Genomic DNA, 144,179 nt, shown 5'->3' with positions numbered 1-144,179 from the left:
CTTGCAAGTCCCCACGACCTTATAATGTTTTCCAAGCTCTAACCGTGGTGGTAGCTATCTGAAGATAGACTGCTGGATCATACATAATTTGTTGCTGTTGTTCAGCATATAGTCCTTGTCCCAGTAATATATCTAGGTTTTGTTGATGGAAACCTGTGGCTGCGTTTCTACGAGCCATCTCTGCACAGAGCTCTTGATTGGTTACTTTCCACATTAGATATTGTCCACCATGCAAAACTTCTTGACACATACTCGCCCAATCACTAGGAGTCAGATTAAGTGTTGCGATGGATTCCACCATACTCACGGTAAACGGAGCTTGGGGCCCATAACCAGTGACTGCCTCTTTAAGATTTTTTACTGTTTTAAATTCTAGGGCCTGATGAAATTGCTGCTCCTGATTGTCCGCCAAGACTGGGCAGGACAGTCTTAATGGGCCTTCCACAGGGTCCCAGCGATCCCCGGTCTGTTTAACACTTGGGACTCCAGTACAACATGGCCGACAAGAGTGCTTACAAAATGTCGGGTCTTCCCACCTTTTATCATAAGGGGGAGCTGAGGGGGTAATTATCTCATGGTCTTTCCTGCCCTTTAGCAACTTTTCAATGTTAACTTGCTTATTTTCTAGTTCCTTCCCAGTATCTCCTTCCTCCTCAGAACCTCCTTCCTGTTCTTGGCTACTCCAGTTAACCTCCTCCTCAATCTCTTCTAGCACTCCTTCTCCTTCTTGTAACATATTTTTTATGCCTCCTTTTTGAATTATCTTTTCAGACTGATTTCGTGATATTTCCAAACCCATCTTTTACTACTAAATAAGTTTGATACAGGACAAACAAAGACCACACTAACAGTAGTACAAACACACAAACAACACAAAATACACGCACTCCAGAGCTCATTCACTATCCTATTTATTTTTGTCTTTCACTACCTGGCCAGCTATCCTGAGCACCTAACTGCCTTAGAGACAGCGGCTACAGCTTACCTGAGCACCTAACTGCATTAGAGACAGGGGCTACAGCTTACCTCACTACTTACCATTTGGCCCTAGAATTTAAAACAGTAAAAAATCTTTGTCAAATTCTTGAATTTGACAAACACACAAGCAATACAAAATACATGCATTTTTGCACTTCACTACCTGTTCAGTTATCCTGAGCACCTAACTGCCTTGGAGACAGGGGCTGCAGCTTACCTCGCTACTTACCATTTGGGTTCTTGGGAGGGGAGATGAATGCAGAGTTCCCCGTATGGGCCACCATTTGACGCCGTGCAGCAGAGTCATTTTGGTGTGGGAGACATATGAATAGCGAGACTCTTGAATTTGAAACGGTTCATTGATGATTCAGAAACCCAGGAACACAGGCGCGGGGGAGGGGGGGGAAGCTGGCTTATATCCCCTCCAGGAGGTGAAGGGTAGGGCCAACGCTAGTAAAGTGAAGATCAGGCGAGTAGCTAGCTGTCCAATCACGGTAAAGGTCAAAACGAGCAGGCACGAGCAGGAGCACTAGGGAACACGTGCACACATTGTGTGCGTGGACTTAATTGAATACAGCCAATGATAAAACACCTGGGTGTGCTTATGTTAACCGACTTCCTCACCACCCATGTGATCGAAACAACTTCTGGTTGGCTGCCAGGCGCCATCTTGGCGTAGTCCGTATGGCATAGCCCCCAACACATTTTCATATGCTTCAGTTGTGGAAAAGAGACACCAGTGCTAACATTATCATAAAATGAAATAGTTCTGATGAATGATGCTATGATATAATTTTAAAGTTAATCACCCAAAATAAAGCATTTTTGCCTAGATAATTTGAATGTATTATTGTTCATATACCAAGGTGCATAGGGCTAAAATTAATATGTATCCTCATTGTGTTCATGCTGAGATAACAAGAAAATCCATTCACAGAAAAATAGTGTACTTGTTTCAACTACATGTATGATTATGCTGCATTCATTCCCACGAAGTGTTCCTGTTGCTAAAGAGCAAATTATGACAGTCCATTAACATTACCCCCTGAGAGAGAGAAAAAGAGAGAGATTTAATTTCTACATGTAGTACATATAAAAAGTTTTAGAGATTTTTATTAACTATGATATATTTCATAATTTGAGACTGTTGGAAAGCCCAACTGGGTACCTCCTCTCAACAGTAAGTACTTTTCATGAAATTATGAAACATTCTTTTTTTCCTTTTAAAGAGTAAACATTTTTACACACACACACATACAGATTGATTCATTTCAGTAGTAGCTTTTGTTGCTAAAAATAATACCTAATATTTGAAAAGTAGGGAGGTTTCCAGGAAAATGCTTTCCTTGAATTATTATGAAAGTTGTAAATTTCAGACAGACATTTGGAAAGGTATTCAAAACTATTATAGATTAGCTGAATAAGACTATTTTGTCATTCCACTACCTTTCAAAGATGCTATCTTTTAGAGTTCTTCATTTATGCTACCACTAACGTGGTAGTAAGACACAAACACATGGGTTGATATCTTCCCAGTGATATACTACATGCAGATATGTGTGTCTACAGATATATACATGTGTACATATGTATGTGCACACACACATATGAATATTTGTGTGCATAAATATGAATATTGTATAGTTGAACTTTGACTCCTTATATAGATGTTTTACATTTTCTCAAAAGTGTTTTAAAAAATTAGCTTCAAAAATGTTAGTTTTACAATTCTCATATATTGAACATTTATTTTGACATTGCAAAGTATTTAAGCTTATTCATACCATTCAGTTTTAAAATTTATTAAATCTGGTTATTTTGCTAGAGAAAGGTGACTTTTCATATTTTCATAAAACTATATGCAATTAAAGATTGAGAAAATATGATCAAATATTTCTTCTAATCAATTTTGTGTTTGTTATCTTAAAAATAATAAAATAATCCACTTAATGGAATTTGTATAAAGGACATTTAGATCTCTCTAGTTTTAACTATTCTAGAAAATAGAATTTTTCTACTCATTCTATTACAGTTTTCTTCTGAGACCAATACTTGTAGCATGTAATGTTTTCATCCTTGGTTTGGGCTATACTGTATATTGATGACTTCTTATTAAATATTATTTTTATGGGTTTAAATGGGATAAGGAAAACTAGGTTGTATAGATGCCTTCACTTTGGTTCTTTCTTTAAAACTCAGCATAAAGGTTTTGTTCTTGTTACTTTAAAGATACATATAGCAAGAATATATATTTTGTAATATGTGTCATATGATATTTAGAAATTTGGTCTCATAATTATGATCCTACAAGAGGAAACTTCAAAGTGTAGTCTTGCTTTATTATTGTTAATGATTCAGTTGGTTATCAATAAATTATCTGGCACATAATTAGATTTTTATGTAGAACTTGCTCATTAAAATTTGCCTATTAAGGGGTTGGGGTCATAACTCAGTGGTAGAGTGCTTGCCTCACATGTGTGAGGCACTGGACTTGATCCTCAGGACCACATAAAAATAAAAAAAGTTAAGGTATTGTGTCTATCTACAATTAAAAAAATATTTTAAAAACTGTTACCTATTAAAATAGACTAACTTCACATAAATATTTATCATTTGATTAAATTATAACATGACATTTATGATGTATAACATATATGATATATGACAAAACAAAATAGATTCACAATAGTATAAGAATACCTATTACCTTACTTTGGCATACTATTCCATTTTCATGCTTTTAAAATAACCTCCAAGAAATGTCTTGAGTAGCACATTTTTTAAAATGGAAAATTTGATGCTGAAAGTATTTCTTTCTACGAGACGATTATAAACCAGATCTTCCTTCCTAAGTTTCAGTTTTTCAGGAACACAATTAAATCCTTATCTAGTTCATATCATATTTCTGAGATATACACTAATGGATAACTAGGAACTTGTCCACTACATAGTATTGTGCATTACAGAGGAGAATCATAAAATTGCAGAACTAAAACCTTCCATTATGATCCAGTACTTTACTCCTTTCCTGCATCAGCTTAGGAAAGAATTTTTAAACAGGTGACTCCAGGCATAATTTCTTTATATTATTTCTACTATCTTTTTGGTAATACAGTGTAGAACTATACCTTAATGCAGTATTATATAACTATACTGTAAATATAGTTCTATATAACAGGAAGATCAGATAACTGTTAGTGTGACATGTCAAAAATATTAATCCATATATCCACTGGGGAAAAAATAAAGCATTTATTTCACTACTTATAGATATCCCTTATAATATAGTAATTATTAATACATTTACTAAATCTTGACCATTTACACAACTTTTTATTATCCCATGTAATGAAATGGAAAACATACATGTAGAATTTATGCTTTATACCAAAGGATGTAACTCTTCTTGTTCTTTTTTAAAAATATTTTTAGTTGTTTATGGACCTTTATTTTATTCATTTCTTTATATGTGGTGCTGAGGATTGAACCCAGTGCCTCACACATGTGAGGCAAGCCCTGTACCACTGAGCCACAACCTCAGCCCCTTTCTTGTTCTTTTCTTTTAGCAATGAACATATATTTTTAAAACATATTTGCTTTGTTAACATATTTCAAATAAATAAATCATTTTGAAATTTCTCTACCAATTTCTAATATGATAAATTTGATAGATTCACTTTACATGAACAAGTTATTTGTAGTCCTCAATTTTAAGAGGTTCGTGAGACAAAAATGCCGGAGGGCTGCTAAATATGCTATCTCCTTTTCCCTAATCAAAATTTATAGGTCACATAACAAATGGATATTCCTAGAAAAACATAATATTAAAAATAGGACACTTGGTAAAAATATTCTGAAAATATAATTATTATAGTTTCGAATTCCATTTGGTAGTAGGAAAAGAAAACATGGGTAGTCAATATATTTAAATTGTTGAATAGTACATGGTTGTACCTTTTGAAAATTTGAGTTAATTATTACCACTATGAGCTACTTTTTACATTTAATTAACATTGTTTCCTTCTTGCAGCAAGTTGGCAGTATAGTAGATCACAGCTTTCCCTCCCAATTCTACTATAATTTGTCAGTTATCCACACATGAAAATAAATTTGGGACAGCTCAGTTGTTCATTGAAACTATAATAAAACAATGGAAGTGGTTGGGAAAAAAAATAAGAAGAAAAGTCTCATTTTGCTTGTATTGCCCATTTTTTCAGACTGGTACTGCTCAGTATGGAAAACTAACTCATTGGCTCATGAGCCCCAGTGCAGAGAAAAAGAGAGCAGGTGAAATAAATAGCTTCCTCAGCCCTTTGAGGCACTGCCCTAATGACCAACTTCAGTTTTCTCCAATCAGATTTCTAGGGACACCAGTGCAGCTGAGACAGAGGGGAAACAAAAGAGGATGTCATTTATCAGTGTTAAGCCTGAAGCAGGATCCTTGACAGTCTCCAGTGAGCTGCTCTGTACAAGTAACAGACTTTTCTTCTGAGGACATCGGTAATTTTCAGGGCCTACATGCACCTACTGTCTTTCACCACTGAGAATTCAAAATCCCATAGGGTTCACTGGTAATCCTCACAGTGACTTATTCCACAGAAGACCCTAACATATTTTTAAAAATGAAGAAATCAACAGACAGTACAGCCACAGTGGATCCCTTGTATCTTGTGTCAATGAGAGTTCTAGGTTTTCCCCTTCAGTCTCCAGATGCCTGAACCACAACTGCCTCCCCTTCTTGCCGCAATTCCAGAACTTCCCCAGCTCCTGTATCTTCAGAATCTCCACCCAAGCACAAAAGTCACTATCATATGTGCATTCAAATGATCCAAGGCCTCTGCCGCAGGACTTGTTTTTTACAGACCCACATGCAAGTGGCCTGCAGCTGACCCTTGTACCCAGGCTACTGCATACCACCAGTCCCAGCTCCTTTAGCAGTTTCTAAACAGATATTCTTGCCCACATCACCATGCTTATCCCCACAGATAACCATTGTAGCTGTGTAGTTATACCCATAATGAACTCAGGGATTCAGCTGCCCACACACATGCAAGTAGCATTATCCCTATCACCTGCTTATAGTAAGCTCCTGCAACTCTGTATGTGCACTCTACAGCCTCCACCACCTCATGTTTGCTCACAAGCAGCCTGTGCTTCTGACCCAATCTTCACCACCATACATGAGTCTGCAGCTGGCCTGTGCTGCAGCCAGTCCTTATCTTTGAGCATGTACACAGCACTGGCTTTGGCTCTCATTACTAATTGTCTCAGTGCCTTCCTGCTGGAACCACAGGTTACCCTCAGGACTTCAATGACCCACACAGATTGTGGACCTTCCACAGCTCTTGTCACCAAGGACAATGCAGATGTTGGCATCACAGAACCTAGCTACCTCAATTGATGAAACATCACACCCTTCCCTGACCTCGAACAAACACATGCCCAAATCCTTTATGGCATGTGCTTCTAGGCTAGTGTTTCAGCATATTGCAACATACTTATGCTCCCACTGCTACATGCAAAGGTCTTTCCTTACCAAAATCAAAATTTCTTCCTAAATCTGGAAAAGGTAGCAGCTTCCTCCAATGGATCAACAACTTTGCAAGGCTTCAAGGATCACAAATAATTAAATATGCCACAATGAAACACAATCAACTTTCAGGAACTGACACCAAAGAATTGGAAATCCATGCATTCCTCAGGAAAGAATTTGAAATTTCTGTTGTAAAGAAGCTCAGTGAACTACAAGAGAACACAGATAAGCAATTTAATAAAATCGAGAAAACTATAGATAAGCAAAATGAGAAGCTCAGCAAAGGAATAGAAAAAAGAAGTAATTTGAAGAGGGATCTTTCTAAATGAGGTAATTCCTTTCAAAGTAAACAACTGAAAACTGAAATACAGATAGAATTGTTAGAACTACTAATAAAGAATTATTAATTAATCAATTTTGTTGTTATTATTAACTTTCTTAAGAAAATCGCTTATTGTTGAATGAATTAAAACTTGGAAGTTCTCAATCTGCACCCAATTCATGTATCCTAATTTGGTAAGGAAAGATGTAATCAATGTAACATTCTGAAGACAGATTTCCTATTCTCTCACACACACACAATTAAAGCAGAGCTTCTCATCTTATTTAGTCTGATTTAGAAAAAGATTTTTAAAACATTGTTTATCTTTGAAGGATTCAAAAATATCATATTTTGAAAACAATTGATCATCTCACCCTGAGAACAATGAAAAATAAGCAAAAAGTAAATAGATTGTTATGTATTTATTTCAACATTTCATCAAGTTATAAACTATTTCAAGCAAGTTCTGACATTTACTCAAGATTTCAATTGCATACAAAAACAATTCCAAGATACAAAATCACAGATCAATGACTAAATCAATTTTCTTTTTTGTTGTGCAACTTGCAATTAACATTCAACTATTACTATGAATTCAGAAAGAAGAAAAAAGCTTTTATCATCTTAAAATTCCCATAACCAAGGGATTTTCTGCTAAATGGTATACTCATAAAAAGCCACTGCTTTTTCTTTAGAAGTCCATAAGCCATTGTAGGCATAATGAGGAAATCTGAGAAAATGTATAGGTAGAAATACCACGACATAAGAGAAAATAGTCAAACACTTAGGAAGCTGGTGAAATACCTAGGAAACCATGCAGAACATTAATGATTGTATTAGTTATCTCTACCACTTGAAATGATATATTTTATCCAAAGTTACAATAATTGACCCTCTTCTTTAAGCATATATTTCTATATATCTATAAATATAGATATAGATGTAGATATATCTCCTTGACTAGGAACAGTTTTAAAGTGAATAAAGTATTTTTCCCTTTGAAATCACAGGAATAGCTGAATGTTAATTGTAAGTTTCACTGCAGAAGAATAATTGATTTAGGCATTGATCTGCGATTTTGTTTTTTTAGGGTTGTTTTTGTATCCAACTGAAATCTTGAACTAATGTCAAAACCTGCAAGTGTGTGTGTGTATGTGTGTGTGTGTATATGTGTGTGTGTGTGTTATGCATATGTTGCAAAATATTAAGAGAAGAAAAAAATAATATCAAAATAGTTGTTTCCAAACTCTTTAAGACATGTAATCATAATTATATTAAAAATATAAAACTAGTACTAAATGAATTCTGATCCAAAGACAAACCTTCTTGAAAAGTTTCTGGTGCCATCTCTGTGGCTTCCTCCTTCTCACATTCATTGTCTGCAGACACAATTCAGAGTTTTCCTGAGCATTGCACTTGATAATCACCTGACATTTCTAGGTAGCAGAAAACTTCAGGTGTAGCTTTAGATCTCTTAATAGTCTTAAAGACTATTTATGAAATATACGCACAATGATATTTCAAGTAATTTTATTTTGAAAGTATGGATATCTTAATATGGTGCTATATATATTCAGATTAGCCTTCCTTATTTTATCTTTAATAGAAACATTGAAAAATAAGAAATTATGTTTGTAAGCACTTTGTCAAAAATTTGATTACTTACATAAATATTAAATCACAAATTTCTTTTAGTGTATTATTTCATATTTTCAATGGTCAGATTTGGGTAGTCTAATTATGCATTTTAATTAACTACTGGAAAAAGATTTTATATACCTTCCTAAGAGAACTAATTCAATTTTATCAAAGCAATGATTTATTGAAGGATAAAATATTTTTCAAATGATTAAACTTCTCATAATTAAAATATATAAATATTATTTATATTTATATATTCCTGTATTTTTGGATTTTTCCAAGCATCTATTTGGATGTAATAAAGAGAATTAGATTAGACACAATCTAGCTAATCATGATCTTCTGGAAAAAATATCAGTTTGAGGCTACTTTCAAAAACTGGATAATGTTATCTTTTTGTACCTATGCCTTTCATCACATTTTAGTTTTCTATATTCTCATCCAGAGCCGACACAAGGTAAAAAAAGATGTAACCAATAAAGGGTAGCCTTTGTAGCCTTCTCTAATGGTTAGATGAGTCAAGTACTCCATGAATGCCCACTATTGAACAGTTTGTATCATCTTTTGATTAAATAGAATCTCTCTTCCTCCCAGTACTTTTGATGATTATTCAATACCTTTATATTCCTAGTGTGGGAAACATGTTAAACCTATAAATGGATGTTGTTCCTAAGTTGTAGTGCAAGTGTAATTCAAAATGAAAAGTGGAATTTATTAAAGAAGTCAACACAAATAGCCAGTAAATATAGCAACATTTTTAAACAAACAATTCTCAACCATTTTCCTATCATGCTATTGGTAATATTTCTATTTGCAACATACTAACAGAGAGTTTTCCTTGATAGATTTTTTCTCTTTCATTATACAGGACAAATTTATTAATTAAAACCCTGAATTACAAGATAATATTACTCCTGGGTTCATATGTTGTCTCTGCCAAGACTCTACTTGTACCTTGAAGCATTCCATACCTCTACAACTTCATGCAGTGAAGAAGGCACAAAAATATTTTAAGCTGAGCAGAGTGGCACATACCCATAATCCCAGTGGTTCAGGAGGCTAAGTCAGGAGACTCACAAGTTCAAAGCAAGTCTTAGCAACTTAGTGAGGCCCTAAGCAGCTCAGCAAGAACCTGTCTCTAAATGAAATATAAAACAGGGCTATGGATGTGGCTGAATTAAGTGCCTCTGGGTTCAACGCCCAGAACCAAAAAAATAAAATACATATTTTTGAGACTCCAAAGAAATAGGATATGAAAATGATCATAAAATCTAGAACTTTTCTAATAAATTAGTATTGTAATAGAATTGATCAAATTTTCAGAAGCTAGAAAGAGTATACTTATGGATTCTATGGAATATTCTATTTGAGAATAAAAGTTCCTATAGAGGCAAATGACAGGAAAGGAGTGGGGATGGGAATAGGAGTGACAGTAGAATGAACTGGATATGATTTTCCTATGTTCACATATGAATAGACAACCAGTGTAGCTCCACAACATGTACAACCACAAGAATGAGAAGTTATACTCCATGTATGTATAATATGTAAAAATATATTCTACATGTATAACTAAAAATAACGAATACATTTAATGTAAAAAACAAAGATCCTAGTGGATCTAATCATTCACAATCACTTTCATTAATTTGTGAAGGTATTGCAGAAGAGAAAAAGATAATGAAGATAAACATCTGTGTGCTAGTGTGTGCCAAATAGTAAATGCTCAAAATATCACCAAATATCAAAAATGAATGAATATGATTTCATTATATTCATTCCATAAATAATAATTAAGCATACTCTTTCTTTCATTATCATGTCAGGTGCCAGTCATACAAAGGTAAAATATACTTACCTGATTCTTTACATGTTGAAAGTTTTCATATGATGATAGATGAAAACATTAGCAAAGTTTTTAAATAGACATAGTTATAAATAGACATACAAATATAATTGCAATAAATATTATGAAGTAGAAGTTCAGTGAAATGGCTATCTACAATGAGATGATATAATCTACCTGAAAGGTTCCAGGAAGACTATTTTGAAGGAAATAAAATTTGAAATGAAATGTATTGTACAAGCATTAATTGAATAAAAAGGGAAAGGAGATTCATTCCAGGCTAAGAGAACAACACTTGTAATAACCAAGTGACAAATGGAAAATGACAACATGATACTGTCCTGAAAGAAGGCTTACCATTGTTAAGATCTTTACCTTAAAAAAATAGCAAACTCTCACAGCTTTAAGCAGGATAATTACATTGTCAAATTTATGTTTTGAAAATATAAACTACATGCAGCGGGCAAAGTCCCTGTGTAGAAAACAAGATAATAATAGAGGACTTATAGTAGTATTCCTAGCAATGGATGATGCTAACATGAACAAATATGTCTTCAAAGGGAAAGAGAAATAAGAAAATCTGAGTGTCCTTACTAACTGAAAGTTACAGAAATTGATAACAAAATTGTTATTGGGGGTAAGAGAGAGTGACTTGGTAAAGATGACCTTGCTTATACAACTGAATGATGCTATTGAAATTTGTTAAGAACTAATGGAAGAGAAGTTTATTTAAGGGTAAACAATATTATGAGTTTGATTTTGCTTATGTTGAGTAATCCTTGTGATATTCATGATGAGATACAAAATAGATGAATATAAAATGACAAATAGAAATATAAATCTGCAAGTCATATGCATAGAAAATGGGTATGGAAAATGTTGCCTACAGGAGGATAGGATGAATAAAATATGTGGGACTAAACTTTCAAAAAGTTTTGCATCATCAGCAAAGATGATGAAAGTCATTCAGAATAAATTTTTAAAAATGCCATCCTGGAATCTAATAAAGGAGAATGTTTCAAGAAGTAGAACTTATTCAACAATATTAAATAGTACCAATAATAATAGGTCAAATAAGATAGGAAAAGGAAATAAAATAATGGGAGATACCAAGTGAAACAACTATGAAGATAATTGTAATATCAAGTTTCTTTGATATTTCTAATGAGATATAAGGTGCTATAGAAAGAAAGTTATTTTTATATGAAAGGGATCAATGAAGTACCATAGAGGAATTAGTTTTTGCTTTGTAGTTTATAGGACAGGTAGTTAAATAGGCAGAGATATTAAGATGAGTGTGAAAATAGTATTAGAGGTGGAGAAAACAAGGAGTTCATCTACAGAACAAGTGTTTCCATAAGGCCATAGGATGGAAAATGTACAGAGTAATTATGAAGATTGAGATTAGAAGAGTTTACATTGAGTGCATACCATGGAGGCCTTGAATGAAAGGTTAGAGTGTTCAATTATAAGATGGTAGGTTCTGCAGAAACATTTAAGTTTCTGAAATGGTGAGATAAAAGGCATTGAAGATAAGAGAACCCAGAAATGGAGAGACCAGTTGGAAACTATTGCCATGGTTCAAGGGAGATTGACTGATGACCTGAATTAGGATAGTGAAAATAGAAATGGAAGAAAGAAAGAAGATGCAATGTACTGAAGGAGGATAATTAATTAAATCTTTCATATTAGTACTTATATATCAAGGATATTTAAAATATAATTGCAACATGCATTGAAAAACCTTTCATTGGTTAAAAAATATAAGTTTTAAGGCTATTTCAGAATGTGTGTGGTCATCCCTAAGCATGTGCTAAAATCTTTTTTATACTTTATTTCATTCCTGGTTCAAATTGCTAACCTGCTTTTCAAGCAATTTTCCACTTGGGTTGACTCAGGCCTGAGGTGGTCATTTTGCCCTGACCCCATTACATTGCTTTCTCATTCTCAAATCTTCCTTTGACCCTTACCTTTAATGAGAAAATACTTCTGCCATATTGCCAGCATCAGCTACAATTAGTCACTGTCACATCTGTCATGACTGTACTTTATTGCAATTCTGATGTACATGGTTCAGGCCAAAACTCCTATAAGTAAACCCTGAGGAAGATGAGATGAAAAATTGTAATCATGAAATACTTTTGAATCTTCAGTCTAAGAAATATGGGTTTTTTAGGGAGCATAAGGGTAAGACAGAATGATTTATGAAAATAGAAAATTTTCAATAAATGGGATCCCTGCATAATTAGATGTGAAATATTATTTTGTATAAAAATTAGAAAATTTTTGTCAATGCCATATCATTTCTGAAGTTTGAGTGGCCATAACACCATCTATGTAATTTATTTAAAAAGCTAAAAAGGAAAGTCAAAACCTTATCTAAATTGTTTTTTATGTATGATTGTAAATTATTATCTTTACTATACATTTTTTTCAATCCAAATTTACCAGTGAATTCGGCACTGTGAAAATAGTTCCTTAATCTATCCAACTATCCTGTAAGACAGTCAAACACTATCTTATGGTAAGTTTGTTTCATAAAAATTAGCTGTGAAAGTGTTCACAGTGTTTATTTTTATTCATTATTATTTTCCTAACCTGACAAGCATATCAAGGTAAATTAATAAATGTGAACATCTATTATATTGCAAAGGACTATGTGGGGTACTGAGGAGGAAAAAGAAATGAAAAACAAATGTTTATTGCCATAGAGAAGCTTAGATTCTAATGGCTGAGTCATATACAACTGTAAATTGTACTAATGCAAGGTAAAGTGATAAATCTTTAAAAAGAAGTGTAAATAAAAACAAGAGATTATAAAAGTAGTTTACATGGGATTTAAAGTTGTCATGAGGAATGATAGGCATTGCTTGCATAAGGGACAGTTTAGAGAAGTCATACAAGTGTGAAATTTCAGCTTATTTTTGGGAATGGCATATTTTTCAGGATAGCTAAAATCTAAACATTTTAACTGGAATAGAAAATAAGTTAGAAAAAAGTGTTACATACTATCAAATTTACTATAGAACATTCTTGACAAACACTCGCTACTTTTAGCTCCGTTGACAACTAGAGGATTTTCTTTTTTTTTTTGCGGTGCTGGGGATTGAACTCAGGGCCTTGTGCTTGTAAGGCAAGCACTCTACCAACTGAGCTATATCCCCAACCCAACTAGAGGATTTTGATGTGTCATAACCAGACCTTTCTTGTGGCCAATGTTGAAGTAAAACACAAAAACACAAAAAACAAACAAACAAACAAACAAACAAAACATATAACAAGGAATTACATAACTAAGTACGGCAAGGAATTTCCCTTTATCTTGTAGTTTTTAACACATGTGGCTACTATGGCCTCTCCTCAAGTCTATGTGTATAAAATTCAGAGAACCCAAGACTTCCTCACTTTACTCAGGCTGCATGAGACCCTGAACTCAGGTATACATCTGGAAAGAACTTAGGACATGCTAGGGAAGTGCTTCTAGTAATTTTTATCTATCTAATACACACACACACATAGACACACACATATATTTTTTTCTTCTTAATTGATTGGTAGTAAAATAAAAGCAAGACAAAATAAAAAGAGATGAGCTATTATTCTCACCATTCTTCAAATCTAGACTTTTTTTTTAAATGGACTCGCTTAACTCAAGTGTTAACCATTATTATTGGTTCAGGTCAACAAAGAACATCAAATGAGAAATTGGCATATTTCAAAGGGCTTCTGCAGGATCTGATTTTGTTTAACAGAAAAACAAAAAGGTCCATATTTCAGATGAAGCACAATTATAAATATAACTCATGTCAGTGTTGAAATATGTCCACAATCTTTGACACTCCTCCCACTAAAAGACAGAGATTATGCTACCTCCTTTGAAATTCTTAATTTTGGATTTGGTTTATGAACTTACAATTTGGATGCTCCATGGCTTCCAAGCCTATACAAGATTATCCAGCTTCGGACTTACTGGTAGACTCTTTTTAAAAACATTTTTAATTGTAGATGAGCACAATACCTTTATTTTATTTATTTTTATGTGGTGCTGAGGATCAAAATCAGCACCTCATACATGCTAGGTAAGCATTGTACCATTACCTAAAACCCCAGCCCCTGGTAGACTCTTACTTGGAACTCTGAGCTATCATTCAAGAAATCTGCCTGTTTATAATCTCCATTCGATGAGGAAGCACAAAGATGTTGGAGAAATTATGTGAACATGCCCTAGTCAACAAATGTAGCTGAGGTCCCAGTTGACAGCAAGCATTAACTGCTAGCACTGGGAATAAGCTATTTAGGACATGCAGCTGAGTTAAGCCTTGGAATAACTACAACTTCAAGTTGACACCTACCTCAACTGCAGGATAATCCACATGAGAATTTCCTAGCCAAGCCCTTGCAAAATCCCTGACACAAAATGTCACAACAAAATAAAATGGTTGGTGTAAGCTTCTGAAATTTTTCTGTAATATGTTAAGCAGCAATAATAATCAGGAATCAAGTTATGAAATAAACTGATAGAAGGTAGGTTTTTCCTATCTTTCAGTACTACTCTCTGCAAGGTCAGGTGAAGAGAATAAGTAGAACAGAAGTAAAGATGATAAAAGATAATGGGATCTTCAATCCCCCTTTCTCCTATTGCCTGAATGAAGTGTCCCTATAGAAGGTGGGTCTGCACCTTAGCCAAAAGTGTGTCCTAGGGCATAGGAATCTTGAGTTATTCAACTAAAGGAAACTTGGAGTATCATATGTGCATATGCCTTTATTAATCTAAACAGTGTTACCAATGTTTAGTATGTGTTTAATGTTCTGATAGGGACTTTGAGAAATATGGAGAAAGAATATAAGAGATGTCTTGTTCTTCAAGGAACTTATGATCTTCTGGGCACTACTTTTCATGCTGTTTGATTTAATCAGTTCTTTTGAAAGATGTGATACAACTGAAATTCCACAAACACAATTTAATTCAATGCTCAACTTTCTGCCTGTCATTGACATTATAGTCTCTCACTTTTTCTACTCCATTCAAACTAGCCTGTTTACTGTCCTTCAAATAACCGAACTATACCTGTATTTTTATCTAAATTCTCCCATACCTCACAAGAATTCCTTTTTTCTAAGATACTTTTCTATTTCTTCAACAATATATTATGTGTTAATTGTTTTTTTGAATGTATGTCTCTTCATTATAATAGAGGTGCTTATAGAAGTTTTATTCATACCTTCTTCATATGGCTAAGCAGAATGCCCAAAAATGTACAATAATTATGTCTGAAAGAGAAAAAGATGGATATTTTCTTTGTGTTCAAGGGGCTTATATTCTGTTTGAGGATATACATAATCACTTTCAAAAAGCAATAAATATTGAGGAGACCTTGCAATATGACAGGGAAGGGAGACAATTTGAGATTGGGTAAAAAGAAAGGCATCTCTGAGATGGTTTTGAGCAATGATAGAAATGATAACAGTCATTTATCCTAAGATTTACTGGAAAACTATTTTAGGTAGAAAGAAAAAGAACTGCTAAATCTCTAAGATAGAAGGAATTTGCTGTTTATGAGACATATCAAAAAAAGTCAGTGTGACTAGAGCAATTCATAGAAGGGTTCAAAAGAAGGAGATGAAATTGGAGAGAGACAAAGGGATCAGATTAAGTAGGTCATTGTAAAAATTTCAAATTTTCCCTGAATGATTTGGAAGGCTGTTGGTGGACATATTAAACAGAAGAGGAAAGTAATATAATTTAGACTTTCTAAGGGTCATTATATATTGTGAGGAGATAGATTATGGAAATCAGTAGTTGCTATTTGCTATCATAGTGGTCCAAACTAAAGATATTACTTTACATGGGTAAATGAATTAACAAGTAAATGAACAAATGAATAGGTAATTGAATGAATTAACAAATTAATTAAAGAATGGAAAAAGGGATGAACAAATGAATTAATCAATAAATGAGAAAAAAGGAAAAAGTGAAGAAAGGCTGGAAAGAAAAGGATATTACTAATGAATCTACTTACTAATAATAAGGAGTGTTTTCAATGATGCCCAGTCCCTTTAGATTTGTTTGTCACTCTTAGTAATTCCAAACATGCTAAAATCCCCAACTCCTTCAGTCATGGCTTTAGTTGTTGCTTTAGTGAAACACTCTAATAAGTCTGCTGAAATAAAAACAGGTTCCTGTGTTCCTATTTTTTAATTCACTGGCATTTTCCCTAAACAATTTTATTATATATATATATAATATATTATACTAATGTATATATAAATTATATATAATCTTATTTTATATATATATATATATGTTTCTCTATAGTATGAAGAAGCAATCCTAAGACCACATCATGATTAAAGAGATAATTATCATGCCATCTTAATACTTGCTTTTCACAACTACCTGAGGAAAATGTTTTGAAGTTATACCCCATCCCTAAAAAAAAAGGACCAGAACTCTAATTCTCCATCTTGATGTGTAGTTCTTTTTTACCCCTTCCATTATTGACTGGCTACAAAATAAAATTACTACCACACATTCTGCAATTTCTTTACCAATTCTATAGTATTAAAAAATCTGCATAGAAAAAATCTGTAGTGTACCTGAATTTAATATTAGACACAGAGAATGTAGAATGAAATGTACTATTTGCCTGTCTTATAGTTTTCAATAGAGTTGGCATGGATTTCACTGTCAAAGGCAATTGTTTTTGGTTCATCAACCTGAATTCTGTGAAGAGAACATAGTGTCATTTGTGCTGCTGCCATGTCCAATGTCTCTAAAGTACAGTTCATTTGTCAGGACACCTTCTGAAACAGCATGCAGCTCATCATTGCTGCCAATCTGAAGAATCTAACCATGTCATTGAATACAAAAAGACTATTTCCTCATCTTGGACCTATGTAAATGAATTAGTAAATATTTAAATTTTATAAAGCTAAGAGTGAATGTGTGTGTGTGCATGAGCGTGTGTGTATTTCAGATTGATTATATCAATATAAAGAAAAATAATGAAGGATGTTTAAAATTTATTTCCAGTATCTTTTTTAGAATATATCATGCTAAGGACATAGAGTATTACTACTCAAAAGCCCCTTGATGTAATTATTACATAATACATATATTGTATAATACATAATAATGCATATTACATGTTATAAAACTAAATAATTTATACATTATATATAGTATGTAATGAATACATTATACAACATAATATAATAACTATAACTATATAATATATGTATGTGTGTATATATATATATATATATGAATGGCACCAGACTAAGACTATTTAGGTACTAGTTCATAGGATTTATTTTGAAAAAGTAGTAAGATTAAAAAAGTAGTTCTCTGTAGAAACAAGTTAGAAAGAACAGTAAATTGTGGGAATCAGTTAAGACTTTGAAAGCAAGACACTATTGTACATAACTTTTAAAATAATTTTGTTGCTTGAATTATGCCATGTGTTTTATTTAATCAAAAAACAGATGATCACAAAAATAGTAAACATACCAAAACCCCAAAAATAAATGAATAAAGGAACTTAAACATTTGTCAAATTGCTAACATAAACATATGGAGAAAATAAATACTTTAAGTGACATTTGAGCATAATACTCTGAGTATATATCCTTCATAGGATATATTCTAAAATAAAAAAATAAATTCTGGCAAAAGTTTTAAACTTCACTTTTTTTCTTTTTAGTGATATGGTATATTTGAAACTAATGTATGATATAAGATAAAGACAAGCAAATGTTTTCTTTTAAAACATGTCCATATGTACTTTGATACTTGTTTCTTCAAGAATTGTATTTTAATTACCTTTTCTACAATTGGCTGGATTCAGGGATGTGCTTTTATTGAATAGAATATGGTAGATGTTATCATGTACCACTTCTGAAATTAGGCCTTATCAGTTCTTGTGGTTTCTTCATTGCTCTCTCTCTCTCAGACTACTCTCTGTGGAGACTCTAACGAAGACAGTTAAGAATAATTATGGAGAGAACAACATGGCAAGGAACTGAAGCCTCTGCCAACAGCCGTGTTTGAGAGCCATCTTTGGTGCATATACCCTAGGCTCACTCAAGCCAGCCCCTGAACAACAACATGAATGCTATCTCATAAGAGATTCTAAGCCACAAACACCCAGTCAGTTTGCTCCCAAAATCTGACCCACAGAAGTTATGTTTCATAAATATTTATTCTTTAAAAACAATTTTTAATTAATGCATTATAGTTATACATAATTTGGGGGTCAATTTTGAAAGAATTATACAAGCATAGAATATAATATACTCCAATTCAATCCCCTGTATTTCCCCTTTCTCTCTCCTCCTCCTTTCCCCTATTCCCTGTCCTCTACTCTACTGGTCTTACTTCCATATATTTATAATTTTTTAATGAGTGAATTATAAATGCATATAAAGGTGAAATTCACTGTGGTATATTCATATACATACCTATAAAATTTAGATTAGTTTCAATCCACCTTTCCTCCCTTTTCCCATCCCTCCTCTCCCCACTTTAATATCCTTCCTCTACTCCACTGATCTCTTCTCTATTTTCATGGGATTCCCCTCACTTCTTTTCCCCAACAGTCCAATGCTTTATCTTACATACAAAAACTAAACCATAAGCATTTACTCTATAATCTACTTCATTTTAAAGTTTAATGTAATTTGTTATACAAAACAGACAACTAATATATTAACATATATTTATGCATATATGTTAAGAGATACTATGGTTTGAATGTTATTTCCCCTCCAAATTTCATCTTGAAATTTAATCCCCAGTGCAGCAGTATTAAAATGTGTGGTGTTCAAGAGGTGATTAGGTCATGAGGGCTCCTTTGCTCATGAACAGGATTAAGACCTTTATGAAAGAGGTTTTACACAGTGTTTCACACTTTTGCCCTTCTGTCAGTTGAGTCATGTGAGGAAATAACATTTATCCACATTGGAGGATGTAGCTAGCAACAAGCTGCCTCTTGGAAGAAGTGAGTAGCCCTCAGGAGACATCAAAACTGCTGGTGCCTTGAACCTGTCTTCACAGACTCCAGAACTCTGAGAAAGAAATTTCTGTTGTTTATGTTACCCCATCTCAAATATTTTTGTTATAGCAGTACAATCATACAATGTGAATTTAGTAAATTAAGATAAGAGTCTAGTCTAAGGTTCAATTTGAACTGGAAAGAGCAACATGAACTCATCTTTTTAAAAATGAAACAGAAAGATCTAACAATGATATCCCACAAACAATGAACTCATTTAGCACCTAGCAGATTTATTTGTTTCTAAATATCATTTCTCACTAAAAAGAGGAGAGCTTGGAACAATGGCTTATTACAGAGTCTAAAAAATTTTCATGACAGCTGTAAACCTGAAAATGTCCAAAGACTAAAGGATTCATGCAAAATGGATAAAGTAACTGTCTTGAAAGGACTCCATGAAATCACATTTTGGAAAATATGAGCATCAGAAAGAATAATAATTATGATTGATTTAAAATACTGAATTAGGCCAGGCATGGTGGCACATGTTTTCAATTCTAGGAGGCTAGAGTAGAGAATCACAAGTTCAAGGACACTCTCACCAACTTAAGGAGACCCTGTCTCAAATTTGTTTTTTAAAAAAAGGCTGAGAATGTAACTTGAAGGAAAGTTCCCCTGAATTCAATCCCAGTACTCCCCCCACGCACATTATAAACACTAAATTAAAATCATGGTTGTTTACTGGTATTCAGAGCGAGGGAGAGAATAAAAGAACTTTGTCCCAATCGATGGTAACTTAACTTATTAATTCATTACTCTGAAATTGGAAAAGGGAAAATATATTCATTGTGCCTTTTTAAAAGAAACAAAAATTCACCCTCAACTGATAAGCAATGCTTTCCACAGAAGAGATAATTATTAAAAATCAAATGAAATAGAATTAGAAAATCACCATTCAAATGAAATCATTGATTCAGGTAATGATCATCAAAGGATGCTAAAATTATTAGTAAAATATTATGAGAGAATAGGATATTCAAATGATAACAATGTGTCAATTCATGCATTCTTTGAATTATCAAGGGAAAATGTATGTCAATACTAGAAGATTGGGAAGTCATTACATTAATCGAGTGATATAAATTAGCACTACAAATAGAGATGCAATTTAATGTTGTATGACTGTGTTGTTGTATGATAAATGCTAAGTATACCATATCACCTATAAATTATTTTTGCCAAAACATTTGAATGGAATCTAATCAAGTCTTTAGTTTTAACCTCTAGGACATCCTTGGGATAGAGACTCAAATTAGACAATACTACACCACCAAAAATATCTGGACAGATTGTATTATTCTGGGTCCATTCAGAAAATAGAAATCATGAAGTAAATTTGAAGAATGGAGATTTAATGCAAATAATTTTTAAACTAATATGAGAAAATGATTTTAATAATAGAAAGAGAACTCTAAATGTTGTCCTAGGTATCAGGGAGAGTATATAAGGAAGGAAAAGCTTGAAAGGATCAGATGCCCTCCAAAAACCTGACATGCAGAACTAGTTAAAGAAAATATAGATGTAAATGATGGAGAACTTCTCTGGTTTGCTTGGGAAAAGCTGGTTTATAGTCACTGGGCATGAAAGATATAACTCTTGAAGTAAAGTAGAATGGTTATTAGTGGACTGGCTCACAGATGGAGTTGAGTCACTACTGAGGGCTTAAACCCTAAAGAGGGCAATATCTTCAAGAGGGAGGGCAGTAGCAAGGTGATCATAAGGCCTACGGCAGGGATATAAATTGACTGAGGGATTCATGCTCTGGATATGAGGCTTAGTTAGGTAGGGCACCACAAGATGTCTACACATATGTCTTCACATGTCTGATTAACCATCTAGCAAAAACAACAATAAAAAGTCACAGACCACCTAAAAACAAGAGAAAACTTTTTCCTTCTGCAATATTCTCCCAGTATTTGCATTTAACAGCATTTAAAGTTATGTCATCATTAAAGAGAGATACTAAAAGTCCAGCTCATTATTGAAGAGCAGATACAATTCTTCCTCAGGGTCTGTAGGAAATTGTTTCCAGGAACCCTGTGGATGTCAAAATTCATTGGTGCTGAAGTCTCCTTCACAAGATGGTGAAGGATAAGCATAAAATTAAAATGTGCACATATCCTTCTGTATAATTTAAAATCATCTTTAGATTACATATAATGCTTAATACAATTTAAAGATGATGTAAATAGTTGCTATGCTATATTATTTAGGGAATAATGACAAAAAGACAGAAAAATATGTGCATTCAGTAGAAATGGAATATTTATCTTTGAAAATATTTTTGATCTCTGGTTGGTTGAATCCACCATGTAATCAAGCCATGAATACATAGGAATCAGACTGTACTGAAGTTGAATTTGGATTTGAGAGTCAAAAAATGATATCTGGCACATAGACAAATCCAGATTGAAGAAGATTTTAAAATATTATTGACCTGGGACTGGAGTTGTAACTCAGAGGTAGAGCACTTTCCTAGCATGTGTGAGGCACTGGATTCAATCCTCAGCATCACTTAAAAATAAATAAATAAAATAAAGGTATTGTGTCCATCTACAACTAAAAAAATATTAAAAATACTATTAGTCTAATATCTTTGATATGTAATTTTTATGAAAAACAATAATATACAAGCAAGGAAGACTACTTAAAAATGAAAGTAGAGTACAATTGACATTCATTTATGAACCTATATTGCACACTGGTTTAAAAAATTTAGAGAAAATATTTTAAAGAAAATTGGGAAAATTTGGTCAAGGTCTGGCCATTAAATATCATGAAATTGTTCATTTATTTATGCCTCATAATGGTATTATGGGTAGCTAGGAAAGTGTCCTTATCCTGTGGAAGTTAATGTTCAATTACGTAGAGTTAGCATGCTACAATAATTGTAACTTATTTTTAAATGAATTAGCAAAGTATGAGTGCAGTACACATGTGTGTATTGTATGCTTAGAGAGATAAAGCAAATATTGAAAAAATCTTAAAAATTATAGAACCTAGGTGATGGATAAACACATGCTTCTTGTACAATTATTTCAACTTTTCATCTGCAAATTTTAAAAATACAATGTAGGGAAAATAAAAGATGATACCATTTTTAAAAATGCTACAGTATTTTTAACTGATATTTCTGAAAATAGCTATCCACCCACAATAATCCCACCCACCCCTTCTCTAGGAACAACTCTAAAATTTATATGGCTAGAATCCCAACAAAGCTCATAAATGAGAAATTTTTGTTAAGAAATACAGAGAATGGATATCACTGTCCTCAATTCACATTACGGGCAGAAACCTTTGTCTACCCAACAAGTCCAAGAATTTCTGGAACTGGGTCCCCAGAGCTGCCCTAATTTCTACCCTTGAAAAAGCATGCTTGGATATATTAACCTTGGAGTCCCTGAAATGTCTCTAAAAATCCTTTCATAAAACTCCCTATTATTTTCTATTCTAGATCAATTCCACTTTTCTATAACTTGCCATCATAAATAATAATGATAATAATAATAATAATAATGAACAATTTAATAAAGTAAAACAAAGTATTTCCATATACTAAAATAGATATATACTATGATTAGGGAATATATTTGTGATTTCTGTAGCATAAAGTAATTATTTGCAAATATATAAATTTGTCTATTTCATTTTTTTCTTAAGCTCTAAAAATTACTAGAAGTTCCCCTACAATGCTTTGTCATTAGTGCAGGTCAGTGTATTATAGCACTTGTAAACAAAGCACAGGTCTTGTTTCAGTTTAAATAAAAAAAAAAAAAAAAAAAACAAAACTTCATACACACAGATAATTTTATTCTTCATCTAAAATGTAAAAGAGACCCTGATTTGTGCACTTGCTAATTATTTTTCTGCTATAGACATCAGCTTCAGTTTAATCTTTAGTGATAACATATGTCTCTATTTACATTTTGATGTTCTCCCATCTGTGTGTACAGGTGTGACTGAAAAGACTAATGTCATACCATTAGTTTTTTACACACAGTGTACATACAAAGATAGTCCTTTGGAATTACGTCCATGGTTAAAGAGTCTGCTTTGCTTTTACCTCTGTATCAAAAAATTTGCCTGATCTGAAACCCTTACAAACAAAAGGCAAATTTTTGATATAGATGTACACTCCAGATGTGGTTCAGTAATTCATTTATTTCCCAGTTGCATACTGTTGTCCTTTGTTACTCAGGAGGTAAAGAGGGTTTTGTTTTGTTTGTTTGTTTGTTTGTTTTTAAACAGCCGCCTGGTGGGGTAAAGGGGAAAAAAAGAAGAAAGGAAGGAAGGAAGGGAGGGAGGAAGGAAGGAAGGAAGGAAGGAAGGAAGGAAGGGAGGGAGGGAGGGAGAAAGGAAGGAAGAAAGGAAGGCTGGACAAAGCTTTGGAGACAGAGGTGAGTTCAAATCTCATTTTTAAAAATTTATTATCATAGTGACATCAGAAAATTTATACCCACTCTGACTTTGCTGTTTGCTTCTGTGTATTATACTAAAAATAATACATATTTCCCAGGGTTTCCCAGGTTTAACACAGTGTATGTAAATCCCTGACCCAGAGGCTATATGTTTGTTGATATATGTCCCTCCGTAGTAATATCTTTTGGCCTGGTTTCTAACTCCAACACATCGAAGGAATATAACAGAGCAACAATGGTTCAAAAAAGCAGTGATTTACATTTAGATTGGGCATACTCACCTCTCTAGATAGCAGTTTCATCAAGACCCTTAGCTTGAAAAAGTTTTCCAGTAATTCGAATACGTTCCTCCCTTCCCCCCTCCTAACAATTTTGAAAAACAGCACAATATTTTACGAATCTTGACTCATTTCATTCTTTCAAAAACTCTGTGAGGCATTCTTTCAAAAATTCTCTGAGGCAAGCATACTTCAACTATTTCCATTTTGCCTGTGAAATGTAAGACTCAGAGAATTGACTATTGTACAGACACACAGCTTGTAGAAAGCAGAGCAACAATTTGAACCCAGGCAGCTTTGATTCAGAATTCATGGTTAATATTACTTTATTAAATCAAACAATATTTGTATAGAATCAGTACTATTTATACTGTGACATTACAAGTCAGGTTTTTTGTTTTTATATGCATTTACTAAGAAATAAGTTATAAGTCCTTCGAAATAAAAATTTATAATTGATATCTAGCCTATTATAATATCACCTTGGGCTTAGAGCAGAATAATGTGAAAATATTGAAATCCATTACTTTTCCCATTTCTTTTGTTCCCTATTTATATTTAGGGAGATATAAATAGAAAATAATAAGCAACTTACCCCATCCTCTGAATTATGACCAGATTGTGTCATTTCTTATACTATCAGCATTTACAAACTTTTCTTGTACTTTTACCATTATATAAATACTTCTGCTCAGAAGAAATACTGGTAAAATGATTTTAAAAAATTGAGCAAAACCCTTTTTCTGGCAACAGGCATTGTTGAACTTGCTTTAATAGCTGCTATAGAGAACAAGTAAAAAGACCTTTGTCACTAAGCTTGGAAAAGGCATGGACAGTATATATTCTTTAGACCTTCATGCCAGAATTTTTTTTTTTTTTTTCCAATGCTTTATGGTAAGGAAAAAAAACAAACACAAAATGTATCTGTGCCCTGGGACAGTGAAGAGAGGTTTTGGGGGCCAGATTAGGTGAGGAGCTGCTGGGACACAGACTGTTTATTATTTTTCAAAAAGACATTTCACTTATAGCCTAAGAAGTGTTAATGAAGCATTCACACTTTTATCCAGTGAAAAACAATAGAAAAACAACTCAATCTCTCTTCAGACATGCTTAGCAGAAACACACAGACTGCTACTAAGCAATCTTCACAGGGGAATTGTATTAACAGATGAATGACAAAGTGAACCCTTAAAATAGGAAAGGTTTTGGGGGAAAAGGAAAAGATAGAAGCACACACATGGATACACATAATGTGTGAGTATTTATTTTTTAAATCTTGCCTCTGATGTCTTAAAGAACACATCATGACAGCAGAACTTCTGGAAGACATCCCCATTGAGAAAGGTGTTTTCCAGCATCTTTGCATAAAAAGAGGTCCGAACTGAAAGAAAAAAATGAGAGATCAGGCATTTGCTTCTCCATAAACTGTTGTTGATGGAATTGTATGAATGAACAACAAAACCGCTTTTAATTTTAGCAGGAAACTTTCAATAGCTCATATGGCCAGTATCAAAAACTTTACACCATAGCATATACCTCATCTCTGCATTTATTACAGGTATTTATGCTGTTTTAAAATTATTCATGAAAACTGTTATCCGTGTCTAAGGGTGGGGGGGAGATGGGACGAGCTGACGAATATTGTAGTGGCTTGATAGAGGTTGTTTTAAATCATTGTCAGGCATTTTTTTTGAAATAAGATGTTTAGACTTACTCAAGACAAATAGTGAAGTTTATCTTTAGTTGTTATCTATTCCTCTGCTTAATTTATCTCTATTCATTCAGTGGAAAGTATTGCAGGACTTTTATTTTGATCTTTAAATACATGTTAAGAGAATAAAACAAGAAAATCAAGCACCTTCTCTACCTTGGAAAAGAGCACAAAGGCTCATGTATTTTACTGTCTTTCATGTTTTCTGTCTATATTTGTTACCCAAAAGAAAGACCCTATTGGTGAAAATTTTAGGCAAAGCAATAGAATCCTAGTACAATGTTTAAATATTCCATCGCTTGAGATGTTTGGCCCTGTGTATATTTCTGCAGGGGCCACCTCATTACTGATTAAAAGATTACCAATATTATGCAACTTAATGTTTTAATTGACCATCTCTTTCCTCTTATTCTTGTCAGCAAGTAACTTGATTTTTTTCCTGGAAAGATGCAAAGCTTATTTTCAGGTAAAAACAGAGTTTGAAAATAGAGGCAATAGTTAAAAATAGTATTGTTGTACAGTTTTAGTACCATTACTTTTTAACTATTCTGCAGTGACTTTATTACCTTGATGATAATAAAGAAGTATTTATTTTTTATTAATATGCAGTGGGCTCAAGTTACATTGATTTGATGAAAACCCCACAGATAAAACTGTCTGCAATACTTAGAAAAGTTTTCTATCTTGTGCTCCTTGCAAAATTATATAATGAAATCAATTTTATATGGGCCAGGTGAGCTTTCAGCTCCCTACTCATAGGATAAATATATTTCATACTAGCACTTAATACATTTTTTAAAGACTCATTTTAATCTTATGTATATGCAGTTGAACTGGGAAATGTACAGATCTTCATTTTACAGTTGATAATGGACATTTGTTCCACAACTTTCAGATACAAACATAGTCCCATACCTCTCTACTCTTTCCGAAGTCGAATGATATGTTTTTATGTTCCAACTTGTCAGGGTAAGAAAATGACCAATCTCAAGTGTTGATTTTGCCCCTCTCCTCAAGCCAAAGTCATGCAATTAATTTTCTTCATGGAAAGTGCCTGTGACCTTCAATCTATTTTGATAATCATTGAAATGCTCATTGTCTAAGCCCACTTGATCCATTTTGAAATTCTGCTGTTTACCCTTCCTCTATAGAAACTGACAAATCTTTTAAGTAATGCTATCTGTGAGGTACATGTCACAAATACCACCAAACACATTTCCCTGTTAGTTTCAGATTAACTATTTACTCATTTATGATCTCAGGGAAGACCAATTAATCACATTTGACTTTCAACACCAGCGTTTTTTCCTTCACCCTATAATCAAGAGTTGGGTCTTCCTAGTGCGCTAAAAACTTCTGTTTTGAATCCTGAAGTGCAAAAGCTATTAAGGATCTCATGAGGCGAGAAGTAATGATTCAAACAGGCTTGCCTCCTTTTCTTGACACAAGAATGAAAAATATCTTTCATTCTTTGAAGTCTCCTGAAGCAGAGAGAATAAAATAGGTAAAAAATCAACAAATAACCCAGAATTAAATGTTTAGTGAGTGTACAGACAGTAGTTGATGAGGTCAAAGTTATAGATTCTATCTCTGGCTGGACTATAATGCATCATTTTATCTTATAGTAACAGATTGTACCTAAAACTATAAATGTTTTACAGATTTGTGCAACTGATAACAAGAATGGTGGGGCTGGAGTTGTGACTCAGTGGTTAAGTGCTTGCCTGGCATGTGCGAGACCCTGGGTTCCATAATACGTACCACATATAAATAAATATAATAAAAGGTCTATCGACAAGTAAAAAAAATTTTAAAAAGAATGACTAAGTATAAATGATTCAGAACACATTTCTAACATGGAGGAAGCATACTTTAATGTTGCATGCATCTTTGCAATTCTAATACTACTTTATGGACAGAGTATATGTTTCATAGATATTTGTTCAGTTCAACTGAACTGAACTGACTATCACTTGTAAGCAACAATGAGTTTTACTCCCTTTTTCTGAATTGGATAATATTATAGAGTCATAAGGATATTATAACAATTAAATAAGAGGCTGGCAACAAATTTAAACAGATAAAAAGTATTTTGGATATTCATGCTTGAATTGGGAAGTGGAGGCAAAGGTAGCCATGCACTTAATTAGGGAGGAACAAATATTTCATGCCACAATCAAGTCAATGGCTTAACTTCTGATATCCTGGGAAAGGAGATGAAATCATAATTTCTCACTATTTATTTTACTCAATTCAAGCTGACATAAAGTACCATAGCCAATGTGGTATAAACAAAAGGAATTTATTTATCATAGTTCTGGAGACTGAAAGTCCAAACTCAGTGTACCAGTACAGTGGGTTTCTGATAAGGACCCTCTTCTTAACTTGCAGAAGACTATCTTCTTGCTGAGTTCTCACAAGGCAGGAACTGCCTAGTGTCTCTTATGAGAGCACAAATGTCACAAAGTCTTATCTCCCAAAGGCACAATCTCCAAATAATATCTCGAAATATTATCACCTCAGTAGTTAGGACTACAACATATGAATTTTTGAAGCACAAAAATTTCAGTTCCTAATGCTCTTTTCTGAGAGTAGCCTTTGATATTATGGTATAGAGAGACCACACTTTTGACTGGAAAAAGAGAAGCTGATCATAGCCAAAAAGAAAGGGATCAGAATAAAGGCATTAGAAATGAAACAAAACCACAGTTATTTGTGTCAAATTTAAGAAACTACTTTGTTCCTAATGTTAGATGATAGAGTTATTAGTAATGTACTTTAAGTTCTCTGTCTTTACAATCTAACCCACATTCCATTAGAAAGTTCCAATGACATTGTTCAAAATAATACAGAATATTGATCTAATTTTTGTAATATTCAGAAGTAGTCAACTTTCTGTCAAAAGTTTTTTTTTTGGTTATGATATTGGTTTGTATTGAACTTATTACTTGGTTGTATAACCTCTTCCTAGAATTTTTTATTTTTTCATACTTGTATTAAACATACACCATACAATATTTGGCAAACACTAGATATTTTTAAAATGAGTGTTGGAATGAACAATAAAAACTGAAGGAGCTGTGGTTGTAGCTCAGTAGTAGAGTGCTGGCCTAGCATGTATGAGGCACTGGGCTTGATCCTCAGCATCACGTAACAACATAAATAAAAAATAAAGGTCTTTGTCCATCTATAACAACAAAAAAGAAAATCTATTAGGACTGTTAAATCCCTCTGTGGGGTAATGACTTTGATTTTCAATTTTTAGTAGCAAAATGTCATTGGTTACTTATTCTTTTAATCTAGTTTAATATCTTATTATTTCAAAATTACCTCTCAACTTATTTCCAGGTGAAGTCAGAAGTGATTTTTTTTTTTTTGTGCGGTGCTGGGGATGAACCCAGGGCTTTGGGCTTGCAAGGCAAGCCCTCTACCGACTGAGCTATCTCCCTAACTCCAGAAGCGATTTTAAAAACAAAATGAATTCAGTTATGTTTCTATTTTGATCTAATAAGTGAATGACATAGTATTATTTAATTGGGTGGCCTGTTTTGCAGAATTCAAATTGAATGAAGTGATTTTCATCATTAATCAGAATGGTATATTATACTAAGGAGGTGTAGAATCATTCACAAAAGTAAGACACTAGAAGAAATTTGGAATCAATTTGGAGTATGTTTTTTAATGCAAAGAAGTTTTACTTGCAAAAGTTAGAATTTGGGCATTAGAATAAGGATTAGTGACTTGAAATAGTATAAAATTGAGATGAATGATACATATGTGTATACATATATAGTGTAATGTTTAAATGAGGTTAAGTGTATCTCTTCAAACATCAGTTATTTATGGTAAAAAACTTTCAAAATCCATTCTTCTAGCTTTATAAAATGTTGAGTACATTATTGTTATCTGTAATCAGCCTAGTGTATAACAACATGCCAGAAGTTCCTGCTCCTATCAGTCAGATTTCCTCAATTCTTGCATTTAAATATAAAATACTGATCTTTCCTTTCTTTCATACTCTCACTGACCAATATTACCACTCGTTTTTGTTTAGGAAAACAGAATACTTGTCATAACTATGAAGACTAATGAAGCCAGAATTGGGGACAGGCAGTTAGTGTAGAAATAGGAAATCGGGTCAGATCAAGAAAATGGAGGCCATAAAGTCATCTGCCTCTGGAAGTTGGAGACTGCCATGGGAGAATGGAATGTCACGGACCTGCAGAACCCATTGATAACCAAATTTACCTGCCCTTGTCAGAGACTACAGGCAGGAAGGTGCTGATTAATGCCCCCTGGGCCCTTGCCTGTCTGAATCACTTTGACCCTCCCCCTGCCCCATCCACTTTTCACTTTTTACATCTCACCTGCAAAACCAGGCCTAATCCCGTAGGCAGGAAGGGAAGAGATAAGGGGGAAAGAATGGGATAATAAAACCCATAAAAAGGACGAGATTTGCTCATCCCATGGATTCCGCCTTTGGGTCCCCTTCTTCCACCCGGGAGAAGTCTGCTTTTACTTTTCTTTAATAAAGCTGCATTTTCCACTCTACATTTGCCTCCGCGTGCTTCTCCGGCGTTATACTTCAACACCTGAGGAAGCAGGACTCGTCACTGGTAAAGAGCGGTATCACTATCAAAGTCTGACTTTTCATGACCTATGATGTATAATGGCACACTGATTAAAGGTAGGATGTGCATTAATTGATAATGTGGTGTTATAATAAATATCCTAATTTCAGTAAAGCATACATGAGGATTTTTTTTTAATTTGAGGGGAACAATATTTAGACTATATGTCATTCCATCAACAATAATGGAAGCAATTAACAGTAAGATGTCTTCCTTTGAAAAACATGATTTTTCAAGCAAACAAGAACTAAGTAAGTTTATGTCAGCCACTCCTAATTAAAGGAAATTACAAAGTATGAATGTCATATGTTAGGCAAATAATTGTAGATCATAGGTAGGACATTTGAGAAGGAAATGAAAATATACTATTTGACTATGTTGATATAAGTCCATTAATTGTATTAAACATGCTGTTGAAGCCAGAATTGGGGACAGGCAGTTAGTGTAGAAATAGGAAATCGGGTCAGATCAAGAAAATGGAGGTCATAAATTCATCTGCCTCTGGAAGTTGGAGACTGCCATGGGAGAATGGAATGTCACGGACCTGCAGAACCCATTGATAACCAAATTTACCTGCCCTTGTCAGAGACTATAGGCAGGAAGGTGCTGATTAATGCCCCCTGGGCCCTTGCCTGTCTGAATCACTTTGACCCTCCCCCTGCCTCATCCACTTTTCACTTTTTACATCTCACCTGCAAAACCAGGCCTAATCCCGTAGGCAGGAAAGGAAGAGATAAGGAAGAAAGAATGGGATAATAAAACCCATAAAAAGGACAAGAATTGCTCATCCCATGGATTTCGCCTTTGGGTCCCCTTCTTCCACCCGGGAAAAGTCTGCTTTTACTTTCCTTTAATAAAGCTGCATTTCCACTCTACATTTGCCTCAGTGTGCTTCTCTGGCATTTTACTTCAACACCTGAGGAAGCAGGACTCGTCACCAGTAAAGAGCGGTATCACTGTGAGGTTACAAAAAATTATAAAATTGAAATGGGAGAATAATAACCTATGGCAGGTGAAGTTAAACAGTTAAATGTTCTAAATTTCTTGTATAATTCTGGAGAAAGGAACAGATATTTGGTACTTATATAAGTGTAGTCTGCAAGTTTTAGTTGCCAGACAAAGACTTTTAAAAATTGAAGTGAAATGTGAACCCACCTCATCTAGGAGAAAAAAGTGAATTGAATGATAAAAATAATCAACCAAATGAAAAAACAGGTTAGAAAGAAGAAAAAAATGAATAGGCAAAACAAGTGCCAAAGACAAAATAAGATGGTAAATATGAATGAAATATATTGATAAAATAGTTAAATCAGAATTATTGCACTAGTGAACCAATTACCAAAGCTGGAAGTAAAATCTAGATCAATAAGATGTCCAGTCAGAAGCCACATTAGAATTTGAGGCAAGATGAAACATCAGTATATTGACCTTAAATTTCTTTACAACTTTTCATCATAAGGTTTTTCACTTTATTTTTTCCTTTTAAAACACTGCATTAAATATTATTTATTTTAATTACTGAGACTTTTGGTGTCACCTTTAAGTTTGTACTAAAGTCTTCACCCTAGCCCTGGTGAAGCCATAATTGAAGACAGGCAGTTAGTATAGATAGGTGATCCAGTGGAATCGAGAAAATAGAGGCCAATGGGAGTCTTTGGATATTGCCCCTGGGAGAATGCAATGTCAATGTCTCCAGAGTCCTTTGATCACCAAGTTTACCTGCCTATACTACCCCTCCCAAAAGACTGTAGGCAGGGAATTGCTAATTAATGACCCCTGGGCTGTTACCTGGTGAATCACTCCATTTGGCCCTTCCCCCAGCCCTTCTGCCTCTCACCTTTCTGCCATCTCATAGGTATCTCCAGGACCTAGTCATGTAGGCAGGAAGGAGAGAGACAAGGGGGGAGAGAGCAGGAGAACAAAGGAAAGTTTAGTCTGTAAAAAGGGCAGAGTGTGCTCACTTCTTGTGATACCAGAATACCAGTCAGAGCCCCCTTCTTCCTCCCAGGAGAAGTCTGTGTTACTACCTTTAAATAAAACCTGTTCTATGTGCTTGCTTCGTCGTGATTCTCTAATGTTCAAACTTCGACATTTGAGGAAGCAGAACTTGTCACCAATAACCTGTGGTATCACTGGCCCTGATATAAAATGAGCAACTACACAGGGAGACCTCTATTGTCTGCATGACTCTCTTAGATTGCAGAAATAGCAAGATCAAAAGAAGCAAAGTTTTTGCCTTTTACTAAATCCAACTTTTCTATCACCGTGTCAACTTGGCTGAATCTAAATTTCATCTAGATACTTTGTTCAAGGGAGACTTAGAAATGTATGTTTTTACATAATTGAGTTTTATGTGAAAAATATTTACCTTTATAATTAGAATGACATTTTAAAATCATGAAGTTAGAGATACAGGAGTTATGAATATGTGCAGATATTAATTTTATCATCATGGAGCATACATGAAAGCAAAAAGTATTTGTTGATGTGTTTCTGAGCTACTTAAACTCAATGAAATTTTAAAATAAAGGTTGAAGGTTCAATACAGTCTAGTCAGTAAAGTTTCTAAGATCTAAAAGAAAAGAACTGTTTAAATTGAAATTATATATATTATCTTGTTGGTCATTAATGATAGTGCTAGTAATGAAACAAAGAATTCTATTATCTATGTGCAGATACTACTAACCCTAATGAAATCATATTAAGAAGGAGAAAGTTTAAAGTATGTAAACTATGTAAATAGTAGCATTTATATAATCACAAAATATCACAGCTTGGAGGAAATACAGAGGTAAGGAAGTCTTAATGATTGACATTGCAAAGTCACCAAGTTGATTTAAATTTTTCTGTTTAAATCAGAACCAAAACAGAAAAGTGACTACAATAAGAAGAAAAAGTGGTTAATATATAGTCCCTACTGCCATCTAGGTTTGGTGGTGGGTCTTTTGTATAAATTTTCTCATGCAATCCTCTGACAACCTGGTCAGCTAAGTATTATTAACCTCATTATACCATTCATGTAGCTAAGACTCCATTAGTATCTCATCCATGTTTGACACAGTTAATTTTGTTGAACTGAGTCAATATAATTCCAAAGTCCTTGGTCTTTTCAATTTTCTGTTCTGTCTCTGGTATTGTTTTCCTGACTTCCAGTCCAGTGTTCTTGACCTATATCATTTAGTAATATTGTTGTTTTGTGAGAAATAAGAGTAGCTTAAAAGGCAAAATATCTGAAACCATTCTGAATCCTAACATTTCTATAATATCTATTGTGAAATATCTCTGTTGCTTTAATTGCAATCTCAAGCAAAGAAAGAATTTACATGAAAATTAGAAGATTTAATAACATTACAACAGAATGAGGACACAAGCAGCAAGGCATGCTTTTATTCCATCAGAAGTTGAGTGTAAGATTAAGGAAGACTTAATAATCCAGTGAAATTGATATTAGACCTTTGGTTAGGAAGGCCAGGGAAGATTGTGCACGTGGCACAAATATCACCTTGAGTGTGACCTTGTATATTTTTCCCCCTTTTTTAATCTTCTCTGAAACTTTGAATTAGAAAATGAAAAAAGTGGGGATGTTCGTCTGTGTCAGTTTTCCAAGATGCTTTCCTCAAATTCAGAGAAGGGATACAAAAGAAAGTGAGCACAGACCTCACCGGGGTCCAGGCTCCAACCCTACCCAGACCCCAACCCCAACTCCCCAATCCTTACTGCTCACCTCCCTTGTTCTACTTTCATTGTTGTTTTACACTTCAGCTTTCTGATTGATATATGATTTGAAGAAAAATTATTTCCACCAAAAAAAAAATCAAAAACTTTTTGATGTCCTTTAAAGTTCCATAGAGTTCCAAATCATGTCTGTGGTTGTATCAAATTTATCTTAAAACTTATTTAAATCTGACAGATAACAAAAATCTGTTTTAAGTAATCAGAACACCCAAACTATATGTTTTTTTCCATATGCCAATATATTTTCTTGAAAACACACCTTTTTTTCTAGTTTAGCCAGCATAACATTTTTTATTTAGCAAATAATGTTCAAGGTTTCTAATGTCTGTCAGAGTACAAAGAAGGGATGTCAAAGAAAACCATAAATTATATTAAGTTCTTTTTGAAATAATAAGAATGAGAAAAACTTTCCTCTAAGACTGACTGACAGTAGAGTCAAAAAAGCTAATTAAATGGATCCAAATGTGTAAAAATTTGCTTCGGACTGGCCTAACAGGATAACGTGAGGTTCTTTGTATTATTTCCTTTGCAATAATTGCTTTATCATTAATTTATTTTTAATCATAAGTGTTTGCACATGATTAGTCACTATTCCAGTTTTATTAGAAGCATCATAGTGCCATCTAATGGTTATACTGATAATGACTGTGTTGAAACATTGGTTATTTAAACCTCCTTGAGACTCACTGATGAATGAAAATTCCTAAAAGCAAAATAAAAGTTTCAAAGCATTTATGTCACAGCAAATGCAAAATCTTTAACTGACATTTTATATCAAAAGCCATCGGTTATATTTTTTACTTCCTTTTCTCTTTAGTTACGTAGAATATTTAAAACAGATTCTTACACTGGTTAATCCTTAGGCAGTAACTGCCATTTTAATGACCTTGATGAGAAAATGTCACTATCAGTTCATTTGCCCCTATTATGTGGAGGACTCCTAGGAACCACCAGTGAGCCTACCTACAGACAATTTTGTCTGATGTCACTGAGAAGGCTTCCTTAGGACAGGTGTTGTTACATGTAGCCCCAAGATATAGACCTCTAGAAATCATCTTTCTTATTTGATCACCTTTAGAAGAAACTTACAGCAAGAATAATATGAAAATAGGTCACCACATAATTTTTACATCTGTGATCACTCTAAGGCATACAGAATAATTCTTAGGGTTAACAATGGACTAATCACACATTTTGTTGTTATTTTGAATAGCATAATTACACTAGACCATAGTGTAACATCCATGATGATCCAATCATAATCTCCAAATATAACCCAAAGGGTAAACATAGTTATGCCTGTGAATCCTTTCTTTTCACACTCTATTTTCTTTCTCTGGTATTTTATTCATTTCTATGACTTCAACTATAATGTTTGTGAAGAAGACTCTTAAATCTTTTCCTTCTCTTAGCCATGAAATTTTGAAATTCATTTGTTTATATCTGTTGTATTTTTTTCCTTTGGATACCTTGCCAGAATATCTAGCATTTTCCAAATTGCACTTGTTTGTTGTTAGAAGTATCTGCTTGGTTGTCAGTTAACTCATATGAAAGTCATAAATTCTCATTTTCTTTCTGTGTGAACTGTGTAAGTTATTTAATTTCTCTAAACCCAATGTTCCCCACATATAAAGTGGAATTAAAATTGTATTTAACCATATAAAGATGTTTTTAGATATAAAATATTTCAAGGAATGAGTTCAGTACAATCTCTGTCATACAGGAAATGTTTAGTAAACTCCTATATTTATTAAGGTTATTGTCATTTCTTTTTCCCAATACCCTAAACTAGAGGATCCTTCTGAATTAATACTGTCCTCATTTCTTCCTTTTTCCCAGACTTCAAACTGATGAACCATCTTTGTAAACTTTTTTCCCTTAACAATTAGATAATAATTTTATAAATTTACCCTCTGCAAGGTCCCTTGCATCTTCTGCAGCCCCAGTGGCTCCAACTTTCTTTGGGAATTCAAGTCCTTCTCTCCCAAAGGAATACAATATTGCCTTTCTCCTATCACTTCCTACTCAGTTTATCGATAGCACTGTTCTATTTGTTAAACTAAAGCAATTACAATTATATTATCACTCTTCAAAAAAACCTCAATTTATATTATCACTCTTCAGAAAAACCTGCATTTTATTTATTATAATGAATTTTAATAAATTATTAAAATTAATTTTAAGAAATTATTATATAATAAATTTTATTTACTATGATAAATGCAGCGAAAGTCCTTTCCTCAACATTCAAATCATTTCTTTCACTAGGCTTCTTGCCAAGCTTATCTTCCCATGACATTCTATGTATATTGAACACCTAAGCCAAATTGGACTATTCATTTTCAGTCAAAAAACTCCGGAAACACCTACTTCTATGCTTTGGATCATCTTTGTCCCTCATCTTAAAAAAATGATTGAATATTCATCTGCTTGTCAAGATTTTTAATATCTTTTAAAACATTTTTGTTCATTCAAGAAATATTTAAGTGCCTACTCTCCAAAGTACTACATTGGAAAAATTTGAAATAAGTGGAAAGAGCTTGAGGGTTTGTGTCAAAAAACAAAATATAACTAAACATGGTTTAAATATTAACTGTGCTTCCATTTAACCATGTGACATTGAGATAATCAAATTATCTAATTAAGACTCATTTTCTTCATCTAAAAAGATTGTTCATAATAAAGTTTGTGAGATTGTTATAAATAATGAATTAAAGTATAAAAATATGTGCCAAAAATACCTAGCATGGTGAATCTGTCATATAAACATATGTCAGATAAAGTAGTACCTCTTCTATTACTGTATTACTCTATCACATGTGTTTTCCTTTTTTCAGTAGTACTTTAGACCAACAATATAGCAAAATATTTAAGTTTGAGTTTTTTTGGAGTCAGAATGACTTAAATGTCACTTAAATTTTTTAACATTGAACCTGAACCAAGTCACTTTTCTGATCCTAAGCTTTTTTCCATTCAAACTAGAGATAACAGCAATTAAAGGGTTTTTATAAGTGTTAAATCATATTACACATATAAAATGTCATTTTTGGATATTTGTCTAATCTCCATTGCCTAACATCATTCAAAAGTATTTCCTGTAATCTGATAATTTTGTATCATCCATGTGCCCTACATTCAGTATCATCTCAAAAAATCATTGTAGAATGATTTTGAGAAGGAAACATTAATTCTTCAGATATCATTGTATATGTGAGGGAGCGGGAAGCACCACCATACAAGTAGTATTACATCACTACTCTCAGCATACTAATTAACATAAATAATTCAAATCAATTTGAAAATTTCCCTTAACATTTCTGGTTAAAACAAGTTTTGCGTTACTTTTCTTCTTTCAGACCTGTAGTACCCAATTGTTTTAGTAACACTAGTCATAGATAAAGCACAAAACATATCAAAATGTAGATATAACACATTACAAAATATCAAAGGCACTTATCAGACAATGGGCAAATTATTGCTAGTAATCTAACAAATATTTTGGCTTTGACTAGACACAGAAATCCCTTTGCCCTAAACTTGACATTTTTCTGCCTTCTATAATTAGGGATAAGACAGGAAATATTTAATTACCTTAAAATGACTTTGCTTCTAATGCAATGGGTAAACCCATAGGAGAGCTAAAAAGAGAATACATGTTCATTTCACAACCTAAAGGCTGTCTCAGTGTTCTGGTTAGGTTTCTCAACATTCAATTAAAATGTGATTCGGTTCTCCAAAAGAGCTAGAGTTTTTACTAAATTACAAAAAATTATTTTAAATGTCACAGTCACTACATTTCTTTACACTCTTATGGTAATGACAAGTAAGTGTTCATATGCATCTTTATATGAATGAAATATTAGTTTGGCAGTTGTTTTATCTTTAATCAGATATGACCTACAAATAGAAATTAAGAGACTCATTAGGCCTCTTAGCTAACATTCTAATGTAAGGTAGTCAGTTGTGGTAAGTAAAATTAATTGCTCAATTGAGAGAACATAATTTCTCTCATAGAAATCATCTCAAGCCCTTTTCTGGGGAGGAATTGAAAAAGGCAGAAAGCAATCTAACAAAATTCACCAGAAAAATCACTCTGAAAAACCCAGGTTTAAATTCCATAATTACTATAGACACTATTAAGAGCTAAAAGGAGCATCACTAAGGGATGTAAATTTTTATTTTACTTGCTTTGACAAAGTTAGTATGCAATTTTTCATAATGGACACTCAAGAATAAGATATGACCATGAATGAGGAACAGAAGTTGAGCCTTCTAGGATGGCTAGATGAGAAATATACTATGAGGTATTAACACTCTAATGTGGCAATCATTTAAATGAAGAAGAGATATTGTGATCATCTGTCCTTTGAGATATGTTAAGTATAATATTTTTAAGAATCATGTTCAATCTTATTTCTTACTGTCTGGAAAAATTTAGGAGAATATGCTTAGAGATAGGAAATAGGCTAGACTAAGCTTGGAGGATCTTCTAAGTCATCTATTTTATAATTTATAGTGCAGTGAAATTTTGATTAACAAGAAAATATTTTAAGTAATGGAAAACATGAATATTTTGATGTTACTTTGTTTAAAAGTTGTAAAGGAAAAATTCCTCAAACTAGGGCTCAGTTTTGCAAATATTGTATTAGTCTTCTGATTCCTACTTTCATGCCACGTAAATATAATAGCTTTATCTTTGATTGACTGAAACTTTCTAGGGCTCAGGATAATGAGCACACCCATCAACTGTTACTATTCATTATTGTGGAAATGAACAATTTTAAGGAATATATTCTTATGACACAGTAAACAGAATTTTTAATACATATTATGTGTGCCAAAAGGAGAAAGGTTGATGATAACTCTGTGGATTGAGGTTGAGCAACTGGCAAGAAAGAGTTGCCATTAACTGAAATGGAAAAAAAAAAAAAAAAAAAAAAAAAAAAAGCCTGAATCTCATTAAGGTGGAAATATCAAGAGTTAAATTTAGAGTGTTTTCCTTTTTTTTGTTGTTTTTTTGTACCAGGGATTAAACCCATGGGTGTTTAACTACTGAGCAATATCCCCAGCCCTTTTAATTTTTTCATATGAGACAGGGTCTCTCTTAATTGCTTAGGGCCTCTCTAAGTTGCCTAGGCTGAGCTTGTGATCTTCCTGCCTAGAACTCCCCAGTAGGTGGGATTACAGGTATGCACCACAGTGCCAGGCTTTCAAAGACTTTTTTGGCCCCTTTTATATTGTTTGCTATTCCTCTGAAGCTGTGCATACACACACACACACACACACACACACACACACACACACACAAACACACGCCAATATTTATCAAAGCTTTTAATCATAACTGCCATATACTCAATTGCTTTCTCACTGACTACTTACCTGTGGCCTCTTTATATTTTTTTCCCTATCAGTGTGCTCATTTCATATTTGTATCAGTTGAGAATAAAAATGTTTGTTACATACCCACATTAAAAGTACTCTGACATCAAACTCAGTGGTAGTGGTGAGATATTAGAGTTCAACGTAACTGACAGAATGCTAGGTAGAAAGGAGGCTCCAATTAATGTTTCAGCAAAAATGTTTGTTGCAATTCTTCTGTCATGGACATTGCTTTTTAATGTTAGCATTGTTGAATGCTGGATATATGCTGTCAAGAAATAATTTGACAGGTTACTCTTCTGTGCTTCTACTTCAAAGAATAATGACAGTGAAGACAAAGAATATGCATTCTGGTTGTTATTTTCTTAGAAATAAAATTTTTACATTAATTCAAGCAATGGATTTTTCCTCTAATTCTACTTGTATTCCATGTGAAGACCAACTTACAAATGTATAATATGCTAATTTATTTTAAATGAATTTCTGTCACCTATAAAAATCCCAAGTGCTTGTAGTTTCAAAATCATATTACAACTTGAGTTACATATTTTGATGTAGTTTCCTGTTTTACAGCTGAAGAGGCTGAAAGTTAAAGAAAATATGGGTTGACCCAAATTATTCTGCCGGCAGAAAAATTTAATGTTTTAATGTTATTTTGTTATTCCTTTAAATCTGAATATATTCCATGTTCATGTAAGCAGTGGATCTGTATTTCCACCTTGTTCTTGCTCACTTCGTTTTAGCTTTAATGTACATAAGAATCATTCATAGATCTTGTTAAAATGTAAGTTCTGATTCACTAGGTCCAAAATGGCATTCTGAAACTCTCTTTCTAAGATGTGCCCTATTGGGAATTATGCTGCTGGTCTGAGGACAAGCCTAGTGTAACAAAAAGCTAAGTAAAATTGCTCTTCCCAGTGGAATTCAGTAGAAGCATTTAGCCTATTTGCATAGATCTGTCAGTCATTCACTTTCAATGGACTCCTACTATGTTAGGAATGTTTTAGATTTAAAGATATCACTACTGTTCTCAAAGAACTGACAAATTAGGAAGGCAAGTTCTCAAACATGCTAGTGTATTTCTTGACACCATATATCTGGCATTCAACAGGGCTAACATGCAAAAACAATCTGTATGACAGAAGAATAGCAACAAACTTTTTACTGAATGAACATGTAAAATATAATGTATACACATATGTATATGAGGTAATTTTTAAATATTATTCTTTTTTCTTTTTATAATAACTTTTTTATTTATTTATTTTTTATGTGGTGCTGAGAATCTAAAACAATGTCTCACCACTGGTTCTACTACTGAACCACAACCCCAGCCCCTATATGATGTAATTTTGAAAAGCATTCAAAATTTATTTATGTAATTACCAAAACGACACTTGTAAATGATTCCAAAGGTGAAAAGATACATTATATCAAATAAGAGATCTCCCTGTCATTATCATTCTTACTCTGCAAGAATAACTACTCTTAAAGTTGAATGTATCTTTCCAGACTTAGAAAACGAATATATAGTAATTTACACAAAATAGAATCCTACTCTACATGTCAACAGGCAATAATTTTCTTGGTTTTTGTTTTCTCAAAAGAAAGATTTCCATCAGGAGTTATATGTACAATAAGCATAAAGGGTTTCTAGTGAAGTGAAACAGGGAACTTGGATTGGGCTGTCTCAAGAGAGAAAGCAGTCTGGAATTTTCCATGTGCCAAGTTTTTACATTTGGTCATGGAAACGTCCCTCCTCATATATTATGTATTTGGGGCAATGACTGCAGTTTTCCATCATGGCTTAATGTGCCTGCACTGATTTTGACATGTTGGAAACTTTTCCATAAGTATCATAGTGAAACCAATGGAAGAGGCAAAACCACAATGTAAATTATATTACTGTGAGCCAGGGGTTACCCAAATGACAGTGCCTCAGTGCTCTGCATATGCTCCAAAGTTGTAAAATCCCTTAAATTGGTTACACTGATTTCTTTAGTTTTACAAAGGTAGTCTCTGATTGTGAAAGAGATGATTTATGAGCAGGATTTTCCCTCACCTGAGGTGGAGTATTCTTTTGCCATTCAAAATGGAGTGTGCCCTATTTTCCTTCCCCTCTCCCCTTGCTAGAATCTGTCTACATACTTACCTCAAAATATATATATTACTGAGTATCATTTTTTCTTAAATTTAACATGAGCATCCTATTTCAATTCACATATACATTTCATTCATTTTAATGGCTACATAGTTTTCCAGAAAGACCATAATTCACTTAACTACCAAATGACATCATACATTTTGTTTACCTCCAACTTTTCTTATTCCACATTGTGCTTCAGCAAACACACTTATCCATATGTGCTTGTACACTTTCTGTTTTATAGAAACTTTGAACATTAGCTGTTTTACTTTTGATAGGTATTGATTATTTAACCTCCAAAGAAGTTGTATCAATTTAGCCTTCCTTTACCAGTATATAATAACACACTTTGTCCCACCTCTATAACACTGCAAATCATTATTTTTTTTTATTCTTGGCAATCTGTGACATATTAATCAAGTCATAAATATAAAAATGTAGATTAAAACCTAAAATAAGTGAAATAAATATTTATTTGAATAAACTTTATATACCTGCATATTTATATCTGTATGACATTAATTTCTATTTCTTTCTATATTATTGGCATGGATAAAAACAAATTTTTCTGTTATCAACCTGCAAACTTATTTGTTAGTTTTTCTTCCATCTTAAAGATCATTTTTGATAGAAGTGTTTTTACGCTAGCCAGATGTAACTTCCATCTGAATTCTTTATGCTATAATACAGCGAGGACATTTACCACCAAAAGATCATATGGAGGAAGTCCCTAGAGCCAAATTACTAGGCAATAAGAAAAATACAAGGAAGTTTGGACAATATTGCCATTTCCTTTACTTTTTGTTCCCTTATTACCAGACCTATCTTGCTCAGCAGTGGACAGTGGGCAGAGTTGTTGATTAAATATAGACTTGAAAAGAGTAGAGGGAAAAGAGAGACTTAAGGTCAAGGGATGGGAAAACAGATTAATATTCTAGGACATAACTTCTAAGGACCAGGCTAAATGTAAAACAGAAATTAACTGCCTTCCCGCACTGATTTTGCCTGAATGATATTTTCAGGGCATAATTATGAATAACTATAGGTATTAGAGATCTTGCCTGCAGGAGTGCTGATATACCCATTGGCTTCATTACCGTAGCATGAATATCAAAAGGTCTCTGACACTGCTTATCACTCTCCCAACATACATTTTGCACATCTTTATGCTGATTAAGATCTATTGCTTCAGGTTTTATTCAGGAATAGTTCATTTTACGGGTCAGTTTAGTATGGTCATACCTTTACTCCAAGAAAATTTGACAATAATGGAATACATCGATTTTTACTTATACAGAAAATATGCAATTGTTCTCTTTTAAGCAGGTTATAATTTTATTTGAAAATAAGTTGATATGAGAATACAGCTAATTATCTTGATTATACATCAGCTTATTCGACTACCATTTAGTCACATGTTTTTGTTTTATTTTACTTTGGGTTTCCAATTATATAGAAAATAATACAACTTTGAGTTGTTATTTGAGTGCTTATGTGGAAATAAAAAATGTATAAATACCATCATATTTAGCATGATTTCAACTTCTGATTTGTGCAGGCCATGTATAAGACCTCTTATCTCTAAGACCTCTAAACATTTTTACTTTTAAACTTGTAAAATGTTTAATTTTTTTGTTTCTTTTTCTTTTTAATAAACCCCAGATTAAAAAAGATTAAAATACAAATATTGTGTAGCTCTATCAAATTATTTTCATTTATATCCTATGTCTATAAAATTTTTTCAATTTCTTATTTTCAAAAAGATTTTTTTTAAATTTTAAACATTTGTTTAAAAGCAAGATACAGATACATACATTAGCTTAGCTCTACATAGAGTAATGATCATCAGTATCACTGCTTCCAACTGTACATCTTGTCCCAGTGAAAGGTCTTCAGGATAACATACATGGAGCTGACATCTCTGATGATAACAATTCCTTCTTCTATAATACCTCCTGAAGGACATGCCTGAAAATGTTTTACAGTTAATTGTTTTATAAGTAGAAGAAATAAACTCTAAAATAGTGACAAAATATATTATAATAAATACATAAATCAATAACAGTCATTTATTGTTATTAAATATTTTGTATGATATAATTGAATGTGCTCTACATTTATGTGAATGGTAAGGCACTATATTTGTTTCCATTAGCATCACCAGAAACATATGAGTAATGCATTTTGCTACTATCTTATGATGGCTAAGATGCCATTAGGTGATAGGAATTTTAGAGCTCCATTATAAAATTATGGAACCATCATCATATATGTGATGTAATTTGTGGGAATGACAGGAATAATAATGTAATTCTTCACAAGATTGTTATAAGATTGAAGTTTAAATGAAATAATGTATATAAACCATACATGTTGGTGCTTGGCACATGGTGAGTGCTCAAAAAATGTTTAGGAATGATTACTTTTAAGTATCTGGGAGTTTTGGGTAATAATATAAAGAGTTATAGAGTTTGTACAATTGAAATGATTTACTTATGCAAAAAAAACTACAATGCTACAAGGGCTTTGGAAAATGGAAAACTAACAGAAACACTGATAAACAAACTGAGCTTGCTATTTAATCATTTTATTTAAAATTACAGCTTCTAAAACACCATTCAGAAATCAATGCAATATTCTGTTCCATAAAATTGTTGTCTAATTTTCCTGTGCAGTCCCCAAATTGTCTTTTTGCCACTCAGAGATTTTATGTAAGAGGTGTTTATATAACAAGTCTAGATAGATCACTTTCTAAAAATACTGGAAAATTCATGGTGAGCATGTCCCAAAGTCTTAAGACCATCTATGCTGCAGTCAACCACTGAATAAACTTTGAACTCACTAACTGTTTCACAAATAGCCATAAACAAATTTAGAAATAAACTTACCTTTTAAAACAAGTATTCTCTATTTGTGACCAATCTCTACTTTTCTTTTTGCTTTCTTTTGAGATTTGTTCGAAGATTTTTTTTCTTAAAACAACAAAGTTCTCAATTGTCACTGCTATTCCTTCATTAAATAGATGTATGTTCATTAGTTAACACTGATTTTCAAATGAAAATTCAGCGGCTCATCCTATACTAATTAATGAAGCAATGTGTCATACCAGGTCAGTGTTCAAAGAATGTTATAACAAGAATTGGAACTGGAATAGTCTTTGATCATTTTAAACATCTCTGTCTAGAGCAATCACTTTTATGCAAAATTGTCTTTATTCATGTGGTTGCAAACTTGAGTTAGCATTTGCTATGTCTTGTCATTATAATTAATCCTAAAAGCTCTGTTAATATACAGCCAATAAAAAGGATAGCTAAAACATTAGGCCTTGATCATCTGGAGATAAGTAAAAGACAATATGGTTAAAATTTGTGAACTCATGAAAGACACAAATAGTGTTAATTCAAACATATTTACAAAGTACTAGTATATAATAAATTTTGAGTCTCTAGGAAAGTTTTTTGTTCAAGACAGAATAAATATATATGTATACACACATATGTGTATATATGCAAATGTGTGTATGTGCATATACATACAAAAACTATATAACTGTACATATATATAATGTGAAAGATAATTATATATTTTACAGAATATTATGTGTATATATGAATATATATATATTTATTTATATATTGCAAGTTAGATTGTCAAAGAATTTTAGCTTCTATCACTGATCTCATCTGTAGTCTCCATTCTAGTGAGTAGCAGAAGAAAGACAGGTTGTTGGGAAAGAATTATCTCTACTGCATAAATGTAGATAGTCCAAACTGAATAAGAGCTAACATATAGTTCCTACTGTGCAGCAGTCTGTATTCTAAGTGCTCAAATAAAAAATTCACCTAATCCTCACAGTAAACTTGTAAGTACTATTACCATCTCCTTTCATAAATTAAGAAACTGAGATATACAGCATTTAAGTGATTTCCACCATGTTCACGCATGAATATGAAGAACTGGCTCTTTTAGGTAGCTCTTTGTAATAAATGTTGACACAGAATTGTTTCCTTTGTGCATGTCAGCATCAGTTGACAAAGTTTATGTATTCTCAGGGTGACAGAGACCTGTTTTCTAGATAGTCACAGACTTCTAAAGTGATTCGATTAATAAGCTTGATTTTGTTTCTGAGGACTGGCTCCTAAAGAAAATAAACTATAAACCTCAAAGTCTTTTTGACTGCTATTCCCAAGCTGATTGGTTTCAGGTGCTGGTGATTTCTAGACAATGTTATAATCTTGTCATACTTTGGGTACCCCACTTCATATTCCCTCATAGAGTCTAACTATCAGGAAGCCTATAGAAGCATATCTAATATCCCACTTCATCACTAAAAAGCTGTTATGGTTTAGGTATGAGGGTTCCCTAAAAGCTCATGTGTGAAACAATGCAAGAATGTTTAGAGGTGAAAAGACTGGGTTTTGAGAGATTTCATCTTCTGATAGGGATTAACTGGGTGATAACTGTAGACAGGTTAAGGTGTAGGTAGAGGAGGTTGGTCATTGCAGGTGTGCCGTTGAGTTAGATATTTTGTATTCTGAGTGTAGGCCCTCTTTGCTTCCTGGTAGCCATGTTCTGAGCCACTTTCCTCCACTACACTCTTCCACCAAGTCGTTCTGCCACATTTGAGGTCCAGTGCAATGGAGGCAGCTGTCCGTGGACTGAGACCTCTGAAACTGAGTTCCAAGGAAACATTTCCTCCTGTAGAATTGTTCTTGTAAGGTTTTTTAGTTACAGTAGTGAAAAAAAAAAAAAACTGACTAAAACAAAGGCCATCCTCAAAGTTTCCTCATGGACAATGTTGTCCTAATTAGTAACTTCCTGAAAGAAGAATATGGGACAAAGGGGCTAAAATCTTTGCTCCAATTTTCTTCCACAGCCTCCTTTAAGGCCTTGTGAAACCTAGGAATAGCTACCATGCTAAAACATAATGCCTGGGGAAAATCAGGGCTATCTTTTTTCTTCTGTACAATGATCTAAGATTGTCTGTAAGAAACTATAGATGTTTTTCAATATCTCCCCTGTTCTTCCTGTGGTGACTGTCTTAAACATCTTATCTTTTTTTCTCCCCAAGTTGGATATTACATTTTCCCCAACTGGAAATAATGATAGAAAAATAATTGGTTATAGAAAGAAGCCTGTTAAACTCTAGGTTCAATCCCCAACACCATAAATAAGTAAATAAATAAATAATCCTCAGAAAATTTTCACAAACACTTAATAATGAATACTGTGTACAACATCCAATTTGTAATATGAGCTACCTCATCAAAATATGCAATTTAAATGCAGAAATGGGTTGAGGGAAGAAAGAATACACTATTAACTTATGTTTATACATTTTCACATAGTTTCAATTGATTCAACAAGCATGTGCTACTTTTGTGATTTTGTAAATGATAAAGAATACTTTAAAAGAAGAAAGAAAGGAAATGAAGGTAGAGACTAATTCATTAGGACAAACAAGGGAAAGTACTACTTAAAATTATAGGTAGAAGGTTTTCAGAGTGTCTAGGAAGGGAAAAGCAGAAATAAAATGCAGATTCATGAAAATAAAATGATTTTATATATGTTTATGAATAAAGAGATATGTAATGCGATAGATACTATAAAGATAGGTTATAAGTAATGAATAAGTCTAGTTTTCAAATAAATGCACTTCTATTGGTTATATTGTCAGAAATAACATCTTGGAATGAAAGAACTCTAGGTTGAGTTTAGATGCTTTTCATTAGTTTCATAAATATTCTATCTCTCATTCAGAAGAGTCCAAGTGTCAACTGTGAAATTCACTTCAGACATTGACAGTATGAAAACAAATGTCCAAAAGATATAACACAAAATGTACCTGAGCTAAAACAGACATTGATGTAGAGGAGAAATCAGAAAGTGTGCCATTTTGGCAGCATTGTGAAGAAAGTGTTTCAAGTAGGAAAGATAGATACAATGTCAAATGTTTCTGATATTCCAAGATTTTCTCAGATTAAATATCTGGTACCAAGAACTTCCTCTCCAAAAATATCAAGCAGAGCATCTTCAAGCAAAAGCCCAAAGGAATTAATCACACAGATCTGCTTGCACTGAATTCCTAAAAGAAAGCAATCATGAACTTCTAACTGCTTGGTCTGGAGATTGATGACAAGTTGTTAAAATAAAATAGTTAGAACCACATCAACTCAGCTAGTTCACAGAAACATATGATTTGTCCCAACAGCTAAAGTGAATCAATGTTTGGGAGACACAGTCAATGATATGAACTATTAAGAGAGTATGAGTTGAAAACTACAATTTTTTGTTTTGTTATAACAGAATGTACACTGTATGGATGATAAATAAAGTCACTGGTCCACAATACTTCCAAAATAACACAACAGTTCCCATACTTTAAATCAAGTATATTTCATCAAACTATATCTTGTTGATACCCTCCGTGTACACTGAGACAGCAAATGTGTGTTTTAAGAACGTTCCAGAGAAATCAATGAAGAATAATTACAGGAAGTGTTAGGGTTTGGATGTGAGGTGTCCCCCGAAAAGTTCACATGTGAGACAATGCAGAAAGGTTCAGAGGAGAAATGATTGGGTTGTTGTAAGAGTCTTAACCCAATCAGCGAATTAATTCCTGATAGGATTAACTGAAGTGGTAGTGTGCGACTGGAGGAGATTGAAATTGGAGCTTGACTTTGGGGTATATATTTTGTATCTGGAGAGTGGAGACTCTCTGCTTCCTGATGATGTGAGGTGCTTCCCTCTGCCACACTCTTCCACCATGATGTACAACCTCACCTTGGGCCCTGAGGAATGGAGCCAACCTTGTGTAGACTAAGATCTCTGAAACTGTGAGCCCTCAAATAAACCTTTCCTCCTGTATAATTGTACTTGTCAGATTATTGAGTAACAGCTGTGAAATAGCTGACTAAAACAGGAAACTAAAAACAGTCAACTTAAAAGAATAGTGTTAACTAGAGATTGGGAAGGGTGTTAGCAGGGAGGTTAAAAAAAGTGAGGTCAGAAATGACCAGAGGTCATGTATGTATTATTGAAATATATTTCTGAATCCCATTAATATGCACGAGAAATATATGTTCATAAAAATTTAAAAAATAAAAACTCAAATGAGATTTCATTAAAATGAAATTATTATAGTAAAAACTGAACCCTTAATACCACAAAGTTTATGGTTAATCAGGGAGACCTATAATTATAATTATATATGTCATCTTAACACAAAGTGGAGGAGTGCTAAGGAGATATAATCAGAAGGCACTCTGGAAGCACAGTAAAGTTAACAAGTTAGACTGAGTTATATGTAAGGTTTTCTTGGGTAAGGGGTCCTAAATTCAGATTTGAGGGATAAACAGGAATGACAAAGATGAAGAAGGGATTCTTAAATGTTAACTCTTTTATCTATTTCTCTTATTGTCCATATTAATTTTAGCATAGCATTTGAAGTTTCATTTTATGTTTATCAAAATTTCGTATTTTTTTTCTTGGTACAAAATAGTATATGAATTTATGCTAGAAAAATAATACAGAAAAAAAAGAAAGTACAGAGCAAGCAATAAGAATAAAATAGAAATAACTCACTAGTACACCACCCTAGACAATCTATTATCAACTTGGTAGGATGAAAATGTTTAAGTCCTTTGTTATATGCTTATATATTGGTTAGAATTATTAACAACAGAATTTTAAAATATACATATGTATCATGCTAGGCTTATTATCTGAAACTGGTCATTTATATTTAATAGGATCATGCAAATATTTATCTATCATTAAATTTTTGTACACTTATATTTAAAAAGTACTAGTAGTAACAGCAAGAGAAAATTTTAAAAGAAAGTGTAAAGGGAATCATATCTAGGAATTAAGCAGCTATTTAAAAACAGATGAAGCAGATAAGTGAAAAGAGAAACAGATTTCTTTTTGGTTAAAACCAAAAAATGATAGAGAAATGTTTATTACCTTGTTTTTTCTTTAATTTAAGGCTGGGAAAAATAGAAATAATACTCTCATTTATCTTTTCTCTAAAAAAAATCTTTCCTAAGTCACAACATTGTTGTGTCGATTAAAATTATCTATCTGAATGTGCTTTGTAAATTACAAAATCCTATACAAGTTTTTGAATATATCATTTTCCTCCTGCTTGCCTGCCCTTTCTTTCTTCTTTTTTTCCTCCTGCACTAAGTGGATAACTAATTATATGGTTATCAAGGAATAATGGAAAAATGTAACTCTGAGTTTTAAGCAATTACTACAGAATTTGCAAAAACCAAGTCTCCCTTGATGAGAAGTCTTAATTTTTTTCTTAAAATGAATTGGAAGGTAAAAATGGTGTTGATAAAAATCATGTGAATAAAATATCATAAATATATCTCTGAGGGAAGAAATATAGGGAATCTGGGGAAGGTTACTAAGAAAAACTTTTGAGGTGAGTGGGGGTGACTCATGGCTAACGCGAGGGAGGGCTAGAAGTTATCAAAAAGTTGCAGAACAAGTTGCTGCCTTACCCTTGTTCCACTCCACCTCTATAGCAGTAGCCAGGATTTTTCTAGCACTGAATGTATATCTGGTACTCTGTCAAGCTTTTATGTTACCTCCTAATAACAATCTCTAGAGGTAGGTACAACTGTTATCCCCCTTTTACAGATAAGGATACTCACAGAGAATAAGAAATGTTCCCTATGCCATGCAACTAGTGTGTGACAGGATCAGATGTGGGTCCAGGGGTCTTATATTCACTCTTAAACTTAGTCCAGAGCCCCTCACCACAGACCTAAAAGTGACTTTCTGTAGCAAACCCTTCATTCCTTAAATCTGCCGGTTAACATTTCCTAAATTTCATCATGTCATTATCCCTCTTCTGCTTTTATCAGAGCTAAACTCTGACAGCAATTAAATCCTTGCATTATATGAATTTAACCAACATCTTTTATTTGGTTTCAAACCTTTCAAACACATAGCATTTCCCAATTAAATAAGGTCTTTGGAGAAGTAACTGTCCACAGTATTAAAAAGTTAAAATAAATTCAATCAATTTAGTTGTAAAATTTAATCTCTCAGCATTTTGATTTTGTCTCCAAGAGACCAAATCATCATTAAATTGACAGAAAGTTTAAAATTTCCTTCTTTTTTAATTACTGTCAATATTCAATCTGGCAAACATTTACTGAGCATCTATGTTACCTGCATAGACCAAGTTATTTGCTTGGAATGCAAAGATGAATCTGTGAATCCCAATACTAAGTGGGTTTATAATATAGACAAGGATACAAGTATATATTATAATGGTGAGGACCAAACTGATTTGCTAAAAAAGGGTATTTTAATTCTAAACATTAATTTTATATTTAGGGAATTTTCTTTCTCCTTTTAGACTGGGGAGTGATGAAGACTTAGATGCTATAGTAATTTTCAATCTCTTTCATTATTGGTTTACCCTGATTGATTTATTTGCCATCATTAAATCTGTAAAATAGGAGTCAGTTTTAATTAAGAAGAATGTATTCTTTTTTTAATTTTTAAAAATTTTTTTAATTTATTTTTTTTTTATTGTAAACAAATGGGATACATGTTGTTTCTCTATTTGTACATGGCGTAAAGGCATACCATTTGTGTAATCATAAATTTACATAGGGTAATGTTGTTTGATTCATTCTGTTATTTTTTCCCTTGCCCCCACCCCTCCCACCCCTCTTTTCCCTATATACAGTCCTTCCTTCCTCCATTCTTGCCCGCCTCCCTAACCCTAACTCTAACCCTAACATCAACCCCTCCCATCCCCCATTATGTGTCATCATCCACTTATTAGTGATATCATTCGTCTTTTGGTTTTTTGAGATGGGCTTATCTCACTTAGCATGATATTCTCCAATTTCATCCATTTGCCTGCAAATGTGATAATTTTATCATTCTTTATGGCTGAGTAATATTCCATTATATATATATACCACAGTTTCTTTATCCATTCATCAATTGAAGGACATCTAGGTTGGTTCCACAATCTGGCTATTGTAAATTGAGCAGCTATGAACATTGATGTGGCTGTATCTCTGTAGTATGCTGATTTTAAGTCCTTTGGGTATAGGCCAAGGAGTGGGATAGCTGGGTCAAATGGTGGTTCCATTCCAAGTTTTCTAAGGAATCTCCACACTGCTTTCCAGAGTGGCTGCACTAATTTGCAGCCCCACCAGCAATGTATGAGTGTACCTTTCTCCCCACATCCTCGCCAACACAGGTTGTTGATTGTATTCTTGATAATCGCCATTCTAATTGGGGTGAGATGGAATCTTAGGGTGGTTTTGATTTGCATTTCTCTTATTACTAGAGATGTTGAACATTTTTCCATATATTTGTTGATTGCTTGTAGATCTTCTTCTGTGAAGTGTCTATTCATTTCCTTAGCCCATTTGTCGATTGGATTATTTGCATTCTTGGTGTTGAGTTTTTTGAGTTCTTTATAGATTCTGGAGATTAGTGCTCTATCTGAAGTATGATTGGCAAAGATTTTCTCCCACTCTGTAGGCTCTTTCTTCGCATTGCTGATAATTTCCTTTGCTGAGAGAAAGCTTTTTAGTTTGAATCTATCCCAGTTATTGATTCTTGCTTTTATTTCTTGTGCTATGGGAGTCCTGTTGAGGAAGTCTGGTCCTAAGCCGACATGTTGAAGCTCTGGACCTACTTTTTCTTCTATAAGATACAAGGTCTCTGGTTCGATTCCGAGGTCCTTAATCCATTTTGAGTTTAGTTTCATGCATGGTGAGAGATATGGGTTTAGTTTCATTCTGTTGCATATGGATTTCCAATTCTCCCAGCACCATTTGTTGAAGAGGCTATCTTTTCTCCATTGCATATTTTTGGCCCCTTTGTCTAGTATGAGAAAATTGTATTTATTTGGGTTTGTGTCCATGTCCTCTATTCTGTACCATTGATCCACCTTTCTATTTTGGTACCAATACCATGTCGTTTTTGTTACTATTGCTTTGTAATAGAGTTGAAGATCTGGTATTGCAATACCCCCTGCTTCACTCTTTCTGCCAAGGATAGCTTTAGCTATTCTGGGTTTTTTATTCTTCCAGATGAATTTCATAATTGCTTGCTCTATTTCTGTAAGGTACATCATTGGGATTTTAATTGGAATTGCATTGAATCTGTATAGCACTTTTGGTAGTATGGCCATTTTGACAATATTAATTCTGCCTATCCAAGAACATGGGAGATCTTTCCATCTTCTCAGGTTTTCTTTAATTTCTTTCTTTAGTGTCCTGTAGTTCTCATTGTAGAGGTTTTTCACCTCTTTTGTGAGATTGATTCCCAAGTATTTTATTTTTTTCGATGCTATTGTGAATGGGGTAGTTTTCCTAATTTCTCTTTCTGAAGATTCATCACTTATGTATAAAAATGCCCTAGATTTACGTGCATTGATCTTATATCCTGCTACTTTACTGAATTCAATTATGAGTTCTAAAAGTTTTCTGGTGGAATTTCCTGGTTCCTCTAAGTATATAATCATATCATCAGCAAATAGGGATAGTTTGAGTTCTTCTTTTCCTATTCGTATCCCTTTAATTTCTTTGGTCTGTCTAATTGCTCTGGCTAGAGTTTCAAGGACGATATTGAATAGAAGTGGTGAAAGAGGGCATCCCTGCCTTGTTCCAGTTTTTAGGGGGAATGCTTTCAGTTTTTCACCATTTAGAATGATATTAGCCATGGGCTTAGCATAGATGGCCTTTACAAAGTTAAGGAATGTTCCCACTATCCCTATTTTTTCTAGTGTTTTGAGCATGAAGGGGTGCTGTATTTTATCAAATGCTTTTTCTGCATCTATTGAAATAATCATGTGATTCTTGACTTTATGTCTATTGATATGGTGAATTACATTTATTGACTTCCTGTTGTTGATCCAACCTTGCATCCCTGGGATGAAACCCACTTGATCATGGTGCACTATCTTTTTAATATGTTTTGTATACAATTTGCTAAAATTTTGTTGAGAATTTTTGCATCGATGTTCATTAAGGATATTGGTCTGAAATTTTCTTTCCTCGATGTGTCTCTGTCTGGTTTAGGTATCAGGGTGATATTGGCTTCATAGAATGAGTTTGGGAGGGTTCCCTCCTCTTCTATTTTATGGAATACTTTGAGAAGTATTGGAATGAGCTCTTCTTTAAAGGTTTTGTAGAACTCGGCTGAGAACCCATCTGGTCCTGGACTTTTCTTTGTTGGTAGGCTTTTGATGACTTCTTCTATTTCATTACTTGAAATTGGTCTATTTAAATTGTGTATGTCCTCCTCGTTCAGTTTAGGCAATTCATATGTCTCTAGAAACCTGTTGATGTCTTCAAAATTTTCTATTTTGTTGGAGTATAGATTTTCAAAATAGTTTCTAATTATGTTTTGTATTTCAGTCGTGTCTGTTGTGATATTTCCTTGTTCATTCTGAATTTTAGTGATTTGGGTTTTCTCTCGTCTTCTCTTTGTTAGTGTGGCTAAAAGTTTATCAATTTTGTTTATTTTTTCGAAGAACGAACTCCTTCATTTCAAGGATTTCTGCTTGGTATTTTTTCAGTATCTCTAACTCTTTATTGAAATGATCTTTTGCTTCCTGTATTTGCTCTTTTAACTGTCGATTGGTGCGATCATTCAATGCCTACATTTGCTCTTTCATTTCATCGTTTGCTTCCCTTATCATGTTAATTATGTACATTCTGAACTCCCTTTCTGTCATTTCTTCTGCCATGCTGTCATTGGATTTTATTGATGTAACATCTAGATTTGTTTGAGGCATTTTCTTCCCTTGTTTTCTCATATTGTTTAGGTATCAGTGGACTGCTGAGATGTTGCCGATTTCCTCTATTGACTTATAATGTCCCTGAAGATTTCTAGTATATCCCCTCTTAGCCTTCAGTAGCCTGAAATCTTGGAGGAAGTTGATAATGTGGTGTTCCACAAGGAAGCTGCCTCTCTAGAGGTGGTGGCCTTCAGGTGGGGTATATTCCCTGATAGTGGGCAGAGGTGCCTCCACTTGTTGACCAATGGTCATCCAAAGGGGAACTAGGCTGCGGGTTGAGGCAAGGCCTGTTTGTGCCTGTGTCTCTGGTTTTATCATCCTTGTGGGTAAACCTCACCCGGCAGGGAAGACTCACCCGGTGAGTCTCACTGGTCAGTTCCCCTCCTGTAGGTTCCCCTTAATCCACTACTACTGCCTGGGCAGGGCAGCCTTCCTAGGCAATGTTCCCAGGGGCCTGGACCGACCTCCTGGGCCTGGGAGCCTGGCCCTTTGCGGACAAGTCTCCTTAGGCTGCCTCTCCTCAGAGAAGCTGCCCGCAGTCCTGGAACCTTCGCTCAGCCCCTCAGCTTGTCTGTGTGCAACTCTTCCACCAAGAAGCCACCTAGGTCCCAGGATCGTGCTTTGCACCTATTCGCCTGCCTATGCGGCCCCTCCTCTGAGCAGCCACTGGAACCTCGTACAGATGCTCTGAGCCCCAGTGACCTGCTGCACGCCTCTTTCTCCAGGCAGCCACCCGGTGTTCTGTGTGGTCGCTTGGAGACCAAGCAACTCGCTGCACACCTCCTCCTCCTCAAGGCAGCCCCCCCACCGTTGTTCAGGAGGTTGCTCTGGGTCCAAACACCTCGCCACCCAGCTCTTCCTCTGGGCAGCCGCCGGAGCCCCGGCGGGTTGCTCTGAAACCAAGCGTTGGGCTGGGCGGCCTCCTGTACAAAGCTCCCAGTTGTCCGTGTTCACTGCTCCAGTGGGGGGAGGGGTGTCCTCGGGCAACTCTACTTCATAATGTTCCCTGCGTTCCTGACTACTGCTCCATCCAGTATGCCTCCCCAAAGGGAGAGACTCACCCGGTGACTTTTAGTTGGTCAGAAGCATGTATTCTTAATGAAAATACTCTTGAGGAAAATCTGGTTTTAAAATCAATATGGTCTCTTAAAAATCACCTGTCATTTGTCATTAGGCACAGAAGTGGATATACTATGTTTTACAGGAGATATAATTTTTTAAAAAAATGATTAATATACATAGGTTTTACTCTAAATACCAACAGTATAAAATCTTTTTACCTATATGAAGACCTGAGGTATTGCATTTTAAATGCATTTTAATTTCTTTTACTAAGCAGATTACAAAAATAATGATTCCTTATAATACTGGAACCATGTGAAAAGCAAATTGGTGCTTTTTCAGGCTGATAAGATTATCTGTATTTGTCACTATCCTTGGTCTCTAAAAGTAACAACACAAGTGCTCATATGCAAATGTACAGTGTATACCCTCTGAGACTCTCAGATGAAATTATCATTAAATTTCCTCCATCTGTATTATAACTATATTTATGAGAAATTTGTTGAAAAGGTGATTTTAAAGAAAAATGTGAGTGGAAATTAACCTAATTTAATATTTTAAAAATTTTATCTGCTCTTTTTCAATTTTATTTTGAAAATGAACATTCTACAAATGCTATTTTCATGAGAAGCATCCCATTTGACCAGCTTAATAGTAACAATACATTTCTTGCTATCATATTTTCATTTTATTAATAAAAAGAAAAAGTCAACTACTAATGAAATTGTTCCTAGTTGTAATGTGAAGATTAAAAACAGATATTGCTGGGAAAAATACATGTTGAGCATTCTTCAGACCATTACTAGAATTTGTTTTTAATATAACACAGTTTCCAATTTTAATTAGAACACAAAACATGAAATGTTCTAAATGTGTAATTAAAATAAATCTGATGCTCTGTCATATTTTTGTAAACTCAGCATCATTACTAGATCCTATTCCAGTGATGAAAAAGAAGATAATATTATTTCTTTTCACTTTGAGTATAATGATCACTTAAGATAGGAACATAGCTGTTAGATAAAATTACTCAGTAACATAATTGGGGTGAAATGGTCACAGCAGAAAACCAATGCTAATTACAGGAGTAGAACAGGGCAATCAAAGTAGATATAAAAATAAATAGGTGGAGTTAGCACGGTTTGGACATGGGCATGGAATATGAGAAATATAAAATTTATACATATATTTTAAGTTAAGGAAAGATCTAGGGATATTTGTGAGTGGAATTTTCTGAAAAAGATTAGTGATAGGAAATATAATATTGAGAGCTCAAATGGAAAAACAAAAGAAAATTTAAATAGAAAATAATCTCATTGATTTTTAAAAAAAGCACCATTTTCAACAGGAATTTCTGGATTTTTTTAAATTTCCCTCCCTCTAACATTGTCCTTTAAAATCACTTTGCCTTATTTCCAATCAACCAATTTCATATGAATATGAAAACAATATAGAAGTATGGTGTTAAAGAATTTGGCTTAATGTAAATTTATCCTCAAGCTTTTCTCAGTTTCAAAATATATTATCACTTGCTCAGTCATCCATACAAGAGTGGTTGCTCACAACCTATCATCCTCTTTCATCTGGACTCGTATAATATTTACATAACTGGTCTCCTTGTTTCCATTCAAGACCATCTCTAAATTATTCCCCAGACTACTAAAAAGGTACTCAAATTTAATCATATCACCTTCTTACCCAAAGAGGAGAAAAAATACTTTAGTGGTTTCCCATCATTCCTTTTGTGGAAATAAAACTGTTTTACCAGTGCTACAGGCCTTTTATCATAATATTCTTTTCTCCCTCCTCACCTTTATCTGCTTTCTCCACTGAAGGGAGACTTGTCTATTTTAAGGCTCTCATATTCATCATGCTATATCTCTAGTTCTTTAATTTTTTTGGATACTTTTCCTCTCCCTCTTTACCTATTCATTCTTGATAATGTTATGTCATATATCACTTCTTTAGGGAATTCTTACAGGCCTTTCTTTAAGTGCAGTCCCTTCGTTATAGATTCTATGATAATTTGTGCCTCTCCTTCCTAGTAATTGTTACATTTAAAGTTTAATGTTCCTTTTCCAAATTTCCTGTATTACAGTTTACTGTAATCTCCATGATTATAGGGAATTCTTTTTGGTTCCCTTTGCGAACCAACAGACTCAAACATATATATAACATATAAAACTTGGAAATGGTCAATAAACACTTAAAAATAATTAAACGTTTCCATTAATGAATTCACCTGCTCAAATACATAATTCCAAATTCTAAATGAATAATAATGTTATTATTATTTACAATGTGTCTGTTTCATAGTTTTATCATGTTTGAAATTTACAATACACAACAAACTTGTATGACAAGTACTGATTTTATTCCCATTTTAACATGTTTCTCCTTTCCACTTTCCTGAGCAAGCAGGAAGTAGTGGCATTAAATTGTTTTTCTGTTAGGGTTAAGCTTATTTTTCTTTATTTTTTATGACCAATAAATATTAGAAGTAAATTTACTTTTAGAAGTATTGTGAAAATTCAAATACATAGGGAAAATTTTTCTGATAATTAACAGTGCACTTATCTGTCTAGATTAATGAACAATATATATACATGTATCAGAGGAGCCAAAAGCAAATAAACTTTATAATATCTAAATTAAAGCATTCAATAACCAAACCTAGATAAAGTCATCTTTAATATTTGAAAATAAGCACTTTTTTCTAAATAATTCAATCTTTTTCATTCCTGGTGATAGTTTTACTATAGAATTTTTTTAAAAAATCAGTATCAATCATCTTCCCTTGTGCAGGGTATGTTGCAAAGAAGTGTGTGGCCATTACACAATTAATATCATTTCTTTTGGAAAGAAATAAAATAACTCACAGAGAGGAAGGAATTGTAAGGACAGCATTAATCTTTGATATTGGTAATGTAAAGCAAATGGCTGACCAAAAGGAATAGGAAATTTTCTCAAACAGCAGAAATCACCCCACTGAAATGGAACATCTACCACAGGTTAATGCCCACCTACTAATAATTCAGATAATTTTGAACAAGGGTCAAAGAGTTTATGATGCTCCAAAAACAGTGAAATTGTTCAGACAGGGGATTTGTTCCATTTTTCTGTTTACATGCCTTACTTAGGATAGCCACGTCATTTGAGAATGACATTAGCCATTACTCTGTTTAGACAGAATAAATCTTTGTACCAGGCAGTATGTAAGAGAATGAACTATGAATGTCTTTTCATGGCCCAGTTAGAAGAGATGTCAGATGTCATTACTGTAAATTAATGACCAGTATGCTCTTTACTGAAAAAGATCTTTTTTATCTCTTCAGACAGCTGGGGAAATACAAACTAAAAAAGAAACAAGGCCAAACTCACAGTAATTCTTGTAGAATTTTACTCCAAGTTTGTTAAAGTGAATACAATTTGGCTTAGAGTCACTTATATTTCATCAAATTTTTTAGTAGTTACAGAGGTAATTTCTTCTTTAATGAAGAAATTGGAAATATGAGCAAGGTAACATTTTATTTATTTCATTTGACTTTCTGTTTATCATTAAATAATTGTGTGAGTATATTAAATGGCATAATAATTGCAATAAATGTGCAATATAAGTCTACTAAGGAGCAAAAATTATGTTTTTTTGTGAGTTCAATAAATTTTTACACCAGCACAATCATATATATGTATACTGCTTAATTTTTTTTTGTGGAGCACAATTTTTTATTTCTCTGGTTGTACATAATGTAGAGTCACACCATTCGTGCAATCATACATGTACATAGGGTAATGATGCTTATCTCATTCCACCATCTTTTCTTCCCCCATCCTCTACCCTCTCCTCATTTCCTTCTACACAATCCAATGTTCCTCTATTCTTCCCTTATTCCTTTTAAAATGTAAATACGGTCCCCTCCACTTTTTTTTTTTTTTTTCCTTTTATTGGTACTGGGGATTGGAGCCAGGGATGCTACCACTGAGCTATATGACCAGCCCATTTTATTTTGGGAACTGTGCCTTGCTAAATCGTTTAGGGTCTCACCAAATTTCTGAGGCTGATCTCCAACTTGTAATCCTCCTGTCTCAGCCTTGGGAGTTGCTGGGAATACAGGCATGTGCCACCATGCTCATTTTCTGCTTTTTTGAGATTAACATTTGAATTAGTAGACTGATTAAAACAGATTGCTCATTCAATCAAAGGAAGGCAGGAATAGAACAAAAAGGCTGGTTCTCTGATCAAAGGGTAAGTACTCCGCTTACCTTATGGTTGAGCTAGGACATTAGTCTTTTCTTATCTTAAGTTTCAGCTGAAGTATTTGCTCTTCTTGAGTCTCAAGCCTGTTGGCTCAGACAGAACAACTAGCAGTTCTCCTGGGTCTCCAGCTTGCCAACTGTAGATCTTGAGATCTTAAGATCTGGAGATCTTAGTCTCCAGAATCACATGAGCCCATGTATATACTGTTGCTTTAATTTTTCTGGAGAACCCTGACTAATACAATAAGTATAAATAATATGTAACAAGTTGGTAAAACTTTGATTAAATCATTACAGGGCAGTTTGGGTTCATATATAGATGTATACTATAAGACTTCTAATACTATTTTAGGAATTGTTATTTGCAGCTGTGTGCTGGTTTCTGCTATTTCTGATATTTTCTATTTCCTTTGGAAAATATTTTTTGTCTATTTGATTATCCATAGATCTCATTGGGGTTTGAGATATATACTGCTTAATTTTAATTGTCAACTTGGTTGGATGAAGAGAAGCCTAAGATGAAGAGGCTTGTAGGCGTGTCAATGAGGGCGTTTCTATCAATGATTGGCATTTGGGGCAACAAGCTAAGGGGAAGACCCACCCTAAAAGTAAGCAGCACAATCCAATAGACTAGGGACCTGGATGGAACATAAAGGTGGAAGAACAAGGAAGCAGCAGCAGATGCAAGCTTGATACTTCTTGAGCAGGTACTTCAATTGCTGTTGAGATAGCCTGAACACATCAAACTCCAGCTCCTTCAATCTTCCAAAGTAAACTCTGAAAATCTCCAGGGAGTTTCCAGGCTTTCAGTCCCAGATTGGAGCTGCACCATTGATCCCTCTTGTTCTGAGTCTCCGGCTTCCTGGGCTCAGCAGCTACTGGTTCTTTCAACTCTCCAGTCTTCAGAGAGCCATTGTAAGACAAGCCATCTTCTGGTCACGTAAGCCAATCTAATAAGTAACCTTTGTATAATGACACATATATTGATATATATACATATATGTATCACATATTATATCCTGTTGGTTCTGATATAAATATATATGTAAATGATATATATCATTATATATGAAATATATATTGATATATGTATCCTCTTGGTTCTGGTCCTCTAGAAAATCCTAATATATTACACTATTTTTATTGCAACATAAAACCTATTCAGTAATGAATTCCTTAGGTGGAAGCCAACTAGAAATTTCAGTAACCATCATTTGCAATATAATTTTCATTGGAAACAATGAAATATCTCCCAGGTAAAACTCCACATTTAGTTTTTTCTACTTTAGCAAGTTGGAAAGTGACTTTTCTCTGTCTTCTCTGATAGACAACTTTTTTCCCCTATTAAGTCATGATTTTCCACTATTTTTTTGCCTAAGGATTGAGTCTTATAGGTCTGTGTGTCTCTAAGTTCATTCCAGCATTAGAATCACCTGAGGTGCTTTTAAAATACATACTTCTGAGACCAACACAGTCAAGTAATTCAGATGCAGAGACTACATTTTGAGGAAGATTGCTAAAGGTCATGATTCTTTTCCTTGGCAAGATTTTCCCTCTGTTTTGCATCTATTTTGCTTCATTGCCTCATTAAAAAAAAATAGCCTTCTCCTGGGACAGTTATTTGGAAGATTCAACCTTTGAGAAAATTGGTAAATTTGTGCTTCTGACTTAGTTCAAATATCCTTGATTTATATCTCATTTAAATAGTTTTCACATAAAAATATATTCAGTAAAGAGAAAGAAATGGACAAATTAATAAATAATTTGGAGGGCTAGGGACATAACTCAGTGGTAGAGAACTCGTGCAGCAGTAACAAAACATTAGATTCAATTCCCAGCACAACAAAAGGAAAAAATATCCTTTGGACTTTGTCTGCCCTGGTGAAACTGACATGAAAACCCATTGATAAATACAGGGAAAGGAAAAAAAAATTCAGGGCAGGGTGCAGAGATTGCTTTGAAAACAGGGAGAAATGAGGAAGGAAGGGCCTGCATTTTACAATCTGAGTGCACAATTAGTATACAGAAAGCCTACAAAGATTGCCATGGAAATCAAATAAAAAGTTAACGCAGCAGAGCTCCCTGACATGGGTGGTCTTAGTAGTTACATTTCAGAAAATAAAGTTCAGGCTTACCTATTTAACTTGACCCTGTACTGTCATTTATGAGAACTCTGGATTTAGGAGTTCATGATTTGGAATCTAAGAAACTCTAAAGAGTCTGTGAATAACTTTCATATGAATTAAAAATGTGTTAATACTATGCAAAACTTTGTGCACATGTCTTTCTTTCTTCTTCTTTTTCTTTTTCTTTTATTTTTTCTTTTTTTTTTTTTGTTTAGAGTAGGGGAGGAGGATTGTTAATAATTTCAATCATCTTCTCAGGGATCTCTTTGATTTCCACAATAGGTGTAAAACCACAAGGAATCTTCCTATCTTTGCTGCAAGACTATACATGTATGCATGTAACTCTATACATATATTGAGTGAGATTAGAAATTTAAGCAAGTAAATACCCAGAAAGCTAAGAAGGAAGGGAAACTATTTTCACCCAGAATTAAATGACCTCGTATGGCCAAAGTATTGCTTGGTTCTTGGAACAAAATATCATTTTTCCCATTGCCCTCCATTCCTTACCTACTCCACACACATAGAAGAAAAAACCCTGCAGTCCATGAAGATGTTGTGCTTGGAAAGTTATTATTAAGAAGGAAAAGCAAGAAGTCTAAGCAGAACTATGTTCTTCATTCTAAATTTAAGAATTATTACTTCTCCAGTCCACCTTCCTTCTGTTTCTCTGATGTACCAAGCTTGTTCTCACATTCCAGAAACTCTATTTTCCCTCTAGCTAAAACAATTTTTTCCTAGATCTTAAAAATTTTGTTTAAAAACAACAGGAAAATATTTCTTCATTTACCACTGCAGCATGAGTCCATCAGACATTTGAGTCGTTTTCATTTCTTCAAGGTGACTATAACCAAGGTGTTTTTATGAGAATCCTATGTCAGGAGGGTTTATGGTCATTGTGACATGATTTTGAATGTGGAAAGATAGAAAATAGGACGATTTAGGGCACTTAAAGATGGAACATACTATATGAAAGGAAGTTTCAGGTCTGCTAAACCTAGTACAAGGCATAATATATAATTTTGTGGTTAGAATGTACTCTACACAATTGTTTTCTACTTAATTCAAAAGGAGACCAAGTGTAGGAAATGTTTTATCACTGTAAGTAGTCCTCCCATGAAGCATGACTCTCAAAAAGAACCATTTGCCTGCCACTTACAGGATTTATCAGCCCAACTACTCTTAAAATGAAACTTGGTCCACAACTAACTTTTGAATATAATCATCTCAATCAGTGTTGTAGAAGGTAATGGTCAATAATGGACTGGCATATAATCATTAGTTAGTATGAAAACATGGATGCTGTTGTTCATTCATTGATCAATTATGATTCATTAATATGAATCATTTTTGATGCATTTTATATCATTATTAAATAAATAATAACTTGTTTGCCATATATTGCCAATGACATATTGTTTCCATTCAGATAAGCATAATAAATATAAAAATAACATTTACAGATGGGGTCACTATCTATTATGAAGGGTAAAAGGAAATAATTTATATTTAATATGATTATTATCTATTATTGTAATACTTTTCAACTTTCTGTGCTCAAGAAGTTAGCCATTACATGACAAGTATGAGAACACTGCAATTTGGTTTCAATTTGGGAGCATATTTGAAATAAATTTTACAACATGTGAAAGTCAAGACTAAACTAGGTTGATGAAGTCATACGGCTGTAACTACTAAAGAGGATCCACAAAAATTGGTCAATTCATAGTGAAAAAGAAGAGATTTAAATAGATTAAGAGATTAAAGGTGATAAAGAAATTTGGGAACAAAATTTTCTATTTCATCTCAGGTTTCCAAACTTGAGTCCTTGATATACTGTGACTTTCACCCTCATAAAACTAGATTTTTTTTTTTTAGTTCACATTATTATATTTTTTAATTTTTTATTTGTTCTAATTTGTTGTACATGACAGTAGAATGCATTTATATATTTTGATAGATCATACATAAATGGAGTGCAATCTCTCATTTTTCTGATTATACATATTTTCAAAGACAACTTTTGGAAAGTCAAATTAAGAAAATCTACATTGATAAAATAAGAAATTAGAAATGTTAAACATATTACAACTTTAACTTCAAGAAACTGAAATGATTCTCTTAAAACTTTCTAGTCAGATAATGTCCTGAGATGGTTGGTAATTTCTCATTAAAAATAATCCTTTGATCTGGGTGGTCACACAGTCCCTATAATCTCAGTAAATCAGGCCACTGAGACAGGAGAATCACAAGTTCAAAGCCAGCATCAGCAATTTAGCAAGACCCTAAGAAACTTAGCAAGATCCTGTCTCAAAAAAAAAAAAAAAAAAAACTTTGACTATTTCAGTTAGCAAGATAATCAAGTATTACACTTGGATTAAAAGGACTCTCATTTTCTACCTACTTGTTTTCCTACCACCCCAAACCCAACTTACTTGAATTTTCCTGATGACATATTCTTTCTTCTTTTTTTTTGACCTTTAAAATGCCATCTTTATTATTCAGTTTATTTACCATATCAGGAGAATTCTATACCTCAAAGTAGTATTTAAAAACAGGTGAACTGGGGATGTTGCTCAGTGGTAGAGTGTTGCCTGGCATATTTAAGGCCCTAGATTTGATCCCCAGCACAGAAAATACAAGAAAAAAACCACCCTTTGGATCCAAAAGGCATAGTACTTTCAATTCAACACAATCAATTTAAGAATGAACATGTGGGGGAACACCTGCTTCCCTCGCCACTTCTGGACCTGGGAGTCAGTCTGTGCCCCCCACAGACGGCACCCTCATGCTGCAGCTTCCCAACATGTTTGGAGGCTGGTGCAGACATTTTGAATTATACCTGAGGGCATGGCTACCATCACTGAAAGGAGCAGCTCCCTTCCTGAGACACCTACAGGAGACTAGAGGCTGTTTGACATGTCTTGCACTTACATCAAGACACAGAGGACTGGGAGGTATGAGTGGTGGATGACTGTGAACCATAGATATTTTTCTTTTTCTAATTTTCAATTTTTTTAATTCTTTTTTAATTTTTTAATTCTTTTTTAAATTTTTTTTCTAATTCTATTTTCCTTTTATTTACCTATTCCCTTGGAGTCTCTTTCTCCCTTTTCTCACACTAAAGACCAACTTCTTTTGATCCCACTCTCACTCTTCCCTTGATCAGGTACCTCTATTTACTCAGTTCGTATCCCATTAACAGTTACATCCTACACCCCTCCCCATCTCCTTTATCCACCACTAGAAGTTGTAGAGTTCATTGCAAGCCTATTGGTTATGTTATGGATAATAATCAAACTCATCCTATCTGTTTGTTGCAATACTGTTAATGTCTTTATAGGGGCTATCTGGTGTAGAGCTGCATATTGTTTGTATGGGGTACTGCTGATATTGATCTACCCCTCCTGTGGGGAGGTTGAGGTGTTGGAAATCTGCAGGGTCACAATAAGTCTGCAGAGGGGAAACTGCAATGCCTCAGATCTTAACTGCTAGAGGGGAATATACAGAAACAATGTGAAAAGGCAGGAGAAGAAAGTGTCCCTAACAACCAACATGCTATTTTGATAGACTCTAATGACACCATGACAGAAGAAATGACAGAAGAGTTTAGAATCTATAATTAAAATGATCCATGAAGAAAAGATGAGATAAAGAGCAAATGCAGGCAATGCATGATCACTCCAATAAACAGTTACAAGAGCAAATCCAGGAAGCAAAAGATCATTTCAATAAAGAGATAGAGATTATGAAAAAAAAAAAAACAAAAAAAAACCAAATACTTGAAATGAAAGAAACAATAAACCAAATTAAAACCTCAGTAGAAAGCTTCACCAACAGAATAGATCTCATGGAAGACAGTCTCAGACAATGAAGACAAAATAATTAATCTTGAAAATAAAGTTGAACAAACTGAGAAGATAATAAGAAGTCATGAACAGAACCTTGAAGAATTATGGGATATCATAAAAAGACCAAATTTAAGAGTTATTGGGATTAAGGGACGCACAGAGACACAAACCAAAGGAATGAACAACCTGTTCAACAAAATAGTATCAGAAAATTTCCCAAACCTGAAGAAGGAAATGGAGAATTAAATGCAAGAGGCTTACAGAACACCAAATTTATGAAATTACAACAGATCCACACCAAGGAATGTTATAATGAAAATACCTCACATACAAAATAAAGATAGGATTTTAAAGTCTGCAAGAGAAAAGCATCAGATTATGTATAAGGGGAAAACAATATGGATATCAGCAGATTTCTTAGCCCAGACCCTAAAAGTTAGAAGGGCCTGGAATAATATATTTCAAGCTCCAAAAGAACATGAATGCCAACCAAGAATCCTATATCCAATAAAACTAACCTTCAGATTTGATGATGAAATAAAATCTTTCCATGATAAACAAAAGCTAAAAGAATTTACAAATAGAAAGTCTGCACTACAGAATGTTCTCAGCATAATATTTCATGAGGAGGAAATGAACACAAAAATAATACAAGTCAGCAAAGGGAGGAACTACCCTAAAGGAAAAGCCAATCAAAGGAGAAACCAAGTCAAGTTAAGAACCAAGAATAAGCCAAAATGACCAGGAATATAAATCATATCATAATAATAACAACCCTGAATGTTAATGGCCTAAACTCGTTAATCAAAAGACATAGACTGGCAGATTAGATTAAAAAGAAAGACCCAACAACCTGCTGCCTTCAAGAGACTCATCTCATAAAAAAAGACATCCAAGACTAAAGGTGAAAGGATGTGAAAAAACATACCAGGCACATGGACTCAGTAAAAAAGAAGAGGTCTCCATCCTCATATCAGATTAAAGTGGACTTCAAACCTAAGTTAGTCAGAAGGGATAAAGAAAGACATTTTATACTGCTCCAGGGAAGAATAAATCAGCAAGACAATGATTTTAAATATTTATGCCCCAAATAATGGAGCATCTACATACATCAAACAAACCCTTCTCAATTTTAAGAATCAAATAGACCAAAACACAATAACAGTGGGTGACTTTAACTCACCACCCTCACCACTGGATAGATCCTCCAAACAAAAACTGAACAAAGAAACTATTGAATTAAATAATATAATCAATGATATAGACTTAATGGACATGTATAGAGTACTTCATCCATCATCAAGAGAATACACTTTCTTCTTAGCAGCTCATGGATCCTTCTCCAAAATAGACCATATGCTATGCCACAAAGAATCCATTAGTAAATACAAAAAAAAAAAAAAATAGCGATTCTACCTTGTATTATATCAGACCATAATGGAATGCAATAAGAATCAATGATAAAATAAAAAACAAAAATTTCTCCTACACCTGGAGACTAAATAATATGCTATTAAATGATGCAATGATAACACAAGACATCAGGGAGGAAATAAAAAAACTACATAGAGGTAAACAAGAACAAGGACACAACATATCAAAATCTCTGGGACACTCTGAAAGCAGTACTAAGAGAAAAGTTCATTGCATTGAGCTCACACACTAAAAAATAAAAAGTCAACAACTAAATGACCTAACATTACAGCTCAAAGCAGTAGAAAAAGAAGAACAGATCAACACCAAAATTAGTAGAAGACAGGAAATAATTAAAATCAGAGATAAAATCAATGAAATTGAAAGAAGAGAAACAATTCAAAAATTAATAAAGCAAAAAGTTGGTTCTTTGAATAATTAAACAAAATTGATAAACCCTTAGTCACACTAATGAAGAGAAGGAGAAAGAATACCCAAATTATTAGAATTCATGATGAAAAAGGCATGATCACCACAGACACCATTGAAATACATTAACATAATTGGAAGCCACTTTGAAAATCTATACTCCAACAAAATAGAAAATCTTGAAGACATCGACAAATTTTTAGATATATATATATATATATATATATATATATATATATATATATATATATATGATCCTCCCAAACTGAATCAGGAAGACATACGTAATTTAAACAGATCAATTTCAAGCACTGAAATAGAAGTCAACAAAAGTCTACCAACCAAGAAAAAAGCCCAGGACCAGATGCATTCCCAGCTGAATTCTATAAGATGTTTAAATAAGAACTAATACCAATACTCCTCAAAATATTCCATGAAATAGAAAAAGAGGGAACCCTTCCAAACTCATTCCATGAAACTGTTACACTGATGCCAAAACCAGACAAAGATGCATCAAGGAAAGAAAACTTGAGACCAATATCCCTGATGAACATAGATGGAAAAATCCTTAACAAAATTCTGACAAATCATATACAAAAACATATTAAAAAGATAGTACACCATGATCAAGTGGCATTCACCCCAGGGTTGCAAGGTTGGTTCAACATCAAGAAATCAATAAACATAATTCATCACATCAGTTGACTTAAAATTAAGAATCATATGATTATTTCAATAGATTCTGAGAAAGTGTTTGCTAAAATACAGCACCCCTTCATGCTTAAAACAGTAGGAACATTCCTCAGCATTGTAAATGCTATCTATGCTAAGCCCATGGCTGACATCATTCTAAATGGAGAATAAATGAAAGCATTCCCTCTAAAAACTAGAACAAGATAGAAATGCCCTCTTTCACTACTTCTATTCAACATTGGCCTTGAAACACTAGCCAGAACAATTAGACAGACCTAAATCAAAGAAATTACAGGGATACAAATAGGAAAAGAAGAATTCGACCTATCACTATTTGCTGATGACATGATTCTATATTTAGAGGATCCAAAAAACTTCACTAGAAAATTTCTAGAACTAATAAATGAATTCAGCAGAGCAGCAGGATATAAAATCAATATGCATATATCTATTTATATGTGATGAATCCTCTGAAAGAGAAATTAGGAAAACCAGTCCATTCACAATAGTCTCAAAAAAGATAAAATACTTGGGAATCAATCTAACGAAAGAGATGAAAGACCTCTACAAAGAAAACTACAGAACACTAAAGAAAGAAATTGAAGAAAACCTTAGAAAATGAAAACATATCCCATGTTCTTGGATAGGAAGAATTAATATTGTCAAAATGCGCTATACAGTCTCAGTGCAATTCCAATTAAAATCCCAATGACATTCCTCATAGAAATAGAGAAAGCAATTGTGAACTTCATCTAGAAGAATAAGAGACCTCGAATAGCCAAAACAATCCTGAGCAGAAAGACTGAAGCAGGAGGTATCACAATACCAGACCTTAAACTATACTACAGAGCAACAGTAACAAAAACAGCATGATATTGGCACCAAAAGAGACAGGTAGACCAATGGTACATAACAGAAGGCACAATGACAAACCCACATAAATAATTACCTCATACTAGACAAAGGAGCCAAGAACATACAATGGAGAAAAGATAGCCTGTTCAACCAATGGTACTGGGAAAACTGGGAATCTATATGCAGTAAAATAAAATTAAACCTCTATCTCTCACACTGCACAAAACTCAACTCAAAATGGGTCAAGGACTTAGGAATTAGACCAGTGACCCTAACCTAATAGAAGAAAAAGTAGGCCCGAATTTTCATGTTGGTTTAGGATCAGACATCTTTAACAAGACTCTCAAAGCACAAGAAATCAAAGTAAGAATCAATAAATGGGATGGATTCAAACTAAAAAGCTTTTTCCCAACAAAGGATACAATCAATAATGTGAAAAGAGAGCCTACAGAGTGGGAGAAAATCTTTTCCACACGTACTTCAGATAGAGCACTTATCTCGAAAATTTATAAAGAACCTACAAAACTTTACACCAAAATACAAAGAACCCAATCAATAAATGGGCCAAGGAACTGGACAGACACTTTACAGAAGAAGATATACAGGCAATTAATAAATATTTGAAAAAGTGTTGAACATCTCTAGTAATTAGAGGAATGCAAATTAAAACAACCCTAAATTTCATCTTCCTCCAGTTAGAATGGCTTTTATCAAGAACACAAACAATAATAGATGTTGGCATGGATGTGGGAAAAAAGGCACACTTTTACATTGCTGGTGGAGTTGCAAATTGGTGCAGCCAATTTGCTTTGGAAATGTCCAAATTGGTGCAGCCAATTTGCTTTGGAAAGCACTGTGGACATTTCTCAGAAAACTTGGAATGGATCCACCTTTTGACCCATTTATCCCACTCCTCCGTTTATACCCAAAGGGCTTAAAATTACCTTATGACAGTAAGGCAGCCACATCAGTGTTTATAGCAGCTCAATTCACAATAGCTAGATTGTGGAACCAACCTAAATGCCCTTCAACAGATGAATGGATAAAGAAACTGTGGTATATATACACAGTGGAATATTATTCAGCCATAAAGTAGAATGATATTATGGCATTTTCAGATAAATGGATGGAATCGGAGAATATCATGCTAAGTGAAATAAGCCAATCTCAAAAAAACAAAGGTGGAATGTTTTCCCTGATAAGTGAATGATGATATATAATAGGGGTCAGGGTGTGGGGGTTGATAGAAGAATGTACAAGCTTTAGATTACATAGAGGAAAATGAGAGGGAGGAGGGGGTGGGGGTATGAAAGGTGGTGGAATGAGATAGACATCATTACTCTGTGTACATTATGAGTGCAAGAATGGTATGAATCTACATTGTGCACCACCATAGAAACGAAAAATTGTACCCAATTCGTCTATAATAAATCAAAATTTTAAAAATAAATAAATAAAGAATGAGCATTTGAGCATTTCCTTTTCTAGGCTCATAACAACAAAATGTATTGGGTAAAATATTCATTGTGTTAGTCAGTTTTTCATTGCTGTGATCAAAATACCTGATGTTGACAACTTAGAGGCGGAAAAGTTCATTTTGTCTCACAGTTTTAGAGGTTTATTCCATGATGAGCTGACTCCTTTGCTCTGTGCCCCAGGTGAGGCAACACATCAAGATGGAAGGGCACATTATAGCTTCCTACTGCAGGACCTGTGTCCTACTGCATCCAGGAAGGTATTAACAGGGACCTGGTGACATATTCTCATCCAATAGCCTTAAACTCAGTAATATACAGGATTTATACATGCATTAAAATTGAATTTGACATCCTGGCCTAAAAATCATATATATATATATATATATATATATATATATATATATATATGATTATATGATCTTACTCTAAATGTTATTTAATGTTATGATATAATTTTATAGGTATAGTTTAAAATTTTGTAGTATATTCCTGAAATCATGTAGTTTTAGTTTGCCTACTTGGGAAAAATGGAAAGGGTTTTGAATGTTCCTTTTCACTTACAAGAGGTTCCTTTTAATATCATCTGGTTACAATTCTTATTTACAGCTAGTCATGGTCTTCTATTTCTCTGAGACATCAAGCTTCTCTCTTTTTCTGAATTCTTACTTTTCACTCTGGCTACAACTATTTGTTTCTTTATTCTACAGGCATCATTCTAATACAAATGGAGATGTTTTTCCACTCCATTTTATCCCTTGAAGTGACTCTGAAAACACATACTACTGGTCACCAAATGACACAATATCTGATTTCTGTTTATTCTGTTTGTTCTTTCAGGCCCTATTAGGAAGTAAGATGGTGGAAGCTATTGATTTTGTTCTTTTGCCCTGAAAGTTACTATTTTGAAGTTACTTCTAGTCAACATAGTTGAGATTTAGTTTCCAATCAGGTTACAGAATTGAGACACTGGATAAATATTAGGAAGCACGTTGGACACTGTTATTATTTGGATATGAGGTGTCCCCCAAAAGCTTCTACTAATGTAGCAATGTTCAGTGGTGATATGATTGGATTATGAGAACTGCTGCCTAATTAGTGGATTAATTCATTTGATGGATTAGTAATTTTTATGGACTAACTGAGTGGTAACTATAGGCAGGTAGAGTGTGGTTGGAAAAGGTGGCACTGAGGTTGTGCCCTTGAGATTTATATTTTGTTTCTGATACCTGCCCTCTCTCTCTCTCTCTTTCTGATCTCTGGCTGTTGTAAGCTTAAGAGCTTACTTCCAACGCTTCATTCCACCATGATATTATGCCTCACCTTGGGTTCTTAGCAATGGAGTCAACCAACTATGGACTTCAGTCTCTGAAATTCCAAAATAAACTTTTCCTCTTCTGACTTGGTCTTGTCAGGTTAGTTGTGGCAACAAAAGCTAACTAATATAGATACAGAATCAAAAGGAATTAGGCAGTTATCTGAAGTCTAAATGAGAATATGTTGATACCTTCACCTCCTTAAATGTCTTTCCTATCTGCTAGTGTCTGAGATGCATACCCTGAAGAGTTTCCTATAGAAGATATTAGAATTGGAGGTTGAAAGATGAATAGGAATCATAATATAAAGACAGAGGTTTCTTTCTGAGATCTGACCTTTGTCATTTCTCCATATCTCGATCATTCAGGGAAGAATTCTATGGCTCATTCTCAGCCACAAATGGTCTTAGACCAAATTTCATCAAGACATTTTCCCTTCTTGCTTTATGGGTGCTCCATCCCCAAGTCAAGATTCCTGTTTCCCTTCAGCAAATACCATGTATTTACTACTATTCCGGGTTTGTGCCTGTTTGCTCAATCACCATCCTATTTGCCTAGATTAGCATTATTATAAATAATGGACACATTTCTTGAATGAATGGTTATCCCTGACATTCTATTGTAGCTTTTAGCATTTACACAAAAATTCACTATTCCCTCACTTGAAATTAATGATTTATTTTATTTATTTATTTTTTTATAAACAAATGGAATACAACTTGTTTCTCTGGTTGTACATGAAGTAGAGGCATACCATTTGTGTAATCATACATATACATAGAATAATGATGTTTGATTCATTCTGTTATTTTTCCTTCTCCTCACCCCTCCCATCCCTCTTTTTCCTCTATATAGTCCATCCTTCCTCTATTCTTGCCTCCCTCCCACCCCCCATTATGTATCAACATCTGCTTATTAGTGAGATCACTTGTCCTTTGGTTTTTTGGGATTGGCTTATCTCAATTAGCATGATATTCTCCAATTCCATCCATTTGCCTGCAAATGTCATAATTTTATTATTCTTTATGGCTGAGTAATATTCCATTGTGTGTGTATGTGTGTGTGTGTGTGTGTGTGTATATATATATATATCACAGTTTCTTTATCCATTCATCAATTGAAGGGCATCTAGGTTGGTTCCACAATCTGGCTATTGTGAATTGAGCAGCTATGAACATTGATGTGGCTGCATCACTGTAGTGTGCTGATTTTAAACCCTTTGGGTATAGGCCAAGGAGTGGGATAGCTGGGTCAAATGGTGGGTCCATTCCAAGTTTTCTGAGGAATCTCCATACTGCTTTTCAGAGTGGCTGCACTAATTTGCATCCCCACCAGCAATGTATGAGTGTACCTTTTCCCCAAATCCTCGCCAACAACGTTGTTGCTTGTATTCTTGATAATCGCCATTCTAATTGGGGTGAGATGGAATCTTAGTGTAGTTTTGATTTGCATTTCTCTTATTACTAGAGATGTTGAACATTTTTTCATATATCTGTTGATTGCTTGTAGATCTTCTTCTGTGAAGTACCTGTTCATTTCTTTAGCCCAAGAAATAAAATCAAGAATCAATAAATGGGATAGATTTATTTTATTTATATTATTACCTTACCAAGTTCCAAGAATATATCTCTGCCTGTGTTTTATGAGGAAAAAAAAGTGACAGAAAAGTAAGCAATTGTTGCAGTGTCAGCCTGTGCTTTTAAAAAAATTAAGTATGACTCTGAAAGATTAGAATGAATGTACAAAAGCTAGAATTCTATATCCAAATCTGCAAGGGTACAACGAAGTTCAGTTTGTCTGTAGATGAGACCTATAGTATCACAAATAAGGTGCTGGGTGATTCAGTGGCACACTGTAGACTGCAATTCATCATTGTTACAACAACTGAGAAGCATAAATGTGATTAATTTATTTCTACTATTTCAGCTACTTGAAGTCATATATCATACTTTGTTGATCAGACAACTCATTTTTGAGTTGGATTTATAGCAAAAGAAAAAGAAAAACACAGTCGTTCAACAAAAACCTTTCCCATAATAAGTCCTTATTTAATTTAAAAAATACAAGTTAATGTTATATACTATTGTTTATGAGGTTCAATGTTCTTATGACTTTAAATATGTATTATTAACGTTTTCACAATATTGATTATTTAACTATTAAACTTAGAAAATCTGTTTAGGTATATATTACATATCTTGTCAATGATGAAGTTTTGAAGACTTTGGTTTAAAAGAATTGCTGAGGTTTTCAAGATGGCGGACTAGAGGGCGGCTGCATTTCATGTTGCTCCAGGATGCAGGATTCAAAAGAGGAGATCGTGAGAGACTTGGGATTAACTCAAAGCCGCTGGGTGAGTCTCTCCCGTTGGGGAGGTGTCCCGGATGGGGCAGTAGCCCCGGAACGCAGAGAACTTTGTGAAGTAGAGTTGCCCGGGAAGACGCCCCTCCCCCCACTGGAGCAGCAAACATGGACAACTGGGATCATCATAGAGGAGGCGGCTCAGCACAGTGCTTGGACTCGGAGCAACCACTGGGGCTCCGGGCGGCTGCCTGAAGAGGAGTTGCGTGGCGAGCTGTTTGGACTCAGAACGACCGCTTCTGAACACCGGAGGGTTGCCCGGAGGAAGAGGAGAAGCCCGGCGGGTTGCTTGGTCTAGGAGTGACTGCATCAGAGCCACAGGCGGTTGCCAGAGGAGGAGGCAAGTGGTGAGTTGTTTGGACTCAAAGCGACCACTCCTGAACACCGGTGGCCTGACTGGAGGAGGAGCGCGGTGGGTCACTTGGTCTCTGAGCAACTGCTCCTGAACACCCGGGGGGCTATCCCGAGGAGGAGGAGGAACAGGGCGGGTCACTTGGACTCGGAGTGACTGCCTAGGGCTACGGGCGGTTGGCGGAAGAAGGAGACGCGAAGTGAGTTGCTTGGACTCCTAGTGACTGTGTCGGAAACCGGGCTGCTGTCCGGTGGAGGAGGTGTGTGGCGGGTCTCTGGGTCTCAGAGCTATTGTACAGGGCTCCAGGTGGCAACTCAGAGGAGGGGCCGCATAGCCAGGCGATTAGGTTCAGAGCAGGGTCCCAGGACCTAGGCGGCTTCTTGCTGGAAGAGCCGCACAGAGACACGCCTAGGGGCGGAGTGAAGTTTCCAGGACTGCGGGCAGATTCTCTGGGAGAGGCAGCCTAAGGAGACTCGCCTGCGAAGGGTGAGGCTCCCAGGCCCAGGACGTAGGTCCGGGCCCCTGGGATCGTTGCAGAGGAAAACAGTCCAGCCCAGTCAATAGTTGTAGATTGAGGGGAACCTCTAGGAGGGGAACTGACCAGCGAGACCTCCCCACCGGGTGAGTCTTCCCCACTGGATGAGGTTTTCCCACAAGGTCAATAAAACCAGAGACAAAGGCAAAAACAGGACTTGCCTCAGCCCGCAGCCTAGTTCCCCTTTGGATGACCATTGGTCAACAAGTGGAGGCACCTCTGCCCACTATCAGGGAATATACGCCACCTGAGGGTCACCAACCCTAGAAAGACAGCTTCCTTGTGGAGCACCACATTATTAACTTCCTCCACGACTTCAGGCTACTGAAGGATAAGAGGGGATATACTAGCAATCTTCAAGGAAATTATAAGTCAATAGAGGAAATCTGCAATATCTTAATGACCCACTGATTTCTGAACAATATGAGAAAACAAGGGAAGAAAACGCCCCAAACAAATATAGATGTTACATCAATAAAATCCAATGACAGCATGGCAGAAGAAATGACAGAAAGGGAGTTCAGAATGTACATAATTAAAATGATCAGGGAAGCAAACGATGAGATGAAAGAGCAAATGCAGGCATTGAATGATGAGATGAAAGAGCAAATGCAGGCATTGAATGATCGCACCAATCGACAGTTAAAAGAGCAAATACAGGAAGCAGAAGATCATTTCAATAAAGAGTTAGAGATATTGAAAAAAAAAAACAAAGGGAAATCCTTGAAATGAAGGAAACAATAAACCAAATTAAGAACTTCATAGAAAGCATAACCAATAGGATAGAACACCTGGAAGACAGAACCTCAGATATGAAGACAAAGTATTTAACCTTGAAAACAAAGTTGACAAAACAGAGAAGATGCTAAGAAATCATGAACAGAATCTTCAAGAACTAAGGGTTATCATGAAAAGGCCAAATTTGAGAATTATTGGGATTGAGGAAGGCTTAGAGAAACAAACCAAAGGAATGAACAATCTATTCAATGAAATAATATCAGAAAATTTCCCAAATCTGAAGAATGAAATGGAAAATCAAGTTCAAGAGGCTTATAGGACTCCAAATACACAAAATTACAACAGACCCACACCAAGACACATTATACTGAAAATACCTAACATACAAAATAAAGACAGAATTTTAAAGGCTGTGAGAGAAAAGAACCAAATTACATTCAGGGGGAAACCAATACGGATATCAGCAGATTTTTCAATCCAGACCCTAAAAGCTAGAAGGGCCTGGAACAACATATACCAAGCTGTGAAAGAAAATGGATGCCAACCAAGAATCTTATACCCAGCAAAACTTACCTTCAAATTTGACAATGAAATAAAATCCTTCCATAATAAACAAAAGCTAAAAGAATTTACAAAAAGAAAGCCAGCATTACAGAACATTCTCAGCAAAATATTCCATGAGGAAGAGATAAAAAACAGAGAAGCAAATCAGAAAAGGGAGGAATTATCCTAAAGGAACTGTCAAATAAAGGAGGAACCAAGTTGTGTCAAAAAAATAAATAAATAAATAAAATTTAAAAAATGAACCAAATGACCGGTAATACAAATCATATCTCAATAATAACCCTGAATGTTAATGGCCTGAATTCATCAATCAAAAGACATAGACTGGCAGATTGGATTAAAAAGAAAGATCCAACAATATGTTGCCTGCGAGAGACTCACCTCATAGAAAGAGATACCCATAGACTAAAGGTGAAAGGATGGGGGAAAACATACCATGCACATGGACTCAGCAAAAAAGCTGCAGTATCCATTCTCATTTCAGATAATGTGGACTTCAAGTCAAAGTTAGTCAGAAGGGATAAAGAAGGACATTTCATACTGCTTAAGGGAAGCATAAATCAGCAAGATATAGCAATCATAAACATCTATGCCCCAAACAGTGGCTCATCCATGTATGTCAAACAAATCCTTCTGAATTTTAGAAACCAAATAGACCATAACACAATAATACTAGGTGATTTTAACACGCCTCTCTCACCACTGGACAGATCTTCCAAGCAAAAATTGAACAAAGAAACCATAGATCTCAATAACAGAATCAATAATTTAGACTTAACAGACATTTATAGAATATACCATCCAACCAAGAGCGAATACACTTTCTTCTCAGCAGCACATGGATCCTTCTCTAAAATAGACCATATATTATGCCACAAAGCTAAAGGTAGCAAATACAAGAAGATAGAGACACTACCTTGTATTCTATCAGATCATAATGGATTGAAGTTAGAAATAAATGAAAGAGTAAAAAACAGAAACTACTCCAACACCAGGAGATTAGACAATATGCTATTATATGATGAATGGATAGCAGAAGATATTAGGAAGGAAATTAAAAAATTCTTAGAGGTAAACGAGAACAAAGAAACATCATATCAAAATCTCTGGGACACTATGAAAGCACTACTTAGAGAAAATTTATTTCATGGAGCGCATTTAATAAAAGAAGTAAAACTCAACAAATAAACGACCTAACACTACAGCTCAAAGCCCTAGAAAAAGAACAGACCAACACCAAATGTAGTAGAAGACAGGAAATAGTTAAACTCAGAGCTGAAATCAATGAAATTGAAACAAAAGAAACAATACAAAAAATTGACAAAATAAATAGTTGGTTTTTCGAAAAAATAAACAAAATTGATAAACCTTTAGCTACACTAACAAAGAGAAGACGAGAGAAAACCCAAATCACTAAAATTCGGAATGAACAAGGAAATATCACAACAGACACGACTGAAATAGAAAACATCATTAGATGGTATTTTGAAAATCTATACACCAACAAAATAGAAAATTTCAAAGACATCGATAGGTTTCTAGAGACATATGAATTGCCTAAACTGAACGAGGAGGACATACAGAATTTAACAGACCAATTTCAAGTAATGAAATAGAAGAAGTCATCAAAAGCCTACCAACAAAGAAAAGTCCAGGACCAGATGGGTTCTCAGCCGAGTTCTACAAAACCTTTAAAGAAGAGCTCATTCCAATACTTCTCAAAGTATTCCATAAAATAGAAGAGGAGGGAACCCTCCCAAACTCATTCTATGAAGCCAATATTACCCTGATACCTAAACCAGACAGAGACACATCGAGGAAAGAAAATTTCAGACCAATATCCTTAATGAACATCGACACAAAAATTCTCAACAAAATTTTAGCAAATCGCATACAAAAACTTATTAAAAAGATAGTGCACCATGATCAAGTGGGTTTCATCCCAGGGATGCAAGGTTGGTTCAACATCAGGAAATCAATAAATGTAATTCACCATATCAATAGGCTTAAAGTCAAGAATCACATGATTATTTCAATAGATGCAGAAAAAGCATTTGATAAAATACAGCACCCCTTCATGCTCAAAACACTAGAAAAAATAGGGATAGTGGGAACATTCCTTAACATTGTAAAGGCCATCTATGCTAAGCCCATGGCTAATATCATTCTAAATGGTGAAAAACTGAAAGCATTCCCCCTAAAAACTGGAACAAGGCAGGGATGCCCTCGTTCACCACTTCTTTTCAATATCGTCCTTGAAACTCTAGCCAGAGCAATTAGACAGACCAAAGAAATTAAAGGGATACGAATAGGAAAAGAAGAACTCAAACTATCCCTATTTGCTGATGATATGATTATATACTTAGAGGAACCAGGAAATTCCACCAGAAAACTTTTACATCTCATGATTGAATTCAGTAAAGTAGCAGGATATAAGATCAATGCACATAAATCTAAGGCATTTTTTTTACATAAGTGATGAATCTTCAGAAAGAGAAACTAGGAAAACTACCCCATTCACAATAGCATTGAAAAAAAATAAAATACTTGGGAATCAATCTCAAAAGAGGTGAAAGACCTCTACAGTGAGAACTGCAGAACACTAAAGAAAGATATTGAAGAAAACCTCAGAAGATGGAAAGATTTCCCATGTTCTTGGATAGGAAGAATTAATATTGTCAAAATGGCCATACTACCAAAAGTGCTATGCAGATTCAATGCAATTCCAAATAAAATCCCAATGATGTACCTTACAGAAATAGAGCAAGCAATTATGAAATTCATCTGGAAGAATAAAAAACCCAGAATAGCTAAAGCATTCCTTGGCAAAAAGAGTGAAGCAGAGGGTATTGCAATACCAGATCTTCAACTCTACTACAAAGCAATAGTAACAACAAGGGCATGCATGGTATTGGTACCAAAATAGAAAGGTGGATCAATGGTACAGAATAGAGGACATGGACACAAAACCAAATAAATACAATTTTCTCATACTAGACAAAGGGGTCAAAAATATGCAATGGAGAAAAGATAGCCTCTTCAACAAATGGTGCTGGGACAATTGGAAATCCATATGCAACAGAATGAAACTAAACCCATATCTCTCACCATGCACGAAACTAAACTCAAAATGGATTAAGGATCTCGGAATCAGACCAGAGACCTTGCATCATATAGAAGAAAAAGTAGGTCCAGAGCTTCAACATGTCGGCTTAGGACCAGACTTCCTCAACAGGACTCCCATAGCACAAGAAATAGAAGCAAGAATTAATAACTGGGATAGATTCAAACTAAAAAGCTTTCTCTCAGCAAAGGAAACTATCAGCAATGCAAAGAAAGAGCCTACAGAGTGGGAGAAAATCTTTGCCAATCATACTTCAGATAGAGCGCTAATCTCCAGAATCTATAAAGAACTCAAAAAACTCTACACCAAGAATGTAAATAATCCAACTGACAAATGGGCTAAGGAAATGAATAGACACTTCACAGAAGAAGATCTACAAGCAATCAACAAACATATGGAAAAATGTTCAACATCTCTAGTAATAAGAGAAATGCAAATCAAAACCACCCTAAGATTCCATCTCACCCCAATTAGAATGGCGATTATCAAGAATAGAAGCAACAACAGGTGTTGTCGCGGATGTGGGGAGAAAGGTACACTCATACATTGCTGGTGGGGCTGCAAATTAGTGCAACCACTCTGGAAAGCAGTATGGAGAGTCCTTAGAAAACTTGGAATGGAACCACCATTTGACCCAGCTATCCCACTCCTTGGCCTATACCCAAAGGACTTAAAATCAGCATATTACAGAGATACAGCCACATCAATGTTCACAGCTGCTCAGTTCACAATAGCCAGATTGTGGAACCAACCTAGATGTCCTTCAATTGATGAATGGATAAAGAAACTGTGGTATATATATATATATATACAATGGAATATTACTCAGCCATAAAGAATGATAAAATTATCACATTTGCAGGCAAATGGATGAAATTGGAGAATATCATGCTAAGTGAGATAAGCCCATCTCAAAAAACCAAAGGACAAATGATATCGCTAATAAGTGGATGATGACACATAATGGGGGATGGGAGGGATTAGAGTTAGGGTTAGAGTTAGGGTTAGGGAGGCGGGCAAGAATGGAGGAAGGAAGGACTGTATAGAGGGAAAAGAGGGGTGGGAGTGGTGGAGGGGAAGGGAAAAAATAACAGAATGAATCAAACAGCATTAACCTATGTAATTTTGATTACACAAATGGTATGCCTTTACGCCATGTACAAATAGAGAAACAACATGTATCCCGTTCGTTTACAATAAAAAAAAAAAAGAAAAATGCAAAAAAAAAAAAAAAAAAAAAGAAAACTGCATGAGATTGAAAAAAAAATAAAAGAATTGCTGAATTTGATTTATTTAATTATTCCACAATTCTCTTTGGGGAATCAAATTTTCCAGGAATCACGTGATGAAACAAAGAAAGTGAAAACGGAAGTGAAGGTTGAATCCTACAATGCACCTCATTTTTTCAAAATTCTTTAACACCTCAATCTTCAGAAGTGTCTTTATCTGTAAAAAGAGAGATTTGTATTATATTATCCTGACATTCCTTTACTGTTCTGATATTCTATGGCCTAAACTTTACTGTGAAACATCTTTGCTTTCTTTCATCTACTACACTTATTATTAGTTCTGAGAGGAAAGTTACAGTTTACAGAATCATTGTAAAGTATTGATGAAAAACCATGCTGACTTTTATCAAGAAAATGGCATAAAAAATCACTTTCACAAGTTACATGCCACTTGGAAAAAAAACAGCTGCATTAGTAAATAGGATAAACACCAAAAACAAGCAAACAAACAAAACAATACAGGTTTTCTATCTGAAATACCTAATACCAAATATTATGCACTTAGAAATAGGACAGTATTAGGAAGTGAATATCTCTTTATAAAGTGTCCAACTACCACCTCTTGAAATTAAGACACTTCTGAGTAATGGTGAAAGGACTTTTAGTCCCTTTCCTTGTAAGATTGAATAATAAAGGGAAACATAAGGTATTTAATGTTAAACAATTATTCAGCTACCTCAATAGCAAAATTCAAAGTCCCATTATTACAGTATGTGCATAGATGATTACATGACCAGTGTGATTCTATATTATATACAATCAGAAGAATGAGAAGTTATGAAAGTTATAATCCATTTATGTGTAATGTGTCAAAAAGCATTCTACTGTCATGTGTAACTAAATAGAAAAGAAAAATTCTCAGCCCCTTATTGCACAATTTGCCTTTTTTTTTTTTTTTTTTTTTTTTTTTTTTTGAGTACCAGGGATTCAACTCAGGGCACTGGACCACTGAGCCACATCTCCAATCCTATTTTCTGTTTTATTTAGAGACAGGGTCTCACTGAGTTGCTTAGCATCTCGCTTTTGCTGAGGCTGGCTTTGAACTCTCAGTCCTCTTGCCTCAGCCTCCTGAGCTACTAGGATTATAGGCATGCATCAGTGAGCCCCGCTTGTTGCACATTGTTAATGTCAGGTCCGTTATATTGTCAAATACTATATACTAGCTCACCAAGAAAAGAAAAATAAAAATCTCTCGATATGTCACATACTGGTGAAAATGCCGGGGAGGGGGTGTGCACAAAGTGTGTGTGAGAGAGAGAGAGAGAGTGAGAGAGAGAGAAAGGGAAATTTGTGCCTGTAGCAAAGTAGAAAGAAGTAAAAGAAATCAACTGCAAATGTAAGAAGAGTAGATTGGAATTCAGAAATTTGAAGAAAGTGACCAAAACTCAAATGACCTTTTATGAAATCAGGTGAGGTATTCACTAGGGATTTGGTTTTTAAGTCCTTAAGAATGCACAGTATATATAAAATTAAAATTCAAAGACAGTGAATGTTTTAATTTGATTCTGGAAATCATTACGTATAAAATGATATTTTGAATATATACCAAATAATCACATTTTACACCTTGAATACATTCATTTTTATAAGATAATTAAATATTTTTCAAAAAAAAACCCAAGAATTTTCTAAAAAACAGTAATCTCTATAAAGTTCAAAAATTTAAGTGTGTCAAGGCAAAAACATATGAAAGACTAAAATAAATACAGGCAGTATGACACTGAGCATAAAAACACTAGCAAATGCTTAATTTCTCTAGTAGTTCAAATAAATTATTGAATTCTAGTTTGTAAAAGTACAATGAAATGTGGATTAGTTTAAATCATCTTTGTGCCCCTTTGATTCATCCACAGACTCTATCATATATCTATTTCCTCCTGTGGACTCCATGTTGAATAGCAGCTGGTAACAGAATCTCTTTCTTGACATTTGGTGTCATCACTTCAAAATAAACAACAAAAAAGGAAACCAGTTTTTAATAGCACAGCAAGGGTTGTTATGGTGTTTTCTGCTATGACACTAGGACTCTGATTTTCATTTTGCTTTACACCCTGTAGAGCTGAACCAAGCCTACAATTCCTATTAACTTCTAAAAGAACCCATACTCAGATCAGCTCCTCAGGGGTGTAGAAAAAGAAAAGAAAACTGAAGAAAACAAAAAAAGAAATACAACTCTTTTTACTGTAAGAGGGATTCTTTTCACTTTATGGATCATCTGTTTTTGTTGGTCTCAGAGATTACTGGGGATATTATTAGTGGTGCACTTGTACATTTTGATATGTGACAGAAACAGCAAAGAGTAGATTGGACACAAACACATTAGCATAGGTGTCAGTACAGATATCTGATAGAACTATCAAACTTAATGGTCCTTGACAGCAAATGGGTTTTAGACAGTGGCAATGGATCAATTTTAATCAGGTTTTTCTGGGATGCAAAGTACATTTAAACAAAAGAGTCCTCATCATCTTCCATACCTAAAAAAGTTGAGTTCTACCCATAGACAGTTTGTTACTAGAAAGGAATCTGTACACTGAAATAATCCATGGAAAGCAAAGCATTTATTTTATTGTTGAGAATATTGTTGTACCTACCCACTCCCCTGGAGTGCCTGATATCAAACACAAGTGAATTATGTTTATTCCATAAAGAATTAATTGTAGAGGATGAAGGTTATTCTTGTGGCACAAGTTATTAGACTAAGCGACATGAGGGAATTGTATGGATATTTAATAGATTTGGGAATTAGAATGCATATGACTTGGTGATGAATGAAATGTGAGTTCAGAAAAAAAACAAAGAAAATCAAGGATGATTCCCATGGCATCCTAGTGTTATTTAAGGATTGAAAAAAAATGTATGTAAGTACATAGTAGAAAAAAAAGTACTCTGTAAAAGTAGTTATTATTACTGAATCTTAAAAGTAGAGCTTCCCGCAGGTTTACTGTGAGTTAGTTATGAATAAAAAATTTTTTTTATACAAATTGATAGACCAAAACAGAAAAGTTGTGGGTATTAACAGGGTATCATGTGATGTTTAATACATGTAAAAATATTTTTTTTTCTCTCCTCACTGGATATATTAATATCCTATTGGTAGTTTCTCTTAGAATGTGTAATGACATCTCAGACACAATTATTTGTAAATTTTTATTACCACTTCCTTGGAGTAAGGCATTTAGAAGCACACCAACCAACACAAACAGAATTCAGAAACAAAGTACTTGGAATAAATTCTTGCCAAATAAAGGTGACCTAGTATTACTAATTTACATAAGTTTCAAAACATTTTTGCTAAAGTCTCTCATGGGGGACAATTAAGGAAATATATAAATGGAACCGGTTAAACAAAGAACTTAAATGTGCACAGTATTATATGGTAGGATTACTATGTTCTTTATGTTATTTTTATTATGCTTCCAATTTAATGATGTGTAGTAACTATATTCCAATTTTGTGGTACTATTTTTTAGTGCCATAGAATGGTATAAAAATAACTTTCCATAAACATCAACAGTATATCTTGAATAGTTAATAGACAAGATTATGCCAATTTACAGTATATAGGGGAAGCACAGAAATGTACACACCAAAATAACTCTATCACCCACTTTTGATTATCTTTGAGAATGATCTCTTAGAACTGATCTACATCATCTTCACTAGTCAATGCAAGCTTGAAAGTAACCAGGACATCAACTGCTTTTGAAGACCAAGGCAAAAATAAACTTTTGTGAAGGAATGTATTACTTATTACAAATTAAAATGTGATAGAAGTTCTTGATTACTTTTCTTGGCCACTTTTTAAAAACATAGGCACACATTAAAAGGAAAATTACAAATGATAAAAGCATTAACAGTGATGGTATTTAACATTCACTAATGGATATCTATACAATAGGCACTATTATTAGATGTTTCCATGTATTACATAATAATTTCTTCAATAACTGTGAATTAGAAACTATTATCATTTCCCTTTTAGAAATGAGGAAACCAAAACAGAGACTTTAAATAAATTATCTGTTAATAACAGAACCAGGATTTGCAAACATGCAATATACCTCCAATGGCCATGCTTTTAACCTGTGTGTTACACTGCCTTCCTAGAATATGGTAGCAAGATATCAAACACTTGTGTCACCATCATTTACCAGGAACATATAAGCCAGAAAACAATTACAGATTTGGGGGTAATCAGTGTCACTTGTTTCCTAGTCCTAATCATTTGCACTACTGGTATGACAAAACCCCAAAAGTGTTCCCATCTATACTGGCTATTTTTGATGTTTCCATCATCACATCTATTGACACCACTACTGATAAGTGTAGAGCAGCATACATCCTAATTGTTCTAATTAATGCCATAAGACCAGATGTTTCTGCCTCCTCACCTGTTCATTATCTATGTCCTCTTCTGTTCTTTAACTATCATCTTAGTCCATCTTCAAATCATTAGTTAAGATTTTTCCAAACTGTGGGGTAGCCATGTTATCCATTGTTTCTTGAAAAGGGTCTTAGCATTAAATATAATTTGGAAGCAGAATTAAAAAGAATTGTGTAATTTTTCAATATGGTAATTATTGGGTAAATTGGTAAAACTATGATGTATTTTTAATGTACAAGATAGAGGGAACATATATGGCATTCTCAAACATTTTATTAACAATATGACAGTTTGTTTTTCCCAATAAAAATTGTACTGATTCTCCGGGCACCGTGGCACACACCAGTAATCCCAGCAGTTCAAAAGAAAGGCTAAGGCATGAGGAACACAAGTTTAAAGTCAGCCTACAATGGATAAATAAAATCTGGCATATATACCCAATGGAATAATAATCAGCCATAAAGAAGACTGCAACTCTTTTAAGACCTCCATAGGTAAGTGGGTTCTTTCTTTATGGTCCCTGAGAAAAGGAATTTGGAACCAGTATCCTAAGTGCTATGCCAGAGGACATTGGCATAGCACTTGTGTTCAGAGGACACAACACCCAGTGATGTGTTTCTCCACCTGTTAGCCATTGACCAACATTTTAATCATATGAATATGATTTTTGCTTGCTCCTGTTTAGAGTGAGTTCCCTGGATTCTGAGAGATCCAGGGTGTTTTCTGATATATATTCTGATATATAGCTCTAAATGTTTCTTTGATGCTCCAGAGTTTCCATCATAGTTATGAAGATTGGTACCCACAGTAATCCAAGCTCAGTATCTGAAAGTATACAATAATATAATTATTTTCTATTTCACTAATCTCACATCATGATTCAATAATGGAAGTAATTGAAATGAAAGGGGAAAATAATATTTAGTAAGCACCTTCCATGACCTAGGCCATTTCATACACATATCTAATTTAATACAAAAATCTTCATGAGGTGATCAATTTTACAAATGAGAAAACTGAAGCTTAATAAAGATGGAGACCATAAACTGAGGATGTACCTCAGGGGTAGAGTTCTTCCCCTTAAAGCCCTGAGTTTGATCCCAAGGACCGCACCAATTTCTTTTAGGGATCTTGTCTAAAGTCACAAAGCAGATATGCGGTACAAGTTGTCTGTGGTTTTACTATAATTGCTTTACACATATTCACCATTTTCTTAATACAAGATTCCTATTTTTTCTTTTTAGTTAGAATTTTTAAAATGTCTACTGGTTTACAAATTGCATTAGAACAAAAATCAGTTTCACATATCATTGAATATGTTGGAATTAAAACTTGAAATACTAAATCTGTTTAGAAAACTCTTCGAGAAAAACAACTGCAGTCTGAATAAAGAAAATTTCCAATTGATTCCAATAGGCAATTTCTGCCTTTTCATTACAATGGCATAAATGTCTAATAATTTTAAATATAATATGCTAAAGCACTTTGAAAACATGACGTAGAGGCTTCTGAGAAATAGTTTGTCCAGTTCTCCATCCAAATTCTCCCACTGAACTTTAACTGTAAAATATTTCAAGATGAAAATAGAGTACGGTTATTTTAGACTGATATTGAGCACCATTTGTAATAGAAGTGCTGTTTGTGAAATCATCCTTGACAACATGGAAATGTTAATGTTAATGTGTATGTTGCAAAAGATTTTCCTTCTACATTCTATGAAGCTTTCATATTTCGAGGATGTTAACAAATTAGACAATAGTGAAGAAAAGCTATCTGCAGATGATCTGAGATTTACCAGAGGTACACGTCAATAGGTATAATTGTGTAATTTGATATTTATCTGATTAAAAAACATATCTTTATCTAATCCTCAAATCCAGTAAAACACCTTTGAACTAGTGTAATTTTTTTCTACATCTAGATGTATAGTATGAAAATATTGTATTCTCTATTAAGAAACCTCTATGGGATTTGGTTTGTTAATGACTAAGAAATTTGTATGTTTATCTTCTCTGTTTCCATACACTAAAATAATCCAATTTATTTCAGTAATCAAAGTGTGGTGAAAAGCTTTCAATTCAAGGCTCTCGAATCCTGTCTCTGTCACTTGTCACCTATGTGCTTTCAGGTAAGTATCTTAACCTCTATTAACTTAGTTTTCCTAAATGTAAAATGAAAATGACACTTTCTATATTGTTATGATAATTAAATAGCATAATGTTTGTAGATATGTAGCATTATTCCTAACACACAGTTTGTATGCAATCAATGTTAAATCCAAACTTCTTAATGCTGCAACCACCTGGTCTTTTTCTGGAGGTTCTTCACTTTCTTATTCTGCCCTAGATGGTTATATTGCTATGCTTGTTGTATCAACTTCCAGTATGCTGTTAGAGATTCCTCCCCTGGGATTCAAAATATCCCACAGTAAGTAGTTTTTGGTGCCTTCAAATTTCCAAGAAACCTTTTATATTTTTGCACTAAAAAGTCAACACTTTCCCTCTGGCAAACATATTCATATCCTAAGTTCATAGTAGATAGCTTATATACTAGGTTATTTCTCACTACAAGTGAAGTTGAATTTAGTATAAACTTAAGTCTTATGTAAAACTTTCTGAAAGTCTTGTGATTCTAATTACAAGCACATCTTTTATCTTTACTGGGAACCTTTCTGATCAGTCATATTTCTTTTACATCACATATTCAAATGTCTTTTTGTGGTTCAAATAACCATAGTTTTATTTCTGAACTGAAAAACCTACGCTAGTTTACAGTTCATCTGCAGAGACTAAATGACCGACATAGCTTGGGACAAATGAGTTCATGTTATATTATTACCTACTCTGATGGGGCCACTTGAGTGACCCAATGCAGTATTTTATATCCCTCAGACAAATGGACTTATAATTTAGTAACCAAAATTAGTTTGAACATAAAGAAGCATTGAGCATATAACCTTCATTAACGTAAAATATAAAAACATGATTTTGTCACATTCTCATAGTTAAGAGTAAAAATGTACGAACCTATTAGTGTAATTTAAAAGGGACATCTTCATCTGCCTTTTTAAAAAATAACCCTTTATAATATTAGAAGTAACTGACTTAAGAGTTGAATATATTTCAAGATGTTTAAGGGCTGAGTGTCACAGTTATAAATTGTGCCACCAATGTACTGCAACTTTCTCCTTCACAAATAGACAATCAAATATAATAAGTAAATAAATGTTTAAATTGCAGAACTTTATTGTTAAAATACTTATGATGATCACCTTGTCACCAAGCCTTGCTATGCTAGGCAGTAATATTTAATCAGACTAAATTAAATAAAATTGAATCATTTTCAAGATTCATCATGCAAATTCCATAGTTATTAACAAAGTTATGACCCCAAAACAGTTTTGTTGTCTTAGTAAAGAATTTTTCTGATATACCATGCTATTTGCTTAGCTTTAATAAACAAAGGCAATCATTACTTATCTATAAATTTCCTCACTCTTTGTCCCTAATTTGATCTATTGATGAGTTAAAAAGTAAGGTAGTGTTGGACACAGAGGTGCATATCTGTAATTCCAGTGATTCAAGGGGCTGAGGTAGGAGGATCATAAGTTCAAGGTCAGCCTCAACAACTTAGTGAGACTTTGAAAATAAAAAATGAAAAGGGCTTGAAGTGTAGAACAGTGGTAGAATACCCCTGGATTCAATTGCCAGCACTGCAAAAATAAATAAATGATAAAGTGTTAAATAAAGATATCTTCACTAAATTATCATAGAAATTTTTGTCTCGTTAAATAGATTAAATGTAATTGCAATACATATGTAAGTCTTTGAAAGATAGTAGTCAATGGACAAATGTGAACTAAATGTACATCTCTTTACCAAAAGTGTAGTTGAAAGAAATAATGTACTGGAGAATTTTCTGATATCTGTCTCTATCTATAATTTTTAAGCTTTTTTTTTTATAGGGGCTAATTAATGCATCAGCAGGCTATATAGTAAGGTTATATAATGTGACTCCCTACAGATCATTGTATATTACTTTCATTGAATTGCAATTTTATATCAAGTTCCTGAAATTAATGGAAAGTTTTTCTGAAAAAATAGGCAAATGAAATATTTTAATACATGTTCTATAACAGATAAGGTCCCCATCAACCCTTACACAAATTGAGTTTGGATTTTTGTAATAGGGAAAAGTTTGCTTCCTCAGAGATGCAGGTGCAATAGCTTTAGAAGGAGATTGCGTTCTAAAGAGACCTGCAATGATCTCTGTTTTCTTTCTGCCAATCATTCCCATCTTCCACTATATCAGATACTTTCAAGGTCTGAGACACTAGAATACATTTCTCTGGTAAACCAGATGCTACTACTGTCTCAAACATATGATTTTAAAAATAAATTTGATGAAATGCTATTTCCATGGTCCCCTCTCCCAAACTGTGCATTATACATTATTATGGTTCAGATACTAGTGTCCTCCAAAAGCTCATGTGTGACACAATGCATAAACATTCAGAGGTGAAATGATTGGGTTATGAGAGCCTTTATCCAAATGGTGAATTAATCCACTGATAGGAATTAACTGAGTGGTAACTGAAAGCAGGTAGCCTGTAGCTGGAGGAGATGACATTGAAGGCATGCTTTTGGGGTATATGTTTTGTATGTGGTAAGTGGCCTGTCCCTCTGCTTCCTGATAATGTCTTGAGCCACTTTCCTATACCACACTATTCTGCCATGGTATTCTGCCTTGACTTGAGTCCTGAGGAATGAAGACAGCCTTCAATGGACTGAGACTTCTGAAACTGTGAGCCTCCAAATAAACATTTCCTCCTATGAACATTGTTGTGGCTGTATCTCTGTAGTATGCCTCTACTTCATGTACAAACAGAGAAACAAGATGTATCCCATTTGTTTACAACAAAAATGAATTTAAAAAAATTTCCTCCTCTAATTGTGCTTATCAGGTCTTTTGGTCACAGCAGCAAAAAATGTTGACTAAAATATACAATAATATATTTATATTCATTTTAATACCTTTAGTTGAGATTATAAAGCAGAAAATAAAGATGTATGAGTAATCTATGTTCAACATAAACTCTAGTCTAAAATTTACATTCAAATTTTAAAGTTTAAAAATGATCATTATTATTTGCTCTTATTTATAAAACAACATAAATTTATTATATATATTCTTATTTCAAGTCACTTGAAATCACTTTTGAAATGAAATATGCAATAAATATAGGCTTTTGAAATAAAAACTAATACCTCCTTTATATTCCTACATCAGCAGTAGGTAAATGATAAAAATTTTCACCTTTCATAAATAAAATCCTCACCTTCTGGTTTTGCATAATGGGTAGTCATATATCTCATTACTCAATATTGATTACTAGTTGTGTGACCTTGTCCCTCTCTGATACTTAGTTTCCTTATCTATTAAATGAGGATGATAGAATACTGGACCCAGAAGGTTGCTATAATGATTAAATGCATGTTTTTCTGTAAAGTATATAATATGTAGCCCATCACATAAAAATAGATTAACCTTAACCATTAATAAGAGAAAATTAAATTGCAGAACATTATGTAGAATATGACTGTGGAAGTCCTGAAAGTCTCCTGTTTAGATTTCACTTTAAGAGCACCTGTGTGCAGTTGATCTAAAGTATCTAACTGCAAACTTTTGGATTAATTATGGTGCTGACTTGCTAAGGTCTCTCTTTCCCTGAGATGCTGCAGGGCAATGATTGACAGTGTAGAGAGTTACTAGCTTTGCTCAATTCCTTACTCCTCTAATTGGCAAAAATGTTCGGGAGACTCACCATTAGTCTAATGAAAACATTTTCAGAACTGTATTATAGAGTTTGGGACTATTTATTCCAAATCCTTTCCAATGTCCTCTGTTATTTCTCAGAGGATAATTTGAGATAATTAGTTCACTATTAACTCAGCATTAACAGAAATTAAAAAAATATAAAAGCATTGCATTTTGGGAAAAGGAATTCTCTTCCTCCTTTTTCTCCCTCTCCATCTTTCACTGGTCTTATCCCAATAAATCTCTTTCACAGATAATGTCATCTTTACATGGGTTTCTCAGGAGATCTAAATGGAATTAGTCTATGATAAGTGTAGGGAAATTAAATATATGTTTAGAAAATTCTTGAAATATAAATACAAAACTAATTAATTGCCTGTAGATAATAGAAATGTGAGTTGGAGGACTTGAGGTTTTCTGATTTTTAGTTCACATCCTCTGATTTTTTTGACATTTTAATCATAAGCATGTATTACTTTTGCATTTAAACAAAAGTAAGTCAAATAACTAGATGTAAACAAAGCCAGCATGGTATAATGAATAGAATACTAAAAAAATGGATTTAGAAACTCTGGATCTGGAAATCTGCTCTAACATGTTTCAACTGAGCCAACTATTTAGGTCCTAAGCCTTACAATGTTCATCTGGAAAACTGAAGGTAAGTATTGCTACTTAATATGGCATCTAATAAAGCAAATGCATTATGTACACTGATGACATCCATTGTCAAAACGTCTGTATCCCATTATTTAACCCCAAGACTAACCTCATACAGAGAATAAATATATAAGTATCTATATAGCATGATTTAAGTATGTTGAAGAACCTTATCTACCCAATGATATCACATGAATCTGTTTTCTGTAATTTGAAGTGATCTGAGTGGGGCTTTTTGAATTCTGTGATTATAGTCACAGTTTATGGTATTCAGTAGCTCTATTATTTTAAAGCACCCCCCAAAATCAGCATTCGAATGATCAAAGTTCATTATGAGATTGGTTGGTAACAGTGAAATGCAGAGAACCTCATTCCCAAAGACTGATAGTTTTTTCTTATACCAGAATGCTTTTGTATCATTTTAATTTCTGTTAATGCTTAGTTAATAGTAAGCTAATTATGGCAAATTATCCATGTATCACAGGTCTTTACCCAACTAAAGTCTCCATTTGAATAGGTTTAAACTAAGCAGCTGATGGAATAAAATGATGACTTCAGGTCTAGTGTAAAAAAGTTAATGAATAAAGTGCCATTCTTTAAGATTAAATAATTGCTTAGATATTTAACAATTAGAATGCCTAATTTTTTGAATAACCGCACTGCAGAGAAAGGAAAACTACGTTGAACCTTCTATTAAATGTTTAAATTCTGCAATGGTATAGTCAATGGATACTGTGCATCCACATTTAACTATCATCTTCTTTCTCATGTTAAGAAAACAAAATAAAAATTAAAGGTAGATAAAGAACAATAAAGCACTCATTGGTACTCATGGTTATGTTTTGAAAATATACTTATATTTTCCTTTTTTGTCAATTGCCATTTATTACTCAATGTATCGCAATCAGGCTTTATGTCTATGGATACCCCATTACAATAAATGACACTACCATCTACCTATTTACCAAAACCAGAAATATCAAACTATTATTTTATCCTCTTGGTCATGTATTTATTTCTAATAGACATGCAAAACAATCCACTAAAATGGAAACATCACTATTTCCCTTAACCTAATCTACTTGCTACTTGCTTTATCTCAGTTAATGTTAACATGATCCTTCAAGCTGATCAGACCAAAGGTGTCAAGCTAACTCATTGTGGATGCTTATCTTTCTTACTCTGAGAGAATTCATCAAGAAATACTGTGTATCTGTTTTCATAATAAATGCAGAATCTGACCACTTCCATATCCCACTTGTCTGCCCTTCCTTAAACCTACCTCCCTCCCCTTCCTTCCTTCCCTCCTTCCTTCCTTCCTTTCTTTTTTTCTTTCTTGTGGTACTTGGGATTAAATCCAGGTCCTCATGCATGCTAGGCAGGTACTCTATCACTAAGTCCATTTTATTTTTTTTTTATTTTTTAATTTTTTGAGATAGGGTCTCATTAAAATTGCTTAGGCTGGTCTTGAACTTGTGATCCTCTTGCCTCAGTCTTCTGAGTAGCTGAAAATATAGGTGTGTGATACCTTCCCTGATTTAGTCACTTCATTCTTAAATTATTGCTATAAATTCCTAACTGATCCTACTGTTTTTATGGAATTGATTAAATAAAATTAATGATAAGGCGATATATATATATATATATTATATTACATTTAAAATTTTTAGGCCTGTTAAGTGTCTTGAAACTTCAATAAATTTTTTCTCAGTTGACTTATAATAGAAGCAGTCTAAAACCACATCTATACTTTCAAAGTGGTCATTATTATTTACTTATAAAATTGAAAACATTGTTCTACCTCTAAACAAGACCAGTACTCAAAAAAGGAGCTGCATATTTTACAAATTTCCACTGTTATCCTTTCTTTCTTGAATAAAACATAACCATCTCTTCAGTGATGATGTCTGTATTCAGCTCTTTTGTTAGTAAAGAAATTTATTCTTTTGCATTTTTTGCTGTCAAAGCAAGTTGCTTCTCCTTCCATTCTTTGTTCTTTTTGAGTGAAGAATGTTTAAACTATCCAATTTTAAACTAGGTCTCAAATCTGGAAACATAATGATGCATACAAATACATTGCACATTAATGATAAAATACATTTAACTGATGATCAGGCCATTGATATTTTATATGATAACTGACTGCTTCTGTGACCTCTATAATTGCTGGCTCTTTAATAATCTTACTATACCACTTTAAGGGCAATCTCATTCAGACTGGTGAAAGTGATACAAAACACTGAATTTTGGTGACTTTTACAGATTTCTGATTAGTTTGATATTTTCTTCTGAATTTTATCCCAAAAAGATTATTGTCTGAATAAAAGGACTTACCTCACTACTATGTTCTCCCTGTTTTCTAGGTGCCACACACTTGAGAATGAGTATATGACAATCATCACCATAAACTTCTATTTCTCTAAATCTACCTCTATGTGCTTTTTGAAAATTTTAGTCTCCCTCAAACTCCTCCGAAAGAGTTCAGACAGTACCTTAGAAGTGTTCCCTATGTGTTTAAATAATTCTCTTGGCAACTACACAGTGTTTGTTGTCTGTTGTTTCCCTTCTCTCTAGTATTGCTATAATGTTTTAATGAATCTTGTTGCTACTAGTAACAAAAGTGGAACCTATTTCACTGATGTCAGTGACCACTGAAGGTGTAAAGGCTGCTGTGTTATCAAGAGAAAAGGTTCAGATATTCAGCCTGATGAAAGTGATATCAGTGTTACAGGCATCATAGTTAAAGCCAGAATCCCATGTCTTCTCTTTTTTTCTGAATTTTTTGTGTGTGTTTGTCCAAAGATATCCTCATGGATGCAAGTCAGTCAATACAAGAGCCATAGCCAAGGTAATCCAGTTATATTTTAATCCAAATCTGGTGAGAATTTAAGCAAGCACATCATTAAATTTAATTGATTTCCTTATCCATATTATATAATGCAATGGACACGAATTGTAGTGGCAACAAAGATTATTACAATTCCCTTATACCACATTTTTTTTTCTAAAGATGGCTAAAACCTCCCATTCTATAAGCCTTTATATAATATTACTTTTCCACTCCACCCATCAGGAGGTAGAGTGTATTTCTCCTCCCTTGAAATAGGAATGTCCCATGATTTTCTTGGTTCAATAGAATGTGGCAGAAATGATACATTGTGACTTCCGGATCAAGAACTGTAAGATCAAGATATTTTATGGTTTCCATTTTTACCCTCTTAAAAGACAGCTGCTAAGTAAATTAGCTTGGACTAAATCTACTAAATAATGAAATGAAAGAGAGGGAAAGTGAGAGGGAGAGGGAGAGAGAGAGATTGTAGTGAAAACTGAATTGGCAAAGCTGACTCCAACATCAATGTTCTGTATGTGAAAAATTGTCTTAGGTCCTTCAGCTCTTGGTTAAACATATTGTTCCTAAGCATACACTATGTGATATGAGACGAGCACCTCTGCCAAGCTGTGCTCTAATTTCTGACTGAAAAAAATTGTGAGCAAATAACACATGTATCATTTTAATTCAAAGGGACTGGCACTATGATATTTAACCAAAAAGATAGGGAAAAAAACGGAAAATTCCATCAGATAATTTGAACCTAGCCAGAAAGGTTATCATTAGAGGGCAGGTAACCTATATATACAGTTTCTGAATGGTGTGCCTATTGTGATAGGACAGCATGTAGGCAAAATATGAGATACAGAATTTAGGACTAAGAAAAAAGAACAGAATCTTAGGAAGAACTGATGATTGATTGAAACTAAGGTGACAGAATGAGAGTGTAGTCCCTTGTTAAAAATTTGGCCACCATCAGCCTGAGACAGAGAAAACAAATATAAACAAAAAACAACACTTCAACCTTAGGGCTAAGTGAATATCTGCAGTTCCTTTTCATGCTGAACACCCTATCAAGGAAGCAGTAGATGATGTGTGGAAGATACAGAGCAGAGAAGTCATAAAAGTGTAATTTAAAAACATTCATCTGGGAAAAATACAATAATCAAATGAGTTTGGAGATGCTATAAGAATAGAGATCTGGGGAACAAATAAAATATATACACTCTGCAAAATTTATTCTGTAAAAGCATAACCCCGCAGTGGGCCTCAAGCTTTGAATATAGACCTTGCTACTCTGCCACTGAGGCTTATTTTAAAATGGACATTTGTTTCCTTCTTATCTCTCTTCCCCTCCCTAACCCCCAAGGGGAAATAGAATTACCTTCTTCCCATCCTAGGCCTAGTTATCTGTCCTTGAACACACACTCGTCAGAGGAACCACGTAATTCAGACATCTGGGATGTTGCCAGAAGATCTAAAATATGACCATCTCCCCAGTTAACAAGTGAATCAAAATCCCCACCACAGGACCACCTGAAATGTAGCTTTTGAATAACCTCTTTTAAAACCCTCTGTTCACCAGGATGGGGAGAATCAGTCTCTAGGACAGGAGTCGCCTGTTTCTTCTTTGCTAGCAAAGGAATAAAAGTTTTACTTTCCTTTTTCTCAAAACTGCATCCTTGTTATTGGATTGGCACTGGGGACTAAGATCAAGCTTTTAATAACAGATTGGTGACCCAGATGTGACCCAAGAGCTGTCACTGCTCTGGCATTCTTTGGCAGGCCTGGTACTCCAAGCAAACCCACTTCCATACTGAGGATTCAAAGTGAAATTATTGAAAACCAACTGCTGGTGAGTTAGGAGTTGGGTGAATTTGCCTCAGGTTGAACCAGAAGAGCTATTCCTGTGAGGAATGGGAGGGAATTAGGGACTTTCTCAGCAGTTGCCAAAAACGTTTCAATGAACTCCTAACTTCTCTCCATGAAATATATGGATTGCTCCATTTTGGTATACTTTGAGAAAAAGGAAAATTGAACACAGTAAAGTCATGAGATATCTTGGTATGCTCCCTAGCTACGTATACAAGTCCCTTGATTCCACACATTTGACTCCCCATTATGGGAACATCTGGTCCCTTTTCACAGAGACATCTGTGGTGCCATTGGTGTATAAGTCATGGTTAAGCTAGAATAAGGAACTTGGAGTTTTCTCCCTCTCTGGTTTTCCTGTTTTAAAGGTTCCCATCTGTCTATTTTGGGGTATACTCTCTGGTTGTCTGTCTCTGTTTTTTATTTATATTGGTTACCGCTCCTTTTAAGACATGGGAGATACTGTATTGATCCTATAGGTTGTTAGTTCTTGGGAAAAAAGATCTTGACCGAAAGGGTCACCTACATATATAAGCCTATCTAAGAAAAGATGATGTTTTACTATAACAATATGGTTTTTGAATGGCTTTCTGAATTATTATACAGTCTTTCAGTTGGAGTTCATCTTTTAGAGTAAAATAAATGGAAGGAATTCTGTATGTACAAGCATTTATACAGTTGCATGATAAGGAGTCTGAACAGCCAGAAAGTAAGTTGAGTGTGCAAAAGGCATTGCCTCTGGTGTACAAGGATAGCAGAACACCAGAAGAAAGTGTTTAAAAAAAGATTCAAATCCTTTCAGCCCAGTGCTGGCAATCCCAGTACTGTTTCTCAGCCTGGCTCCAGGCAAGTGCAAATCATCCTGATATGGGTTAGGGATACTAGCCCCAGGTTAAAAAAAATCCAGGAAAGCTTCCTGGACTATAGAAAAATGAACAAAATGACCTGACCTCTGCCCTGCATTCCAGTTCCATTATCCCCATGGGAATAAAAACCCAGAGTTTAAGAACTGGTCTCAGTTTATTGCTTCTGCTGACAGGTGGGGTCTATGTGAACTTCAGAACTTGTTGATTTCTTTCCGGGTTTCTATCTCATGAGTTTGAAGAATGACATCCACAGATGGTGGTAGAAGGTAAAAATGAAAATAGTAAGAATTTTTTTGAATGAGAGGAGGAAAGATGGAGCTCCCACAATGGCAGGGCAAACCTGGTGGAGGGTTTTTTTCTCTTGGGAGTACTAATCTGGTGACTTATATGACTTCTAAGAAAGAACATTGTTCAGAGTCCAGGCTAAACAGATACTAAAAAAGAAAAGTGTTGGCGCTACTGGTTGAAATCTATATTATACAGGTGTTGGGATGGTACCAGGGCAACTGGCTTAGCCCATGACTTTCCAATTGGCTATCCCCTTTAGGTTCTTGAGTCTGAACATTTCTGTAATCTCCATTTGGGTCCACCCCTACTTCCATTTTACCCCCACTCTAAGACAAAGGCATTGGCTGGAATGTTTAAAATATTTCTACATGTTATATTATGGAGTGATCTATATCTTTAAAAAACTTAATTGGAGCCCATTACTCTGATTGCCTGACCATTAATTATTCTTACTTATTCAGGGGGTGAAGGCTGCCAGTGTAAAAATTGGTTCCAGTGCTATTAGATTATAATCTGGGGACAAAAATGATCTCCCCTTTTAGGATCTGAGAGGAAGTCCCATTTGTTCAGGTGACACTCTGGGTGGAACCCTTTCTGCTGCTCACAGAGCTAAAATACAAGGGCTTCCTAGAGTTCCCTATATGCAGGCACCTGTGTTATGGCCCTACTGGTTTCTACAGAGAGAGATCCCTCAGTCTCTGTGTGGTCAATGTGACCTTCATTGGACAAGGTGCCATGGACATAAGAAAAATTCTTCGATGGACAGAGGGGGTACACTGATGTAAACCCCTCACAACAAGTTGATTGTGCCCAAATGGCACATAATGCCTGGGAAGAACAGAAACAAAAGCCAACCCATGTTTTGTTTGTGGCCTCTGCAAAGGTATTTTCAAGAAAGCCTAATAAAAAGGATGGAAAGGGTTTCCTCCATTGAATATCAGTATGCCGACTGTAAGAAAAAAAAAAAAAAAAAAAAACTCAAAAGAGTCTCTGGGTACAAATGACAGTGGGAAATTCACTTAAAGTTGATGACAATATGATAATGGTAAAGAAGACAGGTCAGGTGCAACAATATCCTATGCTCCAACCCCTTGAATGTATCCTGGGAGAAAAAAGATTTAGGCACAGTATTGTCTTATCCCTCTCCCATGATAAAATTTGTTGTGTAAATTTAATTCACAGATAGCATTTGAACCCAAAAAGCAACAACTTCATTTGCAAGTGCCTGCCAGGTAAAGGAAACAAAGCTTGCTCTACTGGAGGTTTGCTGGAGTGGGTAAGGCCATTTGAGCCAAAGGGACCCTGGAGAAAATGATTATTGTGATCTTAAACAAGATTTTGTTTAAGGAGGAAATAACTTGACCCAGGAAGAAACATTACCCCCCCTAAAGAGAGAGGCATTAATGGGAATCCCTTCTCTTCTGAACAAATTTTTAAAACAGGAATTGAGTCAGCTTTGCCAGATACTCTACAACATGCCTATTCTGCCTGTTAAGAAACTTCATACTGATGAGTATCAATTTGTGTAAGACTTGAGAGCTATAAAATATGTGAAGTGTAATGTCCATTGCTTTTAGAATTTTTTCTTTGGCAGAGAACAAGATGGCTTAAAATCTTGACTTGCCTCGTTTTTCATAGGTAACCTAAAATCAACAGTTAAAAATGGAGTAAATTATATTTAACACAAGTAGAATACACATATATAAATGTATTTATTAGAGAAGACATCTGATTAATTTGCAAAATTAAAATACTAAAACATCATCTCCTAAATTTATATTTAAGTATGATTTTCTTTTTAAATTTCATAAGGTAACATATATTTGGGTCTATTAAATGTTTTCTTATAAGTCGGTGAATAGAAAAACAGTTTTAAAGTTGTTTTGCTTCTGGACCTAAAGTAAAAGCAAGGTTATTATGTGTTAAAATTCTGATAAATGTAATTTTATAGGCAAGAGTACAAAATGTTTCAGCTGTGTTTTGAGTAAAATACTGTAAAAAGTATAAAGTATTTCATCTTATTAGAAAGGAATAATTTGTCTCAATTCAGAAATTTCATAAGGATTGTTTCAAAATGTAAATTTAATAAAGAGTCAACAACTCAAAAAAGAGATATAAAAAGTTATAAATATGAAAATATATTTTAGTACAGAAAATTGGAAGGAAAAAGAAATGTTTCTGGATGAGAAAGTATTTTGAATGATAAAGTAATGTTTTTGTGCTAATGTCCAAGATGAAAGAGAAGACAAAACTGAAAAATGTACACAAGTTGTAGAATATCTAAGTAAATTGCATAGTTTTGTGAAAGACAAATCTCAAAAAGTTTTCGTATGTGATTATGTTGGCTATAATTAGTACAGTAAGTAAAAAAAAAATATTTCAGGAATTTTCTAACAAACTTTAAAACATTTTTCTGCTCTTAACTACCAAGATAATATCTTGTTTCACTTAGGTTTTATTACCTACGTAAACTAAGTCTTCAAGGAATTAAGAGTTGCATCTGTTTTAAAGGCTTTTGAATAGTTACTTTGTAACTGTTTAAATAAACACTTGTTATTTTAGGTTGTTACAATATAGTTGACACCCCCAAATATAGGTGACTAAAGATACATATACATCTGAGAGTTTAGGAGAAGATTTTACCAAGCTAGTGTTCTCTGAGACAGTTAAGCTACTACTAGGCAGCTAGAAAAAGGGCCTAAGAGAAGAAAAGGAGGAAAAAGAACTAGGAAGTCAAGTTTCTGACCCCAGTTATTCTTAGTCACAAGGATAGATTCTTAGCCACAAGGATAGTTCCTTAGCCCCTCAATAAGACCAACTGCAGAAGGTCTCCTGTGCCAACAGACCCTCACTCCAACCCTTGTGTTGATTAAGGCTTAGAAATCACTTCTCCAGATTTGTTGAAGAAGTAAAAATGGAGTTGATTGTCCCCCTTTCTGAACCCACCAATCATGTATAGGGACAGATCAAGTCCATAAAAACCACTAGACAACAGACACCCATGAGCATCCCTCTCTTGGGACCCCCCTCCCTCTTTGGGAGTTCTGTTTTCTTTCTATTACTCTAATAAATCCTGTTATTTTGCTCTCATCCTTGTGTCAGTGGATTTCATTCTTTGAATTCACAAGACAAAGAACCTACCTGATATTCACGCTTCATGTTACATAAGGGCTGTACAAGTCTGGTGAGTCACCCAATCACCTGATCAGAGAGATAGAGAGAACCCTAGAAAAGGGCCCTCTGTAGGATTATTGAAGAGGTAATGTCCACTTATGCTTTAAATGGAAGCCATGTATGCCTGACCCATTCTGGCAGATGGCACAGTTGAGAGAGAAAGACTAAAGGGACAAAGAGGCTTCTCATATATTCTCAAGAGTGATCTCTGAGGAATTTCAGCTGACCCTAAGAATAAATAAGAATAAGGCCAATTTTGACCAGCTTCGTCTTAAACACCTGGGAGGAAAGTATAACCAGAGCACAGTCATACGTGAACATTTAAAAGGAAAAACAATGGATTTTTTAATGTAATTTAGGATGTTTACTTGTGTCAGCCCTACCAAAAGTAAATGAAGTTGAAGTTATAAAGGAAAGGTTCATATATAGGAGTACCTAATAATAAATATCACAAAGAACTCTAACGTCATAAATTTATCCTGAATTTCAGAGACTGGCTGAAATACTAAATTCTTTTGTGCTGATTGTTTACAAAAAGTAATGCTTTGTTGTCTTGTTTATTGTTGTCCTAGTATTCTCCCTATCCTATATATACCTTGTCCAGTCACCTGCCAGCTGCCACCATGAACCTTTGGATTGCCCTGATGCTAAATACCCTTAATTGTCCATGCTCCTCCTTAGAAACAAGAACTTTCTGTCACTTCCCTCCAATTTTACCATCTTTTAGCAGGAAGTAGCTTGGAGATTTCATTGCCAATTTTTCCATAAAAATGAAATATAGAAATTGAAGTGGGGAAATGCAACAGTGGTCCACCTTATACTTTGAATATAGACCTTGCTATTCTGCCACTGAGGCTTATTTTTAAATGGATATATTTTTTCCTCTTTCTCTCTCTCTCTCTCTCTCTCTCTCTCTCTCCCACTTCCCTAAATCCCCCAGGGGAAATAGAATTACCTTCTTCCCATCCTAGGCCTAGTTATCTGTCCTTGAACACACACTTGTCAGAGGAACCAAGTAATTCAGACTTCTGGGAAGTTACCAGAAGATTTAAAATATGACCATCTCCCCAGTTAACGAGTAAATCAAAACCCCCACCACAGGAGCACCTGAAATGTAACCTTTGAATCACCTCTTTTAAAACCCTCTGTTCACCAGGATAGGGAGAATCAGTCTCTAGGACAGGAGTCCTCTATTTCTCCTTTGCTACAAAGCAATAAAACTTTTACTTTCCTTTTTCTCAAAGCTGCATCCTTGTTATTGGATTGGTATTGGGGAAAAGGACCAAAATTTGGATAACAAAAGTATTGTTACAATTTGTATTTATGCTTTTGTTTTAATTCCTTCATAAAGTCAAATTTATCAAATTTATTATGAACTTACAAGTAGTCAAGCCTAGAATAGTATTCATTTGTGTTCACCCTGTGCTTTAGTTATTTATACAGATTTGTGGACATATTTTCCATTAATATATAGCCATTAGAATTGTTATTCAAGGTCACCTTATCTGGATTAACCATAGCAAACTAATTCTTCCTATCTTAGTTTGCTAGGCCTGTCATAACTTATTAGCACACACTGGGTGTCTTAACTATCATGAATTTATTTTATACCATATCTGGAGGCTGGAAGTACAAAGACAAAGTGTCATAAACTTTAGTTGCTTCTGTGGATCATGAAGAAAAGATCTGTTCCAGGCCCCTCCCCCTTGACTTGTAGATGTCCTTCTCCCTTTGTCTTCACACCATCTTCCTTCTGTGTGTCTATTCAAATTTCGCTTTCTTATGAGGACACAAGTCTTATTTGACTAGGATACCATCTGAAGATATTCTTGTACCTGAATTTCCTTTAGAAAGTCCCTATTTCCAAATATAGTCACATTCCGAGACATTGGGGGTGAGGATTTCAACACAGGAAAGTTAGAGGGACATGATTCAGCCCAAAATTCCCTTCAAACAACTTGATTTGCTTAAGGTACAATGCAGATGTAGTTTTATATTGTTTAAAGCTGAAAAACACTGCGGTTTTTCTTTGTCTTTTTATCTTTAAAATTGATTTTGGCTTACATGTTTCTGATGACCACAATTCTTTGAGACTTGGTGTTAAAAAACTGGTTATTTACTCCTCCAACACATTATAATATGATTCAAAGCATAAACAAAAAAACATGACCATATTCCCTGGGTCTTTGGAATCCTATTAGGAGTCTCTAAATTTATAGTGGATTTTAGTGTCAAAATGTATTTTCTCCTAATTATTTCACCTGCATTGAATTTAAACACCTCTATAATCACTTGGCTGTTCTTCTCATATTTATTTCTTTTTTCCTCCACCAAAGGAGGTACCAACTTATTAGTTTCCTCAGTAAAAGCCTTCATTGATACTTCATTGTATACAAGGTAAAATGCAAATTTTTTAAGCCTGACCTCCATTATGTGGCAACAGCTTATCTATCTGGCTGGATCTTCCTACTGTATCCCAATACCTCAAACATACTATGCCACGTATGTGTTCCATCTTCTGCATACATGTGCTTTCACTCATGCTGAACTCTTTCCATTTCAAAGTACCATGTCAATTTTTTTTTTTTTTTTTTTTTTACTTCAAAGTCCTGTTTAAATGCAGTGTCCTCCCCTAGGCCTTCCTATATCCAGTCATTTTTCTACATATTAACCTGCTTTACTTTGCTTAGGACCACTTTATAATATTCATCATAGTCTTTATTTGATTAGTTACTTAGAACATTTTTGCCTCTACCATTTATTTGGAAGCCATGTATACGGTGAGAACAAAGCCTGAATCATTCTCATATGTAAAATCCCTATATTTGAGAACCTTGTACATAATAGGAATTTGATAAATATTAACTGAATTAAATTGAAGAATATAAAATGAAAAATGACGGATGATTGATTAATATTAATCATGTCAATTTTGTGGCTATTTGATTGAGTTTGCTGATGAATATGTTACTGAGCTTTATTTTGATATCTTTAGAATTGTTTATAAGTGGAGTCTTTTTTTCTCTTTTTTATATAAACTCTGAATCCTAGCTGTATAATTTCATTCTCAAATATAAAACAAACAGGTTTCAATAGGAGTTTCATTGTCAGAAGGTAATTATGATTACAGAAGCTAGGCAATCCATAAAGAAGGGCACTTTGGTAAATGTGGCCCTCAAAAGTCTATCAGAAAAATTAGCATCTGGAATTAATATTAGCCCTGAAAGAAAGAGTTTCAAAATTATTTCTCATTCACTTTAATAAGCCTTTATTATAGAAACCCTGAGGTATTTTTTTTATCTCACATGGAAGAGTATAATTAGACATAAATTGATGGGCCTGTGCCTGTTGTAAAACTACAATTTATAACACATGATTCTGAGCCTGTTCTTTGTCTGCTCAAAAGCATCTGCAAGTGCTGTAACTAATCTTCTAAAATAATCAGTAACCAATCTGCACACCATTTCCCATTTCCTGATGTACAAACCATTATGAGAGCAGCCAGGTGCATTTCTTTTACAGCTTTTCCCAAACACTATTGAGCATCTAATGACTTTGACAAAATTATCTTCATTAGAGTCTTGAACACTAAGCCACTTTGTCTTGGTGAGGTTATTGTGAAGTAAAATGAGATTTTGGTGATCTCCAGCCCCAGAAAATCTTTGTTTTAGGTACATTGCCCCTTAAATGTTTTCTCTTGAAACTCTTCAATGTCCCTTTGGTTCAGTAATTAAATTTATACTATGGATTATTAGCAATCTTGGTACAATATTTTTTCAATTTATCTTAAATAATTAAAATATGGTAAAATACAGTCTGCAACAATATGTATTTTTCTAAAGATGTACTTTTCTATAGACCCTGTCAAGAATAATGAAATAATAATGCAAAGTTCTTCAATATGAGAACAATTCTTATCTGTTCCAGCCAAACATCCTTACTTACCTTCCCAATGGCCTAACTTAAAAATAAATTGAAACATTGACATGTTCCTGATATGAAAATTTTTATTAGTCAACAGAAATGTAAAACTAACCAAACCAAAAAATAGTTTTCTTGTAAACCAGATATGCCTCATGAATTGAAGCCTGTGAGAAAAGTCAAAATGTGACTTTGAATATTGGAGAGAGTATGGAACATAATAATTCCATTGAAAATATTTTCTTAAGATATTGGTAACAAATTACTGGCACCTTACCTTTTTATCATAATTGTGAACGGAGGCATGGGCCTACATATTCCATGGCTCATGCTACATAATTTGGTTGAAGAGTACCACATGATAAAAGCCAAGCAGAGTTTGAAGGTTTTTAGCTGAGAATGCTCCAGAAAGTGACATCTGACCAACTTTTAGATCATATTGGTTCTTCCAACCTAGTATATCACCTTTTCTGAGGAAATCCATCAGATAAATGTAAACTCAGTTACTTAAATTGTTGCAGCTCTAGGGCTTTTTACCTCACTTCTTACTACCTTGGTGATTGACTTTCATATACCATCTCAATTTGGTTTCATGATCAAAACATTTAATGACCTTTATTTTCTTTCTTACTTTCCCACTGTCTCTTCAGTGATTTACATTTCTGAAAAATTCTACAGGCAGCATATCTACCTATTCAATGTGACTTGTATAAGAGCTTGTCCCAGAAGACCAAAAATTTTCAGACAGCACAACTTAGAGGACACAGTCATGCATTTGTTATAATTAAAATATTTAAACTGATTATTTTAGAAGAATAATATAGTACTAACTTTAGTATTAGGTGCAAAGCAGGTTTATTCTCATCTAATAATACTGCAGAAAGTGACCTTCTTCAGAGATTGTTTGGTCCAAATACAATCATTTTGCATACTGGAAAATTGAACACCCAGAAGGAAAACAAAATAAAACAAAAAACAAACAAGTAGCTAGAGTTAGAGTTTTAACAAAACACAAAAGTTCCATGTTTTGAATTTAGAGATCTTTCTAGTGTGTCATGCTCTACCCTTTATTCTATTCACAAAGCATCCACTCAATTCTACTAGGTCTTCTGTTCACACAGGAAGGTTTTGCCCCTGAGTTCTATTAATAATATGACACAGAAAGATAAATAACATTTGAATTTTGTGCTTTTAAAATGTTTTTCTTTAAGTTGGTCTCACAGTTTAAAGATCCATTACTTTAGTCAGGCAACAGTAGCAAAAATTTCCTGTCATATGATAATAAGGTACATATTGTTGATGATGATAAATTTTGCATACTAAGAATGATATTTAGGTCAATATATTTCAGTGTCCTGAATCTTCAGTTTTGTATCTTATTAAATGAGTATATAAAAATGGAAAAGAACAACTAATAGTTTCCATCATAGATAAACATGTTCCACTACTACAGTATGTAACACCTTCATGCTGAAATTTCATACTATAGATATCTCTTGATTATAAATAGGAATAAAACCAAGCTTAAAAATAAATATTATTTCACTTAGCATGATATTCTCCAATTCAGACAGACATCATTGCCCTATGTACATGTATGATTGCACAAATGGTATGAGTCTACATAGTGTACAACCATGGGGTCAAAATGATGTACCCCATTTGTGTGCAATGAATCAAGGTGCAGTCTGTAAAACATTAAAAGATAAATAAATAAGGTAGAAAAAAATTAAAATGTGGGGAAAAAGGTACACTCATACATTCTGTTGGGGTTGCAAATTAGTGCAGCCACTCTGGAAAGCAATGTGGAGATTCCTTAGAAAACTTGGAATGGAAACACCATTTGACCCAGCTATCCCACTCCTTGGCCTATACCCAAAGGACTTAAAATCAGCATACTACAGAGATACAGCCACATCAATGTTCATAGTTGCTCAATTCACAATAGCCAGATTGTGGAACCAACCTAGATGTCCTTCAATTGATGAATGGATAAAGAAAATGTGGTATATATATATACAATGGAATATTATTCAGCCATAAAGAAGAATAAAATCATGGCATTTGCAGGCAAATTTCATTGCAAATGAAATTGGAGAATATCATGCTAAGTGAGATAAGCCAATCTCAAAAAACCAAAGGACCAATGATCTAGCTGATAAGTGGAGGGTGACACATAATGGGGATGGGAGGGGGGCAAGAATGGAGGAAGGAGGGACTGTATAGAGGGAAAAGAGGGGAGGGAGGGGTGGGGGGGATAAAATAGCAGAATGAATCAAACACCATTACCCTATGTAAATGTGTGATTACACAAATAGTATGCTTCTTTCTACTTCACGTACAGAGAAACAAGATGTATCCCATTTGTTTACAATAAAAATAAATTTAAAAAAATAAAAAAATAAAAAATAAAAAATAAAAATTAAACAATTTTACATTATTTCTTGTTTCAATAAAATTTACTTTGACTTTATAAAAATGTAAAAAGACATTATTAGCTTTTACCTTCTGTATTAAGTTTTAGCAAATCAGATTTAAATTTATCAATAATCTCGCTTCTATCATATAACCTCAAGAAGTAGTGATATCTGCAGGGAGGACAAGTTATAACATGAGACAAGATTTAGGTATCGCCAGTATTTTCTATACCCCGCATAATAATCACACAATGGAATGGGTTTTGAAGTCTTCAATAAGTTTGAAAAAGTATATTGAAACTATATGTAAATATGTGTGTATATTTGTGATGAATATGTACTGAAGTGTTCTGGAAAGAAAAGAGGAATTGACTTTTGCTTTCCTAATTACCTTGCATTTCTAAAGAATATTAAAAAGAAGAATCTAACTTTGACATATTTTGTGTTTTCCCATGAGGTTTTCACCTTTCCCTAATGTTCTACTTCCATTCTTCTTCAGTTCTTCTCTTTTTAATCTTTTCTCTGTTCCTGAATCTTCATGTGTTCATCTTCCTAAAACATCATCTATTATCAAATTGCAGGATTCATATATTTTCCAGCAATTTCAAAACCTCAATCATCTACTGAATTTAGACGAGACTTCACACTGAAGAATTTTTTTTTGCTGTTCAAAGAAAAGGCATAATTACTGGGTTTAGGGCCTATTAACTTGGAGTAAGAATGGAATTTGGGAAGATATGGTACTGAGAGGACAACTATACATAAATCTGATATGAACAATTTTGTACAAGATTCTGAATGGTATATATTTTCACTTTGTAAGATAAATGCTGAGGAAGGCAATTTGTGGTTCATACAGTAAGCAGAATTTTAGATATTAAAGAAACTGACAAACCATTTTCATGAGTGGTTAACATTTTGCATTCACGCTATAAACTGATGATATTCAATGTCTTTCAGATTTATTTGCCATGGGAAACTAATTCTTCAGTGAAATGTATTTCATGTCTTTTGACAATTTCATAAAAGGATTATTTGTTTTTGTTCACTCTTGAATTTAAATTGCTTATAACTTTAGGATACTTTAAATTATTTTTTTAGAAATTAGAAGTGAGTCTCTTATAAGATACTTAGTTCAAAAATATTTTCTCCAAGCTATGGCTTGTATTTTCATATTTTTAATAGGGTCTCTTATAGAATAAGAATTTTAACTTTTGCTGAAATTCAGTTTATCAAGTTTAGTTCATTTATTGATGCTAAGTTAAACACTAATCACTGCCTAGGAAAACTGGCAGTGAGATGCAGGACTCTACAGAGTGTAATAATGAAGGAAATGTACAGGGGAAGCTGGTCACTTCCCTTGTCTCAGACCTTTAGGTGAGAATCAAAAAAGAATGATTTTGGTTGTAAAGTGAGAGTGTACTCATAAGACACCTAAAGAATTCCACCTAGAGCTAAAGGAAACATGATGACTAACTATAATGTGATAGTCTGAAACAGAAGAAAAACAAAAGCAAAGAAATTCTGAATAAAATATGGATGTTTGTTGACAATATATCAACATAGTTTCAGTAGTTGTGACAAATGTACATTAGTAATGTAAGACAACAACAACAGCAAAAATAGTGTGGGACATAAGGAAACTCTATTATCTTGGTAATTTTTTGTAAATCTAAAATTATTCTTAACTAAATGATTATTTTAAAATCTAAAAAGAAAATAAAGAACTGTACCTGCACCGTGGGCATGCAACCTACTCTATATATTCTGCCTGCTTGTTGGTGCAGTACTGCCCTCCATTTTATCCTCCTGTCACCAACTTCATTCGTTTCTTGAAGTTCTTTGGAATCTATAACCAGTATGCTGGGGCATTTATAGTCCTGCAGCTGTACAAGGAATCATTCTTTTGCTGTCATATCTTAATACTTTTTGCTTAACCCTAGGTTCCACATTTTCTCTTATGTTTACTTTTAATATTTGCATAGTTTAAAACTTTGCATTTAAGTCCACAATCTATTTTGAGTTAATTTTTCTATAAAGTGAAAGGTTTTCATTCACAGTGCAGATTTTTTGCCTTTTAATATACAAATATTTCAACACTGTTATTAGAAAAAGCCATTCTTCCTTTATTGAATTACTTTTGTGCTTACGTTCATTTTTCTTTCATTGATCCATATGTCTATCCCTCCAAAAATTACACTAGTAAAATCTTATACTTAGGTACAGTGATTCCACCCACTTTATTCTTCCTTTTCTAAATTGTTTCAGAAATTCTAGTTATTTTTCCTTCCCATATGGCTTTCAAAGTAGTCTAATCTATACCTACAAAATGTCTTTCAGTCAAATAAATAGCATCATGTTAAGTCTGTCAATTTAGTGAGAATTGACATCTTTACTATGATATCTTTACTATGTTGAGTCTTCAAATCTATGTATATAGCTTATGTTTACATTTAGTTATACTATGATTTATTCTGTCAGTGTCTTGTAGTTTGCAATATATAAGTTCTATGTATTTCATTGGATTCACACCTAGTCATTTCATTCTATGAATGATTATAAATAGCATTTTTATGAATTTCATTTTCCTTGTGTTCATTACTAATATACTGAAATATATTTCATTTTTATATTGTAAAGTAAAAGAGTACTTTTACTCATATCTTGTGATACCTCTTTTGAACATATTTGACTTTAAGTTCTCAAAGTCCTATTATTCCTTGCAATATTATTCTCTGAGACATCAAAAATGTGGTTAATATGGCATTATAAGATGTTCCATCATTGTCTCCAGGACTTCATTTAACACTATGACGCTCATTCTGTGAGTTTTAACTCTGATACTGTTTTGATTTAACAAGAAGATATAAACATAAATATTTTACTTGACAATAAATTTCTACCTAAAATATTCCATAAAAATTTTGCTGACTGAAATGCTGATTATTTCAAATTATGGAGGAAGCCAGTAATAACAATGTACATAACTCAGTTAAATTTAGGGCAACATGGAAAACCAAGACCAAGTTCACACACATATAGATGATGCAACAATGAGGCAATAACTACATCACAACTCCCTCCTGGACAAAATTTATAAGATTCCTTATATTGTTAAGATGGATTCTAATTTCAAGGATGATGAAATGTAAAATATGACAATATATGAAATATTTCACAAAGGTAACTTTTACCACAAATGTCCTCATTGAATTTAAGCTCTAAGAGAGTAAGGGATTTATCATCATTATCCCTCTATCTTCAATATCTAAAACAGCCTGGAAAATAGTAAATATTCAATAAACATGTGGTGATAATTAAGATTCAAAGTATTCAGATTATTTAGCTTCTCTAATTCTCCAAAAATTTATCTCTTTTTAACACAAGAATTGTTTACAATTCTATTTTGATGTTATCTCATAAACCAAACCAACATTAATATTTCCTTTCATTTTAAAATATTATTCATCAACTACTTGCTTTAATATTTGATTTTAGTTCTCATACTCTATAGCAAACCGCTTGCTTTGTTTAACTTTTGCTTTACATTTTAGATATTTTCAAATACACAGTCACCAAATCGATCATTCAATCATTTTAATTTCTTTAATTACTGATTAAGAAATAACAAGGGCTGGGGATGTGGCTCAGTGATAAAGTGCTCTGAGGGTGAATCCTCAATACCAAAAAATAATGTTAAAATAATTTAAATCAAATAAAACAGCTTATGGATTTTAGAGAAACATTGGATTAGAAACTGCTAAACATCTAGAATTAATCTATGACAAGTGTACTCAATAAAAAATAATGCTTACACTGAACTACAGCATCACTTACAGAAAAGTTTTGAAGAAATTAATTTAAAATCAGGAATAAGTACATGTATCTCATATGATTATTGTGATAATTAAAGACAGTATTTATTTATCTACAATGGCAGTTCCTGTATCTAATCTAGGTTTTAGATTTCTCTATATAGCAATGTACACAGCTATATCAATCTATTTTTTTCCATAACTAAATTGGTCTACAGCCTAACTAAGTGATTCTACATTCCATTATTCATATCTCAATAGCAGCACGTATCAGGGAGTTCTGTCATTGTTATGACTGTCCCTTTTATGTAATACTCAATTTATTTCCCCCAATATAGTAGGATACTCCTGTAGTCAAGGATGAACTTACCAATGTATTTTGAATCCCTGTACACTGCTTGGCACAAGGTAGGTTTAAAGAAATTGGTTATACCAGGAAATTCCACCAGAAAACTTTTAGATCTCATAAGTGAATTCAGTAAAGTAGCGGGATATAAGATCAATGCACATAAATCTAAGGCATTTTTATATATAAGCGATGAATCTTCAGAAAGAGAAATTAGGAAAACTACCCCATTCACAATAGCTTCGAAAAAAATAAAGTATTTGGGAATCAATCTCACAAAAGAGGTGAAAGACCTCTACAATGAGAACTACAGAACACTAAAGAAAGAAATTCAAGAAAACCTTAGAAGATGGAAAGATCTCCCAAGTTCTTGGATAGGAAGAATTAATATTGTCAAAATGGCCATACTACCAAAAGTGCTATACAGATTCAATGCAATTCCAATTAAAATCCCAATGATGTACCTTACAGAAATAGAGCAAGCAATTATGAAATTCATCTGGAAGAATAAAAAACACAGAATAGCTAAAGCAATCCTTGGCAGAAAGAGTGAAGCAGGGGGTATCGCAATACCAGATCTTCAACTCTACTACAAAGCAATAGTAACAAAAACGGCATGGTATTGGTACCAAAATAGAAAAGTGGATCAATGGTACAGAATAGAGGACACGGACACAAACCCAAATAAATACAATTTTCTCATACTAGACAAAGGGGCCAAAAATATGCAATGGAGAAAAGATAGCCTCTTCAACAAATGGTGCTGGGAGAATTGGAAATCCATATGCAACAGAATGAAACTAAACCCATATCTCTCACCATGCACGAAACTAAACTCAAAATGGATTAAGGATCTCGGAATCAGACCAGAGACCTTGCATCATATAGAAGAAAAAGTAGGTCCAGAGCTTCAACATGTCGGCTTAGGACCAGACTTCCTCAACAGGACTCCCATAGCACAAGAAATAAAAGCAAGAATTAATAACTGGGATAGATTCAAACTAAAAAGCTTTCTCTCAGCAAAGGAAACTATCAGCAATGCAAAGAAAGAGCCTACAGAGTGGGAGAAAATCTTTGCCAATCATACTTCAGATAGAGCGCTAATCTCCAGAATCTATAAAGAACTCAAAAAACTCTACACCAAGAATGTAAATAATCCAACTGACAAATGGGCTAAGGAAATGAATAGACACTTCACAGAAGAAGATCTACAAGCAATCAACAAACATATGGAAAAATGTTCAACATCTCTAGTAATAAGAGAAATGCAAATCAAAACCACCCTAAGATTCCATCTCACCCCAATTAGAATGGCGATTATCAAGAATAGAAGCAACAACAGGTGTTGTCGAGGATGTGGGGAGAAAGGTACACTCATACATTGCTGGTGGGGCTGCAAATTAGTGCAGCCACTCTGGAAAGCAGTGTGGAGATTCCTTAGAAAACTTGGAATGGAAACACCATTTGACCCAGCTATCCCACTCCTTGGCCTATACCCAAAGGACTTAAAATCAGCATATTACAGAGATACAGCCACATCAATGTTCATAGCTGCTCAGTTCACAATAGCCAGATTGTGGAACCAACCTAGATGTCCTTCAATTGATGAATGGATAAAGAAAATGTGGTATATATATACAATGGAATATTACTCAGCCATAAAGAACGATAAAATTATGGCATTTGCAGGCAAATGGATGAAACTGGAGAATATCATGCTAAGTGAGATAAGCCAATCTCAAAAAACCAAAGGAAGAATGATATCGCTAATAAGTGGATGATGACACATAATGGGGGGTGGGAAGGGTTAGTGTTGGGGTTGGAGTTGGGTTTAGGGAGGGGGGCAGGAATGGAGGAAGGAAGGACTGTATAGATGGAGGGGAAGGGTGGGAGGGGAGGGGGGGAAGGGAAAAAATGGCAGAATGAATCAAACAACATTACCCTATGTAAATTTATGATTACACAAATGGTATGCCTTTACGCCATGTACAGACAGAGAAACAACATGTATCCCATTTGTTTACAATTAAAAAAAAAAAAAAAAAAGAAATTGGTTATAAGTCTGCGTGCGCGCGCGTGTGTGTGTGTGTGTGTGTGTGTGTGTGTGTGTGTGATTACTGCCTTTAGTAAGAATAGTGTTCTAGTCTAACTTCTTTTTCCAATTGTGTGATGCAGTGCAGGATATCATACTTCTCAAGTCTTAAATGCTAGATGTGTTTTTTTAAATATAACAGATTTATTCTCAGTGTTCTGAAATCTTATCATTTCCTTTTATTTATCTAAATTTTTCTCTTAGGCTTTTAATAAATAAAAGCAACTATCTGGAACATCAATGAAAATGGAGTGAAGAACTCCAAAGTTTTGAGCTTCAATAAAAGCAACCAAAAATTTGGCCCAATTGCCAGAATCAACTGTTTCAGAACTCCGGATACTGATGAAGACTTAGCACAACTCAGGGAATTCCATTCAACTAAAATAATTCATATAGGTAAGAACAACCAGTTTTGTGGTGCTTTATCCTGTTTTAGTTTTCCCCACTTCCTAGCTCATTGACCATCTGTAAATTAGCAGCCCACTTTTCCAATGCAAACTACTAGAAGAAGTCGAAAAGACTATGTCTTCCAAGATTTATCTTTTGATGACTCTGTGTGGTTGGAACCTAGAAGACCTGCTCAAAAGGCTCATTTTACTTTGCTCAATCTTGTGCTTAACCAGCCCTAAAACTGCTACCCTGGGATGTTTGTTGAAAGCACTTCAGGCTTGTTTTAGTTTTGCTGCCTGGGACTTTGGATAACAGCCATGATGAAAAATTCACTAACCAAATCACTTAGGGAGAAAACTTAACTTTTATCCCATGGACATTAGGAAAAAAATATATCCATTTTCTATACATCTACTGAATATTGTACTAGAAGTTCTAGCTGTGGCAATTAGAAAAGTAACATAAATAAAAGCTATCATAATATAAGGATAATAGATGTTATCTGGATTGGAAAGGAAAAAGGAAACTAACTCTACTTACATATGATATATATATATATATATCATATATATATGAAAATTTGCAAGACAAAATAGCAGTATAAAAGTCAGTTGTATGATACACAAAACAGTGAATAGTTTGAAAATAAAATTAAGAACAAAAATTACATTTTCAAAATCATGAAAAAATATAAACAATTTAAAAATGAATATAATGTAGGAAGTACAAGACTTGTTCATCAAAAACTACAAAACATTATGTGAAAGGAATATTTTAAATTATCTAAACTGAAACACTATGTGTTCATGTATTGGAAAATTTAATATTATGAAGATGTGAAATAATCTCCAAACTGATCAAGATAGTCATTATAATTCCTATCAAAATTCCAACTGCCTTTTTCAGAAATCAATAGACATATCCTAAAATTTGTATGAAAATGCAAAAAAAAAAACACACAAAAAAGAACAGTCATGAAAAAGAAGAATGATGTTTGATGATTTGTATATCCCCATTTCAAGCTTATTCACAAAACTACAAGGATCAAACCTGTGGTAGTGGCATAAGGACACAGACATATACACACACACACATACACACACACACTAAAACTAAGGGTTCCAATTTCTCTGCAAATAAACTCACAGATCTGTGGTCAATTTATTTTTTCCAAGATTGTCAAGAACATTCAATGAACAAAAGAATAATGTTTTCAATAAATGGTCAAAAAACTACTCCATATTCAATGTGAAAGCACTCAGAAACCACTCCAGACATGGGAACTCACACAAGAGACTTTATTAAGCAGACAGGCAGAGTGTCTCCCTGCAGTGTGACAGAGAGACAGGGAGAGAAAAAGAGAGAGAGTCCAAGAGTGAGGAGAAGAGAGAGAGTGAAAGTGAGGAGGAGAGAGAGAATGACAGGGGAGCTATTCTTAAGTAGTGGAATTTCATGGGCTAATAACAATGGACCAAGGGCTAGAGAGGAGGTTTGAGAGCTAACAATCTGGACCAATTACTGACTAGGAAGTTCGTGGGCTAACAATCTGGGTTGTAAAGTGGTGTGGGGGAGGGAGAATAATGGTGGCAGCAAAATAGCAGAGCTTATGCCAGTACAATGCAACTAACTAGTTTGGATCACTTCCTCATACTATAGTAAGATTTATTTCAAAATTAACGAATACCTAAATGGAAGAACTAAAATTATAAAAACTCATGGAAGGAAATACAGATGTAAATATTCACTATCTTGGATTAGGCAACAGATTTTTAAATATTATAAGCAAGAAAAGACAGAAAGCTGGACTTCATCAAATTTAAAATTTTTTTCACACATAAGGCACTAATAAGGAAGACAAACAATGACCTTCAGAATTGGAGAAAATATTTTCAAATAATATATCTGATATGGGTGTAATATTTAGAACATATAAAGAGCTTCTACAAATCAACAACTTAAAACCAAATAGCCCAATAATTAAACAGGCAATTTGAATAGGTATTTTTCAAAAGGTCATAAAATGGCCAAAAAAAAAAAAAAAAAAAAAAAAAGCCCACATGAAAATATACTCAACATAGTAATTTGTGAACTGTAAATCAATTCTAAAGTAAGATAACATTTCATACCCATTAATATGACTGGAATTTTACATATTAGAAAATACATCAGTGTAAAATAACATAACTAACAGGAAGAAACTTTTTGGTTTTTCTAAGTGTAAAAAATATGCTGATCAATGTGACCTAGAAATTCCATTTCTATATATGTACCAAAGAAAAATGAAAACAAATATCCATGCAAAGGCTTGTGCATGAATGCACATTGCAGCATTATTCATAAGAACCAACAAATAGAAACAATTCAAATGTGTCTAAACTGAAGAGTGCACAAACAAATGTGGTATATCCAAATAATGAAATATTGTTCATCCATGTAAAACAATGTAGAGTTGGTATATACTACAACATGAGTGGACTTTAAGAAGCCAGTAAAAAAAGGCCTCTTGTGTGCTTACATTGATATATGTCCAGAAAACACATATCCAGATACGTAAACTAAATCGGTGTTTTCTTTTCTTTTTTTTTTTTTTTTATTGTAAACAAATGGGATACATGTTGTTTATCTGTCTGTACATGGCGTAAAGGCATACCATTTGTGTAATCATAAATTTACATAGGGTAATGTTGTTTGATTCATTCTGCCATTTTTTCCCTTCCCCCCCTCCCCTCCCACCCTTCCCCTCCATCTATACAGTCCTTCCTTCCTCCATTCCTGCCCCCCTCCCTAAACCCAACTCCAACCCCAACACTAACCCTTCCCACCCCCCATTATGTGTCATCATCCACTTATTAGCGATATCATTCTTCCTTTGGTTTTTTGAGATTGGCTTATCTCACTTAGCATGATATTCTCCAGTTTCATCCATTTGCCTGCAAATGCCATAATTTTATCGTTCTTTATGGCTGAGTAATATTCCATTGTATATATATACCACATTTTCTTTATCCATTCATCAATTGAAGGACATCTAGGTTGGTTCCACAATCTGGCTATTGTGAACTGAGCAGCTATGAACATTGATGTGGCTGTATCTCTGTAATATGCTGATTTTAAGTCCTTTGGGTATAGGCCAAGGAGTGGGATAGCTGGGTCAAATGGTGTTTCCATTCCAAGTTTTCTAAGGAATCTCCACACTGCTTTCCAGAGTGGCTGCACTAATTTGCAGCCCCACCAGCAATGTATGAGTGTACCTTTCTCCCCACATCCTCGACAACACCTGTTGTTGCTTGTATTCTTGATAATTGCCATTCTAATTGGGGTGAGATGGAATCTTAGGGTGGTTTTGATTTGCATTTCTCTTATTACTAGAGATGTTGAACATTTTTCCATATGTTTGTTGATTGCTTGTAGATCTTCTTCTGTGAAGTGTCTATTCATTTCCTTAGCCCATTTGTCGATTGGATTATTTACTAAATCGGTGTTTTCAAAGAGGGATTTAGGAGGAAGTGAAATAAGGGACTAATTTTTGGGGGGATAAAATATTCTGGAATTGGATAATGAAGATAATTGCACAATATTGTGAATTTACTAAAACCCACTGGATTGAACATTTTAAATGGTTAAAATTGCTAAGTTTGTTATGTGAACTTAACTTTAATATTTTATACATAGCTACTATTTTCTCTGCTATTTTACACTAGGAAATTATACAAAAGTTAGAAAGAAATCATTTGTGATGTAAGACAAACTGTATCTTGAAAATGTGTGATACTAGAAAGTACATGTTGAGATTCCTCACTTATAGAAGGAAATAGTTTGAATTACAGAATTACCAAGATATCTTTTCAATCTAACATACTTTTCTAAGTATGTTAATTTATTTTTTTAATTTGTTCTTTTTACATATACTTGACAGTAGAGTGTATTTTGATATACTACATATACATGGAGTATAACTTATTCTAATTAGGATCCCATTCTTGTGGTTGGATGTGATGTAGAGTTTCACTGGTCGTGTATTCATATATGAATATAAAAATGTTATGTTCAATTCATTCTTCTTTCTTCCTTAATCCCATCCCTCTCTCTTCCCTTTATTCCCCTTTGTCTAATCCAATGAACTTCTCTTCTTCCCTCCCCTAACCTTATTATGTGTTTTTTTTTTTTATTATTTTTTACATTTACATAGGGTAATGATGTTTATTTTATTTTTCCCCTCCCCCCAACCCCTCCCACCCCTCTTTTCCCGCTACACAGTCCTTCTTTCCTTCATTCTTGCCGCTCTCCTTAGTCTAAATCTAAACCTAACCCTAAACCTAATGCTAGCCCCTGCTGCCCCCCATTATATGTCCTCATCCGCTTATCAGCGAGATCATTCCTCCTTTAGTTTTTTGAGACTGGCTTATCTCACATAGCATGATATTCTCCAATTTCGATCATTTGCCTACAAATGCCATAATTTTATCATTCTTCATTGCGGAGTAATATTCCATTGTATAAATATGCCACAGTTTCTTTATCCATTCATCAACTGAAGGGCATCTAGGTTGGTTCCACAATCTGGCTATGGTGAATTGAGCAGCAATGAACATTGATGTGGCTGTATCTCTGTAGTATGCTGATTTTAAGTCCTTTGGGTATAGGCCAAGGAGTGGGATAGCTGGGTCAAATGGTGTTTCCATTCCAAGCTTTCTGAGGAATCTCCACACTGCTTTCCAGAGTGGTTGCACTAATTTGCAACCCCACCAGCAATGTATGAGTGTTCCTTTTTCACCACATCCTCGCCAACACCTATTGTTGCTTGTATTCTTGATAATCGCCATTCTAATTGGGGTGAGATGAAATCTTAGGGTAGTTTTGATTTGCATTTCCCTTATTACTAGGGATGTTGAACATTTTTTCATATATCTGTTGATTACTTGTACATCTTCTTCTGTGAAGTGTCTGTTCATTTCCTTAGCCCATTTGTTGATTGGATTATTTGTATTCTTCGTGTAGAGTTTTTTGAGTTCTTTATAGATTCTGGAAATTAGCGCTCTATCTGAGGTATGGTTGGCAAAGATATTCTCCCACTCTGTAGGCTCTCTCTTCACATTTCTGATAGTTTCCTTTGCTGAGAGAAAGCTTTTAAGTTTGAATCTATCCCAGTTGTTGATTCTTGCTTTTATTTCTTGTGCTATGGGAGTCCTGTTAAGGAAGTCTGATCCTAAGCCAACAAGTTGAAGATTTGGACCTACTTTTTCTTCTATAAGATGCAGGGTCTCTGGTCTGATTCCGAGGTCCTTGATCCATTTTGAGTTGAGTTTTGTGTAGGGTGAGAGATAGGGGTTTAATTTCATTCTATTGCATATGGTTTTCCAGTTTTCCCAGCACCATTTGTTGAAGAGGCTATCTTTTCTCCATTGCATATTGTTGGAACCTTTGTCTAGTATGAGAAAATTGTATTTATTTGGATTTGTGTCCATGTCCTCTATTCTGTACCATTGATCTACCTGTCTATTTTGGTACCAATACCATGCCATTTTTGTTACTATTGCTTTGTAGTAGAGTTGAAGATCTGGTATTGCAATACCCCCTGCTTCGCTCTTGCTACTGAGGATTGCTTTAGCTATTCTAGGTTTTTTATTCTTCCAGATGAATTTCATAATTGCTTGCTCTATTTCTGCAAGGTACATCATTGGGATTTTAATTGGAATTGCATTGAATCTGTATAGCACTTTAGGTAGTATAGCCATTTTGATGATATTAATTCTGCCTATCCAGGAACATGGGAGATCTTTCCATCTTCTAAGGTTTTCTTTAATTTCTTTCTTTAGTGTTCTGTAGTTCTCATTGTAGAGGTCTTTCACCTCTTTTGTGAGATTGATTCCCAAGTATTTTATTTTTTTCGATGCTATTGTGAATGGAGTAGTTTTCCTAATTTCTCTTTCTGAAGATTCATCACTTATGTATAAAAATTCATTGGATTTATGAGCATTGATCTTGTAACCTGCTACTTTACTGAATTCACTTATGAGTTCTAAAAGTTTTCTGGTGGAATTTCCAGGTTCCTCTAAATATATAATCATGTCATCAGCGAACAGGGATAGTTTGAGTTCTTCTTTTCCTATTCGTATTCCTTTAATTTCTTTGGTTTGTCTGATTGCTCTGGTTAGAGTCTCAAGGACGATGTTGAATAGAAACGGTGAAAGAGGGCATCCCTGCCTTGTTCCAGTTTTTAGTGGGAACGCTTTCAGTTTTTCACCATTTAGAATGATATTAGCCATGGGCTTAGCGTAGATTGCCTTTATAATGTTTAGGAATGTTCCCACTACCCCATTTTTTTCTAGTGTTTTGAGCATGAAAGGATGCTGTATTTCATCAAATGCTTTTTCTGTATCTATTGAAATAATCATGTGATTCTTAACTTTAAGTCTGTTGATATGGTGAATGACATTTATTGATTTCCGAATGTTGAACCAACCTTGCATCCCTGGGATAAAACCCACTTGATCGTGGTGCACTATCTTTTTAATATATATTTGTATGCGATTTGCTAAAATTTTGTTGAGAATTTTTGCATCGATGTTCATTAAGGATATTGGTCTGAAATTTTCTTTCCTCGATGTGTCTCTGTCTGGTTTAGGTATCAGGGTTATATTGGCTTCATAGAACGAGTTTGGTAGGGTTCCCTCCTCTTCTATTTCATGGAATAGTTTGAGGAGTATTGGAATGAGCTCTTCTTTAAAGGTTTTGTAGAACTCAGCTGAGAACCCATCTGGTCCTGGACTTTTCTTTGTTGGTAGGCTTTTGATGACCTCTTCTATTTCATTGCTTGAAATTGGTTTATTTAAGTTGTGTATGTCCTCCCCGTTCAGTTTAGGTAATTCATATGTCTCTAGAAATTTGTTGATGTCTTCGAGGTTTTCTGTTTTGTTGGAGTATAGATTTTCGAAATAGCTTCTAATTATGTTTTGTATTTCACTCGTGTCTGTTGTGATGTTTCCTTGTTCATTCCGAATTTTAGTAATTTGAGTTTTCTCCCTCTTTCTCTTTGTTAGTGTGGCTAAGGGTTTATCAATTTTATTTATTTTTTCAAAGAACCAACTATTTATTTTGTTAATTTTTCCGATTGTTTCTTTTGTTTCGATTTCATTGATTTCGGCTCTTATTTTAACTATTTCCTGTCTTCTACTACTTTTGGTATTGGTCTGCTCTTCTTTTTCTAGCGCTTTGAGCTGTAGTGTTAAGTCGTTTATTTGTTGATTTCTACTTCTTTTTTGAATGCACCCCATGAAATAAATCTTCCTCTAAGTACTGCTTTCATAGTGTCCCAGAGATTTTGATATGATGTGTCTTTGTTCTCGTTTACTTCTAAGAATTTTTTTATTTCCCTCCTGATGTCTTCTGTTATCCATTCATCATATAATAGTGTATTATTTAGTCTCCAGGTATTGGAGAAGTTTCTGTTTTTTATTCTGTCATTTATTTCTAATTTCAATCCATTATGATCTGATAGAGTACAAGGTAGTATCTCTATCTTCTTGTATTTGCTAACAGTAGCTTTGTGGCATAAAATATGGTCTATTTTAGAGAAGGATCCATGTGCTGCTGAGAAGAAAGTGTATTCGTTCTTTGTTGGATGGTATATTCTATATATGTCCGTTAAGTCTAAATTGTTGATTGTGTTGTTGAGATCTATAGTTTCTTTATTCAATTTTTGTTTGGACGATCTATCCAGTGGTGAGAGAGGTGTGTTAAAATCACGTAGTATTATTGTGTTGTGGTCTATTTGAATTCTGTAATTGAGAAGGATTTGTTTGACATACGTGGATGAGCCAATGTTCGGGGCATAGATATTTATGATTGTTATGTCTTGCTGATTTATGCTTCCCTTAAGCATCATGTAATGTCCTTCTTTATCCCTTGTGACTAGTTTTGGTTTGAAGTCCACATTATCTGAGATGAGGATGGATACTCCAGCTTTTTTGCTGTGTCCGTGTGCATGGTATGTTTTTCCCCATCCTTTCACCTTTAGTCTATGGGTGTCTCTTTCTATGAGATGAGTCTCTTGCAGGCAGCATATTGTTGGATTTTTCTTTTTAATCCAATCTGCCAGTCTGTGTCTTTTGATTGATGAGTTCAGGCCATTAACATTCAGGGTTATTATTGTGATATGATTTGTATTCCCAGTCAATTGACTCATATTTGTTTTTGACATGATTTGGTTTCTCCTTTATTTGGCTATTCCTTTAGGCTAGCGCCTCCTGTTGCTGATTTGCATCATTGTTTTTCACCTCTTCCTCATGGAATATTTTGCTGAGAATGTTCTGTAATGCTGGCTTTCTTTTTGTAAATTCCTTTAGGTTTTGTTTATCATGGAAGGATCTTATTTCATCGTCAAATTTGAAGGTAAGTTTTGCTGGGTATAAGATTCTTGGTTGGCATCCGTTTTCTTTCAGGGCTTGGTATATGTTGTTCCAGGCCCTTCTAGCTTTTAGGGTCTGGATTGAAAAATCTGCTGATATTCTTATTGGTTTCCCTCTGAATGTAATTTGATTCTTTTCTCTCGCGGCCTTTAAAATTCTGTCTTTATTTTGTATGTTAGGTATTTCATAATAATGTGCCTTGGTGTGGGTCTGTTGTAATTTTGTATGTTTGGAGTTCTATAAGCCTCTTGTACTTGGTTTTCCATTTCATTCTTCAGATTTGGGAAATTTTCTGTTATTATTTCATTGAATAGATTATTCAATCCTTTGGTTTGTTTCTCTAAGCCTTCCTCAATCCCAATAATTCTTAAATTTGGCCTTTTCATGATATCCCATAATTCTTGTAGATTCTGTTCATGATTTCTTACCATCTTTTCTGTTTGGCCAACTTTGCTTTCAAGATTAAATAATTTGTCTTCAATGTCTGAGGTTCTGTCTTCCAGGTGTTCTATCCTATTGGTTATGCTTTCTATGGAGTTTATTGTTTCCTTCATTTCAAGGATTTCAGTTTGTTTTTTTTTCAGTATCTCTAACTCTTTATTGAAATGATCTCTTGCTTCCCGTATTTGGTCTTTTAACTGTTGGTTGGTGCGATCATTTAATGCCTGCATTTGCTCTTTCATCTCCTCCTTCATTGCCTGCATTTGCTCTTTCATCTCCTCATTAGCTTCTCTGATCGTTTTAATTACGTACATTCTGAACTCCCTTTCTGACATTTCTTCTGCTGTGCTGTCATTGGGTTTTATTGATGTAGTATCTGGGTTTGTTTGGGACATTTTCTTCCCTTGTTTTCTCATATTGGTCAGTTGTCAGTGGGACCCTGAGATATTGCATTTTTCCGCTATTGGCTTATAGTGTCCCGGTAGATTTCCAGTGTATCACCTCCCAGCCTTCAGTAGCCTGATGTCTTGGAGGAATCTGATAAAGCAGCTCATCCGAAGAAAACTGCCCCTAGCCCCCTACTGGTTCCACGGTTTGGAACTGGCTCTGTGCGGAAATGCTCTCACTGTGGGCCTGCACCGTGCAGCTGGCCATGTGGGAGGAGCCCACTGCCGGAGTGTGGAAGGCTACCTTGGGAAGACTCTAGCTGCCCTGCCCGGCTCCAATAAGCCACCTCTATCTGGGCCTGCCACCCGGGCTGAGCTTTACCCAGTGGGCAGACTCATCCGTGGCTCTATTTCAGTCCGAGTCTCTCAATGCCTCCCCTTCTTAACTCCTGGGTTCTGGAGCGACTGGGGGTGCAGTCCCCCTCTAGGCTGCCATCTTGGATCACCCCGTGAAGAGAGCCTGCAGCCAGAGTGGGCAGAGCCGCCTGAAGCGGTCTCTGGCTGCCCTGCCCTGATCCCAGAGGCTGCTTGCGGATCGAGGCTCTCTGCTGGTTCGTTGCCGGAGTATGCTGCGCTGCAGTGGCTCCGGGACTCGGAGCTTGTTCTGGTCAGAAAGGCTCTCACTAGCGGGCCAGTTCCGTCCGAGAACCTGGAGAAGCTGGCTGTCTTATTATGTGTTAACATTGACATATCAGAAAGAACATTCAGACTTTGGTTTTTCTTAGGAATCTGTTTATTTTGCTTAGTATGATAGTCTTCAGTTCCATTCATTTACTGGCAAACGCCATAATTACATTCTTCTTTATGGCAGAGTAATATACCATTGTGTATATATAACACATTTTCCTTATCCATTCACTTGTTGAAAGGCACCTAGGTTGATTTCAAAGTTTAGCTATTGTGAATTGAGCTGCTATAAACATAAATGTGACTGTGTTACTATAGTATGCTAATTTTAAGTCCTTTGTATATAAACTGAGGAGTGGGATAGTTGGGTCAAATGGTGGTTCATTCCAAATTTTCTAAGAAATCTCCATACTGTGTTCCATAGTGCTTGCACCAATTTGCAGTCCCACCACCAACATATGAGTGAACCTTTTCCCCCATCCTCACCAACTTATATTGTTACTTGTATTCTTGATAACTGCCATTCTGACTGGAGTGAAGTGGAATGTCAGTGTAGTTTTAATTTGCATTTCTCTAATTGCTAGAGGTTTTGATCAGATTTCTATTTATTTGTTGACCTTTCTTATTTCTTTTGTGAAGTGCCTGTTCAGTTCCTTTGCCCATTTATTTATTGACTGGGTTAATTTTGTGTATGTGTGTGTGTGTGTGTGTGTGTGTGTGTGTTAAGTTTTTTTAGTTTTTTTTTTTTTATATCCTGGAAATTAATGCTCTATCTGAGGTGCAGGTGGCAAAGATTTCTCCCATTCTTCACATTCTTGATTGTTTCCTTTGCTGCAAAGATTTTTAGTTTGATACCATACCACTTATTAATTCTTGATTTTCCTTTTTGTGCTTTAGGAGACTCGTTAAGGAATTTGGTTCCTAAGCAGACATAATAGAGAGTTGGACCTAATTTTTTTTCTAGTAGGCAAAAGTCTGTGGTCTAATGCCTAGGTCCTTGATCTACTTTGAATTGAGTTTTGTGCAGTGCGAGAGATAGGGGTTAAATTTCATTCTGCTACATAAGGATTTCCTGTTTTCCCAGCACCATTTGTTCAAGAGGCTATCTTTTCTCCATTGTGTATTTTTGGCACATTTTTCTAGTATGAGATAACAGTATTTACATGTGTTTATATCTATGTCTTCTATTCTGTTCCCTTGGTCTTCATGTCTGTTTTGGTGCCAATACCATGTCATTTTTGTTACTGTAAGTCTGTAATATAATTTAAGGTTTGGAATTGTGATGCCTCTTCCATCACTATTCTCACTACAGATTGCTTTGGCTATTCTGGTCCTCTTATTATTATTCCAAGTGAATTTTATCACTGCTTTTTCTATTTCAATAAAGAACATCATTGGAATTTTAATATGAATCACATTCAATCTCTATAATGCTTTTGTTAATTTGGCCGTTTTGCCAATATTAATTCTACCTATCCAAGAACATGGGAGATCTTTCCATCTTCTAAGGTCTTCTTCAATTTCTTTCTTTAGGATTCTATAGTTTTCATTGTAGAGGGCTTTCTCCTCTTTTGTTAGATTGATTCATAATTATTTCATTTTTAATGAGGCTATTGTGATTGGGATAGTTTTCCTGATTTTTCTTTCCAGTTCATTTGTCCTTGGTGTATAAGAATGCAGTTGATTTATTCATGTTAATATTATATTCTGTTACTTTTCTGTATTTGTTTATGCCTTCCAAACGCTTTCTGGTGAAGCTTTTTGGATCTCCTAAATATAGAATCATGTTGTCAGCAAGTAGGGATTGTTTGAGTTCTTCTGTTCCTTTTCATATTCCTTTAAGTTCTTTCTTTTGTCTAATTTTGTTGGCTAGAGTTAGAAGTGGTGAAAGAGGGCATCCCTGTCTTATTCCAATTTGTAGAGGGAATGTTCTAAATTTTACTCCATTTAGAATGTTGTTGGCCTTGGGTTTAGTATGTATAGCTTTTACAATGTTGATTTATGTTCTTACTATCCCTGGTTTTCCTAGTGTTTTAAGCATGAATGGATGCTGTATTTTGTCAAATGCTTTTTCTGTATCTATTGAAATAATCATGTGATTCTTGTCTTTAAGTATATTGATGTCATGAATTTTGTTTATTTATTTCTGTATGTTGAACCAACCTTGCATCCCTGGGAAGAACTCCAGTTGATTATGGGGCACTATCTTTTTAATATGTTTTTGTATGTAATATACCAGTATTTTATTAAGAATTTTTGCATCTATGCTCATCAGGGATGTTGGTTTGATGTTTTCTTTCTTTGATGTGTCTTTGTCTGATTTTGGTATCAGGTTGATAGAATGAGTTTGTACAGGTTCCCTCCATTTCCATTTCATGGAATAATTTGAGGAATATTGGTATAAGTTCTTCTTTGAAGGTTTGGTAGATCTTAGTTGAGAATCCATCTGGTCCTGGGCTTTACTTTGTTGATAGGTTTTTGATAATATCTTCAATTTCATTGCTTGAAATTAATCTGTTTAAATTTTCTATGTCCTCCTGGTTCAATTTGGGTAGGTCATATGTCTCTAGAAATTTGTCAATGTCTTCATGCTTTTTTATTTTATTGGAGTATAGATTTCCAAAGTAGTTTCAAAGTAAATCTGTACTTCAGTAGTGTTCATGGTGATATTTCCTTTTTCACCAGGAATTTTAGTAATTTGGATTTTTTTCTCTTTTTCTTTGTTAGCTTAGCTAAAGGTTTATCAATTTTATTTATTTTTCAAAGAATTAGCTTTTGTTTCATTGATTTTTTAAAATTTTTGTTTCAATTTCATTATTTTTGGCTCTGGTTTTGATTATTTTAATTATTCTCTGTTACTTTTGTTGTTGATTTTTCTTCTTTCCCTAGAGTTTCATGATATAAAGTTAGGTTATTTATTTGATGAGTTTCTATTCCTTTCATGAATGAGTTCAATGCAATGAACTTTCCTCTTAGAACTACTTTTGTGGTGTCCCAGAGATTTTGATATGTTATGTCACTATTCTCATTTACCTCTAAGTATTTTTTTATTTCATTCCTGATTTTTTTTAGACATCCATTGGTCATTCAATAACATATTATTTGGTATCTTTTTATTAGAGTGGCTTCTATATTTTATCATTGATTTCCAATTTCATTCAATTGTGATCTGATAAAAAGCAAGGTATTATCTCTACATTTTTGTGTTTGCTAAGAGTTGTTTTATGGACTAAGATATTGTCTATTTTAGAGAAGGATTCATGTACTTCTGAGAAGAAATTGCATTCAGTCATTGATAGATGAAATATTCTATATGTTCATTAAATCTAAATTATTAATTGTATTTTATAGTTCTATAGTTTCTTTATTTAATTTTTGTTTGGGGGATTTATCCAGTGATGAGAGAGGATTGTTAAAGTCACCCAGTATTATCATGTTGTGATATATTTGGTTCTTGAACTTGAGAAGGGTTTTTTTGATGCTCCATTGTTTGAGGCATAAATACTTATGATTGTTAGGTCTTGTTGATGTATAATTCTCTTAAACCATATGCAATGGCCTTCTTTGTCCTTTCTGATTAACTTTGACTTGAAGTCCACTTTATCTGATATGAGAATAGAGACCCCTACTTGTTTACATAATCCATGTGAATGATATGTTTTTACTCATCCTCTTACCTCCAGTCTGTAGATGTCTTTGTTTACGATGTAAATGTCTTGGAGACAGCATGTATTGGGTCTTGTTTTCACATCCAATTGGCCAGTCTATGTCTTTTGACTGATGAGTTTAGACCATTTGCATTCAATGTTATTAATGAGAAATGATTTTTATTTCCTGCCATTTTGATTTATTTCTGCTTTTTATTTAAATCAGTTTCTCCCTTGATTGAGTATTCTTTGACTGTAGTTCCTCCCTTTGCTGATTTTCAATTTTATTTTTCATTTCTTGTTCATGAAATATTTTACTGAGTATGTTTTATAGTACAAGTTTTCCAGTTGTGAATTCTTATAACTGTTGTTTATCATGGAAGTTTTTTTTCCCCATTGTCAATTCTAAAGCTTACTATCCCTAGTCCTTTGTCTCACAGATCAATTTACCTATGAACATTCTAAACTCCTCTGACATTTCTTCCACTGTGGTGTGGATGGATTCAGTTATTGAAGTATCTTGTTTTTTTGAGGTAATTTGTCCCCTTGATTTTTCATGTTGTTTGTGTGTCTACCCATCTAACAGTTGGTTTTGAGGCAGGGAGTTTGCTACCATATGGACTTACAGTGTCCCTGAAGTTTTCCAGTATCTCACAGTTTAGGGGGAGACAGATAATAACGACAACCAATGCAGACAATTTACATTATTAAACCAGACAGTTTTTGTTATGACATCTACAATGTTGATTGCCATGATAATCAGAAAAGATAAGATCAATTATTGTCAACTGTAAAAATAATATGTTTATAAAAGAGTTTACAATTTCAAGTGGTGAGCAAGGATAGCACAAAAGCAATGTAGGATGTGATGATTATGAGAGAGGAGGAGAGAAAATAGAAGAAAAATTAAAGGAAGAGTAAAAGAGAGACTAATAGAGATCAGCTATTAGAGGAAAATAGAGAAAGAGTCAAGTGAAACAGATAAGTGAGAGAAAAAATGTATAAAGTAAAAATTTTTAAAAATTAAAAATAAATAAAAGAAAATAAGAACAAAATTGATATATACTAATCAAACATCTCATTCCTCAAAATACTGATCAATGAAAAATAAATGCCTTCAAAAAATGCTAGAAATAAGAAAAAAGAAACACATATGAATATGTATAAGTATATAGTTAAAGATAGAGTTTATGAAGAAGAAAGAAGGAGAGATGGGGGGGTAGAAAAGAGTTTGTAGATTCAAGAGGTAAATAGAGCAAATGCAGAGGATATGTTTATGAGGGGGAGAAGGAAAAATAGAAGTAAAAAAATTAAAGGAAGAGTGAAAGAGGGAACAATAGAGTTTGGCTGTTAGCATTAAAAAAGAAACAAAGAGAACAGAGTTGTGAAACAAAACAGAAAATTGAGCTTATAGGCACCCTGTATTTGCAAACTGTCTATCCATTTCTCAGCTTCCCTTCATAGCAGGTTGGTGTGAGGAGCTGTGGAAAATACTTTCAGCTGTTGAAGATACTTTTGCTGGGTTCTGTGAGATGAGTTTCTGCAAGTGAAATTCCCAGGGCCAGGGATTATGTCTGGTGTTGACCCTTGTGTTTTATTGAGTGGAGATTTATCAAGCATTAATGAATCAATGCACTTTTAGGACTGTACCCCACTATTCTACCCAGGGCACCACTCTTGGGAAAGGGGAGATGATCCTTCACAGGTTCTGTTGTTCAACAATACTGCCCTTTTTGGCCTCCCATGGACTGCTTTGGAGCACTGAGTTCAGTTACTTCCCCCTTTTAGATTCTCCCTGCTGCTCGGCCTGAGCACTGCTGGGTGCAAAGGAACAGGGGAGGACAGGTTTTCTCCTGCCTCTCTCATTGTATTATCCCCAGGCAAAATGACCTTCATGCCAAGTATTACCCATACCAGTGTTTCTCCTGATTTGCTAGGCTCAGTTTAGATCTTGTGGTTGGTGTCTGCTGGATTCATGTATTGGACTAGGCCCCTAACTCAAGGATCTAAGTTCTGAGTCTGAGTTGGTGCCACTGTGCCATGGATATACCAAAATGTCTCCAGTTTGAGCTCCCCATACACAGTAGGCAGACCCCGGTGACTTTAATGCATCACTTTAGTGAGCCTAATAACCTCTGGGTCAGCCTAGGGCACGCTGAACCTCTGATCCTAGAATTCCCCACACCAAGTCTTTCCCAGCACTTTTAATTCTTTTCTGAACTTGTGTATTAATTTTCACCACTCTCACTAGGAGTACATGTTTAGGGGTACGGTGTGGTAATTCAATACATGTATCCCATGTGTAAGGAATGACCAAATCAATATTTCCATCTCCTTATCATTTCTTTACTTTTAGAGACTCTGTACTTCTTACTTCTAACTCTTCATAAAATAAACAATAGGTTGCTGCAAACTCTAGTCATTCTACTGTTTTAGAAAATATAATTTATTCATTCTAATTGAATGTTTTTTACATTTTGTTTACCCTTCCTCTGATCAGAGGGGCAGCCTGCCCTAGGCTTCCTCTGTTCTTACTCCCCATATCTTTCCTAGTCTCTAATAATCACTATTCTCATCTCTTCTTTTTCTTTAGCTTCCACATATGAAAGGAAATATGACATTTGATTTTCTGTGTCTGGCTTATTTTGCTTAACATAATTTTGGATGTATAAAGAGAAGAGTTTAAAAGTTCTTAGACCACTTGTTTGTTTTATCATATGTGGATTTTTCTGGAAAGTATATACTTGTGCAGCCTAGAGAAAATGCTTTCTTGGATTTGACAAACATCAGATTGAAGGATTTGTAGTTTTTCTTCTCATTAGAGAAACAAAGTTTCTCTTGCTTAAAAAGTTCCTATTTTGCTTGCCTATTATATTTCACCTGCCTATGGTATTTCACCTGTACTAAGATCAAAGAAAGGAATATCGCATATTAAATGCAAAAAGTTTACTATATGAAAGCACACATTCAAAATAAATAACATTTTCATTATTAGAGAATGGGATTGCTCTTGAACCTTACATTTTTAATATCTCTCATATAATCTGCCACCAGTTTATTTGGAATGTTGGAAAATTACTATGAAAAATCCAGGAATTGTGTTTTAAATAATATCGATAACATAGATATCAAAGCAAAAATTCGTTAGTATAATTGCTTTATTTGTATTACCAATGGAATTTGACCTAATAACACAGGTCTGATTTTCCAAGCTGATGAAAAAATAGTGTCAAGAGTATGTTAGCATTTTTGGAATGGGAAGGGAGACAAGTTGATGGATAACTGGGAAGTGGCTTTTCTCACAGTTACATGACTTGAGACTCCAACAGCAAGAAAACTACTCTGAGAGGTGAGTGATAAAGCACTCCACTGATACTCAGTATGGACAGAGAACCTTAAAACCTGGAAAATTTTGTGTACATCAGACAAGGATAAGGAACAGAGTTGGAGCTGAGCTCCCCGTGAGAGTGATGAAAATTAATACACAAGCTCAGAAAAGAATTAAAAGTGCTGGGAAAGACTTGGTGTGGGGAATTCTTATTTCTTTTTCTCTCCCTATTCTGCATATGAGCAAAGAATTCAACCCTTGATTTTCTGTGTCTGATTTTATCACTTAGCATGATATTTTCTAGTTCCAACCATTTACTAGCAAATGACATGATTTCATTCAACTTAAGTTGACTGGGTAGAACTTAACTGTGTATACATACCATATTTTCTGAATCCATTCACCTAGTGATAGGCACCTAGGATGAATCTTTTAATCTGCATGTGCCTTTATATTTAAAGTGGGTTTCTTTTAGACAAAACATTAGTCTTATTTTTTGTTCTACTCTGTCAATCTGTAACATTTAATTTACTTACTTAAATGTTAGATTTTGAAATGACTACTGACATACTTAGGTTAACATACACCATATTTTTACTGTTTTCTATTTGTCACTCTTCTAAATTTTCTTATCCTTATTTTTAATGGTGCTGGGGCCTCACATACACTAAGCAAGCATTCTACCACTAAGCTACATCCTCCACACTATTTTTGTATTTTATTATCACATAGTAATAGTGCATATTTATAGTGCTAAAAGTATGATATTTTGATACATACATTTAATATGTAATAATAAGATCAAGGTAACTGACATTTCTAGCACCTGGGATATATATCATTTGTGTTGGGAAATTCAAAACCCTCTCTACTAGCTAGAATATTTGAAATATTCAATCATTTTTAAGTATAGTAATCATATCATATCTAACTGAACACTTTTACTCATTAAACATCTTCTCTCCAAACCTCAGTCCTCCAAAACCTTCCGGGTCTCTGGTAACTAGTATTATATTCTCTACTTCTTTGAGATATACTTTTTGAATATCTCATTTGTGAGTGAGAACATGCAGTATTTATTTCACATTTCTTGACATACTTTACTTAATATAACATCCTCCAGTTTCATCCTTGTTGCTACAAATAACAGGAATTCATTTTTTATGGCTGAATAATACCACATTGTGTATATATACCACATTTTCCTTATCTCATTATTCAGCAATGGGTACTTAGTTTGATTCCATTTATTTTATTCCATTTACTTACTTAGGTAACAAGGATTGAATCCAGGGGCAATTATCCACTAAGCCACATCCCCAGTCTGCTTTTTATTTTTTATATTGAGACAGGGTCTCCCTAAGTTGCTAAGAGCCTAGCTAAGTTGCTGAGACCCACTAAGTTTCTCAGACTTCCCAGATAGGCATGTGCCACCATTCCCCACTGATTTCATATCTTGATTGTTATGAATAGTATTGCAATAGTCATCCACATATAGATTTCTTTTGAATATAATGATTTAGTGATTTTTGGATATATGCCCAGAAAGAGGATAGTGGTATTGCTATATCATATGGAAATTCCATTTCAAATTTTTAAGGAACCTCCATACTATTTTATACAATGGTCATACTAACATAAATTATCCTCAACAGTATAACAGAATTCTCCTTTCTCTGAAGTCTCATTGATATTTGTTATTATTTATTTTCTTTTGATAATAGCCATACTTATTGGAGTGAGATGATATCTCATTTTGGTTTTGATTTGTGTTTCCTTGAAAACATTTGCCACCATTGATTTTTTGTTGTTATACTTTGATTTTAATCAAGTGTTTGGTGTGAGCCCACTTTTCTTCTGGTTTAGATAACTATATATATATATATATATATATATGAATACAACTTCATTGTATGAATATTAAAAACTATATATATAAATATAACTTCATTAGATAAATATAATTTCTATAAGTGGTTGCCCATGCAATATGCATTTACAATTAACCTAAATCTAATTTCATGTAACAGTGTACCAGTATACAGGTAATATAGGTAAATGTTCATAAAATAAAATGTTCTTAATTCCTCCTTCTTGTCCCTTATAACACTGCTGTCATTCATTTCAAATATCTATTCTCATTTTTATATTTTAGAACAAATATTTTTCTGTTAGATCAGTTTAGAAGATAAATGAAAGTTTTTTATTTTTTTCTCATTTGTTTCTTTTTTGAGGGAGGGTAGGTACTGGGGATAGAACTCAGGGGTACTCAACCACTTAGCCACATCTTCAACCCCTTTTGTATTTTATTTAGAGACAGGATCTGACTGAGTTGCTTAGCATCTCGCTGTTGCTGAGGCTAGCTTTGAACTCGTGATTCTCTTGTCTCACCCTTGCAAGCTGCTTGGGGGCGTGTGCCACTGCACCCGGCTCATTTGTTTGTTTTTAATGCTCTTCTTTTCTTTATGTAGATCCAAGTTTCTGACCTAAATCATTTTTTCTCTCTGAATAATTTCTTGTAACATTATTAGCAAGGTAGGTATACTTGTAACAAATCTCAATGTTTATGTGACAAAATGGAGGAATTTAGAATATTTTGCTCTAAGTAACTTGCAGTACCTGTGTAGCCACTTCTCTGTTGGTATTTGAAATTTCAGAGTTTTATCCTTCAGGACTAAGATTTAATGTTAACACAAATCTTGAATTGCCAAACTTCTAGGAACAATTATTTGTAAGCCACTTAATAATTTGCTTAAATTAATTTATTAGATTTGCTAGCTCATCATAAGCAATGCTTCAGTAAGTAAGATTTAGAATACATACATTTTAATTGTTTTGGTGGAACTGGGGAAAAAGAATAGGCCTAGAATATAATACTGTCAAGACAGTGAGAAAAACATAAAATGGCTCTAATTTTCTAATGTCATATACTGGTAAATTCACAGAATAAAGCAATATTCACAATAGAAAGGTTTATATCATCAAAATTTTTTAAAAATATTTTTCCTTTGATCATCTCCTGCATACAGACCTGAATGTATTTACTAAATATCTGAAATATTCCAGAAATTGTTGAACACCGAGGTTGCTAAGCTGAAAGAAACTTTCTTATTCAGTAAATTGAAAAAGATGAATATGATGATGATATGAATGATAGAAGTTCCATAAGAATGAATCAAACAGAATTCTTTGGGGAAATGGAGGAACGATCCATTGAGTACAAAAAAAAGTAATTTGGACAAAGTCTTGATGAATAAAATATATATCAAGGGACAGAACAAAGGGAAGATAATTGTAGACAAGATAATTCTCAAAAGTCTAGAAGCATGAAAGTGGAAGAGCTTTCCCTCACAGAACTCATTTTTAGTCATCAAACTGATGAAGCACTCAGGATCTAAGTTAGACCCAGGCATCTTGTATTTGAATCTCAGCTGTATCATTTGATCTACTATGTGACCCTAGGCATACTTCACATTTTTTAAACTTAGATTCATTGTCTATGGAATAGTAAGTACTATTTACCTCATTCAGCTCTTAGGAGGATTAAGTAAGATAAACCATTTAAAACTCTAAAGTAGTGTCAAGTATATTGTAAGTACTTAAGAGGTATTTTTATAATTTCTCTTATTTTGAAACAACCCTGTGATACATTTCTATCTCTGTTTTGCAAACATGTAAATCCTGATATTCAAAAATGATAAATGATTTGCCAACCAATGAATTTGTGACAAAACCTAGCTATACTTCAGGTTTCTGATTCAAACGTAGCAAAGAATTCTTTCCCTATATTATACATAGGTTCATATCTTCATCTTTCTTCATATATCAGTTATTTCAACTACTTTCACCAAGGCAGAATCACTTCCATTGAATCATAAAGATAAAACCCTTATTAAATATGAAGTACTTATGCTGATAAATAACAAGAAATAAACTTAATTTATGTTTATTCATTCTACAGAAGAAACAAAAAGAAAAGAAATCTTTCCATTGTTCTGGATCTGTTCTGAATAACCTACCTTTGAAATTGATGTTAATACATTGCATTAAATAATTCCTGTATTCATTTATATTTTGTTCATCATGTTGAAAAACACAAAGAAGTAGCACTAAGTTTTCTTGCTAGCTAACTTCTATCCCCAAATGTAAATCTACATTTTTTTTTCTCTTAGAACTTTGTTTCACAATGTACTTCACAGGTGTTTGAATCCCAAGTTTAGGCTATGGGACTCAGAAACATTACATGTCAAAACAGTAACATGGGGCAGTTATGTATGAAATACTATTCATGGACACACAATAACATTAAAATTAATAAATCTAAAATATCTATTCTGATAAAATATCTTATGATATACCTAATTTCTTACTCAAAATGGTATTAGTGTGCCATTTTCATTTTAACACAATGTTTATATCAACATTTCTTATACTATTAGAAGTATAAAATGGTACCGAATGGTATTAAACATTGAATTGGAAGTGCTCTCAAAATTACTTATAATAGAATTGTCATTGCTTTCTTTCCATATCTTTTAAAAACTCCCCTTTTCCATTGGTAGCAGATTTCCCCAAATTTTTCATTATTTCTTCCAAGTATTCAACAAACAGAAATGGGACAACTGTGAAATGATAAAGGTACAAAGAAAAATGGGACTCTATCTCTGTCCTCAAAACTTTGCAATTGAATACCTGTTCCAGGTGTCACCAAAGTTTCAATAGTGACTTATGCTACCACAGAGCATCACATTTTCACAGCTGATCCAAATGCAATTTGCTGAGCTTTGTACTAGTTTTATCACATACTTTCTATACCTTCTCTCTCTCCAAACACTTCTATGGAAAAACAAATGACAAAAAATAAATTTAAATAAAATATTAATAACTATTAAATGGAATTTTGTACAGACTAAATGATTGTTTCCTTCTTCAATTTTATATATTGAAACATAATCCCTCATGTGGTAGTATGTGGAGGTTGGGCGCCTGTGAGACACAGACAGATCTTTGCAGTAGAGCCCTCATGAAGGATATTGGTGTCCTAATTAAAGAGAATCCAGAGAACTTGTTTATCCCTTCCACTGTGTGTGGGCTCAAACAAAACAAAACGAATAGACAAAACACAAAAAAAGCTATGAACTAGGAAACATTCCCTGACCAAACTTCAAATCTATTGGTGCTTTGATCTTGGACTTTCCAGCCTCCAGAATAGTGAAAAACATATTTCTGTGGTTTAGAAGAACTCAATCTATGGTATTCTGTTATTGCAGTCTAAACATAATAAGATAATGTCATACCACAATTTGTAATCAAACAACAAATTCCTAGACCTATACATTATTTTCATAAATACAATCCCTGTACATATGACATTTCAAAAGGACCTGGTAAGGTGTTTCTTCCATGCTCAAATGAAATTAAACCACATAAAGTGATCAGTTACTCCTCCCTCTCAAATAGTCTTATTAAAGATCTTATTCTACAGATTCAGAAGTTATAAAGAATATTTGTTAATGGAAATTTCCTACTACATTTGTGCATCCATATGTCCTGTGGTTCTTTGAAATTTTTATTCCATGATACAAAGTTTTATCATCAAAAGCCTATAAAATTTATGTTGTTAGCCATATTTCAAGTTTCATTTCATCTTTTATTGTTAAATATATTTTTAATTTCTAATATCAAAATGGTTAAAATATTTAATGAAAGTGTTTCTAAAAGACAGATGAAAATAACAAATTGTATATATTTAGGAAGATATATTAATTCAATTCAATTAAAAATATCAATTTCTTGTTTCATTGTTTTTGAAAAAAAAGTATGCATAGACACTAGACATGTATTTATCAAATACATAATAAGGACAGGTAGTCTACTTGTTTCGTAATTCATACATACAAAACTGATGTTGTTCCATCCCTCAAGGAGTGTATAATTAGTGACAAATAAAAACATACATTGAATCAGCAATTTCAGGAAACAGTGATTATTGATTTTAAATATGTACTTATAGAGATCACAGTGTGATTGAGAAATTTAGGAAAGTTTTCTTAATTGAGGTAATACCTCTATGACTTCCAAGGTATGTAGATGCTAGAGTAAGAGTATTATTTAGAAAGAAAACCTTATAGTTTTTCTTGAGGAGGTAAAAGTAGTAAATATGTGTAAAAAATTGGCAGTGAAAATAAATAAACCTGAAAAGATAAGTTGACTTTTCATGGTCTTTCTTTTTATTTTCTAAGTATTTTATATTAGTACATTATAATTATACATAATATTTGGCTTAATTCTGATATAATTATAAAAGCATGGGCTGGGGATATAGCTCAGTTGGTAGAGTACTTGCCTTGCAAGCACAAGACCCTGGGTTCAATCCCCAGTACCAAAAAAAAAAAAAAAATTGGGAAAAAAAAATTGAAAAAAAAAAAGCATGGAATATAATTTCCTCCCATTCAGTCCACAGTACTTACCCTTTCCATTTCCTCCTCTCATCCCCCTTTCCCTTTCTGCTGCTCTACTGGTCTTTCTTCTATTCATTTACTTTTAAAAAAATAATGCTTTACTGATGTATACATAAAGGTGAGATTCACTGTGGTATATTCACTTATGGACATAGAATAGTTTGGTCAATTTCATTTCACCATTTCTTCCATTTTGTATCCCTCCTCCTTCCTCAAGCCCCATCCACTACCCCACTGTTGACCACTTTCAGAAGTATTTCTTTTGGTTTTATTTTTTACTGTCTGAAGGTGGGGAGAAGCTTGATTGATTTTATTTCTTCTACAGAGGTTGATTAGCTGTGGAATCTACAAAATGGCTACCCTGCCTGGCTCGGTTTTCAGTCCATAATTTGCATTAAATTGTGTTATCTTCTTCACTGTCATTGCTGATCTTATCTCATTTTAGGATTTTTTTTTTTTTTTTTAATTCTGTTGTTAAGGAAGAAAATTTATGGGCTTTTTTTCTCCCTCTTTCTCTTTTTACTAGTCTTTCCCTGTTCTGTTTTTGAGGTCAAGGGATTCTATTCTTATTTCTGCTCCACTAACCAAAACCCATGTCCCTCCAAGTCTCAAGCTATCCAATACTGAATTCTGGAGTATTTACTCTGTCACCCATGTCTCTGGTCAGCTGTACTTTCACTGCTTCCTTTATAGTCTGTTGAGAGGTCAGGAGTTGCTGCTTAGAACCTCTCTCCCTTCTTCTTTCTCCATTATTCCCTCTTTATATCTGACATGCTTAGTAAAGGAGTGTTTAAGTAAATAATATATTCTAATTATTGACTCTCATATACAACTTAGAACATTGTGAAACATAGATAAGGTATAAAATATTTTTTAATAAATTACTTACATAAGCTTAAGAAGTAAATATGTCTACTCTCAAACTATACCAAATAGGTTTATTTCAGTTTTTTTTTTTCCAACTATATTAGAATCCACCAGAAAGGACAAGCAATGTAAGGAAGATTTTCAACATTTAATTAACATTCTTGAAAAATGCTAGTCAGTGTAAAGTATTAGATCAAGTGTTTCTTCATTCCTACAATTTTTGTGTAGGGTTGGAAAGAGGGGTAAAGAGAGGCTGTAACTCATCACATATACTAACAAGTAAACACTGGTTTAAAAAAAACATATCTTTGCCTCAGTTATAAATAAGTACATGACCAACTTCCTGAATCAAGAAGCCTGAAAACAGTTTAAACCTTGGCTAACATCTTTTCATATTCATACCCTGGATATTTTTAGCCAATTGAAATTTTTACACTATACACATTCATAGAGATGAAGAAGTGGAGGGGGAGAAAGACAAACAGTGCTGCCTGGTAGTATGTTGTGGTGGGCAATGTGCCAGTGGAGAGCAGGCTGTGCTCTGCTCTGAGTTACTCTTTGATGCATAGAGCAGCAGTTTTCAGGATGTGCCTAAACCCAAGTTATTCCATTTTTGTAAAGCAGTAGTTTGCCACAAGCTACTCTATTTTGAGTACAAGTAACAAGGTAGAATGACTCTACCTCTTGTTTGTATAAGTAAACAACCACCATCTCCCTGGCATAAGGCAAAAATTAATAAATAACTTAAATGTATGAACTTATTAAACTAAATCAAGGAGTACCTGGACATGTGGATATCCCAAATCATGTTAGGAACACCAGACATAGGAGATTATCAATCTCACCAGAGGAGGATCTCTCAAGACCTATAAAGGGAGGAGCCCCCAAGACTGAACATGGTGGCACCTTGACTCCACCAAAATTCTTGCCCAGGAAAATCACCACAGTGATGAACCTTTGATTTCTGTCCCCATCAGACGTCAGCAAAGCATGGTTTCTGACCACTTCAGCAAAGTGTGTTTTGATGACTATCCAGGGTCCACTTTGACCTGACACCTTGAGCTGACACTCCAAAACTGCCATTAATCTATACCCTCTGCTTTGCCAACTCTATGAAACTTTTCCCCTGTTCTCTCTCTCTCTCTCTCTCTCTCTCTCTCTCTCTCTCTCTCGGCACAGTACCCTGTAACCCTACAGTGACTTTAACACTTTATTAGTCTTTCTGTGACCTACTTATAACTTATATATAATTGGGTAAAATATGTATGACTTGAGTGTTATAGATATAGAAATTATGATTAGAATGTATGCCTGTAATCCCAGTGCCTTGGGAGGCTGAAATAGGAGGATCACAATTTCAAAGCAAGACATAGCAACTTAGCAAGACCCTGTCTGAAGATAAAATCAAATAAAAAGGGGCTGAAGATGTGGCTCAATGGTTAAGTACCCCTGGTTCAATCTGTGGTACCAAAAAAAAAAAAAAAAAAAAAGAAAAGAAAAGAAAAAGAAATTATGATTAGAATAAAAGAACTTGTGTACTCTGTTTGCCCAGCTTATTTATGACTATCAGGTGACATAAAAGCATTTAGTGAACTGCCACTAATGAAAGTGGTGAGACTTGTTAATTAATTGTTATTCAATAAATTCTCACAGTGGAAAGACGCAAATGTGTTTGGTCTATGTTAATGACATAGCATGCTCACAACTGTGCTCCTCTTCACAGTGTCTTTTACTGAGTGAGAAGTAAGGAAGGCAGTCTAAAACTTTGAGGCATGAATCAAGGATGATTTTCATAACTCACACACAGGTCCTCATGTGGATAAATAGAAAAATTGAAACATATCATTGCCCTTAATATAGCTTTCAACTGGTTCAAAAGTATTAAGTCAATTACACCTTAGCTCCAATCACATTAATTGGTATTTAAAATTGCCATGTTAAATACCATTAAGAGCTAGGGATCAAATTGTGCTTTTAAATATAAGTGAATATGCCATGTGAAATCCACCATTCTGTATAATGGAGATAAAGCAATTTAAACAAAGAGAGAACTAAGGTATAGCATCTAAAATTTAGTAGAGATTTCCTCTATAGTTACACTTTCTTATAAGGATTTCTGTGCTTATTTTTTTCATTCTAGAAAGTTCATTGATATTCTAAATGAAAAGTCACATTAACATTCTGTACTGAAAGCAATTTAATTATTTCCTATTATCAGACTTGTCTTTAACCCAAGGGGAAAATTAGAAAGAAAGCAATAAAATGATGTGAAATTCAAGTGACAACTGAAGATGACACATTAAAGATATAATTAAATTGTGCCTTTTGGCCTTCATACAGCATTTGTGTAATTACTTATGTATAGATACATCATATCTGTACACAGGAGCCAGACTATTTGACCATCTTGTCAGTTAGGAAATTCAGCATAAGGCAATACCAGCCTGTTTATTCCCAGAGTAATCAAGAACCTGAAGGTATCAAGATAGCCAGGCTCCTTGGTATTTTCCATTTAAAAAAACTTTTTTGAATGCTTTAGAAGGAAGACCTTTAGTGTAAATTCTCTGTGATTAACTCCTTTATTTGGGGGAAATCCTCTTGAAACCTTTTTCTATGATCTCTCCTGCTTATCTGGACTGTTGCCATTTCAACTCTTATTTCATACTCTGAAAGAACAATAGAAAATTGCCACAGCTAAATAGTCCTCCTGATGGGTAAATTAAAGGGAAGTTATCTCTGCATACAAAAGAACAATGGGGGACTGGGGTTGTGGCTCAGTGGTGGAGTACTTGCCCTGCACATGTGAGGCACTGGGTTTGATTCTCAGCACCACATAAAATACATAAGTAAAGGTATTTTAAAAAAGAACAATGGGAGGAAGAGTAAAAACAGTTAATACCAGTCTAAAGCAGGTAGTATTTGATTTTACCCAACCATTTCTCTTTAGTAATTTTCATAGGCTATTTGATGTATCTTATCATTAAACTACAATAGCTTACTTTGAAATTTTTTGGTTTAACTTTTTCCATAAAAGCCTTCAGCTACTTGGACACTCATTAACAGATTGTCTGGTTCTACCCTGATGAAAATGTCAGTTCTTTCTAATGTTCTAGAGTAGTTTGTTTCCAATTTTCCAAACTCTGTCTGTTGTATGATTTCCACACAGATAGGACATCAGAGCATTCAATATGAAGCAGTGTTTATTTTGTGTCATCATAGACATGGCAGATTTTTTTTTTTTTTATCTAAAGCCTTAGCCCACAACACAAGGAGACATTGTTTTATATACCTCATAAGCTCTTCGTCTCCCATGTAAGGTAATACACATTTTGATTAGGTATTCTTATGTTATAAAGTTGCAACAAAGTTGAGAAAATGTCATGCAAAATGGAGTTGTGACAGAGTCATGATATATTTGCAGCAGAGTTGGCATTCACACTAAGTATGACACATTGCCTTTTCTGTGTTCTGGAAAGACCCTACCATATTCCCCCTTTTGCTGCTCAGATCCTTTCAGGGTCAAAGAGCATCATCTTGCTCTACTGGCTTAAGTTTTCATAACATCATGACATGTGTAGCCATTTTCTTTTCGACTATACTGTCCAGGAGCCTAGAGACATATCTCATAAGCAGGGATAACAGGTAAGGTAGGAGTAGGCAGGACCCCAGCATTAAACCCACAACATTTATAAGAGTTTTGATTCTTAAAAATTGAAAATCATCCTCCAAATAATTCCTCAGGATTTCAATGCTTTCAGGTCTGAACTGGGATGTGGGCAACCTTTTTTTTTATCCAATCTGTGACTCCTTCTATGACTTTGCCCTCATCATCTATTTGTAAGCACCAGTTGTCCAGTTTTAATTCCCTGTCTATTCCAACTTCAGAAGCAAGCAAGCAAGGCTAAATGGTTTTGATAAATAGCATTGCATGTTTTAGTACTTTACTTAGCCAGTAAATTGAAGGTTTGTATAGTCTCATTATAGTTTTTAACAACAGCCCATAGCCTGATAATAAGGCTTAACATATAGATGGGAGTACAGTACCCATAGGACCCATCCTCTGTCCAGGTTGCTAGACCATAATAGTGAATTATCCATGTAGGGGGTCATTCATCATCTTTCCAGTCACAAGTTGCCAGGGATCACCACTCTCTTTGGGTCCCTCAGTCTGCATATACTAGGACTCTCAACTGCTTCCCTCTGGCTAATGGAAGGAGGAAAAAGGAGGGGCAAATTGTCTCCATTACATACAATTTGGAACAGAATCAGTGCAGTTTAGCACAGGTGGGCCTTCCATATATCCAATGTAGTCCACCTGGGACTTGAGATTTAATTTTTATGGCAGCATTATCCTAGGCCTCTTTGAGATTAGAGAAATATGATGAAGGGTGGGGATTTGGTTCTGTGTAAATTAAGGATGCTCAACACTGTTTTTTCTGGGTAAGAATTTTCAGCCCAGACCTGTTAGAGTCTCGCCTGAGGTGTTAAACTGTTTTTCCTTTTGGGCAAGACAATATTTTCAAATAATTAATGTTTTGAGGAACCAAACACCAGATAAACAGGAAGATGTGGCTCCACTATAGGTTTCATGGGGGTCTAGCCTTTTAGCCGCCCATGGCCACTGATCCCCCATATTAGTTCCTACACATGCATAGCAAAAAGATACGTTCAGAGATTGAACAATGGTCTCTGCCAAGGTTAGGAATAGATTTTGGATTGTGATGGAGATAGAGGTGGGTTCTTCTTCATTTCCTCACAAAAGGAATGAAAGACCTGATGGGAGGAGGATTTAAGTGAAGTTATGACACATTTGAAGTATAGTATGGTTCCTGGGTCAGTACTTTATCCATCTATGCCATCTATGCCAATTTGGCAGTCAGTTTTTTATCCTAATTCTTCATGGTCAAGAATAGTGAAATGAATTGGGTTAAAGGTTCCCAGTTTACTGTTAGGTGTAGTGACACCTTTCTGTAGTATGGCAGTTTTGCTCTCATCTTGCCCAGTGACCCATATAACACAACTCCAAGAGGAGAAAAAAACCTCAGCATAATCAGGACAAATGGACCACATATCATCTGCAGGCTGTTCACACATATACTTGTTATTGAGACTGTATCTCTTTTCCCCAATGTCTCCATGATGTATGAATATATGATGTGGTGAACATACAGTGAATCACAGCCAGTGCCCAAGTCTTGCTCAAGAGAATTGAGTATTTGCTGTGGCTCCCTCTATGTCTACCACATCATGTAGATCCTCATTCAGGACTCTAACATGTCATGACCCTACATTCATCCAAATATACTGACACTAGTTGCTTTATATTATAAGCTGAACTTTGTAAATGAATGGGCTCTGTTCCAAATTGCCTTCCTATGAACTTCAGACTTCCAGCCATTCCTCAGTTGGGGAATACTGTGAATTGAAACAAGTATATTTATTGCCCTCTTTTTAGCTAGAATAGGTACTTTCATTATACCTTCAGGTCCCATAGACTGTTCCTTGGCAGTATAAATAGGTATGATAAAGTAGGACTGTGGTGATACCTTGGCCTGAATGAGTCACTTGAAGGCATGGGTCACAGGATGAGGGGCCTAAGTCTACAAACAGGACATATGACACATCCAATAGCAACAAAACATCCTGTCAAAAGGAGGTAAAAGATTGCTAATAAAACTTTTCAACCCAGAGCCCGTCAGCTGAAGCAGTCTCTGTTTATCCTACAGTGAAAATTAAGGCTAAGACCATGACAACACAGAGGGGTAAATGGGGACAGTGCCAAAGCATTACAGTGAAAAATACTAATATAGGAAATAAGAATAGTCCATTTATCCTTGCAGGTGGTCAATTCCTCAAACTTCTGCCTTGCATAGATTAGTTAGCTCCCAGGGTGACTAAAGCAGGCTTATTGTACTCAAGGTCTCTTGAGGTGTAGCTCACTTCTTTTGAATGGTCAGCTTGCACAGTGCAACTGGATTGGGAATGCACTCTCAGTCATGTGTAGCTGGTTTCACTCTGCTGTGGTGAATCCAGGGAATCACTTCTACCACCTTTATTGCAGTATGGGTGGATAAAATGAGAGTGAACAGATTCATCCAAAGAGGTCTTAGCAGTTGAACATTTTATTTCTTTATCCATATTGAACTTCATGGTTTAAAGGAGTGGGCTTTAGTGG

Source organism: Sciurus carolinensis, chromosome X (assembly GCF_902686445.1).
Source record: "Sciurus carolinensis chromosome X, mSciCar1.2, whole genome shotgun sequence".
Lineage (NCBI taxonomy): Eukaryota > Metazoa > Chordata > Mammalia > Rodentia > Sciuridae > Sciurus > Sciurus carolinensis.
The sequence above is the reverse complement of the archived record's forward strand: the minus strand, read 5'-3'. Positions refer to the sequence as shown.